At 38.8% G+C, this 144179-nt stretch overlaps 1 protein-coding gene across 3 annotated transcripts; it reads right to left on the bottom strand.

Moving 5' to 3' along the window:
- Positions 1 to 32863: 32863 nt before the first annotated feature.
- UBE2E3 (ubiquitin conjugating enzyme E2 E3) lies at positions 32864 to 123667 on the bottom strand. Of its 3 annotated transcripts, none has more exons than XM_065931871.1 (6): positions 123532 to 123667; positions 121836 to 122054; positions 120016 to 120066; positions 39326 to 39458; positions 35091 to 35238; positions 32864 to 33498 (listed from the first exon to the last, which is right to left on the bottom strand). In XM_065931871.1, exons 2-6 carry the CDS (start codon positions 122027 to 122029, stop codon positions 33401 to 33403), a joined length of 624 nt encoding a protein of 207 aa, XP_065787943.1. In that variant the 5' UTR covers positions 122030 to 122054; positions 123532 to 123667; the 3' UTR covers positions 32864 to 33400. The 3 variants fall into 3 exon arrangements, with proteins under 3 accessions (XP_065787943.1, XP_065787941.1, XP_065787942.1); XM_065931869.1 differs by lacking the exon at positions 123532 to 123667 and adding an exon at positions 123101 to 123481; XM_065931870.1 differs by lacking the exon at positions 123532 to 123667 and adding an exon at positions 122497 to 122906.
- Positions 123668 to 144179: the final 20512 nt, after the last annotated feature.

Genomic DNA, 144179 nt, shown 5'->3' with positions numbered 1-144179 from the left:
ACTTCTTTCTCTAGTCCTCCTTTGTCCTATGTGCAGTGAAGTTGACTTTTTCTTAGGACTTCCGCAGCTAGCCCCGGAATTGCTCTGCAGAGGGAACCGCCTCTGAGCTGTGTTCTCCCTTCCCCCGCAGCGCAGTGCCGTGGGCAGCAAGATGCCAGCGGACCGTGAAGCCGCTAAGCACGGGAGGAAGAGGGGGATTTCTCATTTGTTTTTCCCAGCTCTAAATGAAAGGGGGCAAAAGTGGGTAAAGGTCAGAGAGAAGGAGGGAGGAGAGCCAGCAAGATATTAAGAAAACTGGGAAGAGGTGAGAGGAGTCAATGAAACCCTTGGTGGTCGTGGGACTGCGGAAGGACTGTCCTACTGGACTTTGCTGTGTTAAGGTATTTGCTTTGCTGTGATGCAAATTCATATTGCCACTGTTTCGCCGTTGGACTTCAGTGTGTGGTGGATGCTAAGAGGGGCTTTCAACTGTACGCTGGTACTTTTACTCTCAGGAGCATCTATTTTGAAATCCCCAGGGCAGAAGATGTTGCATGTACCCCCATAATCCTCAAGGAACGTCTCGTTTTCAGTGAATTCACTTTTTCAGCCTTATTTTCATTCCTTTTTTAAAACAAGTATTTTCCGACAATTATTTCTCAGCATACCATCTACCAAACGTGCTTTTCCATCATAATGAGAGGTATTACTGTACTTTTGTCTCACCTTCTGCTCCCTACTTAATTCCTATCAAGGTTCCTTCAGCTCAATAGCCACTTCTTCCAGGAAACCTTCCTGAGTAGTCCAGTCCAGATCCAGCCTCTTCTCTACCCACCCCACTCTCCACCATTAATGGCTTTTGTATATATGTGTGTCATTAATTGATGATTAGTCCCTATGTTTTTAGATGCATTTACCTTAGTCTCTAGACCACTGCAGGGAAGGGGCCAGTAAACTTAATGAAGTGAAGTGAAGTGAAAGTCACTCAGTTGTGTCCGACTCTTTGCGACCCCATGGACTATACAGTCCATTGAATTCTCCAGGTTAGAATATTGGAGTGGGAAGCCTTTCCCTTCTCCAGTGGATCTTCCCAACCCAGGAATTGACCTGGGGTCTCCTGCATTGCAGGTGGATTCTTTACCAACTCAGCTACCAAGAAAGCAAAGACACTCAGAGAGTGTCTTTGTTTCATGTTGTAGAGACAAATGACAAGGAAGCTGAGTCTCTCAACTTTTCAGCTATGTTTTAAGAATAACAAAATCTGGTTAATTCTCATTTCTTTGAGATTTTATACTAATTTTGTGTCACAATCCTTTGGCTAATACTCTCAGATTAATCTTCATCATAATGACAAGCTACAAAACATGTCGTTTTGGAAGGTACACTTGGGCTTCAGTGAGTAGAACAGATCTATTGTGCTTATTTATCAAATGTTTATTGAGGTATCTCTCAAAAAGGACTCCAATTTAATACTAAGTATAGTTTTCTGGGCATAACGTTTTTGGCTGAGGGTCTTCAATCAATACCTCTCACTGGTAACAGCAAGGATAGGTGCATCCATCAAGTTATTTTATTGATTGTTCTATAAATATAGAAACAATATTTGAAGCCAAAAATTTGTCCACAGAAGCACTTGGCTTTGCTCTTTCTTGATCACTCTTGGTTTCATACGATACTGTAAAAAAAAATCAGTGATGATGACAAGCTGTGCTCCCTCTGGGGCACATTTTGCTTCTAGTTTCACAGGTTGAGCATTGTTTGGGGATAGCCCAGCACAACATTTTACAAGTGAATTACTTGGAAGAAAAATATTCTTGGCCAACTTCAGCAAAAATCACCACAGGTTACAACTACATAAATTAGAAAAGGACAATGTCATGAAAATGAAACACCAGTGTTTTATAGAATATTAAACATCCCTCTCACCAGAGCATATACACTTTTAACCAGAAAAAGGCAGCTTTTTAGAAAGTTGTTGCTGTCACCTGGGTATCTTGACTGTATCAAAGAGCTGGCGATCAGGAAAGGGAAGGGATGCAGAGACAAAGAAGGATTAGTCAAGAAACAATAATGCAGCTTTGGGTCAGGGTCCTGGTTCCAAATTCAAGGGATACACATAATATCTTTGAGCTCTTTATAGTAATAAAACCTCCAACAAATGGGAGATGGTAGCACTCTACTTCCAAAGAAGATTAGTTTAGTAACCTTGAGAAGCTCATCAGCAGACCATCTGAAGTCAGATTAAAAGACTGTAGTCCCTGCACGCGCCCTGATCCCTATCAGCAACCATTGCTATAAAACTCCTCACCAAATCCTCCTGGGTGAGGACACAGTTTTTTAGGGCACAAGCTGGCTATGTCCTCCTTTGCCTGGCAAAGCAATTCTTTTCTACTTCACCCACAACTCTGAGATTTGATTCAGCACCAGTGCACAGAGGACTGGAGAAGGAAATGGCAACCCACTCCAGTATTCTTGCCTGGATAATGTCACAGACAGAGGAGCCTGACAGGCTACCGTCCATGGGGTTGCAAAGAGTCAGACAATGACTGAATGACTGAACATGAGCATCCATACAGGCCAAGTTTATGGCATCACTTATAGAAAACAAGGGGCTTCCCTGGTAGCTCAGATGGTAAAGAATCCACCTGCAATGCGGGAGACCCAGGTTTGATCCCTGGGTTGGGAAGATCTTCTGGAGAAGAGAATGGCTACGCACTACAGTATTCTTGCCTGGACAAAAGAGCCTGGCAGGGCTACAGTTCATGTGGTCAGAAAGAGTCAGATATGACAGAGCAACCAAGACTTTTACTTTCACAGAAAACAAATGAACAATACATATGGTTGTAGAAAGAAGTATTTCTAAGAACCTGTTCTTCCCTGTTCCCTTGGGAAGAAAGCCTCTGCTATCTAGGACACAGTGGTAACAGTGACCCGTCTACACGCATCTCTACCAGCTGTTTCAAACATTAGAGTATATGAAAATTATATTAGATGTTCATTAAAATACAGATTCTTGGATCACTCTGCAATAATTTGTGTGAATACATTTGGAGTTTTTCAAGTAGCCATGTATGGATGTGACAGCTGGACCATAAAGAAGGCTGAGCACTGAAGAATTGATGTCTTTGAACTGTCGTGTTGAAGACTCTTGCGAGACCCTTGGACAGCAAGGAGATCAAACCAGTCCATCCTAAAGGAAATCAACTCTGAATATTCATTGGAAGGACTGATGCTGAAGCTTAAGCTCCAATACTTTGGCCACCTGATGTGAAGAACCAACTCATTGGAAAAGACCCTGATGCTGGGAAAGATTGAAGGCAGGAGGAGAAGAGGACAACAGAGGATGAGATGGTTGGATGGCATCACCGACTCAATGGACATGAGAGTGGACTCTGGGAGATGGTGAAGGACAGGGAAGACTGGCGTGCTGTGGTCCACATGGTCACAGAGTTGGACACGACTGACCGTCTGAACAACATTATATTAACTTCAGCCCAGATGAAGGGTTGTGGAACCATGCTTTAAGATACACTGCTTGGATCTTGGACAACATAGGGCTTATGCTCTCCATAGTGAGAAATGAAAATAACCTTGATGGGTCTCCTGCCAATATGGTTCAGGACCTGAGCCAATCTGGGTTCTAAGGCTGTTAATCATGCCTGCAACAGCACCCTGCACTAGGGAAGGACAGGCTCTAATCTGAAAATTTCCAGTAAGGGAGGTTCGCTGGGTCAAAACAGGAAAACGCTTCAGTGCTGTGTGTCTGCTGGTTCAATTGTGTGGATAAGTTTAAATTAAATAAACTGCATTTGATGTAAATCGAGAAAGTTGGACTGGACAGGTTGTTGCAGACATTGAGTCCTTACATGATTAATATTGGGGGGGGCATTTCAATACATAGGATCATTTTTATTATTGGGGTGCAGTGCTAGCAGCATAAGAAGCATCCTAAGACAGTGCGCTTTATGTTCTGTTTTCTTTGGTATAACAAATGGTCACTGATTCTATAGTTTCTGGGTTCTGAATTTGAATCTTGGCTCTGCCACTTTAGCTTTGCAACCCTGGGCAAGATACTAAGTTCCAATAAAATGTCTTATATTGAGGTTTATTAAGGAATCAAAGAAACCCTACTTGGAGGTGGCAAGGCACAGCTGTGATGAGTTCTCATCCTGTCTTCCTTCCTTCCTTCCTAATATTTCCTTTCTTGATTGACAGCATGACTATGTAACAAGTCATCCACATTAGGAAGTTCAGGGTCATTGAAAAAAATTCACTCCCTTCAAGTTTCTTATCCAATTAGTCAGTAAGTCAATTAACTCTGCTCCTAGAAGTCTCACCAATGCCATCTGCTCTATCAGGCCCCTTAATACTTGATGCCTCCTCTATCTAGATTGTTCTTCCTCTTCTCTTCCTCTATAGGAGGGTGATATATCCTGCTTTTACAGTGTCACACACCTGTGATCATTTGGTGCTGCACAGGCTTCTGAACACCTCGATTAAACCCTAGAGTTCAGCTCTTTCTTCATTTGGATCCTGACTCTAGAAGTTAGAGTGACCTTTTAACACAAGCTCTGGGTGGAGTCTTGAAGATGGCCATGATCCTTCATGTATCTATTATCGATCCCTGCTCTCTCCTGAGACTCCTAAAGCCTGTACAAAACCATGCCCACTGCCAGCCTGCACCCTGCTGCTTACCGCTGAGGAAGGAAAAAGGAATCATCCCTTTCACAGGTATCTTAGGTCGGATAAAGTGAAGGCACTATTTTCATTTGACTTAAAGGAGTTTCCTGTGAGTGTGTATAACAAAGGGAGTCATGATAAAAAGAGCACCCATGCTAATGAGGAATACGGAAGCTTAGAAAAAAATCAAAAGACATTTACAGAGAAAAAAAAATCTCTGAAAGTAGGAAAACCTGAATTATGGATTCAAGAAAGAAAAACATTTCAAATGATTTCTCTTGAAGCATATCTGCTCCACCTCCCTACCTTGTGAGTGAGTGCAAGTCGTTCAGTTGTGTTCAACGCTTTGCGACTCCATGGACTATACAGTCCATGGAATTCTCCAGGGGAGAATCCCCTTCTCCAGGGGATCATCCCAACCCAGGGATCAAACCCAGGTCTTCTGCATTGCAGGTGGATTCTTTACCAGCTGGGCCACCAGGGAAGCCACAAGGGAAGCCTCCCACCTCGGTTCCTCCAAACAGTTTCTGAAAGCTAAACAGCAAAGACTACGTGTTAGAAAGCCCATAAACATTTGGAATATAAGAGATTTTTCAGAAATCAATGTATCTACTATAAATGATGGGCCTAGATACTAAAGAGTACAATTATACAAAATAGGAAGTGATGAACAAAAAGAACAAGAATGTTGTTGCCTTATTCTTATTGCTGCCAATTCCTAGAATCAAGTTCTGAAAGATTGGATCCCATTTATTGAGAGCACAATTAAATACTCAGTGGTGGCAAGCTTAGAACTGCCAGGAAAAGAAAAGCAGTGCACACAGGCCCTAGGGACCTCTCCACTGTACATGGTCAGGAAATCTGTCCTCGATCGGGTTAAACACATTTAAGACCAGACAGTAGTGAAGAGATTTATTCAGACATTTCCGAAATACAAAATAGCCTCATGAAGCTACTATAAGAAAGTGTTCTGGGATTCTGGCAGAGGCATGAATCCTTTTGTAACATCATGACAAGGAAGCTTTCTGTGACACTAGTTACCTACTGCTTTATTATTCCATCTTGTTTTTTTTTTAAGTTCATCTGTGGCCAGAAGTGCTGATGCAAAATAAAGAAATAAGTCCCCTATAAGAAGGTGCAGTTAATCACAAAATTAGATAGAAAAAGTACTAGTTAGGTTGTCTAGAAAATAGAGTTACTTTTCTGAAAATAAAAATTATGAGGAACTTATCATACATTCCCCAAACTCAGTAACTGACACTGATGGAGCACCTAATTCATGCTAGGCTCAAGTCAAGTTACGCTACGCTCCTGATGAAACCAAGCAGGACCCTGTGGGCTTCCTGGGCATGGAAGCCTTTCAGTCTCCCATTCCTAGTTTGCGGGTAACAGATTCCAGATTTCATGACCTTCCTGACTCTCAAAGGGCAGAGTCAAACAGTTGTTAATCAGGGAAGGAAGGGGACCCACAGACATGGGAGAAACAGCCAAGAAATAATAGAGCCGCCTTGGGGCGGGATCCAGCTTCAACACTAAGGAATACACATAATAATATCTTTGACTTCTACAAGATCTATAATCTCAGAACCTCCAGAATAAAAACAACAATCACAGAAAACTAACCAAAAATGATCACATGCATCACAGCCTTATGTAACTCAATGAAATAATAACCCATGCTGTGCTGGGCCATCCAAGACAAACAAGTCATGGTGGAGAGTTCTGACAAAACGTGGAGAAGGGAATGGCAAACCACTTCAGTATTCTTGCCTTGAGGACACCATGAACAGTATGAGAAGGAAATAAGATATGACACTGGAAGATCAGTCCCCCAGGTCAGTACATGTCCAATATACTACTGGGGAAGAGTGGTGAAATAGCTCCAGAGGTAATGAAAAGGCTGGGCCAAAGCAGAAATGATGCCCAGCTGTGGATATGTCTGGTGGGAAAGTAAAGTTCAATGCTGTAAAGAATAATATTGCATAGGAACCTGTAATATTAGGCCCATGAGTCAAGGCAAATTGGACATGGTCAAGCAGGAGATGACAAGGGTGAATGTTGACATTTTAGAAATCAGTGAGGTAAAATGGACAGGAATGGGTGAATTAGTTTCAGATGATCACTGTATCACTGTGGGCAAGAATCACATAGAAGATATGGAGTAGCCCTCAGCTTAACAAAAATGTCTGAAATGCAGCACTTGGGTGCAATCTCAGAAATGACAGAATGATCTCTGTTTGTTTCCAAGGCAAACCATTCAACATCACAGTAATCCAAGACTGTGCACCAACCATTAATGCCGAAGAAGCTGAAGTCAAAAGGTTCTATGAGGACCTCCAAGACCTTCTATAACTAACACCAAAAAAGATGTCCTTTGCATCATAGGGAACTGGAATGGAAAGCAGGAAGTCAAGAGATACTGGGAATAACATGAAAATTTGCACTTGGAGTATAAAATGCAGAAGGGCAAGGGCTAACAGAGTTTTGTCAAGAGAACGTACTGGTCACAGCAAACACCCTCTTCCAACAACACAGGAGATGACTCTCCACATGGACATCACCAGATGGTCAACACCAAAATCAGACTGATTCTATTCTTTGCAGCCAAAGATGGAGAAGCTCTATACAGTCAGCCAAAACAAGACTGGGAGCTGACTATGGCACAGATTGTGAACTGCTTATTGCCAAATTCAGGCTTAAATTGAAGAAAGTAGGGAAAACCACTAGGCCATTCAGGTATGACCTAAATCAAATCCCTTACAGTGGAGGTGACAAATAGATTCAAGGGATCATATCTGATAGAGTGTCTAAAGAGATATAGACGGAGGTTCCTAACATGGTACACCTTAGGAAACATCACTATGAATGAAGCTAGTGGAAGCGATGAAATTTCAACTGAGCTATTTCAAATCTTTAAAGATGATGCTGTTAAAGTGCTGTGCACAATATGTCAGCAATTTGGAAAACTCAGTAGTGGCCACAGGACTGGAAATGGTTCATTTTCATTCCAATCCCAAAGAAGGACAATGCCAAAGAATGTTCAAACTACCACACAATTGCACTCATTTCACATGCTAGCAAAGTAATGCTCAAAATTTTCCAAGCGAGGCTTCAACAATACATGAACTGAGAACTTTCAGATGTTCAAGCTGGATTTAGAAAAGGCAGAGGAACCAGAGATCAAATCACCAACATCAAATTGATCATAGAAAAAGCAAGAATTCCAGAAGGACATCTACTTCTGCTTCATTGACTACACTAAAGCCTTTGACTCTGTGGATCACAATAAACTGCGGAAAAATTCTTAAAGATACGGGCCTACCAGGCCACCTTACCTGCCTCCTGAGAAATCTGTTTGCAGGTCAAGAAGTGTTGGTCCTTTAATGCACTGGAACCTGGTGGTCCAGAGTCGACGATAAGAAAGTAAGAGAGAGAAAGAGGCTGATATCCCCTGGTTTACGCGGAGAGCCAATAAAGCCCTGTTCTTAGAGCTCACGCTGCTGCACGTAGGCACCAGGCACCCTCTCGAGGGGGTGAAGGCACAGGCGCTTTCTCGAGAGGGTCTTAGAAGCCCAGGCAAGAAAGTGAGCTCAGCAGGCTTCTGAACTCCAAGGAATTAGCCTGAAAGAGAGAGAGAAGGAAAGAAAGACCCCGGGACCAAAGCTCTGATGGAGCAAAGGTGTTTTAATCAACATGGTGTGGGCATATATACTGTCTTACAAGGTAGTTATTCTCAGCAAAGATAACGATTAAAATTCCAGACTTACAAAACACAAGGTGATCCCTATTAAAGAGAGAAGAGGGTACTTATCACCATAATGAGAAACTAACAAAGGAAATGCCTGGATTCCTCAACCCTGGGAAAGGCATGCCTCTCCTCTTAATTCCTGAATATTTAGGAATTAATAAGGGCCAAAGGTTTCCTGACAGATCCAAAACAGCACACAGGAAGCCTCCTGTTAAATGCTTCCTGACAAAGAAGCAACAATTAGAACCAGATATGGAACAACAGACAAGTTTCCAAACTGGGAAAGTAGTACTTCAAGGTTATATATGGTCAGCCTGCTTATTTAACTTCTATACAGAGTACATCATGAGAAATGAGGCTGTATACTATCACCCTCCTTATTTCACTTATGTGCAGAGTATATAATGCAAAATGCCAGGCTGGATGAAGCAAAAACTGGCATCAAGTTTGCAGGGAGAAATATCAATGACTTCAGATAGGCAGATGACACCACCCATATGGCAGAAAAAGAGGAACTAAAGAGCTTTTTGGTGAAGGTGAAAGAGGAGAGTGAAAAGGCTGGCTTAAAACTCAACATTCAAAAAACAAAGATCATGGCATCCAGTCCCATCACTTCACAGCAAGATGGGGAAACAATGGAAACAGTGAGAGACTTTATTTTTGGGGGCTCTAAAATCACTGCAGGTGGTGACTACAGACATGAAATTTAAAGACACTTGCTCCTTGGAAGAAAAGCTATAATAAACCTAGACAGCATATTAAAAAGCAGAGACATTATTACTTTGCCAACAAAGGTCTGCCTAGTCAAAGCTATTGTTTTTCCAGTAGTCTTGTATGGATGTGTAAGTTGGACCATAAAGAAGGCTAAGCACCGAAGAATTGATGCTTTTACACTGTGGTGTTGGAGAAGACTCTTGAGAGTCCTTTGGACTGCAAGGAGATCCAACCAGTCAATCTTAAAGGAAATCAGTCCTGAATATTCATTGGAAGGACTGATGCTGAAGCTGAAGTTCCAGTACTGTGGCCACCTGATGCAATGAGTTGACTCATTAGAAAAGACCCTGATGCTGGCAAAGACTGAAGGTAAGAGGAGAAGGGGATGACAGAGGATGAGATGGTTGGATGACATCAATGACTCAATGGACATGAGTTTGAGCAAGCTCTAGGAGATGGTGATGGATAAGGAAGGTATGCTGCAGTCCATGGGGGTCACAGAGTTGGACATGACTGAGTGACTGAAGAACCACATTGTAAAAGAGGTGGTGACCAAAACCGTCCCAAGAGAAAGAAATACGAGAATGCAGAACGGTTGTCTGAGGAGGCCTTACCAACAGCTGAGAAAAGAGCGAAGCAAAAGGCACAGAAAGGGAAAAATATACCCAACTGAATGTGAGTTCCAGAGAATAGCAAGGAGAGATAAGAAAGCCTTCCTAAGTGATCAGTGCAAAGAAACAGAGGGAAAGACAATAATGGGAAAGACTAGACATCTCTTCGAGAAAACTGGAGATAGCAAGGGAACATTTCATGCAAACACAGGCACAATAGAGAACTGAAATGGCAAATAACTAACAGAAGCAGAAAAGATTAAGAAGAGGTTAAGAAGATTAAGAAGAGGCAAGAGTACACAGAACTGTATAAAAAAAGGTCTTAATGACCAAAAAACCCACAATGGTGTGGTCACTCACCTAGAGCCAAACACCCTGCAATGTGAAGTTAAGTGGGTCTTAGGAAGTATTAGTATGAACAAAGCTAATGGAGGTGATGAATTCCTGCTGAGCTGAAATATCAACTCCTAAAAGATGATGCTCTTGAAGTGCTGCACTCAATATGCCAGCAAATTTAGAAAGCTCAGCAGTGGCCACAGAAGTGAAAAGGTCAGTTTTCATTCTAATCCCAGAGAAAGGCAATGTCAAAGAACATTCAAAATACTGCATAATTGTACTCATTTCACATGCTAGCAAGACAATGCTCAAAATTCTTCAAGCTAGGCTTCAACAGTGTGTGAACTGAGAATTTTCAGATGGCACAAGCTGAATTTAGAAGAGGCAGAGGATCCAGAAATCAAATTGCCAATATCTGTTGGATCAGAGAAAAAGCAAGAGAATTCCAGAAAAACATCTACTTCTGCTTCACTGACTATGCTAAAGCCTTTCACTGTGTGGATCACAACAAACTATAAAAAATTCTTAAAGGCATGGGAATACCAGACCACCTTACCTGCCTCCTGAGAAACCTGTATGCAGGTTGAGAAAAAAACAGTTAGAACAGGACATGCAAAAATGGACTGGTTCAAAATTGGGAAAGGAGTATGTCAAAGCTGTATATTGACACCCTGCTTAATTAACTTCTATGCAGAGCACATCATGAAAAATGCTGGGCTGGATGAAGCACGAGCTGGAATCAAGACTAATGAGAGAAATATCAACAGCCTCAGATATGCAGATAATACCACTAATGGCAGAAAGAAAAGAGGAACTAAAGGGCCGCCTGATGCAGGTGAAAGAGGAAAGTAAAAAAAGCTGGTTTAAAACTCAACATTCAGAAACTAAGATTATGACATATGGTCCCAACACATCATGTGAAATAGATGGGGAAACAATGGAAACAGTGGCAGACTTTATTTTCTTGGGCTCCCTAATCCCTGCAGATGGTGACTGCAACCATGAAATTTAAAAGATGCTTGTTCCCTGGAAGAAAAGCTATGACAAACCTAGATAGAGTATTAAAAAGCAGAGACATCACTTTGCTGACAAAGGTCCGTTTAGGCAAAGGTATGGTTTTTCCAGTAGTCTTGTATGGATGTGAGAGTTGGACTATAAAGAAAGCTGAGCACGAAAGAATTGATGCTTTTGAACTGTGTTGTTGGAGAAGACTCTTGAGAGTCCCTTGGATTACAAGGAGATCCAACCAGTCCATCCTAAAGGAGATCAGTCCTGGGTGTTCATTGGAAGGACTGATGCTGAAGCTCCGATACTTTAGCCACATGATTGGTAGAGCTGACTCATTAGAAGATACTCTGATGCTGGGAGATATAGAATGCAGGAGGAGAAAGGGTCAATAGAGGAGAGATGGTTGGATATCATCACCGACTTAATGGACCTGAGTTTGAGTAAACTGAGAGAAACAGTGAAGGATGGAAGCGTGGCATGTTGCAACTCTTGTGGTCCCAAAGAGCTGGTGAGGGCTTAGCTACTCAACAACAAGAACAAATGAACACAAGAACAAGTGAAGTTAGCATTCTTCATTCCAGAGAAGACCACCTGAGGTCAGATTAAAAAAACTAGAAAAATTCATCAAGAGATTACCGGAGACTAGATTAAAGGAGTGCAGGCCCTACACACACCCTCTAATCTTAACCTTAATCGTTAACTCTGCCCTCCAACCACTGCTATAAAACTCTTCATCAAAGTCTCCCAGGTTGGGATACACAGTTTGAGAGCAGGAGCTTGCTGTGTCCCTTTTTGCCTGGCAAAGTAATAAAGCTATTCTTTCCTGCTTAACCCAAAACTCTGTATCCAAGATTCAATTCAGCATTGGTACACAGAGGCTGAGTTTTCAGTATCTCGGACAACCTGTACCTCATTACAGCAACCTTAAAAAATAAGTATTACTGTAATGTATATCTTATAGATGAAAAATTTAAACCAGGGAAGTTAAGTAATTTACTCAAGATAAACAGCCCATATAATTAACTGCCACACTGCATGACTGACTTACTGTATGATATTGATAAACTTAACTAATCAAGTTTTGTCTGCTCCCCATAAACTAGAAACACAAAACCTTGTTAAAAGCTTTAGAGTAACAATCAAATCATAATTCTCCACTGAGCATAAAACTGTAACCAAGTAGGACCCTATGGAGCCTCCCAGGGACAGACCTCTACCCCATATCCTCTGCTGTAGCTCCGTGCAGTATCTATATAAGAGCATCTGGTACCCATTCCCTGAGTTGTTTTACAGATGCTGAAACCCCCACCATGTATCCCCGACCCCCCCCCCCCAGCCTACTGAAGACTAGGGATTGATAATGTTAACCCCTGTGACGCACTGCCCTGTTACCTCACTATCAATCAGAGAATTTCTCATGAGCTGATCACATACCCTGGGATGCCCCTCCCTCACCTTGCCTATAAAAATGTTTTGCTGGGACTTTCCTGGCGGTGCAGTGGTTAAGGATCCACCTTCCAATGCAGGGGACATGAGTTTGACCTTTGGACTGGGAAGATCCCACATGCTAAAACAAGTGCTAAAGCCCACGTGCCCCAGAGCCGATACTCCGCAATGAGAAGCCACTGCAATGAGTAGCCCCACTCACCGCAACTAGAGAGCCCGCATGCAGCAACACAGACCCAGCACAGCCGAAAATAAGTGTTATGAGTAAGTAAATAAATGCTTTGCTGCAACCTTTTGGGGACTTCGGTGTTTCTGAGCACTAGCTGTCCTGGACTCCTTGCGTGGAGCCCTGCAGTAAATGCTGTAATTCCTTTCACCACAATCCAATCGGTAGATTGGTTTACTGCACACAGGCAAGTTGACCACAGCTGGTTCTGTCACAAAACTAAAGATTTAATTAATCCAGATTAAAAGAGGATACTGTACAAAATATACCAGGAAGACAGAGGAAAGAAAGGTACTATCTTGATGAAAATTGAGGTGGGGAGAAGCCAAGCATGCTCTTAAGGTCTAAAACAAAGTTTTCCTATTAAAGACAGAAAGAAATGGAAATGGTACAGACAGCCCAAGGATTTTTATTTCAAGTTCATAAAACTCATGAAACATTTTATATCTACAACCCCCTCCCCCAAATAGCAATAAGGTTAAATGTAGAAACAAATTTGACGCAAAACATTTATTTCCTTCATGTTGCATTTTAAGGAATGCACATTTCTCTAGTCAAAAGCCGCTTGCCCTCTCACAGGAAATAATGCCCAGAAGTGGGAGACAGGTGGGTGGTCAGGCCACATAGCGAGGACACAGCCGAGCTGATGACCACACATCTCCCTGCAAGAGCTAGGAGAGAACGCTCAGGTTGGCTTGCGTTGAGAATGCTGAGAGATAACTCATAAAACAATTTCAGAAGCCTGGCTAGCAACCTCCTCTGATGATGGGATTCAGCAAAGGGGTGGGGAGGAGGTTCAACTTTACCAGGAGGAGCAAAATGGAAGCTTCAAGTCCCTAGGACAGAAGTAGAAAAATAACCTCTCCAATATGCTTTGTTCAGAAGATTTACTAAGGGCACAAAAGTGTCCATCATTGTTAGATTCTGATTGCAGAAGAATGACCACTGTGTTTCCAAGGAGCCTACTCATAGTCTAGGATGAGACAAACAAGATTTCCAATAGTCTCCAGCTATAGAGAGCTGCCAAGCTCATCAGCAATGGAAACAGAAAAGTACAGTTTCGTGATATGGAGGAGCTGTTGCTTCTCAAGACTTAATAGCTTCCATCATGGAAGATGCAGGCTTTGTGTGAAGTGATGGATCCAAGCACAAGGGTTGGGGGCAGAAGCAGCAGCAGCCAGCACCATGGGTTGCCAGGCTTATCGCAGGAATTCAGAGAGAGAAAGGCAAAGCAGCCACATTTTAACAGAAGGCAGACGGCAGCTAGAAGACTTCCAAGCAATCACCTTTCCTTTACTTGAACTAGAGACATTTGAGGGACCAAAGGACAAAATTAACCATTAACACACATTCTGAATGGTCCCTGAGACTGACAGCCTGGAGAAATAGTATCTGCTACCTGTGAGTTTAGAAAACTCGTTCATAGTAAATTACAACTAATAAAAAGCAGTTCTTGAGCTGCGAGTAAGGCATGCTCCTTGTGCACCTGTGTTCAGAAGCACATGTGAGGACGACGTATAGCCAAACAGACACACAAATAATACCCTAGTTACGGACTATAGTGATTTCTGCTAAGAAAAAAGCCTGCTTGTGGACACCATATAACAAAGGAAATTGGACTGTGTTGTTGGGTAAAGTCATCCCATTTGAAAATCTTACAGAGAAAGAACAGTAGTTAACGTAACTGAATTATTAAAACTGAACAGTACCTAAGAAATCCATCCACTACAGTAAATGTCCTAGAGGTTTCTATAAATATGGAAGGAAAAGAAATGTGCTCTCGATAGATTTATTGGGATTAGCAGTGCTAGGCAGACCAGACTCTAACAAGCAACATTTGACAAATCTTATTACCGTCATTTCATATAATACATGTTGTTTTGTAACTAAAGTTTCTTAGCTATTTCCAATTGTAATACCCAGCTGTGGCATGGGATGCTTTATTATTTATCAGTTCTCACAAATCTCCAATGAGCTAATAAGCTAATGCTCTTAAATGCATGCCCGCTGAGAAAAACTTTACAAGTCATAGCACACGATGGCTCAAAGAGGATAGCTACATATTAAAAATTATAAAAGTAAAATTGATTTAAAGGTGAAAAAACCTCTATATTTAACATGCTTTAAAAATATTTTTAATATTTAGTATAGTTAATTTTTGAGATAAATTTTGATAATCCTTAAATTGAAGTAATTATTATTAAATACTGCTATATGAAGGTTGAAGAACTGTAACCACATTTTCTCATAAGGATAACGACACAAAGATACTGGAGAAAAAAGACCTGATAAAAATGGAAAGGGAGCTGCTGGTTGCAAGCAATAATGTAAGTTTTGTATTTTAAGCTGTTTCAATAATAAAGACTGAAATCTCTTTCAAGTTAAAATATTTTATACATGTTGTTGTTTAGTCACGTCTCACTCTTTTGCGAACCTGTGAACTGTAGCCCGCCAGGCTCCTCTGTCCATGGGATTCTTTAGGCAAGAATACCGGAGTGGGTTGCTATTCCATTCTCCAGGGGATCCTCCAGATTCATGGATCAAACCCACATCTCTTGCTTGGCAAGCAGATTCTTTACTACTGACCCACCTGGGAAGCTATTTTCTAATTAGCCTCATCTTTATCCTTTAGCTCAGCCATAATATAATAAGCATTGTTCTAAGGAGACAAGAAATTTAAAAAGTTTTTTCCAGTAGTCTATGAATGCTTTTTCGATGTATTTTCAGTGTTTAATTCTTAAATTCCAGAAACAAAAAACAAATTAAAAAAAAAAAACCTCCTAAGAATCTCCAAGTTCTTAAAATATCTCTATCAAAGTTCTTAAGAGATTCTGCCAAGAAAAGCCTGCTACATTTAAAACAGTATCATTCCTAACTTCTGCTGAGCATCTGTCAGTAGGTTGTGGATTTCAACCAATTCAACCTACCATGGCCAGGAAACTGACAAAAATGATTTTGAGGTTCTATGCCTACTGAATTTCTGTTCTTTATCCTCCTGATACCTTGGCACACAAGCCATCAATAAAAAATCTTGATCTTCCTGTGTGACTAAGCTTAAAAAGACAAGAAGGACACCACCACGAGAGACTGAACAGCAGATATTCCTCGATGATACGCTTTGGAAACCAGAGTTGGGCTCATCTTTGCAGCATGTCAGAAAACGCCCACATCTTAGAACTTTAGCTTATGCTGGGACATCATATTGGCTGCTTTGCCAGGGCTGCAGACGCTGCCTGGAGATACGTTGTGTAAAGCTCACCACTCAAAGTCAGTACCAGGCAGCCAGCAGTTGGAAAGGCAAATTCGTGGCCTTCCACCAATCAGAAGCTCTGACGTAGGGCCCAGGAATTTGCTTCAAGGAGCTCTCCAGGTGATCCCCGTACTCACCGAAGAGCAACAGCGACTTCTGGACCCCTGTGTGCTGGATGTGGAACTTTAGCTAGAGGCCAGAGGAGGAAAATGAAGTCCCTCCACAGCAGCAGCAGGGGCCCCAGCTTGGAGCTTGCGAGGAAGACGCCCCTGCCCAGCCGTCCAATGACTCAGCATTGTAGTTAATAGATCTCCTCTGTGCTCAGAAGGGCACTGCCTTGGGCCATCAGCCCCCGCCCCTCCTCCCTGCCCAGCCTCTCAAATAGTAGTTAGAATGTTCTGGGCTTCTTTTTGATCTTTCTCTTCTCCAAATCCTCATTTACCCAACAACTTGCTTCAGCCAGGTGTCCGGGCTGTGTGAAAATCACTATTTTCCTGAGCTAAGAAGCTATAGACTTCCTGATAAAAATTCAAAACAAAATGAAACAAAACTAATAAAACTACATGTGTTATTAATTCCTGTAGTATCAGAAATGAAAAGGAAAGATTTCTGGAGATGCCTGTATTTTAAGTCCAAGAAAGAATCTTATAGCAGGATTCCAGGCACAGGGGGAAACTGATAGAGATATAGGTTTTCTGGGACGCTCCTGAGAAATCTGTGTGCAGGTCAAGAAGCAACGGTTAGAACCGGACACAGAACAATGGACTGGTTTCAAATTGGGAAAGGAGTACGTCAAGACTATATTGTCACCCTGCTTCTTTAACTTATATGCAGAGTACATCATGAGAAATCCTGGGCTGGATGAAGCACAAGCTGGAATCAAGATTGCTGAGTGAGATATCAATAACCTCAGACATGCAGATGACACCACCCTTATGGTAGAAAGTGAAGAACTAAAGTCTCTTGATGAAAGTGAAAGACAAGAGTAGAAAAGTTGACTTAAAACTCAACATTCAAAAAACGAAGATCATCACATTCGGTCCCATCACTTCATGGCAAATAGATGGGGAAACAATGGGAACAGTGGCTGATTTTATTTTGGGGGGATCCAAAATCACTGCAGATGGTGAATGCAGCCATGAAATTAAAAGATGCTTACTCTTTGGCAGGAAAATTATGATCAGCCTAGATAGCATATTAAAAAGCAGTGACATTACTTTGTCAACAAAGGTTCGTGTAGTCAAGGCTATGGTTTTTCCAGTGGTCATTTATGGATGTGAGAGTTGGACCATAAAGAAAGCTGAGTGCTGAAGAACTGATACTTTTGAATTGTGGTATTGGAGAAGACTCTTGAAAATCCCTTGGACTGCAAGGAGGTGCAACCAGTCCATCCTAAAGGATATCAGTCCTGAATGTTCTTTGGAAGGACTAATGTTGAAGCTGAAACTCCAATACTTTGGCCACCTGATTAGAAGAGCTGACTCATTTGAAAAGACCCTGATGCTGGGAAAGATTGAAGCGGGGAGAAAAAGGGGACGACAGAGGATGAGATGGTTGGATAGCATCACCGACTCAATGGACATGTTTGGGTAAACTCCAGGAATTGGTGATGGACAGGGAGGCCTGGCGTGCTGTAGTCCATGGGGTCACAGAGTCAGGATATGACTGAGCAACTGAACTGAACTGAACTGAGACAGCATATTAAAAAGCAGAGACATTACTTTGCTGACAAAGGTCTGTCTAGTCAAAAGTATGGCCTTTCCAGTAGTAATGTATGGATGTGAGAGTTGAATGACAAAGAAAGCTGAGCACTGAAGAATTAATGCTTTTGGAAAAGACTCTTGAGAGAGTCCCTTGTCTGCAAGATCAAACCAGTCAATCCTAAAGGAAATCAGTCCTGAAGATGCACTGGAAGGACTGACGCTGAAGATGAAGCTCCAATACTTTGGCCACCTGATGCAAAGATCTGATTCCTTGGAAAAGACCCTGATGCTGGGAAAGATGCTGGCAGGAGAAGGGGACAACAGAGGATGAGATGGTTGGATGGCATCACCGACTCAATGGACAAGAGTTTGAGCAAGCTTTGGGAGTTGGTGTTGGACAGGGAAGCCTGGCGTGCTGCAGTCCATGGGGTCACCAAGAAGTGGACATGACTGAGCAACTGAACTGAACTGAACAGAACAGGTATGAGGGAGGCCGAGCTGGTCAGGTCTCCCTGCTGAATTCCTTACCTTTCTATTTAACGAGAACTGATTGAACAAAGAGTTCACCTCCAAATGGCAGTTTAATCATCTCCATTCACCTAGGTTTGTTACAACTATTTAATAACTGTAGCCAACCATGAGTCAAGTATTCAAGGTGTTTTAGGCTACATTGTGGCGGCTCCAGGAGCCCAAAGAATTAACTCAAACAGAGGGCACACCTGGGTTGGGAGTGACTTTGAGGGCCTTACAGGCACTAGCCCTTTGCAGCACCCTGAAAAGTCCTGGTACTGGGCATGCTTGCCTCCTCTACCCACCCATCCCACCACCAAATCTGGAAATCTGTGACTACAGGATGGGGGTGGTAGCTGGGAAATGCGGTTTTTACAAAGTTTTCTAGGCAATTCTAATACACGTGCCTGACTTTGCCAATGGATAATCAGAGATCAGTTGTGTAAGTTTTATTGTTGCACGTTGTTGTTGTTTTTTTTTTGCACGTTAAGTTTTTATACATAATTCAATGGTGGCTACACTGTGATTACTGAAATGAGCCATGATAAAAGTACGTGTTTTCTTTCACACATGCAAAGTGTCATTTAATACTCCAATTTGATCTATGCATGGTTTGATAAATACAGGTTCTCAACCAAAACATAGGTCTAAGCATGCAAAATCAATAGCTACTATAATTTTTAATTTTGAAAAATCTCTTGAACTTTACTGGCAACTCTTTTAACCTTGTACCATTCAAATGAAAACACAAACTGAAGAGGGCTACATTTATTAAACATTTTTCATCAGTATGAATACTGACAATGCACTGAACACTGCAGCAAACAGCTTGCTGGGATGGGGCAATCATTTATTTTCACCTGAAATACACAGTAAAGTCTGAAAATATGTACTTCCGCCAGTTTAACCTTGGTTTCTATGGCTAAAACATTTGAAATAAATAAATCAACTATACCTTTTGAATTTCAGCTGTATACAATGTACCTCCACTGATAGGAAATGAGCCTTTCTAAAGTGGACTGGTGAATTTTTACAATAAAAACCATTTTCCCTTTTTACTTATTGTAGAAATAATATTACCACATAAAGAAAAAATTGAATTTACCCATAATCACACCACCCTAACTTGCCATTTTATGTGTTTTTAATCTTTATCCACAAACATAACCTTTACAGCTTTAACTTGTGTATTTATACAGTTTTAAGAAAATCACTTAAGTCTTAATATACAGGAGTTTGTGTTTATTCCTCTTAAAGAAAATTATACAGTGAAAACCTACAATATGCAGTTATGTCCATGAATCCCATCATACCCAAGAGCTGCAACCTTCCAGACCAAATTATAACCGCTTTTCCTCCTGCACCTGAGCACAGCGGCTGAGACAAGGCTCACAGTGGGCTGAGTTCACCATCTGTAAAACAGCACATGTGAAACCTTGCCATGAATTCTTTCATCTAGGTTGTTCAGCACATTCTTTGTGCAGTCTTTATGAAACCTTAAAATTACATGTGAAACATCCCCATACTAATCGTATCAATAATCTTTCATCATTCTTAACTATTCTTCCACCTTTCCTGAGCTTGTTTTTAAGACAAAGCAGTTAAATAAAATGATAAAGGGCATCTGTATCTAAGGACACATGTAGAGTAGATTTTGTGATGGCAGAAATACCAGCCTGGGTTTATTCAGATATCGTCTATGTGATCTTGAGCCAATCATCTTTTCCTCTTGCTTTACTTTACTGTAAAATGTAAAGTGAATATTTGCATTCTATCTCTTTGGGGCTCTTATGGCAAAAACCCCAAATATAAGTAAAACATTCTGAAATCCTCAGATGAAAGGTACTAAATTTTTTGAAGATTTCATTTTTATTACTATCCATTGACAAATATAACTTATTAATCTGTATACTAAAACTTGTCTGTACCATTCTGGTTAACAAGCTGTTTCAGGAACAGGTCAGGAGAGCATGCTGGTTCCATTTGGTGACACAGTGACATCTAGTGGAGATTTATGGTGTGCTATGGAGTATCACACCCTCCACAGTAACCACAGTTCTAGTGAGGGCAGAGGGAAGCAAAAGTACCTTTGGGTCTTTATGCAACACATCAAGAAAAAATACAAACAAATTAAATAAATGGCATCTTCCTGTGTATTTTTCACTTGATCAGTTAAAAATGTTGGCAGATTCTCAAGACATGTAATCAGAAGTAGTGGGAGGATGCAGACGGGGGTGGCAAAAAGTTGTCTGTTCAGCACTGCAGTTGAGGGAGGTCTTGCAGGATCTCCCACTAATCCAGAACTTAAGGCGACGACCTAATTATGTGGTCACCTGCTCTTTTTTTTTTTTTTTCCTCCTGCAATGAAGGCAAGCAAGACTGGAGGGTGGGATGGAGAAGAGGAGGAAAGGGGCAGGAGGGGAGGGGAGGAAAGGAAAACATGCGGGAAGTAAGTTTTCTAGGTTTTTTCATTAAATCTATGAATTACATTTTGTACCTCTGTGTACCAGAATTTTATTAAATCCAGAGGGAAAATGTCTTTAAGCAATGTATGTGTAAGATTTCTGGCTTATCACTGAACATTTATCTAAATATAATGTAATACACTGCATTTACTTTGGAATAAAAATATACAATAAAATGTTTCTACTATTACACCTAGCTTTCGTAAACATCTAGCACCATCATTAAAGCATGGTTGCTTCCTTGCCATCCCTTCCAAAAAGACTACAAAGAAGTGTACGTAGAGTGGCCTTGAGAAGAAGTAAATTTGACCCTCACATTTTTAACAGGTGGCTAAATTAAGATAAACAAATACTGACTGGAAGACTGTCACAATCACATCAGATCAGCTTCAGTACAAATGTAAATTCTGTCTCCTCACCCCCCACCCTTCTTAGTCAAAGTGCAAAGATCTGAGTCAAGTTGTTCCTACTGGATCTAAACCCGCCTGCTTCCTTGTTTTCTACTGAGCTTCAGCCAGTGGATGACAGTTCTTGACACCACTGCGTAACAGCTTTAGTCCAATGAACAGGAAGGCCGAAGAGGATGCATTCTGGAAGCTGGAATAAAGAGTTTGTTTGACCCTGCTGTGTGCTTAGCCTCTGGTTCTGGCAGACCCTTCCACCACACCTCTTCTGGAAAAAAAAACAAAAGTAAAAACATCTTACTGTTGGTCTGGAGGAAAAATAGAATTAAAAGAAACCTCAAGAATGAGGACATGTGTGATTTTTCTCTAGAGAAGAATGTGCATGAGTTTGTTCCCACCACACCCAGAATGATCCTAAATTCTTTTAACTCCTCTCTTTCATTTGTGTCTGAGACTCAGAAGAATCACCTAGAAATGATTAGACCAGATCACCTCTCAAGTGTAAAATCTAGAAGAATATTATGGCAGCTACATTACTTAAATTATAATTGAATACTCTTATATAAATATGTATCATCAGTCTGTTAAGTTAATAAAAAAAGAAATATACTCACTTATGTCTTTCTTGCCAATTAATAGTAAACTTCAATCTTCAGAGCCCAGAGACAAAAACAAACAAAAAACAACAAAAAAAGATGCGACACAACCTATTAGCACAAGCAAAAACAGTGTTCTAACAGTGAAGCTTCATGCTGTACTCAAACATATAATTATCCATACAATTTGCAACTGTATTGTTTTACTGCTTAAAAAGTCTTTCCAGATACTTTACATTGCCCAGTGTTTTGCTACTAAACACATTTTCCCCATCACTACGTTTCTGCAGTGTTGTTCACTGCTTTTTCTTCTATATAATTGAGAAAATTCAGACCCAGCGACGTCAAAAAAAAAAAAAAAAAAAAAAAATTCTACTTCTAGGATAAGAGAGTCCACAGAAAACGAGAGCTTAGTTACTCCATCACAGGCTAGTAGTTATTTTGGCTCCAGAGTTCAGAAACTGAAGATCCAGGAGAACTGAAGTAATTACTATTGGAATGTTCTACTCACAAAGAAACGATCGTAATACATCAATGACCTTTAATTACTCTAAATGATAATACAATGAAAATTTAAAAGTCGTGATCTATTAATTTCTTTCAAAACAAAGTGTCAAAATGTGTCAGGTGGCAACTCTTGGTAATTAGCTTATATTTTATTCAATGATAAAGTGTTTTATTCGATGACAACATTTCATTAGAAACGATGATTTTAAAGATTCCTAGTCTAGAGAGGACCTGACCTCAGAGCTGAGGTTACTGTCCCTGTGTTAAGGAAGCAGACGGCAGTGATGCTGAGAGATGCAGCGCGCCACTCGGGTGTGCACGTGTCCTCCTGAGGCACTCTTCCAGCCCCGCTGTCCGATGCATGCCACTACCCAGGAGACGGAACTAAGTCTTCAGGTGTGATCAGGTTGTAGATGCTAAAGAAGTGACTCTTACAGAGATCAGTCCGTGGATGTGTTATGTGAAATGAATCTAGAAAAGTGGTCAGAGTACCCTTCACAATACATTTATTGTCAGAAAAGAATTTACATTATAGAATCAGTAAAAATACAGAATGCCCTTTATCTGTGATCTTGGCTTCCCTAGAAATGTAGATAAAATAGAGACAAGTCTGACTTACAGGATCTGAGGCAAGTTTTTATTGATCTCTTTATCTTTTCAGCATTAAAAGAGCAGGCAAAACAGTATTTTTAACTCCAGCTCAAAGGAGTAAACCTTTTCCCAAAGCTTAAATGAGGTGGATATTTTCTCCACATCATAGCACCCTCTGCTAAATTAACCATCAACATCCTCCAGCCATCAAAACCCCAAACCCAGAGCCGACTGCGGGACGATGGCGCTGCTGCTGAGGCTCTGGAGACGTCCTGGGGAGTTCCCGAGCTGTGGGCTATTGGCTTCCCAACACCCAGTCGTCCCCTAATGACCACAGAATTACGTAAGTCCTACTTTGCAAATACATGGAGAAAAGACATTCCGAGCTAATTACCAAGAAAGCTCTAACAAGCTGCAAATCAAAAAGAATACAAAATGATGTCTAATTTAAGTAACAAAATACTGGGCTTTAAAGACGCTGTTCTTTGCCATCCTCTAGCCAGGCCTTAAACAAGGAAACGCTGCCCTAGCAAGGTACCCGAGGAGAGGTGTTACTGGGGAATCGTGTGAAACTGGGGAGACATGACCCACATGAGACCTAGAAACCTGTTTCTTCCGACTCACTTCAGTCATCCCAAAATCCCCCCCTTGGATGTTAACTACCGTGAGCCTAACTAACAGTTAACTTTAAACCTGGAAACTTTTGTGCCCATGTTTAAATGTGGCCGAATACTTGTTAATCTTACTAGGAACATCCCTATAATGAAAATACAAACAAGTGGCACCATATGCCAAACTTCATGCTTATCCACTGATTATGTACTTGCCTGTGCTTGGAATGTCATTTTATGAAGGCGCTTACATATAGTTAATATGTAAGCTAAAACGCTTCCAAATATTCAAACCCAGCAAAAAAAAAAAAAAAAAAAAGTACAAAGTTGCCCACTCATCACTGAATTATTCTGGATTGAACAGAAGGCTCAATTTCAGTACTGCCAAATGCTCTTAGCCTCACAAGCAATGAACCATCTGTCTTGAAGCACCAAGAATATCAATTTGGATTTAAAATACTGGTGTGCCTAGCAAAGTATCTTAAGCTATCCATTTTCTGATGCTTGAGACTTACCACAGCCAGCCACAAGGTTATATGCATCAATACTTTGAACTGCTCGTAGTAAAAGAAATTATAAAAATGTCAGAGCATCAGAAAGTTATAGCCCCATGAGCAGAAAGTCTTGAAGAAGAGTCAGAAGATTAAGGAAGTTTTCTCAGTGAGTCATTATTGCTATTTCTCTGACAAAATATTTTTAAGTTATAGAACGGCTGCCATTGGCAAGAATGATTCTGGTATTTCACTAAAAACAAGTGCATCTGAACCTACTACTGAAATAGATGCTGCTTCATCATGGGAGCATACTGATGTCATGAGAGAAAGCTGGGCTTCAAAGGAGTTTGGACTTGATTCTGAAAACAATGGGCAACCACTGAAGTCTAAGAGCAAGGAATGTGCTTACTCTAGAAGATTAATGTCACAGCAGCATGAAGAATGAGTAGGAGTCCAGTGGATGGCCAAGAGGGTAACTTAAAAGGCTCCTGAAGATAAGGGCCCAAATTAGACCTGGGACTGGAAAGGAGAAAATAGAACCAAAACATGACATCTGTCAGAAATAAGGAAAAAAGGCAGCAAAGATCCGCCTGTAAAAGTGTAAGATAGTCTAAAGAATATTATGATGATTAATTTAGGTTAAAAAGAGTCACACCCTACTTCAGCTCAGGTAATTAGTGGAGTTGGATTTAAATATGCAATCATCACACAGCAAAAGTACTGTTCAGCAAGACTCAATAAGGAGGAAAGTTGACAAAGTATCTCTTACTTCCTCTCTAGGCAAAATTGAGTGGTGAGCCAATTAGGTCTGTCACTGATTAGGTTTCCACAGAAAATAAGCTAAGATATGCTCCACTTCTTATGTATGAGGAAGTCAGGACAGGAGCAGGAAAAGGGAAACGAGAGGGCATGAGCCCTGGTCCATAGCTCACCACCCCATGGGCTCTCTGGAAATGAAATTTGCCCTTCAAATGCCCTGCTACCAAGAGTAAGGCAGAGAGACAGAAGGCCTTTCCATGGAACCAGGGCGAGAGGTGAGAGGGGTAGGAGCTGGCCTCTCTCTGTCCTTCGCTCACCACCATGTCTACGAAGTAGACTTGCTCCATTTCCTAGAATCACCTGAATGGGCAAGAAAGGATTTTTGACAAGCCATCTTCCTGAAAGCTCTCCCTGCTTACCCAGGACATCTCTTTTCCTGACTAGGCTTTGATGAGCTCTTTAGGAAATGTATTTTCTTCCACGTCCAGCAGCATTAGTTATAAACACTTAAATCTGTTGACCTGAATTTTTAAATGTAGTTAAATTTGGTGTCAAGGTAAGATTCTTCAATGACAAGGAAAATCACCTGAAAGAAAGAAAATATTAAGGTGCTTAAGATTCAACTCAGCTATCAGTTGCTAGCCACACTTGAGGAAAAAGAAAAGCCATTCCACACACTTTTTGAGTACTTGTTCACTATATTACTTATTCACTATTTCCATGTAACTATAAAATCAAAGGCTCATCTAGACAGACAACTCACTTAACCATTCATTTATTCTCTCAAAAATAAATGACCATTCTCCTGGGCATGGAGGACTCACACAGACACATGAGCTTTGGTCACCCCATCCTTCTTTTCAGCCAACAATCACTTCCTACTTAATAGAGGAGTGTAAGTCACAGGGAGCTTCCCACTATCACATCTACCTCCAGCCTGGACCCATCCCCTTGCCATCTGCTTAACTATGGGTGGTATGAGGCATTATGTTCCCAGCAAAGAACAGCCACTTCACTTCTATGCTAGATTCCATCTCCTTCTGCCTATGTAGGAGAGCTCGAGTTTGGTGAAGGCCAATACTTCTTTAACGGGGATACCCCACCTCAAGGGCTCCTAGTCTTATCAGGAAGAGAGATCGATCCAAGGGGAGTGCAGAGCTTTGGAAACACCCCGAGTAAACAGTGCAGACAATCTTCTCTAGGACACTGCTTCTCTGCCCTACTCACCCATTTGTCCGTTCATCTTTCTCATCAACATACAGTATAACTCCCCCCATCTTAAAAAAAGAAAACTACCCTCCATTTCTCTATTGCAAAACTGTCAGAAGTCTACAGTTTGTTACCGTCGGCACCTACTCCAACAGAGCTTTTGATCTTGCCACTTTTATTAGTCACTGATGACCACTGCTCATCAGGTGAGCAATAAAATGGCCACATCTGCATCTTAGTTGGATCCTCAGTCCCATCTGAAGCTGCAGATCATTCCCATCTCCAGGAAACTCTTCACTTTCTTTTCGGGTCCCCATGCTCTCCTGGGGGTTTCCTTCTACTTCCTGGGTTCTTCTGCTGATTCCGTGTGCTCTTGGCTTCTGAAATTGGAGTGCCCAGACTTCTTTCTTCTTTAGCAGCACTCATTTCCTTGATGATCTCATCCAGTCCCACGGCTGTAAACATCACCTATCCACTCATGAATCCCAAATGTATGTGAACGACCCAGAACCAACTCCCGAATCCCAGATCTGGATATCTGCTGCTCTGACATCTCCCTGTGGACATTTCATAGGCACGTCACACTTAACCTGTTAACATGAAGCTCTTCATCTTTCTCCATTCCTGCTCCACCTCCAGACTCCTCTTAATTAACTACAATTCCAGCCTTCTGGTTTTTTCAGGTGCCAAACTTAGACTTTTCACACTACACAGTTAAGTCTGTCAGCAAAATTTAGTAGCTACCTTCAACCAGAATCTGATAATTTCTTACTAGCTACACTAATGCTACCCAGGTTGATGTCATCAGCATCTCTAAGCCAGCTCTAACCCACCAAGTCTTTTCCCTGACAGTAATCAGAAATTCTAAAACATGTCGTAATCCCATCACTGTTTGACTGCAACACTCCAGTGGCTTCCATCTTATTTAGAGTGCCCAGACTCCTTACAAGGCACTATTAACACACTAAGTGGCCCCATGTGACTGTCAGCAGTCAGTCTTGACTTTGCCTCTTACTCTTCCAGTTGCTCACTCTACCCCAGCTTCTCCGGGGTCTTGCTGTTTTCTGCAAGCGTTGAGCATGCTCCTGGCTCCTGGGTCTTTTCACTTGCTATTTCTTTTGCCTGGAATTTCCACACTCCTCCTCCCCCCTCATCCTTTACCATCTTCAGCTCTTGGCTGATATTTTTGGTTAAGCCTTCTCTGATAACCCTTTTACAACCGGACTACACCCTCCCCTCTCTCCTTCATATTCCCTACTTTAGTTTTTGACATAGCACTTGTCATCATATTTATTATTTTATAATACAAGGGCTTCACAGGTGGCACTAGTGGTAAAGAACCTGCTTGCTAATGCAGGAGACATGAGAGATGTGGATTCGATCCCTGGGTTGGGAAGATCCCCTGGAGAAGGAAATGGCAACCCACTACAGTATTCTTGCTTAGAGAATCCCATAGATAATCCCTGTCAGGTTACAGTCCACAGGGCCACTAAGAGTTGGACACGAGTGAAGTGACTTAGCACATATTATATACATACAACTCTCCCCCACAAAAAAACCTGTCCGTCATCTTGAACTGGAAAGTAAACGACCTATGATAGGGATTTTCATGTGCCTTGCTCAATGCTAATCCTAAGCACTTAAACCAATGTTGGCCAGAATACACAACTACTAACTTACTGAGTGAAATGAATTTGATCCCTGATTTTTAGGGGCTCATGATCAAGTAAAACGTAACATACAAATAGAATGTGTGTCATTAAAATTACAAAAGAAAAAAGCTGTCCCACATGACTCAAAATGACCTTTACCATTTGGGGGTTGTGTAGCCAGGGAAAGAGTTTAACAGTGGGCTAACATGCTCTGAAAAAATAATGTAAGAATCAAGCAAGGGTGCCACAAATACCCCTGCAACCCCTTGTATCCCCCATAATCACTCTTCTTCATCACTACACAGCATGAAATGCTCGTACACCGACCTGGTAGAGGCATGCCTGTCTCAGTCTTAGAGAATCTCTAACATTCCTCACACACTTGGCCCTTGAGTATCAGGACTTCCCTTGGTGGTCAACAGTGCTCAGTAACCTGTTTCTCCCTGGGTTCACTCTCCACTCTTGGTGTGAGATGGTCCTGGAGCAGTAAGCAGACAATATACCTGAATTTGCTCAGCCGATTTACGAAATACTCACATGTTACAACGAGAAACTGGAATTACACTTCTGGAATTAAGGGACCTTTTACCCAATCCACACACAGGGCAATAAAGAAAAAAATAGAGCAATAAAGAAAAAAAAATTACTCATTTGATTCTTTATCCTATTCTATTCCTCTTTTCTCACAGAAGATAGAAATGGGAAAGAAAAACAAAATTAAAAGATTTGGATAATATTTCAATAACTAACTTTCAACACTCTAGGACTGCCCCTCTCTGTAATACTATATGGGTATACTTGTTCCTAAAAGATTTGGATAATATTTCAATGACTAACTTTCAACACTCTAGGACTGCCCCTCTCTGTAATACTATATGGGTATACTTGTTCCTTTTCCCTAAATTATTTCTCTTAAAAGAAATTTTTTCAAAAGTTACCACTTTTCATTTTTCTTACTAGATTTCCATAACAGAATACTGCAAGCAGATACATATATTCCACTGTGTCCTTTTCCTTCTTATCAGTAAAAAGGAGCAGGAGAAGTATACCAAATAAAATAGTAATGATAATGGGAAATGAACATTTTGTAGGGCAGAGAGCATTTTGGTATAATTAAGGACTTTTAAAATTATAAGATTAATTCATTCTCCATTTTAAACAAGTAGATACTAAGTAAGTTATGAAAATAACCCATTGCTACTTCTCACACTTCACGTTAACAGGACTATCCAGTACCTACCAAGTATAAAGCACTGAATCAGCATGACAGGGAATTAAAGACGACAGGACTGACACGCTTCACATGGTCCCTGAACAACCTTACAGAGATTACACCCATGATATCACACGCATTCATTCAGTAAGCATCTATCATGGCACAACAGATACTGGGCTGAGACAGAGAGACGAGGACTACAGATACTCTCCTCCAAAAGCTACTATCCAGAAATACACGAGGTGTTAAACTGAGTATAATACCAAAACGCATGCTAGAGCTACTAGGTATTCAGGGTAGCTGGAAAGACAGACAGTGATTATTTTCAAAGCATCAAATAGTATTGGGAATGTTTAATATCATATAGATGAGATAAAACTTCCCAAATTATTATACTAATATTTTCATAGCTAAATCAGCCGAGACATCTGTTTTAATTTCTTGTTCAGCAGAAAATGAATACACGTTAACAAAGATATGTTCTCCTCTGCTAAGAAGAGGGAAAAAATCTATTTGGACGGAAAAAGGATAAACTATTTAAGGATGTATTCATCTCTGCATGTATTACAGTGCCTGAAAGGTCCTTCAATAAGCAAACTTCAGAGGTCAGTTGAGGTGGTATATAGCATAACCCCCACCCCCACCCACACCATCCAAAGGAAAAGAAAGAAAATGAGAAACAGACTGACAGACTAAAGTTACACAATAGTAAAACGGAAAGGTTTCATCAAAAGAGCTGAACTTGAGAAAAACTTTAGGGAACTAGATTTGGGGAAAATTTGCTATTTATGTTCTGTGTTAAAAAGACCCGAATAATTAACTGGTTTTAGCCTCATTGGACTTCAGCAAGATAACCTATAGATGTAAACTGAATTTATATTTCTCTAAATGTACTCATCAGTAATACCTAGGTTCATCCTGTCTGACGAGGTTTTAACACCACTTAATCACTGTTGGCAACACAGTTTATAAACCACTCCCCCAAATTCATTTCATAACCACTTTGAAAGGACTATCATTCCATTGTGTAGAAATATTCCATTACACATTGAAGCAGTACATTTAAATCACAGAATAACTTTACCCCCCAAAAAGTTAACAAACTAGTTACCAAAAACTGATGTTTCAAATAAAACCTGCCTATTAAAATTATGAATTATTTTCTATTATTTGGGCATTACTTGAAAAACTTGGTAATTTAGACAGGAGGCAACGGGTTTATTCATATATTCTATTTATCTAAAGAAATACTGAAACACAAAAGGATAATTATTGTAGAATCATTATCTCAGCCTCTTCAAATAACCTGCAATAGTTTTATGAAAATAATGCTTCAAATCACACCATAATTCTATCCAAAGACCATACCATAAATGTCAACTGAAAATGTGTATGGCGTTACCTTGACTACAATGCCGGTGAATAGGTGAAGCCACACACAGGACTGAAACTGGCTTGAATTTTACTATTTTGTATTGTTACAAAAATACACTTGGGCAAGTAGTAGACTGACTCCAAGTACACAACACCTCATGGTTCTTGTTAGAAAGACTAATGTATACACAGGCCAAGTCAAACCTCTATATTTTATCCCCATGACACCTGAGAATATCCTGATGAAAATTTTTTTTAAAAAAAGACAATGTCTAGATAACTAATACATCTTATTATAAATGATAAATTTATCAACACAAATTTTTTCATGTGGCTATGTGATGGCATAGTTAAATAAATTTAAAATATCATCATTTATCTCATTTTCCGAATTAAATAACGGAAACCAGTGATATTAAAAGTATTCTTATGATAAATATCTAAGAAGATAAATAAACGTACCTCATATTCACTGGAATCAATTAATAAAGCGCTACTTTGTAAGGTTCCATCTGAGACTAAAATAGAAGATTAAAACAAGGATTGACCAAAATGCAAAGCTGTACTAATAGATTACCTTTCAGAAGTTTTCAATTAATCTATGTATACCTGCTTTTACATATAAACATATATATTCAATATTAACTGTAACGCTATGAACAAACACACTTAAGCCTCCTGGTGAAGCATAGGGATTGTACCTCCACTCACATCATGCTGGCTGTTTAATCTGCGGCAAGTATTTAACCTGTTCGTCTATCAGTTTTATTCTGCCAACTGAGATCATCAAAGCACCTCTCTCTTATTAAGGCTTTTTGGAGTGATACTGAACGAGATTAGGCACCTCAGTAACTAAACGGAGCCTGGCGTGTACTGCATACGGAGGCCCTCTGAGGGCACACAGTGAAGACTAGAACACTCCAGGTCAACAGGGTATATGGTGCCGTCGCTATTCTTGAATACTATTACATTTGGGCCTGTAATTTGTAAAACTTGCTCTTAATGAGAAAAAAACCTAGGTTTTAAAATATCACATTCACCTCCAGAGCAAAGTTTCATGAGGAAAAAAAAATTTCATATTTGTAGTATACACGGATGGACATCTATGTAACTGGGAAGTGGATCAGAAATAGAAAAGATTTTTACAAATTCAGAATTTTAAGGAACCCAAGTAATGACTTATTTTTCAGTCCATTTCAAACTGTGGCCTGTTCCCTGCAAAAGAAAACAGAACATGCGTAACAAAATTTTATAAGATTAGACTGACTGAGTTTGAAGACTAAGAGAGAACAGGGAAATAATCAAACTAACTTGCATTTTACAAAAGAGCTGAAAGTGTCTTATTTAAGGCCACAACGGTAGTTTGTGGAAGAGCCACAAATATGCTATGTCACCAATTCTCTCCACTCTGTCCCAGGTGAGTATCTGACAAAGCCTGCAAGTAAGCAGGTTGATGGTAAATAGGCTCATAGCAAATGAAAGAAGTACAAGGACTGCATCCCCCAAATATCCTGATATTCAGTATGATGAACACTTTTCTAGCATCAAGAGAGTTTATTAACCTAGGGTGCAGGACGTATAATGGTGGAAGTGGGTAAAAACTACTTTCTACCCTCACCTACATAGAAATCCTCAGAGTTTACATAAAGATCCGCATTTTCAACACACTGACTTGACTCAGGTTCATTATTAGTTACTGCTTTTAATATTCAAGGCTCAGAGGTTTTCACAGGCCTAAGCCTGTTTGGTGTACTTTTGTAAAAAGGAGAGATTTGGAGAGTAGGGGTGCTAAGTGAAAGACATAAAAGTGTGATTTTATTTTACCCTGGATTAAGACCTCTACTGACAAGTATTCTAACAGGAGTCCATCATTCTTTGTGAGGGTATGTACAACTCGAAATGCTCTGCTTTATTATCTTGGAGCAATATACTTCTATGCTAAGAGTTTCACTCTACACATTTTAAGATGGTACTCTATTTCCAACTTTTGGACTGGACAAGACATATTCCCATATTCCACAAACCTGCAGCATGACCAGGGAATTACCTTAATAACTATCCCAGCCAGAGGAAAACATTTATACTCTGCTGACCAATCTAAATATTGAAAAGTAAATTAACTCCTGTAAGAAGTGTAGTATTTAATAATTATAACTAGAAAGAAGATATCCACATCATCTGTAAACCCTTAAAATTCTCTATTTTTTCAACTGAGAATTAATGCTATATCTGCACACTAATCTGGAGTTCTAGTCCACCTTCAGGATAGACAAAAGTTTGTGTTCAACCAGCTATCTCTGCTGGAAAAGTGCCATAATAAGTATGATAATACACACCAAAAAACACCATGAAAACTCAGGAACAAGATAAGTTAAAAAAAAAATGCATGAAAGACACAGAGGAATACCAGATTAAAGTTATTTGACAATACTGCCCAATGGTGGACAGAAGTCACCATTTTGGATATAAAATCTTGTAAGCCAGGATTTTGCTATTTTGATGTCACATCATCAAAGTAGAGTTTTATGTGTTTTTCAGACCAATGGTTAAAAATGCAGTTCTGTATATTTAAGTTCATGTATTCTCTCATTAGGACTTAGAGGAAAAAAACTCTACACATTTATAAGATTTCAAATGTTTTCCATTTAATAAATGATTTATTTGTACTAGTCCTTTGTAGTCAATCTTCATATTCACATTTTTATTTCAACAACAATCATCTCAGACACACCTTCTAACAAAACTGACTTAAAATATTACGACAGGAAACTATGCCTTCAGGAGCATGTTTATTGTGTTTGAGATGATACATCAGGTGCTCTCTGAGCTACAAAGGGTAAAAGGAAATCCTCTCGTTACAAACTGACAAAGGTAAAAGGTAAAACATTTTTCACAACAGCATGAACCACATACTCAGAAATAGATCTGGGTTTAATACAAATGACATAATTCCTAATCATCTACGGCTACTTTTATAACTTCATACAGATAATGAATTAGGCTAAAATGCACTATAATATTTGGTAGACTTCAGGACCAGTATCCTTAGTACATCACAAAATACATTTTGATATCCCAAAGAAGCAAGACTTGCAAGTAGGCGTTTTAAACAGAACTAATCTACAGCTACAAAGTTCTACTCTTGATAGCATTTACCTTTTTGGGGAGTCTCCCAGTCTCCAAAGGATAAAAGCAGAGAGTAGAATCAGTATAACATATACACAGAAGTCCGTATTGTAAAGGCTATAAAGATTTGCAGCACAGTGGGAAGATGCCTTCCGCTCCTTCACACTGCATACAAATTATGTGAATTATGTGGCGTATCGCTTGGTCCACTGTCTGGCTATCCTGTCATGTTCTGCTCTGTTCGTCAAATACTGAGTGGCTATGCTTCCAACCAGAGGGTCCGCTGGAAAAGTGGAAAGAACATTAGAAGGTGTTACACAGTGTCTCAACTGTTCAGTTCTAGCAGTCTGGAGCTGAAATGATTCTTCAGCAGCATCTTGATATATAATGACTAATTTCTCAAAAAGAAAAATGCTTAAAGTAACATAATCATCTTTACATTTTAACACTCAAATTAGAAAAGCCTCTTTAAAAATAGATATAATAAAGCTTTTAAAATGTGTATATCTTTAATATATAAAACTATTTTTCACCCTTAGCATTTTACTGAAAAGTGTGCCAGTATTTGTCTTACTTAAAAATTAATTTTTCCAAATGCAGATCCTATGATGCAAGGCTTTTCAGAATGAAATATTTCTTTCATTCTGTACAATAATATGATTTAAATCATCATCCTTACCTCCATTTGAAAACTTACTTGCCATTTTGTTTTAAATAATATTCTGAGCGGGAAACTGAATCTGAGACGTAAATTTTATTTTGCGCTTCTTTTTCAAGGTCCAATATGTACATGTGGTACAAAATTTGAAGCACATCAAACAACAGCCAGTAAAATGTAAAAAAGCTCTCTTCCTTTCTGCCTCCAACTATTCAGAACTTTCTCTTCCTGGCAAACGATTTACACTGTTTATAGCATCTTTACCCAGAGACATTATATATATTTATAAGCATTTAGAATATTATTTTTTTGACTATTTTTCAGTGCCATGCTTTTTTAGCTTAATGTATCTTCGAGAGTTTTCTCCATTAATTCACATAGAGCCAACCCTTTAAGCTACATCCTCTATTAATGGACATGTGGATTGTTTACAATCTTTTGCTTTAATAAATAACGCCACAATGAATATCCTTCTACACATCCCTATACTATCTATCTATCTATGGTACATGTACAACTGCTGGGTCTAAGATAACAGTAATAGCCTTTGGTGGTTGATTAAATATTTAGGAAAAAATAAGTCAATTTCTTTACAAAATGACTACTTAGTAAGATATCACATGCGAAATCCCACGCCTAAACATTACTTTTTCAAGTCAGCTACCCACATGAAAGATTGTATGTGGCAGTTAAGCATTTCTTAAAAGTTAAACACTAATGACTTTATCCCCGAGTTTTAATAATCCTAATCTAACTCTCTCATCAGTTATCATTTTAATACCTACTATTACCACATCTAATCAAACTAACCCTAGTCCAAACAGAAGGGAGAACAAGAAGCCCTTCCCTGCTGAGCGGCTGACGGCACTCACGCACATGACAGCGCAGAGGCGCAGAGGCGGCGGGCGCGCTGTCAGAGGCATTCCTCTCCTCAGGAGGGTCCGTACAACTCCGTGATTCAGAGAACAGGGGGTCACCAAGGACCGGGAGAAAATGATCACAGGGCAGCATGCCATTAACAAGCCAGAGGAAGTTACTGTGAGACTTCTGGTCTATTCTAACCGAAATGGCACTGATAAGCTTCTCAAAAACTGTTTCTTGCTGATCTTTCTACCAATAGCATTTACTTCTCAAATTCACCTTAAGCCTTAAGCTAACTGAGAAAAATGCACCGATTTTTGGAGCCTCACTGAATGTGTTAATAAAAATCTACTTACCAGGGTTGCAGTCTGTCAAAAGAGAACAGATTGACAGCAAAACCTTTGAAATAGTCAAAGCAGGACTCCAGTTGTCTTTAAGGATGTCCAGGCAGATGACTCCCTGACTATTGATGTTGCAGTGATAGATTCTGGTGCGGAAAGTAACCTAAGGGCAGCGATTAAAATCAGATAAGCTTTATTACCAACCAAAACTCTCACTAGCAAAAATGAAGTGCAACATATTACAGATCATAGCAAACAGCATATAACTGAAGAGCTAATCAAACACTAGCTTTAGTAACAACAAAATTAAATGATTTTACTTAATTCAGTTGCGGGAAATTTTGTTTTTATCCAGTATAAGCAGGAACTACATTGCTTTTAAAACAAAGTGAGGTGCAGAATTGTTTAAATAAATGATACAGGAATTCAATATATGTATGTGTGGGCATGTACACATATATCCCTGCTTAAAAATAGGAAATGAGGGAGAATAGAAACGTTTTGGTGCCAAAGGTGAGAGAAAGTAGTGAAGAATTTTTTAAACATAAAACTAAAGTTACATTAGTTAGTAAACAAAGGCCATCAACTCAACTAATCTCTCACCATGTGTCAAAAAATACTGCAGAAAGTTGGTGAAATCACCAGTGTTTCTATTTCTCAGACTTTAGTTTCCCCCAAATGGCTCACTGTCTTGTTAGAATAAGACAGTCAAACAAAACAAGTAAGGTCTTAAACTACTGAATAAAGGAAACCATTATATCCTTGAAATATGTGGGAAAAAAGAGAATAAATCATAGAAACAAATACTGGCAAATTTCAAAACACTCACAAACACAAATTCAGTGGTTAATTTTTAATTTGGAACTGCAAAATAGAAAAGATAGTTCCCAAACCCTTGGAACTGGTAAGGTACTGTGATCTCCGAAGTGGAGTCTGGGAAGAAAATGGTTAAAGCCCTCAAATGTGTATTTCTGATGAGGACGCATAGTTAAAAACAAGAACGCAACCGTTGGTGTAGTGGGGAAAGAGGAGGAAAAGACTACAGTAGTACCCATTTTATCCACACTTTTACCCTTCACGGTTCCAGTTTTAGACCCCTCAGGTCAACTGGGATCCAAAGATATTAAATGCAAAAGTTCAGAAACAAACAATTTATAAGTTTTAAACTGCACTGTTTTGAGTAGCATGATGAAATCTTGCACCGTCCTGCCCTGCCTGGGTGTCCAGCATAATCCTGCCCAGTCACAGGCTACTAAGTAGCATCCTGGTTATCAGCTCAACTGCTGCAGTACTGCACTGCTTGCGTTCAAGTCACCCTTACTTTATTTCTCAACTGCCCCAAAGCCCAAGAGCAGTGATGCTGGCAATTCAGATCTGGAAAGAGAAGCCATCAAGTTCTTGTGTTGAGTAGCAAGATGAAAGTTTTCAATGTAATAAGGGCAGGAAAACAAATTCTACTCTGAGGTTGCTAAGATCTATGGTAAGAATGATACTTCTATCCATGAAGTTGCAAAAAAAAAAAAAGCAGGGGAGGAGCAGGGGGAACTTGTGCTGGTTTTGCTGTTGGCCCTCAAGTCGCAAAAGCTACAGCCACAAGTGCTTAGTTACAACTTTCTATTTGTACCAGATATTTTGAGAGGGACCACAATCTCGTAACATTTATTATCATATATTGCTATAATTTTATAATTAGTTATTGTTATTTTCTTACTGTGCCTAATTTATAAATTAAATTTTATCATAGGTATTATCTGGGATTTCAGGCACCCACTGAGGGCTTTGGAATTCTGCTTCTGAGGATAAGAAGAAACTACTTATATAATTCTAGAAGTGTTCCAACACAGTACATGCTAGTTACACAGAACTCCTAAAATGTGGCTGGTAAGAAATAGATGGGCTAAAAGTATAAAATACACACTAGATTTCAAAGGGAGAAGGCAATGGCACCCCACTCCAGTACACTTTGCCTGGAAAATCCCATGGACGGAGGAGCCTGGTGGGCTGCTGTCCCTGGGGTCACTAAGAGTCAGACACGACTGAGCGACTTCCCTTTCACTTTTCACTTTCATGCATTGGAGGACACGGCAACCCACTCCAGTGTTCTTGCCTGGAGAATCCCAGGAACAGGGGAGCCTGGTGGGCTGCCGTCTATGGGGTCGTGCAGAGTCAGACTCGACTGAAGCAACTTAGCAGCAGCAGCAGATCTCAAAGACTCAATACCAAACAGAGAATGTAAAATAGGGCATTCATGATAATTCTACTGATTTCATATTGAAATGACAGTATTTTTAGACATGCTGGATTAAGTAAAATATTATTAAAATTACTTCACTGTTTCTACCAAATATTACACATGTAACTTGCATTATATTTCTATTGGCTCTGCTCTAGAATATGGGAATAATGTATGTTCGTATCACTGATAGCTGACTACTCAATAGAGAGCTTATACAACATGATTAATATTTTGAATACTTCCAGCTTTTAAACCAATGAACAGAAAAAAATTAAATTTCTATTATTCTTCCAGAAGTTCAACACTTTATCTGAACTTCAAAAATAAGCAGAACTGTAGAGAAGCAATTATACCTAAACCAAGACAACAGCAGAAGTTTTATTCTTTTTCTCCTGTCCAACTATAGATCTGAAGAATGCTTCAAAATACTATACAAGACATCTTAGGGAAGAGGAAGGAATCAACATTAAAGGGTTAGAAAATAAAAATATTGAGACTTTAGCAAAAAAATTAACATGCTAAGTTAATAAACACTGTATTAACCAAAACAATGATGACAAATCATATATACGTAACTATGATAGTGAATTTCTATTTTCATTAAAAGATGCTAAGAAAAATGTGTTTTCCTTTAACAAATTTTCCCTCATGTATAAAAACAATTTCATAAAAACTAAATCTTTTTCTGCTAATTTTTCTACCATGTTAAAACCAATTTCCAATATGAAAAATGAGGCAAGTAGAAATAAGCATTACTATAGATACAGTCATGAGTTATTTTGCTAAGGTTTTGCTTTCCTGTATCATACGGGAAACTTAAGAACTTAAGGCAAACTAAATAGTTAATGATATGCTGGAATTTAACATGTGTCATTCTGAGTATGAAAACAATCTTCAGTTTTATTAACATGAGGGTTTTGTCCTTTCTTTGACTGATCTAGCAAGAGATACTCGACATACTGGAGCACGTTATGTAAAACAATCAGTTAAAAATCTGAGATGTTGATGGGACCACTTAGTAAGCACTCAGAAAGTGACAGCTACAGTTGTGAGCAAATACCTGTAGGTGATAAGGAACCCTGGTATCTGCAATTTGAGGTAACTACCACTAGGTGGAACTGTTGTAACCTTATTCAATGAGAGAATTTTTTAAAAAATTTATTTTTACACACACACGTAACACGCAGGCATGTGAGCATAGGCTCTAAATCACTATACATATTTTAAATAATGGAGGGAATGAACGTAAGGAACTACACTGAAAAGAAAAACATTTCATGAAATCTGGCTTAACATTTCTCTACAACATCCTGTAAGTCTAACTAGAGCATAATTAAACTCAATATTGATGGTAAAAACTGCTGGCTTGACCATTTTATAGGGAGAAGTCAGAGGAAGAAGCCAGTCAAGTAACTGCTGTGTTTAAGACTTTAAAAATAACTGTCAGTCATTACAAGACACAACTCAACCCTTTTCGCCGTTACCCAGAGAATTCATGCTTAGCCTCTCATTCTCTCATAATTCTCACTCGGCCTCCCTCTTTCTCATTAACGCATCATACTTACAGTGGGCACAGAAAAAATATATTAAAGTGTTAGTTCCCTCTTCTTTGCTATAGGTTTTTAGTTTTTGCTCGTCTATGAAGGTAGGGTATTCAGCAAAAAATTCAAGATACCTAACTCTTATTTCTGGAAGCTGTCAAATTTACCTTTTATCCCAATAGATTTCTTAAGTAAGGTTCATATGATATTTTCTCTCATACCATAATTTATTTGCTTATTGATATGCAAAGTGGCATACCTTTATTTACATTCAACACACTCTCCACTGATTGTATGTATACAAAGTTATTTGTAAAACACAGAAGTCAATTACTACCACATTTTAAAAATCATTGGTTACAAGAGTTTCCACATAATCCATGAAAAACAGTAACTTCATCCACATATTAACTCTTATGATAACTGATTCTGGAAAAGAGTAAGTATTAAAGAATGTAATTCTAGGTTCTTACCTTTGGTGGCTTAAATGGATAATCGGATGAAAATGTGATATCCAGAAAAAACACACCACCTTCATATACAGAACCTGGTGGACCAAGTATAGTCGATCTCCATTCATAAATGTTATCTCCTTTAGGCCCAGCACTATTTAAAAAAAATTAAAAATCAATGTGTGTATCTGTGATCTATGAATGTCAGCATCTTAAACCAATTAAGTATCAAAGGTAAATTAGCAACTTAGAACAGTACGAGATAAATAGAAATAAGCCTCAACCAACTTGTGCAGGGAGGTGTGAATAAACATATTTGGAAATAGTTCTAACATACAGAAAAATCACAAGAACGAAGAAACTTTATCCAGAATCCCATTTTGCTCATTTGCTTTAGTCAACTCCTTTTCTCTTTCTCCATCTCCCCCTTCTAAAATACACACACACAATGCTTTTTTTCTAAGCCATTTGAGAGTTGAATGTATCATAGTCCTTTCCTCATAAATATTTCAGTATCATTTCCTAAAACAACCTAATACAACTACAACATAGCTACAACTTCAATAAAAGTAAAATCTGTACAATACCTACAATCTGCAAAATAATGTCAACTGACCCAATTATGCCTCTAAAAAACCTCAATCTTCCCCCAGACACAGGATCCCAGTCATGAGATCGGCCATCTGTGCCCAGCGTCTTTAGTCTCCTTTAACATAGGACCTTGCAGCCTTCCTTTGCCTACTACAACACTCAGCATTTTTGAAGAATACAGTTCTTGTTTTAATAGAATGCTCATCACCTTGAACTTGTCTGGTGTCTCCTTAGGGTTATATGCAGGTAGTACCTTCCTGGCTAGAAGAGAACACAGGTGATGCTGTGTTCTTCTCAGGGCGTCATATCCGGAGGCACACTGGGGATGTTAGTTTTCATTACCCGGATCAAGTACTGTGCGACTGCAACCAAGCAGCTGTCTTTGGAAACTCAGTGTGTGTGTGTGCTCAGTTGCTTCAGGCATGTCCGACTCTTTGTGACCCCGCGGACCACAGGCTGCAAGGCTCCTCTGTTCATGGGAGTTTTCCCAGCAAGGATACTGGAGTGGATTGCCATGCTCTCCTCTAGGCAATCTTTCTGACCCAGGGATCGAACTCGTGTCTCCTGCATTGCAGGCGGATTTTTTACTGCTTGAACCAACCGGAGGGAACCCTAACACCGTGCAAATACCCAACTCTTTATCAGCACTTCTACCCTAGATTTAACATCGACTTGTGATTCCTGACTAAGGTGAACTTTACTATGATAGTGATAAAATCACAATTTTCCAGTGTCAGCATTTCCTTTGCATTTACCAGGTGGTGCTTGAACCCTCTCTTCTCCTATCTGTATGAACATGTGTATTATGGGTGAGGTCTCAAGGATTCCTATCTTTTTTCCTAATGATTTAGAATTCTTACTGCATTTAATTATTTTGATGCTCAAATCATCCCAGATTTGGCCAATGAGAACATGTTCAAAATGACCCCTGTATCCTATAGCCACCATCATTGTGGGGGAAGCATTTTCTTACTTTAGCATTACAGTATGTTCCAGGCTCCCATCCTTGGAATCTGCTACTTCTTTAAGGAGCCCTGATTCCCTTTAGTGCGAATGTATCTCAAGGTCTGAGTGCTAGGTGGTGCGAAATCCCAAGTACATTACATTGTGCTCAACACCATCATTTCATTTATAAACTATAATGACAGATAATTCAAATAAAATCTAAACTCACAGTACTTTCCAAATTTACCTTACAGACTTCTATTTTTCCTCTAACCTTATAGACTAACTTAACTTTCTGCACTAAAGTATATATAATGCTTTTCTTCTTTTAGTGACCATCAGTTTAGAAATTAATCTGCATGTTTGATTTAAAATAAGTGCAAACCAACATTGATAAAGCAATGACATTAGGACATTCAAACATACATTAAAAGATCTGACCAAATCTTAATTCTGTAAAACATACACTGTAGACTGTAAACATTAAGTAAGCAATGCTATCAATAATCACTCTGAAAACAGTTCATACAGAAAGGGTGTAGAAAACTTGATGATACAATCAGAATGTTTATAGTATGTTTCAAAAGCCTATTTTAAAGGTAGATATACATGAACTATAAAACCTTACTATTATGGCCTATTTACAGAAAATATATTTTTGAAAAATATTATTTTCTAAGTTTGAAGTATGCACGACAACTGAAACTAATTACAGTAATGGCTCATTGTTCAGTAATCATTTGAGAATCAGGTACACCCCCCAAGGGAATTTTCACTTTAACTAAAAAGATACAAAATGAAGTACCAGTTTTGTTTATAAAAAGAAGACAGTTTAACCTGATTCAATGACATTTCCTTTTCTAAGTTAATTTTTCCCTTGATGACTCAAAGGAATCATTATAAAACCATAGTGTGAGCCTTTTACAGGATAGCTGCTTTACTAAGCTGCTTCTAAACCATACAAGTTCTCCACACACTGACGACAATAATGACAATGATAAAAGCAGCAGCTAAGGTTTACTTCATAAGAAGCCAAGCATGTGTCAAAGCACCACAGTACACATCTCTCTGAATTCTCCTTACAAATCTATAAAACATCCTATTATTATAGCAGTATATTTTAGATGAGGAAACTGAAGTTCAGAGAGTTAAGTAACTTTCCATATATCCCACAGCTACAAAATATTCTAAAAGAATTTGGACGAAATCTGAATAAATCTCTATTGACTTCAATGGTTTTGCTACATGTATATTTCTTCTTATAATTTCTGTGCAACTATGTGTAATTTAATCTTCAGTCAAATTTCACAAATATTTGGGGAGCAATGTAAAGAGAACTATTCTCCAAAGAAACTGAATATCCTCAGTGATACTCTTTGGTTTTTGGCAGAATTATGTTATGCTTTAGATGGCTGGGGATTACTATACTTTAGTGATTCACAGAATTTCAGTATGAAAAGGATCTGGGAGACACTCAACCCCTCCTTTTACACTTGAAGAAACCGATTCACAGAAAGTAAGTCATCCATCTCAAATCCTCTCTTCCAGGCGGTGGAAAAGCTGGGACTCCCACAGCAAATTCTTGGTTCTTAAGTTTGCTTTCTTCTCAGTTATGCTATTTCTGCTACAAGACACTAAGGACCTGGTTATGATAGCAGGATATGAAATGTGGTTTTCCCCACTGTCTTGGTGGAGAAGGAAATGGCAGCCCACTCCAGTGTTCTTGCCTGGAGAATCCCAGGACAGAGGAGCCTGGTGGGTTGCTGTCCACAGGGTCGCACAGAATCGGACATGACGGAAGCAACTTAGCATTCACGCATGCATTGACAAGGGAATGGCAACCCACTCCAGTGTTCTTGCCTGGAGAATCCCAGGGATGGAGGGGCCTGGTTGGCTGCCATCTATGGGGTCGCACAGAGTCGGACACGACTGAAGCGACTTAGCAGCAGCAGCCACTGTCTTGGAGTAGACCTAGTAGGCTGCAGCTCATGGTTGTGTTGTAAGAACACCTAGCCTGAGGTGCAGGACTTAAAACAGAATGTGGGTTCGATCCCTGGGTTGGGAAGATACCCTGGAGAATGAAATGGCAACTTACTCCAGCACTGCCCTGAGAACCCCATGGACAAAGGAGCCTGTTGGGCTATAGTCCATTAGGTCACAAAGGGTCGGATACTACTGAAGCGACTTAGCACTGCACAAGGTAAGTTAGGGCTGAAATACAGCCCTTGCTGGCTGCCCTATCTGGAATAAGGGCCTCCTCTCCCTCCTCCTTTCTCATAGAGGTGCCCCCTGCTAACCAAGGTGTGGGTTAGCAGGGAGGTAGATGGGGGTGGGGGGGAAGGTGGCGGGGGTGTGCTGGATATACGACTGACTTCAGTCTAATTCAACCACAACATTTTACAGGCTAGTAGTTGACCTGCCACAGAGGCGTCATAACTGTGTAGAAAGGGGTGCTAAATGCTGGTAATCTCAAGGCAGGTCCTAACGACACCTTTCTACTAGTTCTTAGTCTCTCTTTTACAAAAGAACAACACTCCAATAATTCTATACTCCATCCTGGATCATCAGTTTTTCCCTCTCTGGTGAATCACGCCCACAAGAACACTAAGATTCCTCTTAGTATTTCCTAAGTGCCTTTTCCTCAGTCTTTAAAAGCTAACCTTGATTCATCTACCACTTCCAGCTCTCTTTTCAACTACAGGCTCTTATCCCACTACCACCCCATTGAAACACTCTCATCCCAGGTCACCAATGACCTCATCACTAGATCTAATGCTCATTTCTCAATCTTCATCTTATCTGACAGAGTCAGTCACTTTTTCCTCCTTGGTATTCTTTCTCTGCTTCATTGTACTTACTGGTTTTCCTCCTAACTTTCTTTCCCCTCCTTCTCAATCACTAAATGCCATTATCACTATTGCCATTCCTTATCTCCCTAACTTCTAAATATTGCCAGTCCCTCAGAGCTCAGTCCTTAAACTTCTCCCTTCTACCTACATATACTCTTTTGTTGATCTCCTGCTATTTTATGGCTTCCAAAAGCAACAGTAAGCTCTGAACCCACCAATCTGTATCCCCAGCCTACATTTCTATACTGATTTTCAGGGCTATAAATATAAATGCCTACTAAACTTAGTCTTTACTTTAATATCTAATATTTTGAATCCAATAATTTTGAAAAGTTTAACATGCCCCAAATTAAATCCCTGATCCTGACTCCTCTCACAAGTTTCCCTACTTTGGTCGAAGCTCAGGGCAAACGCCTAGACCTCACCCTTGACAGCACTCATCTCTGTCCCACATCTGTAAATTCCATTGGTTTTATCTTCAAAACATACCTCAAATTCTACTCCTTCTCCCTATCACCTAACCTTGCCTGAAAACAGCAGCATCCTCGGGCAGGTTAACCCAGCAGCCTCCTTGTTTCCCTCTGGGACCCTATCCCCCACCACCGCAGTCCAGACAGGGATAGTAAATCAGATCACATAACTGCGGTCAAAACCCTCCATGATAATACGGCGGCTCACCTTCTTATTCTGTGTTAAAGTTCTACGACCTAAAGGCACTGTATCACTGGCTGCTCTCCTTTTTATCTGCTCCTCTTCTCCTTGTTCAGCTGGCTACACAACCGTCTCTTCAACATACAATGTACATATCCCCCTGGGGGCCCCTGCACCAGTGTCTCTCTGCCTGGAACGCTCTTCCTCAAATACGCACGTGGTTTGCTCTACCACCTTCTTCAGGTCTTTGCTGACTCAAAAACCACCTTCTCAGCGAGGCTTTTCTTGGCCACTCTCATCTAAAAGGTCACACACAGTCTCCACACATTTCATGCTTCTATTTTTCTCCACAGCATCAACCAGTCTCTAACAAGTATTTTATCTATTCCTCTCACTTACTATTTATTGGTCTGTCTCCCACTAGAATATAAACTCCATGAGGCTGCAAGATGTGAACCAGGCTCTTTAACTTACAGTGGGCTGGGCTTTTTATGCCATTAAAAAGCAGATGTATTATAATCATTCAAAGTGACTACAGTGTTAAGAGAGCTGCCCAACGGGAGAGGAAAGGGAGATCTTAGAGCATGTTTAATGGCAGGGGAAAGGGAAAGAAAAAAGGAAAGGAGAAAGTGAAAAAGGAACTTTTTCTTTATACAGCTATCCCCAACTTTTACAAAATTCACTTTATGCCATTCTTATGCCACTTTATGCCTGCTCTTACGAAAGACCTGTCTGCTTTCATCAACCAAAAGAGACCTGAAGAGGATCTCTGTTTTTACAAAAAATAAGGTGAGAGGTGAAAATAGCGACCAGTCTTCACTTGCATTTAACATGGAGGTGGCGCGTCCCGAGCAGTGAGGGCAGCACCAACAGCCTCCTTCCCCAGGACTACTCTCTGCATCTCAGCATCAAGCCTCCTGCATCTCAGCATCAAGCCTCCATGGCTCTGATCTGTGTGTCTGTGGGAATCTGTGCTTTATTCTGATTTTGTGCACTGTGAGCAAGACATGTCCTAAGGTAACTGCTTCTTCACTTGACGTCATTTAGGCTTACCAAAGGTTTCCTAGGAGCACTCTACTTTCAGATAGTGGGGTAAACCTGAATTAACTTCAGAAGAAAAGGTTCATTTACTTAGTAATTTACTGATACAGCAAAAGTAAAATCCATTTCAGTTCTGAGTTGAATTATGCAAAAGCAGAGACAAAATTAACAGGAACTTTGTTTACTGAAATCTCACTATTTGCTAACACCAAAAAGAAAGATGAATTGCTAAATTCCATAACTGAGGACTTAAATTTGTTTAAATACTATTAAGAAAATGAGAATTACTTTTATTTTACTGTTTTTCCCCTTTCCTCTCTTTAAATACCATGTTTCCCATAAGTTATTACATCTTCTACACAAAACAAACAAAAGTAAAAAGCAGGTAGAAAGTTAGGAGAGACAAACTTGCACCTGGGAATTTTCTGTTACCAGCTGTTTTTATTGTTAACGACTGACTTTATTTTAAACATTAGCAGCAGGAAGACTGATCTTTTAAATTCATTTTCTCATCGCTTGAGTATTAATTCAGCAATTACTGTTACTACAAGGGTCATAAACACTAGCCTTTCACAGAACTGGAGTGCCGCATAAGAAGTTTCAAATGCTTAATAATTCAATTTTATACATATCCTTGTTTTAAAAACACAATTCTTTTATCCACACAGCTTTTTAATTCCATACTAAGCCAAATGCAAAGATCTGTACTAAAATCTATATGGTTTCCATCCCTATGGCAATCTTAAAATAAGCTGAATTAAATTCAAGGAGACAAGAACATCAAGAATGACATAAGACGGACATAGCTATGAAAACTAGTATAATGGTGAGCGTTCCATTCTAAACCATTAAACTGCTAAAATAAATATACCTGAGTGTATTAACATTTAAAATTTAAAAATTACTAATACATAGTTCTTACTTAAGCATGGGTTTAATTTTATGTCATCAAGAATGAAAGAGCTTGAACTAAGATAAAGTGAAAGTGAAGTCACTCAGTTGTGTCCGACTCTTTGTGACCCCAGGGACTGTAGCCTACCAGGCTCCTCCGTCCATGGGATTTTCTAGGCAAGAGTACTGGAGTGGGGTGCCATTTCCTTCTCCAGGGGATTTTCCAATCCAGGGATTGAACCCAGGTCTCCCGCATTGCAGGCAGCCGCTTTACCATCTGAGCCACCATGGAAGAGTGAACTAAGATAACATGTTCATATAACCTGAATAGACCTATTTGAGTAGATCTTATCCACCATGACTAAATTTTAAAACACTGAATTAATATCTATTACAAATAAAACCAAAGAAGAACTAAATAAATGGAGAATACTCTATGTTCATGGGTAAGAAAGCTCAATATTGTCAAGATGTCAGTTCTTTCCATCTGCAGATTCAATGCAAATCATCAAAATCCCAGCACATTACTTTATAGATATCAACAAACTGATCATAAAGTTTACATGAGAGACAAAGACCCAGGAACGTCAACACAGTATCAAAGAATGAATATGAATGAGAATGAATGAATGAGAATGAATGAATGAGAATGAAGTCAGAGGACTGACACTATCCAACTTCAAGACTTACTACACAGCAACAGTAATCCAGACACTGGGGGACTGCCGAAAGAACGGACAGATGGGTCAACTGGACAAAAACAGAAGCCAGAAACAGACCCACATAAAGTCGAGTGACCTCTGACAAAGGAATGAAGGTAATACAATGCAGAAGAGATAGTTTTTTCAAAAAATGGGGCTACCAACAACTGGACATCCATATGTTAAAAAAAATAAAATTTGGACACAAACCTTACACCCTTCACAAACATAAACTCAAAATGGATCACAGATCTAATATAAAATGTAGAGACATCATCAGGGAATTCTAAATTAAAACAAGATACCACTACACACCTATGTGAGGGGCCAAAATCCCAAACACTGACAACAACAAATACTGGCGAAGATGTGGTGCGACAGGAACTCCTATTAACTGCTGGTGGGGGTGCAAGATGGTACAGCTCCTTCAGAAGGCAGTCGGACCAATATCTTACAAAACTAAGCATATACCCTTACCACACAATCCAGCAACTGTGCACCTCGGTACGTAATGAGCTGAAAACTTATGTCTGTGCAAAAACCTGCACACGGATGTTTAGAGCAGCTTCATCCATAATGGCCAAAACTCTAAAGCAACCAACATTGCCTTTAGTCAGTGAATGGATAAATAAATTGGGATTAATACATTCAGACGGTAGAACATTATTCAGTGTTCAAAAGAAGTAAGCTATCAAGCCATGAAAAGACATAGAGGAAACTTAAATGCATATTCTCAGTGGAAGAAGCCAATCTGACTCATACATGTTGTATGATTCCAAATATACGACATTCTGGAAAAATCAAAACTGTGGAGTTTGTAACAAGATCAGTGGTGAATAGGGTTTAATGGGAAGGATGGGATGAACAGGCAGAACGGAGGGGACCTTTAAGACAGTGTAACTATTCTGTACTGACTGGGTGTGTGCTCAGTCATGTGTGCTCCATGGACCCCAAGGACCCCCGCCAGGCTTCTCTGTCCATGGAATTTCCCAGGCAAGAACTCTGGAGCAGCCTGTAGCCATCTTCCCAACCCAGGAATCGGACCCGAGGCTCTTGTGTTTCCTGCATGGGCAGGTGAGTGCTATAAAACTAGTGCCTCCAATACATGGTGAACACATGTCATTATACACTTATCCAAACCCACAGTGAACCCAAGAGTGAACCCTAATGTAAACTAGAGATCCTGAGTGATGACAAGGTGTCAAATGTCATCATTAACAAATGAACCGGTGTGTTACGAGACGGTAGTGAGGACGCTGTGTATGTGGGGACAGCAGGTATTGTGGGAACTCTGTACTTTCTACTCAATTTTTGTGCACCTAGAACTGCTCTAAAAATCAAGTTTATTGATTAAAAAAAAACAAATAAAGTTAAGAACAAGTAAACGTTTCCATATTAAAGCAAGTTAGTAACCATTTCTTTAACTGCTGGTTTATGAAAACTTAAGGGATGCATGCCCTCCAAATTTGTTTTAAAATCAGTTAATTTAGAACTTGGATCACATTTTAACCATATTACTACAACTGATATTTTCAATGCTGGCTCATAAGTCAGTTTAAACAATTTCCCCATAACTTTAAATGAAGTACTACATATGTGAAGATCCCAGACTTTTACTAATGAAGACACCAAGAATATCTATTATCCCCTCCAAGTTGTTAAGGCAAACACTTACCACCCTTTCTCCTCCTAGTCCCTTCCACTCCATTGGCTGAAGACTATAGAGTTCTACCTTCCCTGGGACACTGGAAAGTAGTGTGGGGGAGAAGGTAATCTCAGGGATCAATGAGTAACTCACTTTAACAAGGTTATCTATGGCGGTCAGGGCTTTGGGATATTCCCGGCATGTAGAAAAAATTTAATTACACTCAGTACATCAAATGCTAAATAGATACGTATGAAGTAGACCAAGCAACCTTTGCATTGGGGAAAAATGTCCCCAAAGGAAGAGCTGCTGCGGCAACAACAGTAACCATGTACACCGACTAAGCATTTGGATATCACCAACATAGCCGAGGTTCACTACATTAAATGTTGTGTATCTCATTTAAGCCTCACAACAATCCTGTGAGGTAAGAATCCCAGCTCCCCAAATGAGAAAACCAAGGCTCACAGCAGGTAAGCAGCTCTGCCCAAATTCTCCATGGCTAGTATGGAGGCAGACACAATGAGTCCATCTAGACAGAACACAATCTTAACCATACCGTTATATTTCTTTTCAAACTTCAAACATTTGTTTTATAAGTGAACAGGTGCTACTCCTGACTGCTCTGGAAAAAAATCACATTTCTCTTGATGGAAAGTAAGTATGAGTTTACTATTAGGGAGAAATGATGTAAGACAATGGGAGAGGGGAAATGGCTTAGAAAACTAAAATATAGACCTAGCAGTCTGTCAGCAGTTCACAACTATCTTCCCATTCCCCATCCCCAGAAAGTTTGCCTCTTTCTGGTAAATTTAAAGCCTTGGGAAGTCTGCAGCATTGCTTATTAAGCCATACTGTGTCTTGCTGAGTATATGAATTCACTTTGAACCTGAAATATGTGCTTGAGCTTTTGCAAAAGTTTGCACACTTCACCACAGTTGACTCAATGGAGAAAATGGAAACAAAGTCATTCATTTATTCATTAAAGATCTGAGGGTCTTCTATTCTGTGTTGAGCAGTATGCAGAAAACTAAAGATATAAAGGCCACTGCCTTCAGGGAAATTACTGCCTATCTGGGAATATACTGAGTAACCAAATAAACACACACACACACACACACACACACACACACACACACACACACACAAAGGAGCAGAGAATGTGCGGCAAAGGACAAGTATATTTGTTGAGTGACAGAAGGAACACACACACACACACACACACACACACACACACACACACACACAAAGGAGCAGAGAATGTGCGGCAAAGGACAAGTATATTTGTTGAGTGACAGAAGGATGTGACCCAGTTAGGAAGCACAGGGAAGATTCGCAGCGTAACCAGTGTTTGAGATGACGTTTGGAACACTCAGCGGGGGTTAACTAGGAAAAGGTTACAGGGAAGAGCTGGGGAACACGAAACAGCCTATGTAAGTGCCCAGAGGTGTAAGGAGCGCGGTGAGGGGCAGGGCCTGGAAACAAGTCTAGCGCGGTGGATGCAGAGAGAACAGGGGGGAGCGCAGTGAGAGGTGAAGTGAAGCGGGAGCAGGACCCTGCTGAGCTGTATTATATACAGATCCTGACATAAAATTATTTTAAGCAGGGGCAGGGGTGTCATACTACTATTTACATTTTGAAAACATTCCTCATATTGCTGTATGGAAAATGGTCTAGAAGAGAACCAGAAAGGCTATGTCAGTGGACTACTGTGATAATTCAGGTGAAGATGAAGGCAGACTGGACTAAGGTGGTATCAGAGATAAAGAGAAGACAATGGATTTGAGAGAGATTTAGGAAGTAAAAATCAACCAAACGTGTGTTTTTTGGAATACAGGAGGTAAGGGAGAACGAGATATCACGAACAGTTCAGTTTTCTGGATGTACAACGGAGATGCATACAGATACTAGGATAGAGGCGATGGAGAAGAAGATGGCTTTGGACATGCTAGGATTAAGATGCCTTTGAGATACACAAGAAATACACAAGAAATAGATGTATCACAATGTCAAAGCTTTGTCTGTGTTAAACATCTACAACTCAGAGTAGATACAAATTTCTGAGACCTGAGTACACAGGTGGTAACTAAAGTCCTGTAGATGAGAGGATAAACCAGATTATGGGAAAATACAGGGATGAGGAGATGACATTTAGAATGACAAAACCACATATAAATCACATATAGCAGATCATGACAGGTATGTAATAGAGTGACAAAAAAAGTAAATGGGAGCAAAGCAAAAGAGATTAATTACATGAAGAGCTATGGGGGGAAATGTGGCTTTGAAAAGGATGTTAGACTAAAGAAGGCTTCATCTGGTACAGTCATAGAGCAGTAGTAAGTCATAGAATGACTTATTCTTTCTTAAGTAGCATCCTTGCCCCATTCCTTGCACATTATGAAGTCTGGAGCACAGCAAGAGAGAGAGTAACGTCCAAAATTAATTTACATTAATTTGTCCCAAAGTTTAAGCTTTGCCAATATACTGTAAATCTGTATCATTTGTCAATCATATTTAACAGGATCATCTCATTTTAATTTACCATCCTCTACTGTGACTGGGTAAAATACAACTAACAAGTTGATAAATGTGCCAAGTTCTAATCTAGTTTATCATGAAGGTTAAATTAAGCATAGATCTGTCTTTTAGCTTTTCTGTATGTTTTGTTTTAAAGTTTGAGGGCCAAGTATGAACTGTTTGTGCTGTATGCTCCATTTTCATTCAAAATTTTATGAAGCCCACACTGAATTCCTGACCTGCAAAAATCTTTCAAAATTAAATAAATCTATTTCTTGCTTATGTTCTGTTTTATGAAAGATCTTTTTCCTTAGTGGATAACTAATTATAAAGCTTTGTAACATAGGTAGCACATATAGATATAAAACAGTAAGCAAGGTACTTTCAAAATTCAGTGCTAATGGCCCATTCTTGTAACATTTACTGAGCAGCCACTATATGCTGGGCACTGTTAGGTACCGAAAACAGAGTGATGAACAGAAAAGACATGGTCTTTGCCCTCACAGAGGCTGTACAAATACTGCACAAATATCACAAAATTATGAACATGAAACAAAAAGTGAAAGTGAAGTCGCTCAGTCGTGTCCGACTCTTTGCGACACCATGGACTGTAGCTGACCAGGCTCCTCTGTCCATGGGATTTTCCAGGCAAGAGTACTGGAGTGAGTTGCCATTTCCTTCTCCAGGATATCTTCCCGACCCAGGGATTGAACCCAGGTCTCCAGCATCGTAGGCACACGCTTTACCGTCTGAGCTACTGGGGAAGTCTTGAAATATGAAACATGAAATAATGCTGGTTAAATGCAAAGTCACCTACGTAAGCAGGATTTCTCCCAAAAAGAGTACTTAACAAACTAATCCTTTGTTTTATGTTTTGTTTCGTCCTAACACATCTAGAGAATGGACTATATTCCTTTCAGTTAACACTGGTTGACTCAAGTAATAAAGAGAGAGGGAGGGGAGGAACATTGTGGACTAAATCTCCCAGGTGATTTTAATAAGCAACACTTTTTTTTTCATTTATTTTTATTAGTTGGAGGCTAATTACTTTACAATATTGTAGTGGTTTTTGCCATACATTGACATGAATCAGCCCATGGATTTACATGTCTCCCCAAACTGATCCCCCCCACCCATCCCATCCCTCTGGGTCTTACCAGTGCACCAAGCCCGAGCACTTGACTCATGCATCCCACCTGGGCTGGTGATCTGTTTCACCATAGATAATATACATGTTTCGATGATGTTCTCTCGAAACATCCCACCCTCGCCTTCTCCCACAGAGTCCAAAAGTCTGTTCTGTACATCTGTGTCCCTTTTTCTGTCTTGTATACAGGGTTATCGTTACCATCTTTCTAAATTCCATATATATGTGTTAGTATACTGTATTGGTCTTTATCTTTCTGGCTTACTTCACTCTGTGTAATGGGCTCCAGTTGCATCCATCTCATTAGAACTGATTCCAATGAATCCTTTTAACGGCTGAGTAATATTCCATGGTGTATATGTACCACAGCTTCCTTATCCATTCATCTGCTGATGGGCATCTAGGTTGCTTCCATGTCCTGGCTATTATAAACAGTGCTGCGATGAACATTGGGGTGCACGTGTCTCTTTCAGATCTGGTTTCCTCAGTGTGTATGCCCAGAAGTGGGATTGCTGGGTCATATGGCTGTTCTATTTCCAGTTTTTTAAGAAATCTCCACACTGTTTTCCATAGTGGCTGTACTAGTTTCCATTCCCACCAACAGTATAAGAGGGTTCCCTTTTCTCCACACCCTCTCCAGCATTTATTGCTTGTAGACTTTTGGACGGCAGCCATCCTGACTGGTGTTTAATGGTACCTCATTGTGGTTTTGATTTTCATTTCTCTGATATGAGTGATGTTGAGCATCTTTTCATGTGTTTTTTAGCCATCTGTATGTCTTCTTTGGAGAAATGTCTGTTTAGTTCTTTGGCCCATTTTTCGATTGGGTCATTTATTTTTCCGGAATTGAGCTTCAGGAGTTGCTTGTATATTTTTGAGATTAATCCTTTGTTGCTTCGTTTGCTATTATTTTCTCCCATTCTAAGGGCTGTCTTTTCACCTTGCTTATAGTTTCCTTTGTTGTGCAAAAGCTTTTAAGTTTCACTAGGTCCCATTTGTTTATTTTTGCTTTTATTTCCAATATTCTGGGAGGTGGGTCATAGAGGATCCTGCTGTGATTTATGTCAGAGAGGGTTTTGCCTATGTTCTCCTCTAGGAGTTTTATAGTTTCTGGTCTTACATTTAGATCTTTAATCCATTTTGAGTTTATTTTTGTGTATGCTGTTAGAAAGTATTCTGGTTTCATTCTTTTACAAGTGGTTGACCAGCACCACTTGTTAAAGAGGTTGTCCTTTTTCCATTGTATATCCTTGCTTCCTTTATCGAAGATAAGGTGTCCATAGGTATGTGGATTTATCTCTGGGTTTTCTATTCTGCTCCATTGATCCATACTTCTCTCTTTGTGCCAGTACCATACTGTCTTGACGACTGTGGCTTAAGCAACACTCTTAAGAACTACTGAACTCACCGATGGTGTTACTATATCTGAGCCCATGGGCTGCAACCTTGGCTGCCAAGTCGAATCAACCGTGGAGCTTTAAAAATTACTGATCCCCAGGCTGTAGCCCCAAGAGACTTTGACTTATCAGTGTGAAGTGTGGGGTGTGGCCTGAGCTTAAGAGAGATGTAAAAGGTCATCAGGTGATATAAAGTGTAGCCGAAAACATTGAAAAGGACTTGGGGGAGGGGGGGAGCGCTGATATGCAGGAAGAATGGGAAAATACTCAGCTATGACATAATTACCTAGGCTCTGTACGCCTACAGTGCAGACAAATGTTAATAGGCTACAGTATCTTCTTGCCAAAACTCATTATCATCTTGGATTATAGTGAATTTATGAAGGTGATGCTGCTCTGTTGGGCTCAGCCAGGGGCATGATAGCCTCCCTGGACAACTCCTCCATCACCATCTCCAAAAGCTACAATGATAACCAGCAAAATGTGTGCTAGTATAGCTCAGTCGTGTCCAACTCTGCGACCCCATGGACTGTAGCCACCAGGTTCCTCTGTCCATGGGATCTTCCAGGCAAGCAATGTTAGTTGCTCTGTCATGTCTGAACTGCAGCCTGCCAAACTCCTCTCTCCATGGAATTCTCCAGGCAAGAATACTGGAGTGGGTTGCCATTCCCTTCTCCAGGGGATCTTCCCGACCCAGGGATCAAATCTAGGTCTCCTGCATTCCTGGAAGAATTCTTTACCATCTGATTTACCAGGGAAGCCCAACCAGCAGAATGCAACAATTTTTAAAAGTGTGGTCAAATGAGAAACTGTCTCAAAAACATTCTTGCTCATACAACGCACAAGTAATTTTGCCCATACATTTGTCTCTAAAAAGTAAAACGTTTTATGACAGTTTAAGATCCCTCCTCTTCCTGTTCTCTGCTTTCTTACCATTCCCTTCTCCCTGTCTGATTACAAAGCAGAGGTAGATTTATAAGCATCAGGTAGAGCAATCATAGATGGTAAAATAGTATTCTAAATCCTATTTATACTTAGTAATTTCTCAGTTTACCTTGTAACATCTAAAAAATTCCACATAATTTGGGAACACACATTATTAATTATAATGATTATTAAATCTAGAACATTAACCAGTAAGTAACATCACTAGATATTATTAGGACCATCAAGCTATAAAACACTTTTAAAACAGACCTAAATAGTTTAACACCTGTGACTATCATTCAGGGACTTTAGTAATATCATCTAAAAGAATATAAAACAGTAAAAGATTCACTAAAACAACCAAGAATACATTAATCTATGTGACACAGAACAGTTCTACTGGCACAACACTGCATACTGAAGCCAGGTCAGAAATGTGAAATCACAAAAGCAGTTGCTGCACAGTCAGCGAAAACCAAACACTCCTTAGGATAAGACCTGATAGAAACCACGACCTCCTACTGATGGACGCCTGCGTTCTGTCACCTTGAAAGATTCTTTTTTCCCCAACTTCCATCTCTTACTATCTGGATCTACCCTAAAGTCCAGTCTCACATATCCTGCTTTTTGATACACACACACACACACACACACACACACACATATCAAAGATATCATTACACATACACACTCTCTCTCTATATATATATATACACATATATATATATATATATATAGCTTTGAGATAACATTTCACAGAAACTACAAATAGATTGTTTCTAAATCTAGAACTGTAGCACTGTATATTTTGCATTTACTAAACATCATAATTATCTGTCCGACTGTCACCTCAAACTCAACAAGGTCAAAATAATCTTCAAAACAAAACCTGGCCCTTCTAAAGACCAAAAATTATAGTACTTGATAGCAAGTGTGGGAGGAACAGTCATGCTCACACATTACTGACAGGCGGAGAGAGGAGTGAACTTTTAAAAGTTCTTTAGCCACAAGTGTCAAGAGCCATTTGGTCAAGTAATTCCACTTCTAAGAAGCTGTCCTAAGAGAATAAACAGAGATGTGGACAAAGATTTTTGTATAAGGAGGCTCAAAGCAAATTAACAATGAAACTCAAATGTCCAACATAATGGTAACAGTTAAATGATGAGGTTTTCAATGAATTGTAAAATAGTCACTAAAAATCATGATTCTGATGATTATTTACTGACATGGAGAAATGCTCTTAACAGATTAATGTGGAGAAGTGTCACAAAACTGTATGAGTGGTAATCAAAATGTATAAAAAGTTAAGTGTATATATCATATTTTAAATAAGTTAGATGAAAACATTACAAGTCTACAGTGGAATCATAGTTGATTTTTATTATGTGTATTTTTGCTTCTGTGTCTTATCAAATATTCTGTAATAATTATACTTTGATAATCAGAAAATAATGTTATTTTAAGACACAGCACTTTCACTTATCATTTCAGTTACACAGACTTGAGTTTTAAGCTTCCTTCTTCTCCAGGCCACGTATCCAATCATTCAACAAACCCTTTTAAGCAATCGTTCTGATAACACAAGAATGGAAGTAGTAAACTAATTGTACTGGGAAGGTTCAGAAATCCTCTGGAATCCTTGCAAAAATTCCTAACGACTTTGATCATGCCATTTCTCCTACCTCCATGATCATCCCTGCCTCTTTCAATATACTTTATTAGAACTAATTAATAGAAAGGCCTCCCTAATGTTATACTGACTTCTCCCTTTTGAAGTTATTGAATACTCACTGCTGCTTGGTTTTTTGGTTAGGTTACACAGATGGGGGACTGGCTGGAGGAAGAGCAGAGAAGCTTGAAGCCAAGGCAGATAAAAACATTAAACAACTCCTGAAGGCACCAAATGGTAACATGTTACACAATAACAGCCTTGGGTTGACAAGACTGAGTGATGTTCAGTACATATTCTCTGCTTCCTAAAACAGGCGAAAGAACATTAATTTTCAAACATTTGAAAAAACTAAATTATTCTTGAAAACTGGTATGTTAGAACAAAGACATATGACAACTAAATGCACTGTGGTATCCTAGAATGGATCCTGGCATCAAAAAAAAAAAGAGTAATATTGGAAAAAAATTTGAATAAAACCTACAGTTCAGTTATTATCAATCTTTTTAGCTTTGACAGATATTATAGAAGCCTTCACAAATATCTTCTCATTTCCGATTGCTTTTTCTTGCCTAAGAGACAGGCACCTAATAACAGTACTGTCAACAGCTCTAGGGTCTGTCCAGACGAGATGAGGTCCTCTGCCTCACATTCTGATGCTCTCCTGAACTACACTGCCTCACGTTCACGTCTTGGTTGTCATTCCATCGACTGAGTGAAAGCACCAGCCATGGAAAGAATATATAATAAATCTACTATATAGACAGACAAAACCCTATCACAATTTGCACTGTTAATAATCTTTGTGTTTCACGGCACTCACAGAAAACCCTACATCTATTTTAACAACTGGTACTGAGCTATACCAATCACTGATATAAAAGATATTTCATACTAAGCTTCCATTACTGTTCAGTGCCCCTATGAGGAGAGGTAAAGGCCTTTGTCTCAAGTGCTATTAAGCACTCTACAATCTACTTTAAAAAGGAAAAAAAAAATGCCAGTGAATCTTTGAAGCATTACTTTTCACTGTACTTCTTTATAAAGAAAAGGAGATGTGCTGAAGCATCAGAAGGAATCTCTAAGAGTCAACTTATGAAAATCCAAGTCTCCGTGTTCTTCCAAGGTAAAGACTATTTCATTGACTGCACAGTCCAACTCTGTTGATCAATCTAACAATGTGATAGTAAGGAGAATAGTTTTATAAAAATCTCAGAACTGTTTTGTTAAACATTTAATCTATGATTACTCTGAATATTACAGCTGCTGAAAAGTGATTTCCATCAAACTACATATTTTTCCAGTATTTTAACCTATGAACTCAGCGACTGAGCACACATACACACAGAACGCACCGGTGATCACCCACCCTCACCCTTTACACCACACTTGACACTAAATAGAGGCTACAATGTCTTCGAACCATAAAAGTTTAGATGCTACAGCATTTTTATAAGTCCCAAAGCAGCTAGTACAATGCTTTCCACATAACACTTAATAAATGCTTGCTGAGTAAATGTCAAGCATGATAAAAGGCATCATGGCACAAAACTGAGTCTTTACAAAAATATTTTTGTTCTATCCACCAATATTTTATTTTATGAACATCAAAAGTCAAGCACTGTAGACCGTGGTAGAGACAAAAATAAAGAGAGAAATAAAATACCATACATCTAAATTTACAGAATGGTTATATGCCAAACAGCATAATGTGCAAAACTACATCCCATGGAAGGTTCAATGTCCCATGGAAGGATGAAGAAGGATGTATCAACTCTGCTTAACTATGTAGAACAGAAGGCCCTATGCATGCCTGAATATAAGGCAATCCACCATTTTCCTGGTACAAAGAGATAAAAAGATTTTTTCCTTCCAATCTAAAAACATTAATTTTTAGGAAAGTCAAGGAAACTGTTAAATGACCATTTAAAATAATTACTAGCTCACAGATATTTAAATCACCCAATAGGAAATTAATCTGCAAATAATGCTTTTCTTCACTCTCATATTTAGTTAAAATTTCATTCAATTCCTTGACGTCAAGGTCTTCATCATCACCAGAAGCCTTCTCTAGAGCACATGAACTCACTTTTAAGTTTTTGAGATACAGCTCTTCTTGACTGTAAAATTGACATTGCTATCAGAAATTTTATGCTGCCCAAAAGTACCATCTGTACGATCTTAAATGTTTTTCTCATTCAACCTAAAAAAGCATATTCACTATATACTCAATGGAACCATTTATTATATTCTTTCTTAGATGTATTAATCAGCTTTCTTGTGTCGCTAAGTCATGTCCCACTCTTTGAGACCTCATGAACTGCAGCACGCCAGGCTTCCCTGTCTTTCACTATCTCCCGGAGTTTGCACAAACTCATATCCATTGAGTCAGTGATGCCATCCAACCATCTCGTCCTCTGTCACCCCCTTCTCCTCTTGCCCTCAATCTTTCCCAGCATCAGGGTCTTTTCCAATGAGTTGGCTTGTCACATCAGGTGGCCAAAGTATTGGAACTTCAGCTTCAGCACTAGACCTTCCAATGAATATTCAGGGTTGATTTCCTTTAGGATTGGCTGGTTTGACCTTCTTGCTGTCTGTTGAGTTATAATTTATAACACAATTTAGCATTTTGAAGTGGACAACTGGTTAGGTTGCAACATATATATATATATATATATGTGTCCTTGTAATATCACCACAATCACCATAGGAAACATTTCCACCACCCCCAAAAAGTTTCCTCATACTCCTTGCCGTTAATCTCTCCTCACCCTTATCCCCTAAGAACAACTGTTTTACTTTCTGTTGTCAGTTTTTCCTTTTCTAGAATGTTGTATCAGTAGAATAAAGAGTACACAGAGCTTTGTGACTGGGTTCATACATTCAGCACAATCTCTTCAGACTCATTAATGTTTTGGTGTGAATCAATAGTTCATTCTATTATACAGATAAATCACAATTTTTATTCACTCACCCAGTTTGTAGACAATGGGTTGTTTTCAGCTTTTGGCTATTAGGACTAAAACCACTATAAAATTTCAAAGTACATCTCTGTAAAACCGTTTTCATTTTCCTTAGGTAAATGCCAGTAAGTGATACCAGTGGGTATACTCATTTCCTAGAATTGCCCTAACAAAATACCACAAACCGAGTAGCTTAAAACAACTGGAATTTCTTCTCTTCCAGCTCCGGAGGCTGGAGTGTAAAACCAAGGTGTCTGTCGGGCCATGCCCTCTTGCAGCTGCTAGGGAAGAACCTGCCCCCTGTTTCTCACTGAGCTGAAGTGTCTGTAATCATCACCAGCACCCCCTCTTCCATCTGCACGCTCCCTGTCTCTGTCCTCTTCTTGGAAGAACTGCTAGATTCACACTGGATTAAGTCATATTGGATTAAGAACTCCCTACTCAAGTAATGTTCAAAATTCTCCAAGCCAGGCTTCAACAGTATGTGATGTGGGCTACGAACTTCCACATGTTCAAGCTGTATTTTAAAAAGGCAGAGGAAGCAGAGGTCAAACTGCCAACATCTGCTGGATCTTCGAAGAGCAAGAGAGTTCCAGAAAAACATCTACTTCTGCTTTATTGACTATGCCAAAGCCTTTGTGTGGATCACAACAAACTGTGGAAAATTCTTCAAGAGATGGGAATACCACACTACCTTACCTGCCTCCTGAGAAATCTGTGTGCAGGGCAAGAAGCAACAGTTAGAACTGTACATGGAACAACAAACTGGTTCCAATCGGGAAAGGAGTATGTTAAGGCTGTATGTTGTCACCCTGCTTATTTAACTTCTATGCAGAGTACATCATGAGAAATCCTGGGCTGGATGAAGCACAAGCTGGAATCAAGATTGCCGGGAGAAATATCAATAACCTCAGATATGCAGATGATATCACCAGATGGCAGAAAGTGAAGAACTAAAGAGCCTCTTGATGGAAATGAAAGAGGAGAGTGAAAAAGTTGCCTTAAAACTCAGGATTCAGAAACTAAGATCATGGCATCTGGTCCCATCACTTCATGGCAAATATTTGGGGATACAGTGGAAACAGTGACAGACTTTATTTTTGGGGGCTCCAAAATCACCGTAGATGGTGACTGCAGCCATGAAATTAAAAGACGCTTACTACCAACCTAGACAGCATCTTAAAAAACAGAGACATTACTTTGCCAACAAAGGTCCATCTGGCTTTGGTTTTTCCAGTGGTCATGTATGAATGTGAGTATTGGACGAGAAGAAAGCTGAGAGCCGAAAATTGATGCTTTTGAACTGTGGTAATGGAGAAGACTCTTGGGAGTCCCTTGGACTGGAAGGAGATCCAACCAGTCCATCCTAAAGGAGATCAGTCCTGGGTGTTCATTGGAAGGACTGATGCTGAAGCTGAAACTCCAATACTTTGGCCACCTGATGCGAAGAACTGACTCATTGAAAAAGACCCTGATGCTGGGAAAGATTGAGGGCAGGAGGAGAAGGGGACAACAGAGGATGAGATGGTTGGATGGCATCACCGACTCAATGGACATGAGTTTGAGCAAACTCTGGGAGTTGGTGATGGACAGGGAGGCCTGGTGTGCTGCAGTCCATGGGGTTGAAAAGAGTCGGGCATGAATGAATGACTGAACTGAACTGAACTGACTCAAGTGAGGCCTTGTATTGAGCTGCAATGACTATTTCTAAGTAAGGTCACATTCTGAGGTACAAGACTGAGCCATCTGCAGTGATTTTGGAACCCCAAAAAATAAAGTCTAACACTGTTTCCACTTTTTCCCTATCTATTTCCCATGAAGTGATGGGATCAGATGCCATGATCTTAGTTTTCTGAATGTTGAGCTTTAAGCCAACTTTTTCACTCTCCTCTTTCACTTTCATCAAGAGGCTCTTTAGTTCTTCTTCACTTTCTGCCATAAGGGTGGTGTCATCTGCATATCTGAGATTATTGATATTTCTCCTGGCAATCCTGATTCCAGCTTGTGCTTCCTCCAGCCCAGCATCTCTCATGATGTACTCTGTATATCAGTTAAATAAGCAGGGCGACAATATACAGCCTTGACGTACTTTTACTATGTGGATCCAGTCTGTTGTTCCAAGTCCAGTTCTAACTGTTGCTTCCTGACCTGCATACAGGTTTAGGTGTATGTTTATAACAACCAATTGCCAAACTATTACTCAAGTGGATACACGAATCTGCCTTTCAAACAGCAATGTGTGACAGCTCCCATGACTCCACATCCTCCCTGATACTTAGTATACATACTTTCAAATTTTAACCATTCCAGTCTGTGTGCAGCTGGATCTCACTGTGATTTTTAAAACACATCTCCTTCATGATTAATAATGTAAAGCATAAATGGAATTTATACAGCTTTATAGGTGATATGTCCATTCAATCTTTTGCCCATTTTGCATTGGTTTCTTTTTTTATATAATTAAGAGTCTTTACAGGTTCTGGACACAAATCTTTTATCAAACATAGGTTTAACAAATATTTTCTCCCTATTTGGGGCTTGACTTTTCATTTTCTCAATTGTTTTATTTTGATGAAGTCCAATTTACCCATTTTTGTTCTTTTACCTCATGCTTTTTTGCAGCCTAAGAAATCTCTGCTTAACCTAAGGTCATAAAAACTATTTCTTATGTTTTGTTCTTGAAATTTTGTTACATTAGCCTTTACATTCAGACATGACCCACTTTGAGTTAATTTTTATATATGATGTGAGGCAGAGGTCAAGGCTCATTATTTTGCACATGGACATGCAATTATTCTAGCACCATCTGTTGAAATCCTTCCCATACTGAACTGACTTCGCACATTTGTCAAAAATCAATTGACTGTTTTTGTGCTGATCGCCTCTGGGGCTCTCTGTTCTGTCCCACTGATACGTATGTCTGTCCTTCCGCCAGCCCTACGCTGTCTTGATCACTGTCGCTTTCTACAGTGCCTTAGAAATAGGGAGTGGGAGGCCTCAAACGTCATTCTTATTTGCGAAAATTAAAATGTCTAAAATGGTACCAGTCATATCCAATACTTCCATCCTGTCCATTTTAATTAAAAATTTGGTACTTCAAAGATACTACTAAAGAAAATGAAGAGTATGTCTCTGCAGTTTAAGGAATGTATTGTATTGATATTAACTACTACACTGGAGACTTACATATGTAGACGACTATAAATACATACTTAAAAGAGTGTATGCTGCTGCTGCTGCTAAGTCGCTTCAGTCGTGTCCAACTCTGTGCGACCCCATAGACGGCAGCCCACCAGGCTCCCCCGTCCCCGGAATTCTCCAGGCAACAGTACTAGAGTGGGGTGCCATTGCCTTCTCCAAAAAGAGTGTATATCTGCACATAAGTGTAAATAAGTACATATACTTACTTTAATAAATACCTACACAGCTCAACATCACATTAAATAAATCCTGAATCTAAAGACTACTAAAGGATTAAAAAAAAACTCATTATAAGCATATATTTCCCATTATGTGTCCCTTGTCCCACACTGTCACTGCAAGAATCCTAGAAACATATGAAAGTAAAATGTCTATTAACAATAATAACTATTTTTAAATGAACTCATACTCTTTAGAAACATATTTAAAATATCAATAGGATGATGACAATTCTTGCACATAAAAAAGAAAAATGAGTTGTTCTAAGAACTATTGCAACAGCAAAAATGATACCCCAGGAAAAGGAGTATTTTATGAGACAGTGTGTGTATAACAGATACACAAAAACGCATTTTTATAAGGATATACTTGTAAGGATATTTTATATACATCATTATATATTTTTATATATATATATATACACACACATGCATATATATATATACACACACATATATGTATATGTATATATATATATATGTATCTCCTTATGTGACCTAAATCAAATACCTTACAATTACACAGTGGAAGTGACAAATGGATTCAAGAGATGAGATCTGATAGACGAGTGCCTGAAGAGCTATGGACAGAGGTTCCTAAAGTTGTAAAGAAATGCAAAAAGGCAAAATGGTTGTCTGAGCAGGCCTTACAAATAGCTGAGAAAAGAAGAGAGGCAAAAAGCAAAGGAGAAAAGGAAAGATATACCCATCTGAATGTAGAGTTTCAAAGAATAGCAAGAAGAGGTAAGAAAGCCTTCCTCAGTGATAAATGCAAAGAAATAGAGGAAAACAACAGAATGGGAAAGACTAGAGATCTCTTTAAGAAAATTAGAGATATCAAGATTTCATGCAAAAAGGGGCACAATAAAGGACAGAAATACTATGGACCTAAAAGCAGAAGATATTAAGAAAAGGTGGCAAGAATACACATAAGAACTATACAAAAAGAAGACATAATGACTTAGAAAGAGTTAAGGACTCAGATAAACATGATGGTGTGATCACTCACCTAGAGCCAGACATCTTGGATTATGAAGTCAGATGGGCCTTAGGAAGCATCACTACGAATAAAGCTAAAGGTAAAGGAGGTGATGGAATTCTAGCTGAGCTATTTCAAATCGAAAAGATGATGCTGTTAAAGTGCTGTTAAAGTCAATATGCCAGCAAATTTGGAAAACTCAGAAGTGGTCACAAGGACTGGAAATGGTTAGTTTTCATCCCAATGACAAAAATGCTCAAACTACTGCACAATTGTACTCATTTCACATGGAACAAAGTAATGCTCAAAATTCTCCAAGCTAGGCTTCAACAACAGTATGTGACCAAGAACTTTCAGATGTTCAAGCTGGATTTAGAAAAGGTAGAGGAACCAGAGATCAAATTGTAAACATCAAATTGATCATATAAAAAGCAAGACATTCTAGAATAACATCTGCTTCTGCTTCATTGGCTACGCTAAATCCTTTGACTGTGTGGATCACAACAAACTGTGGAAAAATTCTTCAAGAGATAGGAATACCAGAACACCTGATCTGCCTCTTGTGAAACCTGCGTCAAGAAGCAACAGTTAGAACCGGACATGGAACAACAGACTGGTTCCAAAAAGGAAAAGGAGTACATCAAGGCTGTATATTGTCACCCTGCTTATTTAACTTCTATGCAGAGCACATCACGAAAAATACTGTGCTGGATGAACCACAAGCTGGAATCAAGACTGCCGGGAGAAATATCAATAACCTCAGATATGCAGATGACACCACCCTTATGGCAGAAAGTGAAGAAAAACTATAAGAGCTTGTTGAAGAAGATGCATGAGGAGAGTTTCACTCTGGCTTAAAACTCAACATTCAAAAAACTAAGACCATGGCATCTGGTTCCATCACTTCATGGCAAATAGATGGGGAAACAACGGAAACAGTGACAGATTTTATTTTTTTGGACTCCAAAATCAACGCAGATGGTGACTGCAGCCATGAAATTGAAAGACGCTTCTCCTTGGAAGAAAAGCAATGACAAACCTAGACAGCATATTAAAAAGCAGAGACATTACTTTGCCAACAAAGGTTCTCCTAGTCAAAGCTATGGTTTTTCCAGTAGTCATGTATTTATGTGAGAGTTGGACAAATAGGAAAGCTTAGCACCGAATAATTTATGCTTTTCAATGGTGCAGACTAAACCAGTCAATCCTAAAGGAAATCAATCCTGAATATTCATTGAAAGGACTGATGATGAAGCTGAAGTTTCAGCATTCTGGCCACCTGATATGAAGAACCAACCCATTAGAAAAGACCCTGATGCTGGGAAAGACTGAAGGCAGGAGGAGAAGGGGATGACAAGAGTATGAAATAGTTGGACGGCATCACTGACTCAACGGACATGAATTTGAGCAACCTCTAGAGATGGTGAAGAACAAGGAAGTCTGGCTTGCTGCAAACCACATGGTCAGAGAGAGTTGTACATGACTGAGATACTGAACAACAATCTATGTCTGTCTATCTATCTATCTATCTATCTATCTATCTATCTATCTATCTATCTATCTATATCTATATCTATATATATCTCCTTAAATCATACAAATCACAGAATAGCAGGTATCTTAGAAATTTTTCACTTGCCGGCTTCACTTTTCACTCCTGAAAACAATTTTGTCCCTGAAATAATATACACACAAATACTGAAATGAAATAGCTCTTCTGCTCTAATAAACACAAATTAAAAGTTCGGAATACTAAGTCACGATTTTGTCATTTATCTAAATAGAAATTATTTATCTGAATTATATAAAATACTAGTGTCTTCCTTCCAACCCCTTTCTCTACCTTTCATAAATGACAAATCTCAAACCAGGTGTTACTATACATCCTTTAAGTTTAGTAAAATTTCCATGACAATGATAAAGTTGTATTTCTATTACTAAAATCATTTCATCAGTTAAAAGCCACATTTTGTCCCTCTCACTATCTGCTTTGAAACTTCAACATGAATAAAAATGAAATACAGTTCTAATACAAACTAAAATTTGAGAAGGGCATAAAATAATATTGAGACATGCTACCTCCAAGAGATTTCCAGTAGTGTTAGATAATCCTAAAATTACGTGAAACACTGACTATAAATTATAGTGTTTCTGAATCATAGTTGAGAATAAGTTCAGTTCAGTTCAGTTCAGTCGCTCAGTCGTGTCCGACTCTTTGCGACCCCAGGGACTGCAGCACGCCAGGTCTCCCTGTCCATCACCAACTCCTGGAGACTACCCAAACCCATGTCCATCGAGTCAGTGATGCCATCCAGCCATCTCATCCTCTGTCATCCCCTTCTCCTCCTGCCAACATCAGGGTCGTTTCCAATGAGTCAACTCTTCACATCAGGTGGCCAAAGTACTGGAGTTTCAGCGTCAGCATCAGTCCTTCCAATGAACACCCAGGACTGATTTCCTTTAGGATAAACTGGTTGGATCTCCTTGCAGTCCAAGGGACTCTCAAGAGTCTTCTCCAGCACCACAGTTCAAAAGCATCAATTCTTTGGCGCTCAGCTTTCTTCACAGTCCAACTCTCACATCCATACATGACCACTGGAGAAACCATAGCCTTGAATAGATGGATCTTTGTTGGCAAAGTAATGTCTCTGCTTTTTAATATGCTATCTAGGTTGGTCATAACTTTCCTTCCAAGGAGTAAACGTCTTATAATTTCATGGCTGCAATCACCATCTGCAGTGATTCTGGAACCCAAAAAAATTAAGTCTGACACTATTTCCACTGTTTCTCCATCTATTTCCCATGAGAATAAGGAAGCACACTTAAAAATTATATGGTTTCAATATCGTTTCCTTTGCATGTTCAGATTATGGTGATATACTTGAAATTTTTTCTTTTACATTTTCAGAGACTGAAAAAGAAATACCAGGTAAAGAAGATTGACAGTGTTAATAAAGAAATGCACAGAAATGAGAAAATTCTAAGATGCAGAGAACATATTCAAAAACAGAAAAATGATTCCCCCTCTAATATTTTTTGGAATGTCATTATCCTATTTATATTATCTATGTTACAGTGGTTTCCTTTGTTAGGGGTCATTTGAATAAGTTAGTTAAATGGTTTTTTCTGTAGTCTCTAGATATGAAAGAATAATATAATCTTTATCAGATAGCAGAAGCTGACTCTGCAGAGAAATAAATGTCACCAATTAAAAATTCATGTTTAATATGTTATTTCATACAATTGCTACTAGATGAATAAGTAGGGTCATGTTCTATTTTTCTTTTCCTTTGAAATGAGGTTTGCTTTAGCTTTTGTAAGATATACTTCAATAGGAGAGTTCATTTTGTCAGAGATGTCTCCCAAGGAAAACTGGACAAGGTATACGCTCGAAGCAGCACTGGAAGCTTCTGCTTCTTCAGAGAAGAAATGCCTCAGGAGGCTGATCATCAGCAACTTTGGGTTTCCAGATTTTGCTGATGGACTCCCTTCCCTGGAGCAGGTTTCCCACTGCAGAAAGTAAACTCTTGGATGACAAGCACAGGTGACAGGGCATTTGCTAAGTGGCATTTGTGAGCCTGGCAAATGAGTTAGAAACAATGGAATTTTAAAAATCTTTAAGTCTGGAACCATTTCAAATCTGATAGGAGCTGATAGGGGTTAAAATGTTCCACAATCCTTGTACTATATGAGAGGGGGTCTACTTCTTTAAGGAACCATAAGAAAATAGTGTGTGTATCTTCCAAAAACAGATAAAGAGGAAAAATATGAGGAAAACTGATTCATTGGAAAAGACCCTGATGCTGGGAAAGATTGACGGCTCCCTGAGGGGGAGCTGCAGTCCATGGGGTTGCAGAGTAGGACACGACTGAGCAACTGATGAAGAAAAAGAGAAACTAATAAGCCTGTAAAAAAAAAAAAAAAACTTCAATAAATTTAAAAAGGGAGAAAGAAGTACAAGAGGTTAATAGTGAAACAGGGACAGGAAAGGATAGAAAAATGGGAAGTCCTGAGTAAACAGTAGAAACAAAACCCAATTCAATCAATATAAATGAATTACTTTTCAGAGATCGTCAAACTGAATTTTCTCTCTCTCTCACACACACACAGAGCAATAGGGTATTTTTAAAAGACAAAACCCAAAAGCTATAAGGATAAATGCTTCAGGGAATTCCCTGGCATGCCACCACTAATACCCGATGCAGACAATAAACAAATAATTTGGGAAAAATAAAAAGTTTTGGACAAGACTAGCAAAATATAACAACTCTGACGAGACTGAAAAAAAGGGCAAACAATAAACAAGAGAAAAAAAAACTTAGACAAATGGTCTTATTCCTAGAAAAACATAACTTATCAAAAGAAGCAGACTATGAGAATATAGGAAGTAAATTGGTAGCTAATCTCCACCTTTCTGTTATGCCAAGCCACTCCAAATATAAAACTACCAGGTCCAAATATTGTTTTACAGAAGAGTTTTATTAAATTTTGAGTAGAGTATCACTCCAACTTTAAAACTTTTTAAAGAACCAACAATTTTCTTCTGAGGCCAATATAAACTTGATATTAAAAACAGGCTAATAAAGTAGAATTAAAAAAAAGAGTTAAAAGATAATCTCACCAATGAACATAGATGCAAAACTCCTAATAACAAACCATCTCCAAAAATTTATACCATGACCAAGTTGGGAATGCAAAGCTAGTGTGACATACAAATGCAATTTCTCATATTAACAGATTAGAGAAAAAACACAACTTCTTTTGAAGCATAAAGCAGATAAACATTTGATGGAAATTTTAATACCAAATGAAGAGTTTACATAAGAACACCACAAACAACAAAAATATCATCTTAGAAAATTAGAAAACATGATTTCATTAACTGAAATGATCAACAGTAATCTTTCAAACCTACACATCAAACATCATTTTTTAATTTTTTAATTGGAGGAAAACTGCCACACAATGTTGTGTTGGTACTGTGACACAATGTGAATCAGTCATAATTACATATTTATACACATAGCTAAATGCCATTTTTAAAGAGGAAAATGTGCAACACTTCAAAGTCTCGATAAAGACAGGAAACCCACTTATGACCTAGTGGATATTACAGTGAGATAAAGAACTAAAAGGAAAGGGAATTTTTTTTTAAAAGAAAGAAAATCATCCTCTAGAGATAATAAAAATGAATTCATACAAAGCTTAAAAAATATAGAAACAAATTATTAGATTTGATAAAAAGACTTTAGGTAAGGTTACTAAATACAAGAACAGAAAAAAAATCAACTTAATTTCTAAATTGAAGAACAAGAACAAATTGAAATGTTTAGATGATATAATTTATAATATTAAAAATACTAAACACTTAGAAACAAACCTATCAAAAGATGTACAATACTTACATGGACCAAATTCTGAAACATAACAGAAATCAAATAAGTTCTAAATTAATGGAGCAGTGTATATATTAATGGACAAAGAGAGTCAACATTTGTAAGAATTCACTTCTAATTTGACAGATTCAACAAAATTCCAATCAAGACCACAAGGAGATTTTTTTCAAGAATTTGATAAGCAGATTCTCAAATTACATGGATCAGTCAACAGCTCCTGATGAAAAAGGTATAGATTCTTGCCACACCAGATAAAGATTCATTAGAATTTTAGTAGTTAAAACCGTGGGGCTTCCCAGGTAACATACTGGTAAAGAACCCGCCTGCCCATGCAGGAGACACAGGAGATGTGGCTGGAACCCTGGTCGGGAAGATCCCGGGGAGAGGCACGGCAACCCACTCCAGCACCCTTGCCTGGCAGGCTGCCGTCCACAGGTTTGCCAAGAGTCCGACAGGACTGAAGTGACTTAGCGCCGCGCAGTTCAAATAGCACCATGAAGTGTCTGCGCAGAGACAGAAAACCTCAGCGTGGAACCACGCAGAGTCATGAAATGACAGAGGTGGCGCTCCAATCCATGGAGAGGTTACTCAATAAACGGAACTAGAACAGTCACCCACATGGGGGGAAATGCAACTGGACTAAGGACTTACACTAGCCAAAAAACCAACTCCAAATAGATTTAAAATAAATACCAAAGATAAGCCTTTAAAAATAAAATACTGATAGTATATTTACGATATTATATGAGGCAGACAGTTCTTAACCATGATATGAAAAGTTCTAATGATACAAGAGAATGATACAAATGAACTAGGAAAAAAAAATCAAAAACTCTGCAAAGTGTCAGTACTGATAAGCATATATAGCAAACAGAATTACAGCACTGCGCTGATGGAACCAGTATATAATGGTGCATGACCAATTTAGCATTACCTTGCTACAGACGAACACACACATACATTGTCATCCTAATTCCACTCCTATACACATACATAAAGAATTTACTCACACATACCAGAACACAGGTTAAATAATCACCGAATTAAAAGTGTTCATGACAAAACAAACACTGAACACCCAACGCTCCTTATTACTAGCAGAGTATCAAGGTGCATGTGTGCGTCCTAGGTCGCTTCAGTAGTGTCTGACTCTTTGAGACCCTATAGACTGCAGTCCGCCAGGCTTCTCCAGGCAAGAATACTGGAGTGGGGTCACCATGCTCTCCTCTGGGGATCTTCCCACCCAGGGATCAAATCAACGTCTCTTGTGTCTCCTGAACTGGCAGGCAGGTTCTTAACCATTAGCACCACCTGGGAAGCCCATCAAGGTATTTTCACATAATGAAATAGTACGTAAGACTGACATTTAATGAACTATAACTACATGCCATGACTCAAATAAATCTTGGCATGTGATTTAAGAGAAAAACTAGTTTCACTCTCAGACAGTAACATTTAAGGCCTGTACCTAAGAGACAGGTGTACCTAGGTGCTGATTCAACCTGCTTATTTAACTTATATGCAGAGCACATTATGAGAAATGCCAGGCTGGATAAAGCACAAGCTGGAATCAAGACTGCTGGGAGAAATATCAATAACCTCAGCTATGCAGATGACATCACCCTATGGCAGAAAGAGAAGAGGAACTAAAGAGCCTCTTGAAGGTAAAAGAGGAGAGTGAAAATGCTGGCTTAAAACTCAACACTCAAAAAACTAAGATCATGGCATCCAGTCCCATCACTTCATGGCAAACAGATGCGGAAACAATGGAAGTAGTGAGAGGCTGTTTTCCGGGGCTCCAAAATCTCTGCAGATGGTTGACTGCAGCCATGAAATTAAAAGACACTTGCTCCTTGGAAGAAAAGCTATGCAAACCTAGACAGCATATTAAAAAGCAGAGACATCACTTTGCCAACAAAAGTTTGTTTAGTCAAAGCTATGGTTCTTCCAGTAGTCATGTATGAATGTGAGAATTGGACCATAAAGAAAGCTGAGTGTCGAAGAACTAATGTTCTTGAACTGTAGTGTTGGAGAAGACTCTTGAGAGTCCCTTGGACTGCAAGAAGATCAAACCAGTCAATCCTAATGGAAATCAGTCCTGAATATTCACTGCAAGGACTGATGCTGAAGCTGAAACTCCAATACTTTGGCCACCTGATGCGAAGAACTGACTCACTGGAAAAGACCCTGAGGCTGGGCAAGACTGAAGGCAGGGGAAGGTGATGACAGAGGATGAGATGGTTGGATGGCATCACCGACTCGATGGACATGAGTCTGAGCAAGCTCTGGGAGTTGGGGATGGACAGGGAAGTCTGATGTGCTGCGGTCCATGGGGTCACAAACAGTCAGACACGACTGAGCAACTGAACTGACTGAGGTGCTGATTAAGAGCCTTCCTTCTGAGACACTGACATACCCTGAATTACTTGGAGCAACTAAGAACGAAGGAGGCTGGCCAGTACTGTCTCAAGGCTTAAAAGACAACTAAGAGGTATGGGAGAGTTTAACAATAAACAATAAAGTTTATCTACTACACTAGGTCACTGCTCCTTTAACAGACGGCTGAATAATCTAAAGCATAGAAAACCAACACAAAGTCAAGGAAAATGAAGAAACAAAGGAATATATTCCAAACAGAAGAATAAGATAAAATGTCAGAAAAAGACCTTAATGAAACAGAAGTAACTGATTTACCTGATAAAGAGTTCAAAATAGCTGGCATAAAGATGCTCATGGAGGTCAGAACAATTTATAAACAAAGTAGGAATTTCAACAGAGATAGAAAATATAAGAAAATACCATGCAGAAATCAATTTGTAGTTCAGCCACTCAGCTGTATCTGACTCTGTGACTCCATGGACTGCAGCACGCCAGGCTTCCCTGTCTATCACCAGCTCCCGGAGCTTGCTCAAACTCCTGTCCAAGGAGTCAGTGATGTTATCCAATCATCTCATCATCTGTCACCCCATTCTCCTCCTGCCCTCAATCTTTTCTAGCATCAGGGTCTCTTCCAATGAATCAGCTCTTCCAAGCAGGTGGCCAAAGTACTGAAGCTTCAGTATCAGTACTTCCAATGAAAATTCAGAGTCGAGTTCCTTTAGGATTGACTGGTTTGATTTCCTTGATCTCCTTGCTGGACAGGGACTCTCAAGCGTCTTCTCCAGAACCACAGTTCAAAGGTATCTATTCTTTGGTATTCAGCCTTTTTTACGGTCCAACTCTCACATCCATACAGGACTACTGGAAAAGCCATAGTTTTGACTATACGAACCTTTGGAGGCAAAGTAATGTTTCTGCTTTTTAATACACCAAGTTTGTCATTAGTTTTCCTTCCAAGGAGTAAGCATCTTTTAATTTCATGGCTGCAGTCACTATCTGCAGTGATTTTGGAGTCCAAGAAAATAAAGTCTGTCACTGTTTCCATTGTTCCCCCAGATGGGAACCATGAAGTGATAAGACTGATGATCCCATGAAGTGAAGTGCTATGATCTTCGTTGTTTGAATGCTGAATTTCAAGCCAGCTTTTTCATTCTCCTCTTTCACCTTCATCAAGAGGCTCCTCAGTTCCTCTTCTCTGTCTGCCATCTGCATATCTGAAGTTATTGATATTTCTCACAGCAATCTTGATTCCAGCTTGTGCTTCAACCAGCCTGCCATTCTGCATGTGCTCTGCATATAAGTTAAATAAGCAGGGTGACAATATACAGCCCTGACATACTCCTTTCCCAATTTGAAATCAGTCTGTTGTTCCATGTCCAGTTCTAACTGTTGCTTCTTGCCCTGCACACAGGTTTCACAGGAGGCAGATCAGGTGGTCTGGTATTCCCATCTCTTTAAGAATTTTCCACAGTTTAATGTGATCCACACAGTAAAATGCTTTAGCGTAGTCAATGAAGCAGAAGCAGATGTTTTTATGGAATTCTCTTGCTTTTTCAATGATCCAACAGATGTTCACAATTTGATCTCTGGTTCCTCTGCCTTTTCTAAATCCAGTCTGTACATCTGAAAGTTCTTGGTTCATGTACTGTTGAAGCCTGGCTTGGAAGATTCTGAGGTTTGTGACCAGAAATCACAGAGCTGAAGAATACAACTGAACTGAAAAATACAATAGATGGGTTTCAACAACAGACTAAATGAAGGAGGAGGATGAGTAACCTCAAAAGGAAGCAGTGAAACCCATCCAATCAGAGCAGCAGAAAGAAAAAAAAAGAATACAAAAGAGTGAGAATATAAAAGAGTGAGAGTAGCTTATGGGACTTACAGGAGATAATCAAAGATAAACAAGAGGAGATATAAATATCACAGGGGTCCAGAAGGGAGAGAGAGACAAAGGGACAGAAAACTTTTCTGAAGAAATAATGGCTAATAGAAAAGTTTCATTTCTATATATTATCAGGAAAAGGACATTTTTAAAAATTCAATTTAAAATTGCACCAAAAAGCATAAAATACCTAACAATTAACTAAGGAGGTGAAGACTTGTACAATGAAATCTGTAACACTAATGAAGTCAATTGAAAAAATAAACAGAAAGGTATTCTGTGCTCACAGATTGGAAAATTAATAGGTTAAAAATTCATATAGTCCAATGCAATGTAAAGATTCCACACAATTCCTTTCAAAATTCCAGTGACATTTTTCACAGAAACAGAACAATCCTAAGATTTGTTATGTAACCACAAAAGACCCTGAATAGCCAAAACACTCTTGAGAAAGAAAAAGAAAGCTGGAGTCCTCACACTTCCTGATTTCAAACTTTATTACTAAACTACAGTAGTTAAGCCAGGATGGTAATGTCATAAAAAGACAGACACATAAAATAAATGGATCAGAACAGGGAGCCAGAAATAAGCCCATATGTATATGGTCATTTAACATGCAACACAGAAGCCATGGGGAAACGACAGTCTGTTCAAAATGGTGATGGGAAACTGGACAGTTCCATGCGAAAGAATGCAACTGGACCACTATCTTACACTAAATACAAAAATCAACTCAAAATGGATTAAAGACTTAACAGAAGACCTTGAACCATAAAAAGCCCAAAAGAAAATATAGGCAGGAAGCCTCCTAGACGTGCGTGGATCACCAAAGGCAAAAACAAACAAGTGGATTTACATCAAAAGCAAAAGGAAACAAGTAGGACTACATCAAACCGACAGGGAGTTCTGCACAAAGAACCATCAGCAGAACAAAAGCGCAACCTACAGAGCGGGACAAATATTCGCCAATCACATATCTGACAGAGGTTCACATCCAAAATATATTTTAGAACACATATGATTCAATAGCCAAAATAAACATGATTTAAATATGGGCAAAGCATCTAAGTAAACATTTTCCCAAAGAAGTCATAAACGTGGCAAACAGATACATGAAAAAGTGCACATCGTCACCAAACATCAGAGAAGTGCAACTCAAAACCACAATAAGCTATCACCACACACCTGTCAGAACGTCTACCGTCAATAAGACAAGGGGTAACAATTGTGGGCATGGACATAACAAAGAGGAAGACTAGGCACCACTGATGGCAAAGCAAACTGTTGCAGCAACTACAGAAAACAGTATGGCAGTCCCTCAGAAATTTAAAAACAGAGCTACCATGTGATCCAGCATTTCCACTCAAGGATATCTATACGAAGGAAGTGAAAATACTAACTCAGCAAGATATATGCACCACCATGTACACTGCAGCATTATTTACAGTAACCAAGATGTGGAAGCACCCTAAATGACCACTGACGGGTAAGTACACAAAGAAACATGGCATATAAATATAATGGACTATTACTCAGCCATAGACAGGAATGAAATCTTGCAATGGAGGGAACTTGAAGGTGGCAAGCGAAGTAAGTCAGACACAGAATGACAAACACTGAATGATCTCACAGGTAAAATTAAAAAAAAAAAAGGTACAGAGAACAGATTGGTTGTTGCTGGAGGCAGAAGGGATGGAGACTGGGCTAGATGGTTGAAAGTGGTCAATAAATTCAAACTTTCAGTTATATTTAACGCATAGCATGTTGTCTATAGCCATACTGTATTTTATATTTAAAAGTTGCTGAGACAGTAAATCGTAAAAGTTATCATCAGGAGAAAAAAAATTTTAAGTATGTGTAGTTACAGATGTTAACTAGACTTATTGTAGTGATCATTTCATAATATATATATAAAAACATAAATCAAATCACTGTTATACACCCAAACTAGTATGTTAACCTTCAATTATATCACAGTAAAATTTTTTTTAAAATATCAACGAAACAGAAACAGAACATTGTAGAAGTCTAATCAGACTTAAATTGAAGAAAGCAGGGAAAACCACTAGACCATTCAGGTATGACCTAAATCAAATCCCTTAGGATATAAAGTGGAAGTGAGAAATAGATTTAAGGGACTAGATCTGATAGACAGAGTGCCTGATGAACTATGGACGAAGGTTCATGACATTGTACAGGAGACAGGGATCAAGACCATCCAAGAAAAAGAAATGTAAAAAAGCAAAATGGCTGTCTGAGAAGGCCTTACAAAAAGCCATAAAAAGAAGAGAAGCGAAATGCAAAACAGAAAAGAAAAGATATTCCCATTTGAATGGAGAGTTCCAAAGAATAGCAAGGAGAGTTAAGAAAGCCTTCCTCAGTGACACAGTGTTCAGTGCAAAGAAATCGAGGAAAACAATAGAATGGGAAAGACTAGAGATCTCTTCAAGACAATCAGAGACCAAGGGAACATTTCATGCAAAGATGGGCTCAATATAGGACAGAAATGGTATGGACCTAAAAGAAGCAGAAGGTATTAAGAATAGGTGGCAAGAATACATAGAGAACTGTACAAAAAGATCTTCACGACCCAGATAATCATGATGGTGTGATCACTCACCTAGAGCCAGACATCCTGGAATGTGAAGTCAAGTGGGCCTTAGGAAGCATCACTACGAAAAAAGCTAGTGGAGGTGATGGAATTCCAGTTGAGATATTTCAAATCCTAAAAGATGATGCTGTGAAAGTGCTGCCCTCAATATGTCAGCAACCTGGAAAACTCAGCAGTGGCCACAGGACTGGAAAAGGTCAGTTTTCATTCCAATCCCAAAGAAAGGCAATCCCAAAGAATGCTCAAACTACCACAGAATTGCACTCATCTCACACGCTAGTAAAGTAATGCTCAAAATTCTCCAAGCCAGGCTTCAACAATACGTGAACTGTGAACTACCAGATATTCAAGTTGGTTTTAGAAAAGGCAGAGGAACCAGAGATCAAATTTCCAACATCCACTGGATCATCAAAAAAGCAAGAGAGTTCCAGTAAAACATCTATTTCTGCTTTATTGACTATGCCAAAGCCTCTGATTGTGTGGATCACAAGAAACTGTGGAATATTCTGAAAGAGATGGGAATACCAGACCACCTGACCTGCTTCATGATCAGGCAGCAACAGTTAGAACTGGACTTGGAACAACAGGTTCCAAATAGGAAAAGGAGTACGTCAAGGCTGTATACTGTCATCCTGCTTATTTAACTTATATGCAGAGTACATCATGAGAAATGCTGGGCTGGATGAAGCACAAAGCTGGAATCAAGATTGCTGGGAGAAATATCAATAACCTCAGATATGTAGATGATACCACCTTTATGGCAGAAAGTGAAGAAGAACTAGAGTCTCTTGATGAAAGTGAAAGAGAGTGAAAAAGTTGGCTTAAAGCTCAACATTAAGAAAACAAAGATCATGGCATCCGGTCCCACCACTTGATGGCAAACAGATGGGGAAACAGTGGCTGACTTTATTTTTTGGGGCTCCAAAATCACTGCAAATGGTGACTGCAGCCATGAAATGAAAAGACCCTTTCTCCTTGGAAGGAATGTTATGACCAACCTAGACAGCATATTAAAAGGCAGAGACATTACTTTGCCAACAAAGGTCCATCTAGTCAAGGCTATTGTTTTTGCAATAGTCATGTATGGATATGAGAGTTGGGACTATAAAACAAGCTGAGCACCGAAGAATTGATGCTTTTGCACTGTGGTGTTGGAGAAGACTCTTGAGTGTCCCTTGGACTGTAAGGCAATCCAACCAGTCCAGCCTTAAAGAGATCAGTCCTGAGTGTTTATTGGAAGGACTGATGTTGAAGCTGAAACTCCAATACTTTGGCCACCTGATGCGAAGAGCTGACTTGTTTGAAAAGACTCTGATGCTGGGAAAGACTGAAGGTGGGAGGAGGAGGGGACGACAGAGGATGAGATGGCTGGATGGCATCACCGACTCAATGGACATGAGTTTGGGTAAACTCCGGGAGTTGGTGATGGACAGGGAGGCCTGGTGTGCTGCAGTCCATGGGGTCGCAAAGAGTCAGAACAACTGAGCGACTGAACTGAACTGAATTACATTATGGTACCAAGTATATAACCAAAATGAGGCAACAGAGGTTAAGATGGTTGGATCTCATCACAGACTCAATGGATATGAATTTGAGCAAACTCTGGGAGACAGTGAAGGACAAGGGAGCTTGGTGTGCTGCAATCCATGGGTCACAAAGAGTTAGATACGACTTAAGTGACTGAACAGAAACAAAATACAATGCTTAAAAATAAGCAAAAGATATGGCTAAGCGGTAGAGAATCTGCCTGTAATGCAGGAGACTTGGGTTTGATCCCTGGGTGGGGAAGACTCCCTGGAGAAGGGAATGGCTGTATTCTTGCCTGGAGAATCCCATAGACAGAGGAGCCTGATAGGCTACAGTACAAAGGGTCGCAAAGAGCCGGACATGACTAAAGCGACTGAGCACTCATACTGTTTTTAGGAATATACAGAGAACCTGTATTTTTAAGGTAGTAAGGGAGTAATTTTTTAAAATCTCAGAGTAAGGGGAAACATTTTTCCATGTATTACGTGTATGAATACTCAATTACTTAAACAAGCAAAATAGAAGAGTATACTTTTTCTGCAGAAACAGATGACCAGGAAGGCAGAGCTACAGCAATGGTAGAGAAGGAAACTACAAACAAAACCTAGCTGAAGTACATTCAGCTGTAATAATTTATTTAAAAAGTGATACTAGGAGAGAATTGGGGCTTTTAAGTCACTCTAAAAGCCTTTAAAACATACAATATGCTAAAACTTGTCTTTCATCTCATAATTATCTAACACTTCCCCCTCCCAGACCTTAAAAAAAGTGTGCCCTACATAATGTTTCAATGACAAAACTTTGTAAGTCCACCCATAAAAGAACTGCATTTTTAAGTCAAATCTCAGAATTAAATGGTTTTACATCTAGGAATTCCTGGTAAGATCTTTTCATTTAATGGGTCGAATAGTTCTATCTTCAAATTTATTTGGTGTTTTAAATCATGGTTAACCATGACTATCATTTCAAATAAGAGGTTTGGCTAGCCATGAAGCATATACTAACATCTTAACCAGAGAAGCAAAAAGCAAGATACTGTTACTATAAAACTTGCCTACACTTTCTGTTGCAGTCCATCTTATATACTAAGATTTAATTTGTATATACATGCACATATGTAAATATACACACATTATATTTGCTATAAATTTGAAATTAATGTGACTTATAAAAATATATGACCTTTAATTTCAAAGGCTGCAGTTAACATTTAAAGGAATACAGATTACCTAAGAAATTCTGAATAAAGTTTTCATAAAAACAATGAAAGATTTCATCAATGAGAGATTTCTGACTGGTTGTGTGCATGTGTGCTAAGTTGCTCCAGTCATATCTGACTTTTTGTGACTCTACAGACTCTAGCCCACTAGGCTCCTCTGCCCATGGGCTTGTCTGGGCAAGAATACTGAAGTAGGTTGCCATGCCCTCTTCCAGGGGATCTTACCAGCCCAGGGATGGAATCCGAGACTCCTGTGTCTCCTGCACTGGCAGGCGGGTTCTTTACCACTAGTTCCACCTGGGAAGTCCCTCTGACTGGTTAGTAAAACCCAAATGAAAACATTTAAAACACAATTTCCTAGGTAACTAGTTATCAATTTTATGTTTATAATAACCACAGAAATTTTAAAAAATGTTACATGGTCAACAGACTCAAGTTGGACATGAATTTCAATCAATATCAAACACAAGTTCAGTGACAGTTTATTGATAGATACAACAGGTCCAATCCTAATACTGCCAAAGATTTAATTAAACATAACCAGACTGATCAACACAAAAGAAGATATAGGCAGTCCAGTCAAGGTAATGTTATCTACCTGAAGTGATGATGAAACAAATTTCATACACAAACATTTACATTAATGGCTTATTAAACACAAATCTATCCCACTTTACCCCTTGATATGCAGCTTTACCCCCATTTTTTTCTCTTTTCTCAACTTTTGGAGGGCATTTCCCCAGGATTATCAAACACTGGTTGAAAGATCCAATATCCACCTCACAGAAAATACCACATAGGTGCCTCTTTCTTATCTTCAGACAAACAAGACAAAGTACCAGAAACAAAAATCCCCTATGAGAGCCCACAGGTGTCTTTTCACAGAACTTAACTGAAGAAGTTACTTAGGTTTACTCTATGTCGTCTTAAATAAAATCAGTTTACAAGAGATTGCCAAAACAATCTATAGAGTATACTATCTACATTTGCTATCCTTAAAAACTTGTCTTTCTGCTTCTATGAAAACGTCTAAAGTATGAGCCTCAAATTATTACTCACAATTTTTGACTAAATCTCACAAAGAATTTGAGTTTGCTATTTCAGTTTTTCTGCTGTTTTAATTAAAAGTATTCATTATACCAACACACTTGATCCAACAGCAAAAGTTTCTTTGGTTCTATAATTTTATTAACTACTGTGTTGATCCTCTACATAAAATAAAACTACTTCCTGGTATTATTCAAATTTTAACAGTTTTGAATATTAAAAATAATCTTTATACATTTACATAAAATTTGACTACAAGTTTAATTACAACTTTCGTTAATCCATTTCCCGCTCTATTGAAATATCTTAGAGTTTTAAAAATAAAGAAGAGCTGTACACTGACTTTAGAGTTATTTATAGAAGACAAATTGTAAACTTGATATTTTCTTTTTTTCTCTTTATTACTAAGTCTACCAGATTGCCACTAAAGTAATCCTTTACTGATAACTTAGTAGGTGACTCTGTATGTAGATGTGACTCTGGAAGATTATAACAGACAATAATACGATTCAAATCCAGAATTAGTTTAATATAATGACCCTATATTTCTATCATTTCTGAGACAAGTTCAGTAACATAGCATGTCAGTAACTTAAAACTGGAAAAAAGTGATTAGTGGCATTTAACAACTACAATTAAAGGTACCTCTTAGATAACTGTTTAATAATCTTTAAATGCATAATCTTTAAATGCATACATTACAGGCAATTATATCTGTTTTCACAATAAATACTGAAGGAAACTATTGAAGTTATCTTGCCCGGCAAGGCTAAACACAATTTAACATCAACTATCGGGGGCAAAAATTGGGAACATCCTCGGTAACGCAGATCAACACAATGATACCGTACAAATTGTAGTTATTTATAAATAAAATACTAACAAAAATGAAAACATTTTCAAAAAGTAAACTTACGACACTATTTTATATACTATTAAGAGTAAGGTTTCTGGTCTACTTAGGAGTTGCTATGTAGTCACTCAACCACATTCGACTCTTTGAGACCCCATGGACTGCAGCACGCCAGGCCTTCCTGTCCTTCACCATCTCCCACAGCTCGCCCAAACTCATGTCCATTGAGTCAGAGATGCCATCCAACCATCTCATCCTTTGTCATCTCTTTCTCTTTCTGCCTTCAGTCTTTCCTAGCATCAGGGTCTTTTCCAATGAGTCAGCTCTTTGCATTAGGTAGCCAAAGTACTGGAGCTTCAGCTTCATCATCAGTCCTTCCAATGAATATTCAGGACTGATTTCCTTTAGGATTGACTGATTTGATCTCCTTGCAGTCCAAGGGACTCTCAACAGTCTTCTCCAACACCACAATTCAAAAGCATCAATTGTTCGGTCCTCAGCCTTCTTGATGGTCTAACTCTCACATTTACTTCGGGGAGTGTTTAGCATGTTGAGCAAAGTGGTCTGATCACTATAGACTAATGTCTAGATCCACCCTAAAAGCCAAAACTGCACCTCAAAATACTGCTGATTCTAAAAATTAGTTGATGTTTTTAACTCTCTGAATACTTCCAACTTTGGTCCCAGAACCCATCCACGTGTGACTAAAGCCACAAAAAATGATTATGCTGGACTCTAATAAAAATTTTTATTAGCAATTTTTGAAAATTGGCTATGCTGTGAATGGAATTTTGAGAATTATTTTGCTATTTTTCTGCTTTTTCTAGTGGAGCTGATATAAAATAATATGATAACACATCAGAAAGACCTACTTTTGAAATTACTCCATCTGGTAGTACAATTTAAGCAAATTACCCTAAGTAAAAATAAATAGACACCTTTAGGAGGTGTGCATACAAGAAGTTACTACAGAATTTTTAGCTTTGTTGTACATTTAAACATTTTCATAACAAAATGCTGAGAAAAATTGGACATAACACTGACTCATATCTCCACAATAGCATATCACAATTACAACTTTATAATATTTTATACACAATAATATTGTGTGTGTATATATGATGTGAAGCCTGAAAATAAACTGAGGGAAAAAAATCAAAGTATAATTTATAGTTCTATAATTCTATTTTATTGGAGCTTTACCTAATCTTATTATTCCCTGTTCATTTCATGACTGAAACTCAAGTTTTTAAAATACTTCATTAAATGTTCCTTCCTTATTGAAAACTTCTCTGCATTATTTTTCATACAAGCTGAATGACTGCAGGATGCTAGGATAGAAGGGTGCAGTCTCTCACTCCTCCCTCATCAACTCTTAACATCAGCCATTATTTATTCACTTTAAGAGTCAATCTTTCATACACTGTCAACCATTTTCTAAGAACAAGTCAGTCAAAAGACCTTGGGAAAAGAACATATTAATAAATATATATTTTTAAAATAATCCTTTGGTGACTCATTGCTAAAGTCCGCACATCAACTTCTGGCTCATAATGGAGAACTGAACATACATCTCTCTCTCTTCCCCTTCCGAACCTCCAACAAGAGGGTAGAAGGGGAGGGAGTGACTGATCGGATGGATGATAAGCAGGAGTGCTGGGAGAGGTTACATGTGTGACATATTACCCAGAAAGGGCAGGGTTTTCAATTGCTCTGTATCACTCATGGCAGTGAGGGGCAGCGAGGAATGAAAAGGGTGTCCTTAAATTAAGGGTGATAATAGTATCATAATGTGATGACAGTGAACGTTTACTGAGCAGTAACTTAAGTGACGGGCACTATTGTTAAGTATGTTCTACGTGTTAGTTCGGGGCTTCCCTGGTGGCAGTAAAGAATCCGCCTGCCAGTGCAGGAGATGCAGGTTTGCTCCTTGGGTCAGAAAGATCCCCTGGAGAGGCAAATGGCAAGCCACTCCACTATTCTTGCCTGGGAAATCCCATGGACGAAGGAGCCTGGCGGGCCACAGTCCATGGGGTCGCAGAAGGGCTGAACACAACGTAGAGACTAAACAACAACAATATGTACTGGTTTAATTCTCACACCTAAATCATGATTGTATTATTATTTTCAGTTTAAAAAAGAAACTGAGACACGAAAACTTAACTAAAGTCACACATCTAGTAACAGATCTTACCACGAGAGAGTCCATGCTCTTAATCCCTTTGCTACAATGGATGTCTCTGACTTCTATGCCCACAATTACCCAGAGGATGTCGGACTGGAGTTGGTTTAGCTACTGCTGAGTCGAGTAGTGTAAGGGATGCCCACACCAGTCACGGGGCCAAAGTCCTCTGTCATTTTCTGATGCCACACAGCATCTTGTGACTCCCTGAGTAGCAGATTTAGCAACAGATTAAAAGGCAAAACACTGTATTATCTGTTACGAATACCATTGGTAATGGATATTCTGTGGCTATATTGTTTGAGAAATCAGGAGACAAAGATAGAGGATGTACTATTTATCACAAACATAAATTTTAGAAATTAAGACAAATGATTTTAATTTCTTAATTTTAGCAATTAAGACATGATTCTCATTTATTCATGGATTCTATATTTGAATTCACCCACTACCCAAAATCAATACTAGCTGTGCGTCTGCAGTCAATCAAGGCATGTGCAGTAGCGAAAAAACTGATTCATCTAAGACAAAACAAGACAATACCCTGCCTTCCTGTCTCAGCTCTCACACTATAAACAAGTGCTCTCTTCATGGTCTATTTAGCACCCATTTTTCCCATTTTTTTGCGCTTTTCTGGGGGTCACTTGCTGTTTGAAACGGCCCCCAAACACAGTACCAAAATCTGTCTAGTGTCTATCCCTAAATACAAGTAGGCTCTGAAATGACCTAAGAAAATATATATGTTACACACGCTCGCTTCAGGCATGAGTTGCACGACTACTGGACACAGGTTCAAAGCTAATGAATTAACACTACAGATAAGGTTATCTTTAAATAAAAATACAAAGTCACGCATTCATCTGTTGATGAAAATGTAACCAGAGGTTCACAGGAACCTAACATTGCATTTCCTTTAGGAACCGTGGTTCACTATTCACTAATTCAGTGTCTGTGGCAAAGCTAAAGAATAGAAGCACTGCAAATGCTGGAAACGGACTGAATTTCTTTTTCAAACCATCTGATAAATCTTCCTGAAACGAATGGAACCAGTAAACTTAGGTCTTATTTTAAAGACAGTCTTAATGAAAAGGTTAAAATTTCACAACCATCATGCAACTATTAAATATTCACTTTTTAAAAAGCAGTCCGTACTTCCTAGATTTACAGTATATTTACACCACAATAAACGTTAACGACAGGACATCACACAGGACATTCTCACTCAAGTTTTAATATCATTAACAACATCTTACTGTGTTATACAATTTCCAAAATGATACACACACTATTATTTTGCTTTTTACAAAAGTGGTGAGTGAGACAGGGTAGCTTTAACTCTTAACAAAAGAACCGATCAAAAGAGAAAAACTAGTGATTTCACGCATAAGGCAGACCAAGGTCATGGATTCTCAGGACTATAACTCCGAACCTGCAGATATACTTAGAAATCATTCAGGTTAAAAAAGCAAAATCCAAAAACATTTCCCAACCTACATATGAACCTTGAAAAAAATAAATTATAAACTAATAGAAGCAGATAATTAGTCTACAAGAAGAAACCCACAGCCTCAAACACTACTAAATTTAAAACAAAACATTACTGAATTACTTTATTTGGTTCCATGACCACAGATACAGTAGAAACAGTACATCTAAAAAGAAAAAGTGTAACTAGGGGGTGATTCGGGTTTGCAATTATGTGAATAATTAACCTTAAGAACTTGCATAAGGACAGAAAAATGTACTTTAAATGAATAAATAATTTCAAGAGGGAGAACAACACTCCACTGGGATTAATATTCTGTTTGCCAGTAAACACCACAATCTTAACTAATCTCATGTTTTCTAATTCTGACTATGTTATTATATGTGTAAGTCCACAGAGTGGTATACTGCTGTAGCAATTATCTACTACATATTGTTGTACCCATTAAACCACCTTTCCTGAAATAATTACTGCTTTTTATGCACAGAAGTCTATAAAGTTATTGACACAGAGTATACAATAACCCTTTCATTAGTTTCAAATGCTTATACATTAAAATACTGAAACATTCCCAAATAAAACATTATGAAATAGGAAGGATAAAATTCCCTTTTTCTTTTGCACATTTTATCGTTCTCTGACTCTAAAATTTTAATTAGGATTGTAATCTACCCTGTCAGCTACAACCATATCACTAGATTTTATACTCACATCAAAGGATTCCTGATATGTTAAGGATACCTGGATATGTTAAGATGAACATGTTAAGAATTCCAGGATATGTTAAGATGAATTTAAAGCTTTCCACTTCCTATGACTACCTAATATTGCTTTCTTGTGCATTATTTACTTTCAACTATTCACCTTCCGTTAACTTTAAGTGAAAACTAGTTTTAGCATTTCTCTGAATCTACAGTTAAGTCGTTTATTTGTTCTTAGATACCAGAACCAAACGGAATTCAGTAACATTTGTTCAGCAGATGGAAAAGTGGTAGTGGCAATGTTGAAAGATTTATGAAATAAGGAGCAAGACAACAATAATCTGGTTTTAGTACATTAGTACTTACGATCATAATCTTATCAACTATTATGGGTTGAACTGTGCCCCCAACCCTGTGTGCTGAAGTCCTAACCCACAGTACCACAGAATGTGACCGTAACTAGAAACAGACAGCCCTCAGAGCAGGAGAAAATAACAGCAAATCAAACAACTGACAAAGGATTAATCTCCAAAATGTACGCGCAGCTCATATAATGAAATACCAGAAAAACAAACAATCCAGTCAAAGAGTGGGGAAAAGACCTAAACAGACATTTCTCCAAAGAAAACATACAAATGAAAAGATGCGCAACATTGCTCATTATTAGGGAAATGCAAATCAAAACTACAATAAGATATCACCTCACACCAGTCAGAATGGGCATCATCAAAAAGTCTACAAACAATAAATGCTGGAGAGGGTGTGGAGAAAACGGAATGCTCTTGCACTGTTGGTGAGAATGTAAATTGATACAGCCACGAATGTAAATTGATAGTCACTATGGAAGATGGTATGGAGATTTTTTAAAGAATAAAACCACCATATGCCCAGGAATCCCGCTCCTAGGCATATACCCTGTGGAAACCAAATCTGAAAAAGACTCATATATCCCATTGTTCACTGCAGCGCTATTTACAATAGCTAGAACACTGAAGCAACCTAGATGTCCATCAACAGATGAATGGACAGGGACGTTGTGGTATGTATACAAATGGAATATTACTCGGCCATAAAAAGGAACACTCTGAGTCAGTTTTAATGAGGTGCATGAATGTAGAATCTATTATGCAGAGTGAAGTCAGAAAGAGAAAGATAAATATCATATTCTAATGCATATACATGGAATCTAGAAAAATGGTACTAAAAAAAAGAAACAGTCACTGCAGAAGTAATTAGTTAAGACAAAGTCATACTAGAGAATAATGGACCCTTGACTCCATATGGCTTTCTAGTGTTTTGAGAAGAGAAGAGATACAGAGACACTCAAGGAAAAGCTGGCCATGTGATAATGGAGGCAGAAATGGAAATGATGCATCTACAAAAACAAGGAGGACAAGGAATGCCAAGGATTGCCTGCAAACAGCAGAGACTAGGTAGGCAAGGAAAGCAGCTCTCCTGCAGGTTTCAGAGGGAGCACGGTCTTGCCTACGTCTTGTTTTCAAGAACTTCTAGTCTCTATTGTCTCCGTTAGACAATAAATCTGGGTGTAAAGTCACCGAGTTTGTGATATTTTTGTTACAGCAGCCCAAAGAAACTAATATATCAACCTTCAAATAAAAAACACCAACAGTAAATAGACTTAAAAAAAAAAAAAACTGGTACACTGCACCCTCAGATGAAAATAAAATCTGATATAATTAAATGAAGCTCCCTACTCCTAGAAGTTCTGTAATTACTATGATTCCTTCAAAATGCAAAATGAAAATAAAACCCATGCTGTGCTTCCTAAAGCAACAACTTGAAACAAGAAGTTAAAAAGGCGTAATGCATTTTCAAAGTTTGAAAGTATATACTGTAGACAGGAAAAAGAGATTAATGAAAAGTTAATATGTTTCTGAGTGACATTTATGGGGAGTAAATTTTGAGCAACAGCTGAACATGTTCCAATGATTTAATGTCTGTCAACTAAGAATTTCACACAAACCCATATATTCATACATTTCAGAGCTACAAAGAAACTTCAGAGTTTTAATATTTCCAACCTCCTCATTTTACAACGAAAAAACCTGAGACCAGAGAACCCAGATCTCTCCTGCTCCTAGCCCAGATAATGGTCTATCTGGAAAATGATTCTCCCCTATACAAGAAGCATGAGCTTTTCTAGATCCTCCAGATACTGGGGGGAAGAATTATATATGCTGCATTACTACACTATGTCCATTAATTGATTACCATTGTATCAAATCAAAGATGAAGAATCCTAACAAAAGGGAATATCCAAATGAAAAAGCCCTAACTCCTGCAATTAAAATGACTTCCTTCAAGCTGTTCAGAACCTTCTTATTAAAAGGTCTAATAAAAGAACAAGCATTAAAAAGACTGAAACAAAACACAGAGCTGTCAGCATGTAAGACAGGCACACAGTTTTAACTATCTACACTCCCCTGGGTCCTTCAGCACAAAAGTTAATAATGAATGGATCATCCACACTGAAAGATGTGCGTGTGTATATAGGTGTACACACATACCCACATCCAACCCCAAAAGATACATAGTATAAACACTATGTCTTCCTATAGGTCAAATATATATAAGTGTATAGGTGAAAATAGTAACCACATGTGTAAACATGGGTGCTTGTGTGTGTGTTTATATATGCATGTACATCACATGTAATGTACATCACATGTAATGTACATCATGTATGTACATCATAGTCCTTTGAGGGACAGAATCTTTAAATACAAACAGTGTTCTTTAGGTTTTACTGACATAAAGTACTAGTGTAATATAACCTTTTCTGTTAGTTATTTCAGAATATTCATTTTAGAGGAGATAACCAACCAGTACCAAGAGCAAAGCAAATGAGAGTCCAACAGGCATGAATGAAGCCAAAGCAAATCCACTGTGGCAGCCTCATTATGAACAACACAATCAACCAGGAAAAGACTCTGATGCTGGGTAAGACTGAAGGCAGGAGGAGAAAGGGGAGACAGAGGATAGGATGTCTGGATGGCAACACCAACTCAATGGGCATGAGTCAGAGCAAACTCTGGGAGATAGTGAAGAACAGGGAAGCCTAGAGCGCTGCAGTCCATGAGGTCTTAGAGTCAGACATGACTTAGCAACTGAACAACAACATGCCAACTATCTCCCCTTGGAGAAAAGTGCCCAAACTGCAGAATCGATGGTCCAGTCCTAGTGGAAAATCTGCCAGCCTCATACAAGAGAGACTCATACTTGGTCCCCTATCCTAAGCCCCGACGTGTCCCAACCTGAGATGTACCCACCTCTAAACTCTCACTTCTGAGCTGCCCTCACTGGTCCTACCCTTACTCATCCCGTGGGTCCCCGCTGGGCCTCAGACTTCACCTGAACACGTCCTCCATCTCCTGAGAGTCCTGGCCACTGCCCTGCTCTAGTCTGAGCTCCCAGTGCTACGCTTCTTCCAGACGTCCCCCTCCCTCTGGCCTCCTTTAGGCCCTATGCTCTTCTTCCCCGTCCCAGGGGATGTACCACCTGCAGTTCCAGGCCTTCCTGTTCTCAGGGTCCCAGCCCTGGTTTAATTTGGCCTTCTATCCTAAGCTCTCTTTTAAATCAGACCCTGGTGTTCCTCACTCTCTCCCCCATCTTCTTGTTTATGATCAAGTCCTAAGATGGGATCCAAGTTGCTAGTCCCAAACCCACCTCTTCTCTAAACTGTTCTGGTATTTCCAGGCTCAGGCCTCTAACACAAAGATTTCTTTCTCTCTGTGCCCTTGGTTCATCCTACTTTTATACATCTCTTTAGATTACTAAATAAACATTTAAAGTGTCAAGCCCTTTCCATTTAAAATGGAAAAATTTTAATTAAAAAAAAAAAACAACACAAAAACTCTTTCCTTCATTTTCCTCTACAGCTACTGGCCTCAGTCCCTCTCCTCTCTCCTCTCCTCCTTAACCATACTTCTTAAAAGAGCTGCCTCATCAGACACCTCCATTCTGCCCTTCCCATTCACTTCTTACACCACTTAAAATGTCTTCATTTCCACTCCTCTCCAAAAGCAATTTTGCTAATGTCACCTCCGAGAGGCCAAATCCACAAAACATATTAAACCTTCAAGTTAGTTGACCTTTATGCATTTTTGAAATACTATCTTCTTTAGACTTCCTTAACATACGCATATGTTTCTTGTTTTCTTCCTATCTCTCCGGCAAGTCCTTCTCAGTCTTATTTGCTGATGCGGTCTCTAATCAGTCATTTAAAGATGACATTCCTTAGAACCTTCCCCCCTTTTTATCTTCTCAGTTTACATTTACCCAAGTGAACTTACCCATACCTTTTGCAATCTATATACCTGAAATTCTCAAATATTTATTTCCAGCCCAGACTGCTTCTTGGGCTAGACAAGCAGCATTCCACTCCTGAGGAATGTCCCTCATCTTATCACTCAAACTCAGAGAATGTTCAGAAATGAACTGAGAATCTTCCCAACTCAGTCCGTCACAATCACAACCACTGAAAACAAAACTTCCAAACCCCAGCTCTGGTCTTCATACAAGATTTCCCATCCCAGAATACAGCACCACATCCACTTGACTGCTTCCGTATGAACACAGGAGTCTCTTTAAAACCCCATCTTTACCATCCATATCTTTTCAATCACTAGGTTCTGTCCATCCTTCCTGCATACCTCTTACATGTATTCACTTCTTGCCGCCCACACTGCCACTACTATGATCTCCCTCCTGGAAGTGACATGTCACTGATCTCTCAGGGTCCTCTCCTCCTCTCCCTTCTGCAGCAGACTGTGTTTTTAAAAAATGACCCCATCAGTGCTGTGGTCCAAATACATATTCCAGAACCCTCCCATTCCCCATTAAGAGGTATGGTCTGTTTCTCTCTTCTCAAATTTGGGTAGGATTTTGAAACTACCTTGATGAGCAGAATGCAGCAGAAATAACACTGTATGACTTCCAAGACTAGGTCAGAAAAGGCAATGTAGCTTCCATTGAGAGTTCTCTCTCTCTGCCTCTCTCTCAGAATGCTTGCTCTTGAAACTCAGCCGCTATGTTTTAAGGAAACCCAGCCACTATGTTTTAAGGAAACCCAGGCCACATGGAGAAGCCACACTCCAACTCCCTCCCCCCATCGCTTGTCCTGCAGGCAGTGAGCTGCTGCGTTATAAGGAATTTAAGCAGCCTATAGAGAGGCCTATGTGGTGAAGAACTAAGGCCTTCTGCAAACAGCTATATGAGTGAGCCATCTCGAAAATGGATCCTCCAATCTAATCAAGCCTGTAAACAACTACAGCCTGCTGATACTGCAACTTCATGGAAGATTTTTAAGCAGCCAGAATCACTCAGCTAATCCTCTCCAAATTCTTGACTAGAAAGTATGAGATAATCATGTTTGCTATTTTAACCACTGAGTTGTGGGGTGATTTATTAAGCAGCAATACATAGCTAACAAAACGCCTATGGCATCTATCATATTTTTCCTTTATTGCGCTTGATACATTTGCAATGAAAAATTAATATATATGTCTTCTGACTAAACAGGAAGAAGCATATGGACAGAGACAAAGCCTGACTTGTTCACTACTATATTCTCAACACCAAGTGATGTCTAATACCATAGTAGGGACTCCAGAAATATTCAACATGAGAAATGTCAATGTTAATCAGTATCTCTAAATTCATGCCTACAAATTTGTTATTAGATAATGATAAAACTTTATTCTAAAGTGTGACATCATCAAATGGCTTAAGATCTTATTCAAAATGGAGATATTAATTACATACATATGTATATAAAACATACATACCGATATGGGGTATGTATGTGTATCAAACTATTAGTATACATAGTATATACTGCATTTTTTTTTAAACTGGTCAGATCTTCCAAACTGTCTTCAGGCATAACAAAGAGATATTTTTGTGCTGTTAAACGTTAAAACCTCTGTGCATTATCTGACAATGAGTAGTTGTAAGACAAATGACTTAAAACCAATTATACACACATAAACATGAATCCCTGAGAGTGCACACACATGCATGTTTGTGTATACAAACACACACACCCCTCCCCCCACCCTAACCATGATTGTTTGTTTAAAGGCTACTGAAGTACCTAAATATACAGAAAACTACTTAGGAAATAATGTTAATCAGCAGACAATACTGATTCAAATGACAACTCTAAGGGACAAACATCTTGGCTCTCTATCTACTCAACAAGACAAAATATGTGCCAGACTTATATCTGAAAATTCCCAGCATACACTATTATATGCAACATATATGTTAAAAATCCAATCTAATTGATGTTGTTAATCTAATCAGGATTGCCTCACAAAAAAGGAATATATATACTATTAAAAACTGTCACTCTTGGCAAAGGACAAAACAAATCTGTAGCTGGTAATCACACTGCTTTCTCTCAAAAGAAGACAATAATTAATTTTTCCCCTCCAACCTATTAACTGAGTCCTTTACCTCACAGTGGAACAAAATAGAGCTGCCCTTACACATAAAATCAAAGTTTAATTCTGAAAATACTAAAGGGACAGGAAAACATGATGTATTCTATGGAGTCCACTTTTCCTAATAAAACTCTCAGGGAATTTAAGAATAAATAAATAGAAACTGCTGTTCATATTGTGAAATTAAATAGTTGGAAAAAATGTTATAGCCAATCTTTATTATCTGTTCTTTCTAAAAGCAGTTAAAAGTAAGATACATGGCTCATTCACTTCAAACAAATAAAACAATAAATAATGATATGATCCAATTTTTATAACACTACTTGCCAGAGGATCTCAGTGATTAAACTGTTATAGCTCATACAAAGCTGGCATTAAGATGAAAGCTAAAGAATTGAAGAACATTACCTGGCAACTAATCCAGGGAGAAATGATGTTTCTGTATCATGCTTTCTTTGCAGCTACTGGGTTATCTTTCTAAAAGAAAATTTTGCTTGAGGAGCACTAGAAAGAACACTGATCTGGAGCTTTTGTTCTGGCTCTGATCAAGAAATGAGACTTCATGCCAAGTAACTACATCACTCCTTGATTTTACTTACTAACAACGTTGGGGCTAATAGTAGGTAAGTCTACCAAGGCCCCGTCTGTTTTATGATGTACAGTTGAAGTAGTAAGTCTTCAGTAGCAAGTCCTAACTCAGGGCACTCACTAATAAAGAAATCAGGAGGCTCACTTCTGCAGAGGCACCCAAGACACACAGCAGTCTGACACAGATATGAATATTGCCAATAAGTGCATCCATGTAAAATGCAAAAAGAAGAGAATACAACAAAAACTACAAACAGGAGGTACATATACTCAATCCTCTGTAACATCACACTTTTTATCAGAAAGGGTCGTTTTCCCTTTAGAAAAGGGAAATTCCCTTTTCTTAATTCCCACTAGAATATACTATTTATCCAAACAGAGAAAAAGGAAAAATATAACACGATATTGAGAAAAATTCTACTAGCTACTGTTTTCCTTTTATGTCTAACTGTGAAAATCAAGTTCACATGTAACTTCTGAAACCACTGGTGGGAGCCACAAAACAATGACCAAAATCTAACTAACACAATGCCAATCCTAATAGAATTTTTACACCATAGTGAGGAAGATTTTCAATCTGATAAAAATATTAAAAACCTGCATAGCTCCTGCAGAGGACCCCCCTTTTAGCAGTAACAGCAGTGCTATTACTAAGGAGCACACGGAAAGATTCAGAGGAGGCAGGCGGGCACACCTGGAAATACATGAACATCCCTCTGACTTCTTCGACAGCCAAGGATATCAACCACTACTCTCATCTATTTTAAAAAGCAAGCATCTAAAAGCAATCACCTCAAAAATAGTCCTTCAATGTTACAAAGAACAGGACAAACAAAAAACAGTATTATAATATGTTAGCAAACAGCTCTAGAGGCTCCCCTGGTGACTCGGTGGTGAAGAATCCACCTGTGATGCAGGAGACGCGGGTTTGACCCCTGGGTCATGAAGATCCCCTGAAGAAGGACATGGCAACCCGCTCCAGTATTCTTGCCTGGGAAATCTCATGGACAGAGGAGCCTGGTGGGCTACAGTCCACGGTGTTGTAAGAGTTGCACATAACTTAGCAACTAAGCCATAAACAGCACTAGGGCACTGACCCATCTACCGATCTCTCTGAAAGAAAATATTTTCACAGGAAGATTGTGGATAATATATATCTCCTAAATCGTTACCTTCTAAAAGACACTTATCTACTTATAATTTTAAAAAAATCTTTTGGCTGTGCCTCACAGCACCCAGGATCTTAGTTCCCCCAACCAGGATCGAACCCATGCCCCCTGCAGTGGAAGTGTAGAGTCTTAACCACTAAACTTCTAGGGAAGTCTTGACATTTATTTTTCATCAAACGTCTGATGACAAACATGAACTATATATACAACTAGAGAACAGTATCAAAATTGTATTTTCGGGGATTTCCATGGTGGTCCAGTAGGCTCCATGCTGCCAATGCAGTGGGCCCAGGTTCATTCCCTGTTCAGGGAACTAGATCCCACATGCCACAGAAAAAAAAAAAGAAAAGAAAAGAAAATAAGAACCATATAGAGAAACATAACTAATAATACACAAGAATACTGTCTACCACAAATACATATCCTCTAATTATTGTACCAGCACTATGCCAGAATTAACACTTCAGTAGACTTTCACCTTACTGTTCCTAGTTGGTGAAATATTATCAAGATTCAAAAAGCATAAAACTAAAAAAAAAAAATGAATGTGACTGGAACCCCATTACAACCACGTATCTGTCTAGAATAGAACAAAAATAGTATTTATAACATGAAAATGCAAATGCATTGAGAGGTCAACTGATAAACAAAAATATATTACAGAAACTGGAAAGTTTTTTATTAAAAAAATCACAAATTGTACTTTTATGATAAAAAAGCATTTATAAAATAGCTAAGTGTCAATTTCCTTTATTAATACCACCTTGCAAATTCTTAAAATGGTGTTTCTTACATTTCCTAAATAAATGAGTATTAGTACATTCTTTACAGTACCGGAGTCAGAAGAAATGTTCACAATCAACACTTAAGTAGAAGAGAAACACTGAAAGGAAGTAATCTATATTTGTTCATGAATTCAGGCAGGTATATACTACAACAGACTAAAGCAATATGATAGTAATTTAGAGTGGCTTTGAAGATAAATGGAGGAAAAGATAATTCATTTTTCATTCATTTATTTTATAATGTGCTCAATCACTCAACATTAAAAATATTACATGCCTAGGAAAAATGTAACATTAGTATTAACTACTGAGGAACAGTAGGAATTAGATAAAGCATTCTTTCAAAAGGAGCAGACAGGTGACAAAAAGTCAAGAGTTGGCTAAAAAAGGGAATTCCCTGGTGGTCCAAAGATTAGGACTCTGCATTTTCACTGCTGAGGGTGTGATTTTCATCCCTGCTAGAAGAACTAAGATCTCACAAGCTGTGCAGAACCCACGAGATATGGCCAAAAAAAAAAAAAAAAGTTAGCTAAAAGAAATAACTTCTTCCTTCATTTTATACAAATAGTATAAAATACACTGTTGTAGAACAACCACCTTTAACACTGCTATGGTATTTTTTTGCATTGCCATAGTATTTAATGCATTGAGACCCAATATTGTTCTATTCAACTAATTTTACATTTCCATTGGAAAATAAATCAAATTATAGCCTAGTATGAGGAGGAACAAGTAACGTAAGACTGAATGACTTGTCAAAGATTTATGGTCATAATCCATCAAATTGTTATTTCAAATTTAGCTTTCAAGAGATTAAACTGTCACTTCTCAGTAACTATTTAATGTTTCCTTGTAAGAAGCTGACTTGCCTTAAAAATGCTCAGTGCTCTTTGACCCACTTTAAGCACACTTTTCCCAACTTAAAGCCACTGAGCAATTCCCTTCCCACTACACTGCCCTCCTCACCACATGAGCCAGGCCCAAGCTCCCACCTGGTCAGACCCAGAGCTGCCCTAGCATGCATTCCCCTCAAAGGCTGAGCGCTGCATACCTCTCCGTACACAAGCAGGTTTGCAGTGTACACACCTGAACCTCAGCTGGAGCTGAGAACACGTCTTTCAACAGTACTCAGTTTCCAAGCACACAAACAAAACGACTACAGCCACTTTAACAAACGACAAGACCAGTGCCGCGCAGCAGTTACAGAGCATGAACTCTGGAGCGAGCATGCCTGAGTTCAAATCTTGGTTCACCTTTTATCAACTGTGTGATCCTAGGCAATTATTTTCTCTCTGTGCCTCAGTTTTCTTAAAGTGATAATAACATCCATAAGACTTTTGTGAGACTTGGAATAATGCACAGCAATAGGAATTGTTCAAGAAATATCAGAATTATTTATCTGCAAAGCATCCAGCCAAATCTCATGTTGAAAAACAAAACCCTCCTACAAAATAACTGCTTGACTGGTACCACAATCATATCTATCTATACTGTAGAGACCCATGATGTCACAACTGGTGATTTTATCACTAAGGCCAAAGTTTAAATTGATTGTATCTTGACCTGTTTACCCCTACTTTAAAAAGCCAGACTAGAGACTAAACAAACACTGTATTTTACTTTCAGGATACGCCTGGGGAACAAACACAAAACTGACATGTCTATTCCTGAAGAAACTTAAAAGATTTAAGACTCCATTCACTATGGTAGCCACTAGCTACATGTGGTTAATAAAATTAAAAATAAGAAAAACTAAGGAGGGATAAATTAAGAATTTGGGTCTAACAGATACACATTACTTTATATAAAAAAGATAAACAAGGTCGTACTATATAGCACAGGAAACTATATTTAATATCTTTTGGTAATCTATAAGGGAAAAGAATCTGAAAGAGAAAGTGTGTGTGTGTAAATATAAAGAATCACTTTGCTGTACACTGGAAACACTGTAAATCAACAACACTTTACTTAAATAAAGTCAAATTAAATTACAAATTCAGTTACTCTCTCTCACAAGTCACCTCTGAAACGCAGTTTCCGTATGTGGCAGATGAAGTATCTCACCCGCTGCAGGAAGTTCTGGACAAGGCTGGTCAGCTGGGGCCCTGCAGCGGCACCCACTCACCACTCTATGGCACCCATCATAGGGCGCAAGCATCTAACCCAGCGCACCTCCAGGGGAGGTAGAGCTGGAGACCAGAGCTGACCCAGGGGAAGGTCCAGGGAACTAATTAATTCCAGTTCCAATTTCCACCTCCTCATTAGAGAATAATGTTCTACAGCTATTAGCCCAAGTAGTTTCAAGCATAAGGCAAAGTGGAGATGATCAATTTTTACTAAGTCAACAGCTTTACTTAGTACAGTTCTACTTCACATTCCACTTCCTCTCCTTTCCCTCAGTTCAGTGTATTCTAAAATAAAGGTACTAGGGAGTTTGTTTACCAATGGCGAGTAGCAGCTGGGATTTACCAAGTAGCTATGTGGCATACAAGCTGGCCGTGGTTCTCCCCATTATACTGTCAAGACAAGGAAAAAGGACAAGGAATCTAGCTGCTCCAATCTGACCCAAGAACTCTGAAATCCGCAAGGGTCCCTTCTTTTCTGCTTCTCATTTTATTCAAAGGTGTGGCAGGCAAATTATAATTCCACAGTTATGAAATCACCATAAACTACTAGAAAAGATAGAACTATAAACTCTTTTGCCAAATCTGGGTCAAGGGAGTCATAACAACTTTAAAGGACTGAGCTATGAAAGAGACCTGAGAATACCTGGCTCAAAATATTACCTGTTCAGAGATGCCTCAAACTAAATGAGTTTCACTGTTTCCTAACATTTCCAAAGCAGTATCCTGCATAACTTTTAAAGTAATTTTATTCTGCAGTTTTGAAAATGTTTAAGTACTTTTAGTAGTATCATACATCAAACACTATTCCTTCAAAAATCAATCTTCTCTGAAGTACTAGAGAGCCCCCAAAAGGTTTCTAACTAGTATTTAATATTAGAAAAACACAACTATTTTGAGGTCAGGTTGCTTTATGATGAAAAGAGACCCAGAGAGAGCTGTCAAATTTAGCAAATAAAAATGCAGAATGGTCTCTCAGAATTATTTTTCACAACTGCAAATGAATCTACAATTATCTCAAAATAAAAAGCTTATCTGAAGAAAAACCCAGGATACCCAGTTAAAATTGAATTTCACATAAACAAGAAATATTTAGTATAGCCCATGTATATGTGGGACATATTTACACTAACAAGTTATTTGTTGTTTATCTTAAATTCAGATTTAATTAGGTCCCCTGCATTTTATCTGGTCATCCTAGACACCAAAGGATTAGCCTTAATGACATCTGGAAAGGCAAAGAGCGGAAGTCCTCAAAATCTGAAACCACAATCAATATGGAGAGAGTAAATATAGACAATGGGTGGAGAGGTGTGCCTATAAAACATGTAAAGGCATGCCTGAGAGCAAACCTTAAGGCTCTGAGAGTGCAAGAGAATCCTGTCAGAGAATTTTCTTCTACATTAATTGTACTCAATTCTAGATCCCAACCTGTTAATTTTAACCTGTTGACACAAATCCCAAGCAGTGCCACAGACGAGCCTCTCCACCCTGGTGGGTTCTGGCTTGCTCTGAGTGAGGGACTTTAGAAATGCCTCTGACTCTGTTCCTACAGAAGGACTAAACTTTGAACCTCTTCCTTCCAACTGCGTCAGCCCATCCACTGTTTAGATGAGTAGTGCCTGGTTTAGCTCTAACTATTACATAAGCCAAGACCTTGGCTATCCGGTCTTCTAAAGCGACTGCTATTAGCAGTCCAAGATTATCCAGTTGAGGTTTAAAAACTGGTTCTGGTAAAGTCATTTAAAAAATTTAACCCAATCCTTTTGTAAACATCTTTACCATTCCATAACTGAAACTCAAATGTAATTTCCTATTCAAACAGTTTTCATCACAGATATCTCAAAGATTAAAACTATAAAAATAGACTTGTTAAACTGAATTTCAGTTAAAACTGGATTTTAAGGAATAGGGAAAAATACACATTTACATAAATATAACACATTCTTCAATAATTTCTGATAATGGGAAGCCATAAACCAGAGGAATTAAAACCAAATACTCTCAAGTACCAAGCAGGTAATGTAAATTACTTAATGAGCCAGCAAAGTTGGAAACAGTGTTATGGTGAAATAAATATCTATCACCCCAAAACTGATACACACTGGTTTTGCAACTCAACCCCACGCACTTGACTTGTGGTAAGCCGCTTCACATTTGAAACTTTTCTTATAACCTATATACCAACCCCGATATATCAGGGATAGGCATGAACCATAAGTGCATAACATTTCACACTTACTCCACTCACTCCACTGTGATTGATTCAATGATGATTTCAACTGATTAAGGAGATGCAGCTTGGACCTTTGACAGAACTACTGAAGCCAGGAATCTCACTCTACTTCCTACTGTATCTGAACCTAAAGGACGCAACAGGAAGGTACTAGCAGTTATCCTATAACCACAACGAGAAAGTGCGTCCAATACCGGAGTTGACTAACAGGAAGCAGAGCTGGCAGGTGGAGAGGTAAGTCAGACGCTGAGGTCCTGCCAAGGCCGACTGTACCTGGAACTTTCCAGTTTTGTGAGACTACTTATTTAGTTGTGCCATTATTCAGTTAATGCCAACAAATTAATGCTTTTCTCAAGCATTAACTTTTAAAATTTTCTACCAAATTTAAATTGCAACCAAGTGAGTCCTAGTACAGGCATTCAAAGTCAGTTTTCTAAAACAGTTCACACAAACACACAGTGATAAGTTTGGCTTACAGGCTGCCAGTGTACAAGCATACGCAAATGCCAACCCTTTGGTTTTATTTATATTCTTTACAAAATATTTTCATTATAAGATACAGTATATATCTTAACATTTAGTATACCAGTATTAGCCTTCAAAACTACATTTAGCAAAAGGCCAAGAAGCAACAGTAGCCTTGGTTGTCACTGTATAAGATACATAGATAAGGAAAAACAGAACAAACTTTTTGTCCAACCCAATACATATACTCACCCTTGCTTTAAAGGTGTTAATGTAAAAAATTAAACTCATAACAAATGACATTTCAGCTTAGAAGACCAATAAAAATACATTTTAAGTACCCTGTAACCTCCTTACTAAATAAACTCCTCCACCTAGGAATCCTAATTAAACCAAATGTACTTCCTGTTACAAAAGTGATATTCAAGATAAACTCCCCATTCTCAAAGAGATCCCTTCTCAAGCAAAAAGCATGCACATACTACCATAAGACAGCAATAGTGAAGAATCTCGGACAGAGAGATATTTCAAGACAGAATCCCTTGGAAAACAGCCTGCATTTCTACACTGGGTGCTGAGCTTTCTTTAGGACCTTTCACACCTAATTACCTCCAGCCAAGAAGGGTTTTTAATCTTCCTTTTACGAAGTGGGGTGTGCCCCAGTTCTTGAAATCTATGCACAATAAAAAGTGGTGAGAGGGAGTAAAAGACAAGTTAACCCATGACAGATAGAAAAACATGGCAAATATTCTAAACCCATGCTGCCCAATACAGAGTTATCTGTGGCTATTAAGTACTGACAGAGTGGCTAGTCTGAACTATGCTGGAAGTGTAAAATACAGACCAAATTTCAAAGATACAGTATATATTGTTTACATGTTGAAATAATAATTTTATACCTCTGCATTAATATAAACTTTAAAATTAATTTCACATTTTTTTCACATTGCTTTTTAATTATTAATATTGCTACTAGAAAACTGAAAATTACATTTGTAGCCTGCATTACATTTTTATTGGACAGCACTGTTCTAAGAGATAAACATCTGCCAATTTACATAACCTACATTTCCTGTCACACCTCCATACTTCTCATACAATCTCTTAGGATGTGTTAGTACTAGCAAACAATACAAATCAGAATAAACATATTAATATATAATATAGATTATGCTTGAACATTATGCTGTTACTAATCATCAGTGCTTTGTAATGCACATCATTAAAACAGAAATCCATTAATACAAACCCATTTCAAGAAGTGGTTAATAAGCCAATCATAAAGTCAACCTAATTCCTAGAATTTTATTCACCAGCTAGGTGTGGAAGGCCACATGTGGTTCCAGCTAATGTCAACTGGGCTTCTATGATACTGTAATTAATGCCTGTTGCTTGTGATATTCAAGCCTTTGAATCCCCAAAGTGCAACAGCCAGAAAATTACAGCTTCCTTGTAAACTTCCACTATTAAAACACAAAGACACAGACAAACATCACTTTTTCTACTCACTGAATATACAAAAGTGAGACGCGCACTGTCCTACAAGAGGGTTAAAAAGGTAAAATTATAAAATCTCCTCATTCATATTTGAAAGTAACATATAATAGATTTGAAGGATGAACTGCATCCATTTCCCCCTAGAACTATCCATTTGTCAATTAGTTCTAAGTCTCTTTAACCACTACAATTCACATTACAGGCTCATCTGCTACACCTCTAAACACCAACCCCTCCTTTCAACAATCTGCAGAGATTTCCTACTGCCATCGCAGGTCAGGATCCTTACCTTCAATTTTGAGTCTCATCAGGCTCATCTCTATTTTCTTCTCTACTTTTCTGCCTACTTTGTTCCGTTGTACTTGAACAAATCTACTTTTATCTTGTGCTCCATTAACCCATCCCTTCTCCAAATCTTCTCTTTAATTGTATTTCTACTTCCTGTCCCCCCACACATTCATAATGGGGAAAGAGATTTACATGACTCAAGACAAAACATAATTTTATTTTTCTTTTCCCCAGCTATTTAAGAAGCTCTTTAAATTCAACTTTCAACATGCAAGCTCTCAACTTTCAAAAGGGTATAAAGTTATTTCTCTTCCAACTATCTTTCCTAAATAAGTAACATATGTTTCTTCATACTAATTTACATTAAATGTAATAATTCATTTCTAAAACTCTAAAGTTTGGAAAGAACTTTGTGGTCCCCAAACTTCCTGAAATGTTCCTCCTGAAATGTCGCATTAAGTATTTTTCTGCAGGCTTTCAGGACGTCTTTGAAGCAGCCCAAAAGGGCTTCCCAGGTGACTCAGTGGTAAAGAATCTGCCTGCCAACATGGGAGACACAGGAGACATGGGTTTGATCCCTGGGTCAGGAAGATCCCCTGGAGGAGTAAATGGCAACCCACTCCAGTATTCTTGCTTGGGAAACCCCAAGGACCGAGGGGAGCCTGGAAGGCCAGTTCACGGGGTCATGAAGAGCTGGACACGACTGCCGACTGAGCATGCATGCATGCACAAGGAGTGCAAGCCCCCAACAACGCTTCTAGTTTTTGCTTCTTAAAGAGCTTAAGCTCCTATCTTTCACCTAACCATTATAAACCTTGATTTATATCAGTATGATTTTTATTTTTGATATTTTTATTACTGACACGACCTCATTATGAATAAATACATAGCCTGTAATGCTGAGGTAAACATTTTCCCTGTGTGTTTAGTTTCATTCCTTTTCATAGCACAAGAGTTTTTACTTAGCATACTGTAATTTCAATCATCTCCTTTACACTTTTGCTAATGGATTCAAAGTTAATCCTTATAAATCAACTATGCTTCAATAAATTAAAAAAAAAAAAAAGGGAGTTAATGTTCAGGTCTAATCACAGCCACTGCACTATACAACCCCAGAGCTTTCCACTTATCCCGAATACAAAGTAGTACAGTGTGAATGTTACTTCTGAAGTTGTACAATGTGGATGTTCTGGTTCAACCAACAATACAGGTGCCCATTTTCCAAAGTAAAAACAGTTTGACTTTTCATGATATATTTAAGATTTTCACCCATCTGGAGCTTATAAAGTTGTGATTGACAATTTTAAAAATCACTATTCATTTATCCAAACTTCACCTAGTAAGTTATCTTAATTCCATGTTTTGGAAAGTTTAACATATTTTTTTAAGGTATCTGTTAAATAAACTCACTGTCAATCTGAGCTTCTATTCAACAAAACTTTAAAAAATACATATGTATCTTCTGTGTGCTAGAAACTGGGCTAAATGCTGATAATGCAGATTGCGAAAGATGATTGCTGAACACAAAAATCTTAGTCTTACCAGAGAAATAAATCAATTACCATGCTGTATATTTTCTTATTCTGTCCCACTCATCACTGCTCTTTGTGGACTAGCACTACTTTTTTGTACACTAATTGGTTCTAATACTTCATTTTATCAGAATGTCCTTCCGTAAACATGCCTGTTTATTTTTCCATGTTACTACTACTTACTCACATGTAACATATACAAGTTATATAATATCTAGCTCACTAAAAAAAAAAAAAAGACGAAATTGCATTATGCACATTCTGAGAGACGAGTTAAATAACTTGCTCAAAACCTCACAGTTAATTTGTGGAGCTGGGGCTTGAACTCATATTTGTCTAACTGCAAAGTCCTTTGTCTGGGTCAGCTGAACTTCCTGGCTATACAAGGTCAGTTTGAGCTTGCCTCCTCTGTGTTGGGGGCAAGGGGTTGGGGCGGTGGTGATCCAGCTCTGCTTTTCCAGTATTAATTTTGTATTACAGTCACAGTTAGTACTTAATTATACAATGCAGGTACCTTGGTTCCCACTACCCCTAAACTTAAAAGAACTGTTCACATGTATTTTCAACAAGCAGAATATCATCTTTTTGTTAATGGGGAGTATATTTTATTTTTTTAAGGAAGAACTCTCTTCTGCCTCACTGTTTGAGAATCAGTTGAAATGCACCAGATGGTGCGCAACATCACAAATGAAGGCAAATACAAACTACCATGAGATGCCACTTCACACCCACTGGAATGGCTATCATAAACAAACAAACAGAAAATAAGCATGGCAATGATGTGGAGAAATTTGAGCCCTCATACATTATTGGTAAGACAGTAAAGTGGCAACGACTCTGTGAAAGCAGTTTGGCAAGCATAAGACAATGCAGTTTCACTCCTAGAAATACCCTAAAGAACTCGAAACAGATATTGAAACAAATGCCTGGACACACAAGGTCAGCAACACTACTCACAGCAGGCGAAATGTTCAAACAACCAAAATGTCCATAACTGATGAGTGGGGAAAATGTACCAAAAGCTTTTATTTCATATTGCGTTTCTTTTTCAAAAAACTGAAGTACAGTTGATATACAATATTGTATAAATTAAAGGTATACGATACAGTAACTGACAGTTCTTAAAGGTTATATACTCCATGCATAGTTTTAAAATGCTGGCTATATTCCCTGTATGCACAATATATCCTTACAGCTCATTTTACACCTAACAGCCCACACCTCTTCATCCCCTGCCCTTGCTGCCCCGCTCCGTAACCACTGGTTTGCTCTCTATGACCAGTCAGTCTGTTTCTTCTCCTTGCTTTGGTTATATCATACTATGCATTTCTTGAAATGCTCAATAACTTTCTTCTTTAGTCTACTGTTGTGATGTCAGAGGGCTGGGAACATTCTTCACAGTCTTACAACAAACTTCCTTTGTTTGAGGGGTACTGAAAGTGAAAGTGAAAGTCGCTCAGCTGTGTCTGACTCTTTGCGACCCCATGGACTGACTGCACATCATGGCATTCTCCAGGGCAGAATACTGGAGTGGGTAGCCTTTTCCTTTTCCAGGGTATTCTTTTCTAATAAGTGAATTCTATTTGTTTTTATAATTTTAATACTCTGTTCATCAATGAAATTAAAGAACTGTCATTTTGGCAGTATTGGTATCATTTAGATCATATTTGCCTCCAAACATGCGTAAGGTAGTTAATCATCTTTTCCTAAGCTCTAGCCATGGGAAACAGCTACCATCTCGAAGTTTAAAACATCTTACCTATAAACCTACAGAGAAATTTATTAAAAGTATATTTTTTAAATTTTTTTTAAAAAAATAATCTAATCTATGTTTTCAAATGAATCATCCTCTGTCAATTAGTTTAAGAGGTTGCTGTTGAAGTTTTTTCCTTTCTTAAAGTAAAAACACCTAATAAGATTTAGGGATGTCTCCTCTGAGCCACCAGGGAAGCCCCTGGTACTTTTAGCTCATGCCATCTTCCTCTGAAGTTGCCACTTACTAAATTCTGGTTTACTTCTATTTTCAGCTATTTGCATTAAAATGTCATGCCCTCATTAAGTCACTAGTTACACACATATACATACACACATGACCCTGATTTTGCACATGCCTCCCACAGGTTTTACTAATCTTTTGCATTATGACACAGCAATCAAAAAGTATAAAGGGTGTTTACATTAAGAAATAGCCAGTCACTAAAAATCAAGTTAAGAACACGATCTTAACTGTTCTTCTCTAGCCTCATAGAGATTAAATGGCATTTCATTATCTCCTCTGCCTCTTCCCAGTTCTCCTCATTCCAACAATGACCCTAAGCCTCAGAGCACCACTACTCAAAAAAACTGATTATAGAGTGCAGCTAGTACCTAATCCTATAACGTGCTTCTCAAAATGCACATTCTCAGAACACCCTTGGACGAAGAAATTAGAATCTCTGCCTTGAATAATGGCTGATTGCAAAGAATCTCCTGATTCACCAAGCCTAACCAGAACACTACCCACATATATACTATCAGGGTTAAGGTAACCCCACAATTTATCTTACTAACTAGGGTATTTCTGAAAGTGAAAGGAAATGCCATTAACAGTGACACTAAGACAAAAGATGAAAACCAGGATGTATGGTCAAAAGAGGTTCCTGTGCTATGCCGCACCTTTGAAAACTTGGCTAGTTTCAGTACTGCTTTCAACTTAGGAGTTCACTAACAATATCCTAAAATGTAGTATAAGAGTATTACACTGAGAGTTGAAAATATAAAGAAACCTAAGATCCACACCCTGTCCTGGTGCCCGGTTCAGCTTGGAAGAAAGGGGACGTGACAAGAGGCGCGAAGTACCAGAGAATAAATACAAGTCTCTCAAAAGACAGATTGTGCACCAAAAGCTTTACAAGATGTAGGATTTAAAAGTGGTCTTAAATGAGCACTATTGATTGGTGGATGAAAATCATTCGAGACCTTGAGAGAAGGTAAAGAAAGATGCAGAGCCTAGATGCCCATGCTATGGCCAGGGGCTGGGAAGCAGATCACTTCTGCTAGACACAGCTTGTATACATAACAGAAGATAAACATAAGTTAGGAACCAAATGAAGAACATTTTGATGGACAACCACTAAAATTCCTAAGGGAATTCCTTGATCAAAAAGCAGCTGTAGGACTTCCCTGATGGTCCAGTGGTTAAAAGCCTGCCTGCCAATGCAGGGGACAGGGGTTTGATCCCTGGTCTGGGAAGATTTCACATGCAGCAGGGCAACTAAGTCTGTGGGCTACAAGTACTGAGCTGGAGCTCTAGAGCCAGCCAGTTGCAACTACTGAAGCATGCACGCCCTAGAGCCCGGGCACTGCAACTAGAGAAGTCACCACGATGAGAAGCCTGCACACCACTAGAGAGTAGTCCCCCTTCACCACAAGCAGAGAAAGCAAAGAGTGCCCAGGGGAGGTGAGAAGGGAAAAAACGATACGAGGGTGAAAAAAGGATACACACTACACCAACACATTCACACCATGCATTTCTAAAAGGACATACTAAACAGGAAAGAAGAGTAATTAGGAGAAAGAAGAAACAGCTCAGGAATGTCAATAAAAAGTTGAAAGTAAAGAAATATAAGAAGGAAGGCACTTAAAAAATAAATTAAAAATAAGTCACATAAAGAAAACATTGGCAGCTAGATTATCAAATAGCTTTAGAAAATAAAATAGAAGAGGAAAAGACAGATTACAAGAAGATAAAACAAATACAAGACAGAAAAGTGGGAGATGTGGCTTAGTAAACTAAATATAAATAGGCAGAAAGAGAGTGGATAAGAAGAGATGACAGAATTAAATGGGCTTCAAAAAAAAAAAAAAACCACCTCTCAGAAACAGCATGAGGTTAATAATTAGAGACACGAGATAAATGAAAAGGCCCAGTTTGAGGCAATGGGCTAGCAGAAAAATCCCATCTTTATTTTCAGATTTTCCTGTAAACAAAACTAAACTCACTAATAATAAAAAGATCAAGAGAATATGTAAAGAAACGTTATTTGCCAGAGAGTGTGTATATGTACATGTTAAGATCATACAAAGAGTTTAAATTTAGTATAAGACTTCAGAGTTTGGGGGAAGTATAAAAAAGTAAAATGCTACAGGAAGAAAATAATTTTTACATAAAAGACAATTTCATACGTAGTAAAATCATACATATTTGGTCATGATAGATTTTACCTAAGAAGTTTATTACAAATTACACATTACTTGAAGCAATGCTACACAAAAATGTTTTTATTAAAATACTATGATTGGCTATCACTACAATGTGGAATCACACTGTAATTTGAAACTGGGAGTGTTAATCCTTTCCCGCTGCTGTTGTTCAGTCTCTAAGTTGTCTCCGACTTTTTGCCACCCCATGGACTGCAGCATGACAGGCTTGTCTGTCCTTCACTATCTCCCAGAGTTTGCTCACTCATGTCCGTTGAGTTGGTGATGCCAACCAACCATCTCAACCTCTCTTGCCCGCTTCTCCTCCTGCCCTCAATCCTTCCCAGCATCAAGGTCTTTTCCAATGCACTGACTTCTTCTCATCAGGTGGCCAAAGTATCGGAGCCTCAGCATCAGTCCTTCCAATGAATATTCAGGGGTGATTTCCTTTGGGATTAACTGGTTTGACCTCTTTGCAGTCCAAGGGACTTTCAAGAGTCTTCTCCAGCACCACAGTCCAAAAGCATGAATTATTTGGCGCTCAGCCTCCTTTATGGTCCAACTCTCTCACACCTTTACACGACTACTGGAAAAATCACAGCTTTGACTACACAGACCTTTGTCAGCAAAGTGAAGTCTCTGCTTTTTAATACGCTGCCTAGGTATGTCATAGCTTTCCTTCCAAAGAGCAAACGTCTGTTAACTTCGTGGCTGCAGTCACCCACTGGACATCTGGACAAGGGAGCAGGAGCTGCTTTCCGGTGGCCACGTTAACTGGGAGAGACCCTACTAACATTAAGTCCAAAGGTGCTCAGGGTCTTCTACAGCAAAGCACATGCTTTGTACCAGGTCGTTTCAGTCGTGTCTAACTCTCAACAACCCCACGAACTGCAGCCCACCAAGATCCTGTCTACAGGATTTTCCAGGCAAGAATACTAGAGTGGGTTGCCATTTTCTTCTCCAGGGGATCTTCTCAACCCAGGGATCAAACCCGCATCTCTTACATCTCCTGCATTAGCAGGCGTATTCTTTACCACTTGTGCCGCCTGGGAAGTCCAAGGAAAAGCACAATGCAGCCCAAAATGCCAAAGGGGACACTGATAAGAAAAACTGCAAATGGACAAAGAACATTGCTTTCCTTGTATATTTAGATAAAGTTCATTTTTAAATTTAATTCTTGTGACTGATTCTGATAAAGGTCTTTGCAGTCCACCTTAATCTGCTTTAATTCAGAACCTAAAAACAGACATATAGTTCTAATATAGGAATTTTAGTTACTAAGACATTGATTATTCCTTCACAAATTAAGATATGGCCAGGAGAATATCTTATGTTTAAAGCAACAGCTTCAAGAAGTATTCAGTTTTCAAAATAATACCTAGGGCAATGGTTGAGTTGAATAACATGCATTTGCATTATGTTACTACCAAATATGTCCATGCAACTTTTATGGACAGTGGCCATATACTGAAGGACTGCAATGGAATGGAAGAAAACAAATATAAGTTCACAAATCAAAAAAGGGTAAGTAACCAACTCACAATTTTGAAAAGGAGGAAAAAAAATAAATTTGATAAACAAGAGGAAGAATTAAACACTTATTCTGCCTTCACTATGGAACTTACCAGACTGGTAACGAAATACAAAATGTGGGCAAATTTCTGTTTAGACAAGTATTTCAGCGGCTAACAGCATCACAAAAAGACAACCAGATTTTCAGGTGTTCCCTGATGAAATAGCTCACTACCATCCATGAAGCAGTTTTGTCAAAAGAAAAAAGGCGGGGAGGGATGGTGATCAATCTTGAATATTAACAAGCCTTCTGACCTAACTCCCAAATTTACAGGAAACACTGAACAAAAAGATACTAAACTATGCCGTCAGAGTGCAACAAGCAAAATCCAGACATAAAAACTCAGCCCTGTTTCATTTAAATAATCTGCAAAAATGAAAAAGGGAAAAACAAAAACAGAAAGAAATTACAAACTGGATGATACATAAAACACTCAACCAATTAGTGTGTCTATTCAGATACTGACTCAAATTACCTTTGAAGAAGAAAGGTAGACAATCCTTAAGACATTTGTAAATTTGAACATGACTGATTTAAGAATTTTGACGATATTTTTAGATGTGTTAGCGACACTGGGTTAAGTTAAAAATCTTAATCTTTTGGAAATGCACCTGAAATATCTGTTCTTTAAGAATACAGATTAAATGATGTCTGAGATTTGCTTCAACATGATATAGGAGGGTGAAATGATTGGGGTTATGGATGACATAAGATTGGCCAAGATTTGTTAACAGTTGAAACTAGGTGAAGGCTACATGGCTATTTATCACACTAGCCTGTTTACTTCTGTACATGTTCCAAGTTCTCCATAATAAAAGTTAATTTAAAAAAAATTAAGAAACCTCAGCAGGAGGGAAAAGTGATCATTTGCAACATGTTTATTTAGGGCTTATAAAAGAAAATGAATACTTAGCATAGTCCTCTAATGGATATGGGGATATAAAGCATCTGGGAGGATATAACAGAAATGTCTTTAAAAATTTTAAACAGACACTGGTGTAAATAAAATAAAGAGAATCTAAAGGTGCACTAGTTAAAATTGTCATTGAATTCCACGTGGTCACATACATCTACGGTTGTGTTCAAACCATTCAAATGCCGCATTTTTCCCTCCTTGTAATCGAAGGTAAATTCACAACAAGTATATATATAACAAATCCAACAAATATCACAAATCTCCTTAGAAACAAGTGTGAAACAAAAAGAAAACTGTAAAGCCACGGCCTTAGGATGCCCTCTAAATTTTGTTGTTACTACTGTTTAAATTGGGAAGACCACAGAAAGCAGCAGGAAGCCATAAAAAACATGTAGCCACAATCTTCTGAGATGGATTCTCTTGGGGACCCTAAATAAATGGATTCTTGACCTACTAAAATTTAATGTAAAAAAATGATCCATTTGTAAAGGACCCATAAGATTGTAAATGGCAAACAAACTACAAATAACCACCCTTAGAAAGGGAATGAATGGTGTTTATAAAAAGCAAGTCCCATGGATGTAAAGGGAGAATCATCATGATGATTTATAAGTAAAGGAAAATAAAATAAAAAGGTAACAAAATTCATGTTTCCCTAGGCCTTTCACTCAGACCAAAACATGTGGAGCTATACTCCCAAAAGCAATTTCAGACTAGAGATGTCTTTATTTTTCCCCAGACAAGCTAGAAGTTAAACAGAATGACAAAGTATATTTACTCTGGGACAGTGAAGCAGGAAAGAAACTTCAGACTGGCAGAACTGGTCCAAATCCCTCCAAAGTAGGCAAACTAAACCTTGGACAATGAATGAACATAGCAATATTGCAACTCGTTCCAAAGCTTTATCTGTTGCAAATAACCATAAGATTAAAAAATTATTATATACACCAAGGACCAAAGAGAGGAGGCTGAGATTTTTAAAATTTAACAACTCTAGAGATTTGACCTTCTTGCTATTACTTAAGGTTCACTTCTTACTGACCATCACATCCAAAATAGGTGCTAAAAAACAAGCTTAGGCCGTTTTCCTTTATATCCTTATAAAACTGATGACATGTCAACTGAAAGAAAAATTTGAAAGCTTTAGAATTCAATTTTAATACAGTATTTAGACAAGATGCAAGACACAGATCTGATACATAAAACTTGTTAGTTTCACACAGATCTGACACATAAAACTTGTTAGTTTCATCAATCTAAAATGAACTACATAAACTTGGCAGGTCACACTGAAAACATGACGTCTATTTTGCTAAGGGGCTTCCCTGATAGCTCAGTTGGTAGAGAATCTGCATGCAATGCAAGAGACCCCAGTTCGATTCCTGGGTCGGGAAGATTCACTGAAGAAGCAATAGGCTACCCACTCCAATATTCTTGGGCCTCCCTTGTGGCTCAGCTGATAAAGAATCTGCCTGCATTTGATCCCTGGGTTGGCAAGATCCCCTGGAGAAAGGAAAGGCTACCCTCTCCGGTATTCTGCCCTGGAGAATTATTCCATGGACTGTATAGTCCACGGGTCACAAAGAGTCGGACATGACTGAGGGACTTTCACTTTCATTTTGCTAGGTGGACCAGCTCCTCTCCTAAAGAGACTCTTAGGAATAAAGCAAATCCCCATACTATTATCTAGGAATATTTTTGTACAAATTCACAAGTTTATAGGAAAAAATGTTGTTCAGTCACTAAGTCATCTCCAACTCTCTGTGACCCCACAGACCGCTGCTCCTCTCTTCTCTACTATCTTCCGGAGTCTGCTCAAATTCATGTCTATTGAGTCCATGATGCTAACCATCTCATCCTCTGCTGCTTCCTTCTCCTTGTGCCTTCAAACTTTCCCAGCATAAAGGTCTTTTCCAAAGAGTATGCTCTTCGTGTCAGGCAGCCAAAGTATTGGAGCTTCAGCTTCACCATCAGTCCTTCCAATGAATATTCAGGGTTGATATCCTTTAGGATTGATTGGTTTGATCTTCTTGCTGTCCAAGAGACTCATAAAGGTCTTCTTCAGCACCACAGTTTGAAAGCATCAAGTCTTCGGCGCTTAGCTTTCTATATATATATGGTCTCTCACATCTGTACATGACTACTGGGAAAACCATAGCTTTGACTATATGTGCCTTTGTCGAACCAAGTGATATGTCTGCTTTTTAATACACTGCTTAGGTTTGTCATAGTTTTCCTTCCAAGGAGAAAATGTCTTTTAATTTCATAGCTGCAATCACTGTCCACAGTGGTTTTATAACCTAAAGAAAATAAAATCTGTCATTGCTTCTACTTTTTTCCCTTCCAAGTGCCATGAAGTATTAGGAAAAATAGTGCTTAAATAAATTATAAAACTTATATACTTTATAAACATATAGTTATAAGCAAGACAAAATTAACAGGGATCTAACATAAAGCCAACTTCTACACAAGTCGTATCTAGTACCAGTATTAAAAAATAACAAGTACACATGATGCTGAGAAGTCAGCATTAAAATATTCCTAAAATCCTATATGATTGAGATTTTTCTCCATGAAATTCTTTTCTGTAGAGATTTTTTCCCCCAGTTTCAAAGCAATTCATAAACAGACTGCTTCATCATACCCCAGAGAAAAAAAGGAGAGGTAGATTTAGTCATTCCTTTGCTCAAAGAAAAGCCTTACACAAGGAACTACATACAAGTCAGAGAACAAAGATTTGTCTTCTCTGTTATGATCATATTCATTCCCTGACCTTCTTCCTTACAAGGAAAGAGAACAGAGAACAGAGCTGGCAACTTGGGGAATGCTCCCTAAAAAAGAAAATGATTCTGTCTGAATGATTAAAAAAAAAAAAAAAATCACTAATGCAAGCCTAGCACCCCCAAGGCAAAGAAGAAAACTCTTTCTCCAATTCACCAAGTGCACCTCACTCGCCAGGTTCCAAATCCATAGAGTATGCTGGATCTTTCAGGAGACTCTAAGCAAACAAATGGGACACACTCACACTAAGAACGCGCCTACAGACCATTAAACAACTCTGAATGCTTTCACCAGATTTCTCAAGCAGCAGTGTACAGAAGCAAGAAGTGCTTACATTTATGTCAAAACTAAGCCTAGATGTTTGCCTTGAAGCTGTTATGTATATAAATGCACTACATGTGTGACAACTCTCAGATTACCTTTTGAAACCTGAACAAGAATGATACTTCACAGGATTGTTTTGGGAATTAAATAAAATAGCATATTAATAGGCACTATAGTATGGAAATCCAGTAGAGTGTCAGACTGCGTGCTCAATTATTTCCTCTTTCCTTTTCTGAAGTGAGAATGAAAGCTGCCTATTCATGAAGTACATAGACTTTGTACAATATATAGGCAGAGAAGTTTCCCTCTAAATACCCATATGCTCCCCAACATTTTCCAACCACCTTGCAGCTAGTTGAGGTCATGCAATTAAATCCCTACCTTACTTTCAGACCAAAGCACTTACAGCCAGCACATGACCCTCTAGTTATCCTGCTTGGACATGTTCAAAATGGCAGAGCTACAAGTTGTAAGCTGCAGATCCCAGCCAACACATGGAAGAGCCACCCAGGAGCGTCCCTGGGCCTACAGAGGACTTCTTACAAGTGAAAGAAATAAATATTTATATGTTGAAGCTAATGCAACACAAAACAGCTTAGCAAAATTTAATGTCTCCTTTTATAGCTTAACTGCACTCAAATGCCTACAGAAAGATAGCAAGTCCTATGCTTAAGTATCATGGGCCTCCCCAGTGGTTTGTGGTAAAGAATCTGCCTGCAATGTAGGAGCCCCAGGAGGCACAGGTTTGATCCCTGGGTGGGGAAAACACCCTGGAGAAGGAAATGGTAGCCCACTCCAGTATTCCTGCCTGGGAAATCTTATGGACAGAGGAGCCTGGCAGGCTATAGTCCATGGAGTCTCAAAAGAGTTGGACACGACTGAAGCAACTTAGCATGCGTGCATGCTTAGGTATTAAAGGATATCTTCCTTTCTGTGCAATTCTGTATGTCCAGAATAAACAGAATAATTAAGAGAGAATATTGATAGCAAAGTAGAAAAGTAATCCAACATACACAGAATAACTTAGAAATGGATACTTATAGTCTCACCTCAAGAGAAAAGGAGAAAAAAACTCTAAAATCAAGAATCTAAATTCTTTTCTAGTTGATCATACAGGTTAGACAATTAAAAAAAAAAAAAAAGCAACGATCCAAAAATAAAAGCTGAGAAACTAAAGACAGCTACGAAGAAACAGGTAAAAGAAAGAAAAGCAGAACGAGACTTCACACACCGCGCACCACGCAGTAAACAGCTGGCGTCACTCGTCACTGTCACAGTGGGAGAACGGGGCCACAGCTGCTCACCCACATTCTGGAGTATCCCAGAAGCTCTAAAAATCAAAGACTGGGAAATAATCTGGCAGCAACACCAAACATGAACTAACCTGAAACTATCTGTAGTGCCGATTTACCCCACTTAGTGAGAACATTCGTACAGTCTGGGTGTAGAAATATGAATGTGTTTGGTTATGGAGTGCTGCCCCAGGTCCCACTGACAGTGTTACATAAGCTACATCACATTCCCTTTCTAAAATCTGAAAACTTCCACATTCTGAAACATTACTGGCTCCAAAGGTTAGAAATAAAGGACTGTGGACTTGTAACAATAATAAGATAATCTCTGTATTGTCTTAATGATAAAAATCAAAATCAGATGAAGAGCATGACTTTCTAAACTGTTTGCAGTTCAATGTACTGAATCAAACTGAATTTTGATGATTTCCCAATGGTTATTTACACTCAATGATACTTCAGTATTTCTAGCAGCACACAGATATAACCAGCCTAAAGCTAAATCATGAAGAGGATATAATGAACTAATAGTAAACTAGCTAATTAATTATAAATATTGCTATTAAGAATTTCTGGCCTCCATAGACCATAATTTAAAAGGTACTCAACACACCCATTCCTAAAGGGTCACATAAAAAAAAAAAAAGACATGTATCAGATAATATAAGATAAACTACAGCACAAGAGTAGCGGGAAATGGGGATACCAGCTCTGAGGAAAGTAAAGGAGAATGTATATTCACTAGGCATCACTACTAAGATAGGAAAATAATAATAAATGAACTATGTAAAAATTAAAGAGGCAAGGTATTGTAATTAACATCTATAGCAGGATTTCTCAACCTCAATGTAAAATGGCTGACATTTTAGACCAGATAAAATCTTTGTTGGAGGGGGGCGACCTAGGCATTACAGGGCATTTAAGAGCATCCCTGACCTCTACTCACTAAATTATTAATAGCAGCTCCTCTTCCCCCAGTTGTGAAAAGTCTCTAGACATTGCCAATTGTTCCATAGGACCACTGGTGTGGGGTGTGCAAATAAGAAGGCAAAAATTGCCTCCAAGTTGAGAACTGGGGAAAGAGAAATAGTAAAGGTTTAAAGATGTTTCTTCTTCTAGATTCTAAAATGCCAAATAAGCTACCCTGTTAAAGCAGTATTGGGGTGGGGGGAGATCTTTCTAGTTCTCGAGATCTACAGGTGGTTTTATCCTGTTTTTAACCTTAATTTTGTAGGAAAGACAAGAATGGCAGATCAAGATCCACTGGAGCACCCTTGTACTCTAAGGAACAATGACTTGTTGATTTTCTTATAACTAAACATATCCATCTGTTGTTACAGCTACTCATTCAAGGAGAGAATACGGTACCAGCTGGTTATCTATAGAAAGGAGCAAATTGAGTCTTGCATGTAGCTGCAAAGTAACCACATAACTTTTTAAATGCACAGTTTTCACCCACTTTCTGATTTCATTGTCTGCACTGAACTTAACAGCTCCCTAATAAAAATGTGACCTGTTGAGAGGGAAGAATATTATTTTCAATTATACCAGTCTTTTGGAAAAAATGTTCAGTCACAAAGTACTGAATCCTTCTGCTACACCAGCATGTATGAGGGAAAAAACTAGCTTTACTGCAAACCAATCTCTTTTTATAACACAAATGGTAGCCAAATACCTCTGAACAATCATATTGAAAATGACAATCATGGGTACTTCCCCTGTGGTCCCAGGGTTAAGACTCTGCCTTCCAATGCAGAGTGTGCAAGTTCAATCTTTGGTTGAGAAACTAAGGTCTCCCATGCTTCAGTGTGAAGCCAAAAGCTAAAACACACACAATTATGAAAAAGTAAAGAATATACGGGATATTTCATGGATCTCCAATACAAAGTCATTATTTTGCTTAGAATTTCTATTCCTGTCAATTTGACAGACCAGCTGGAAAACACCTTCAGTCAGAGTAGTTCTGTACTTATCTATTTTACAAACTGAGCATCCAGCTAAGAATTAATTTTTATAAAAAGGCCATTACAGGATTTTTTTCAAGAGTTGGAAACAAAAGGACTAGATAATTAATGAAACAATTTTGTTATACGAAATAGCGTACCTTCACACAGCACATTTTGGCTAACATAAACAATAACAATCAAATGTGTACATAAAAAAGAAAAAGCAATCTATCCATATGTGTGGGAGGATTTAAAACCAAGTATTATACAAGCAACCAACAAAGCTATGTAGATTCACACGTCACTTTCATCATGACCTGCCTTCGTATGTCAACTACAGAAAGCTTCCAAAATTTCTCCTTAGATCACAGAGAAGGAAAGAATGCTATGTTCAGGTAACTAGCAAATTATATCAATTCAGAATCTAAATTTTACAAAATTATTGATATAATCTCATTCTCAGTAAAACTATGAATTCCTATAATGGCATACTTAAAAGGGAAAACATATCACGACTATCTAAAAGTAGTTTATTATAATCCACTGGACAGACCATTCTCTACTGAATTAGGTTTCATTAACCATTAGCATATTTCTTTAAAGAGGATATACTATTTGCTCAACCTTGCCCAGTGTTCTTAGGTTTATTTTCTTTTTTACTCCAGTTCCAAGGAACTGCTTTTAACTAAGCTGCCTGACATTCCCAATAGGTGCAGAGCTGATTAAGATAAAATTATTCCGATAGCTGGATGCTGATGCACTAGAGAAAATGCCAGCAAAGGTGAAGACATACTGCTAAGCTAGCTCTTTAACCACACCTCGGCCACTTTACTGACCCGAAAATTCACATTAAGGAATTTCTAAACATACAAATTCATCTAATCTTCCCAACAAATGTATAAAAGGAGTATAATTTTAATCTCTTATTATACAGATAAGCAGCAGAAAGACAGAAATATTCCGTAACTTATCTAAGCTAACACAGCTATTAAGTGCCAGAGCAGGGACTTGTACTAAGTCCAGCTCAAGTACCACTGTTCTGCAAACCTTAAAATACATGCAACCCATCTGGAAATCTAGTTGAAATTCAGATCCTGATTCAGTACTTCTGCAGGGGGGGTAGGCAAGAGTCTACATTTCTAAAAGATTCTACAGTTCTAAAATCTCACCTGTGATGCAGATGATGCTACTGGTCTGAAGACCACCCCGGAGCAGCAAAGTTCTATCTTCCCTAGAAATGGCGCAAGGCGATGGTAATCCACAAAAGGAGGCAGAGCCCATCCACAGACGGTTGGCTTATGAGTAAATCAGGGCTTCCCAACTACTGGTTTAGAACTTAATTGCTTTTGTTCATTTTTTAGAAAGACGGAAATGAGCAAAATTTGCAAGCATCATAGCACCCACTTTCAGGTTTTGCATGTTAATACAGTAACTTGATACTGTAACGCCTCCATCTCAATAAGACCTTTCTGACATCCAAAAACTATTACAAATGTCTCTGAATGTCTACTCTAACATAGGTTCAATCTGAACATATTAAAGGATATTTTTAGAGCATATTTTTGTACTGTCTCAGATATGAAAAGAATTAGAGACTGAGTTAAAAATCCAGCATCTTTCTAAACTTCCACTACCTGTCAAGTCCTGAGAGGACACCCTCTGGGGAACAGATGTAACATAAAAGTCTTGTAGCACATCACTCAATTCTACTTAATAACTTTCTCTAAAAACAGATAAGGAAATGCACATAATACAATCTCCCTTCATTCTCACTGGCGCATCAACTCTTCACACTCTAATCTAGAATAAAGAATATAAATTGAAGCCACTAAGTGTTATATCTGTAAATGCTTTGGCCTAAAGCATTCCAATACCTAAAAACTGAAATGCCATCAAATCACTGGAAATAACATTTTATCACACATTTACACTATCAGGAAAAGAAATATCAATACTATCCAAATATATTCAGACATGTTTAAAGCCACACACTTAACTCAATAATTAAGCCTATCCTATGATCACCCTGTGTGTATACATATTTGACACAGCTATATAAATAACTAAAAAATATTTTATTAATTAAACATAGGAAAAGATTTAAGAAAATATCTGAAGTCTGAGTAACTTTGATTTTGTTGAGTTTTCTTGTATTTCATTCAAGTTCTTTTCTCAATGTACACAGACATACTTGACATTCTTCTCTGAAAAATTAAATGTATCACATACTTTGACAAGCTTGTAAAAATCATATTCAAAACCATAATGGAATTCTGATTAATTAACTACACGTGAAAGTCAAAATTAGGTTTCATAGATTTCAGACAATATGAATTCACATATTTTCTAGAATTTATTAATAGAGTCCCACTATTAATTATAACAAATTAAAAAATTTAAACTGTACAATCACCATAAAGCTAAAATTCTCACCTGTGAATTACAAGAACACCACAAAAACGTATTTGACACAAAGGTAAAAATACAAATTTTAAATTAGCTGTCAAAAATCCTAAAAATGTCTCCACTAAACCTGACTATTCCAAACTCCTGCTCAAGAACAAGACCCAGAAGTTCTTCCACCCAAAAGAATCTGAAGACTTAACAGAAAAACACATAAAAATATGCGAATACTTCACTTGTCCAGCATATGAAAGAAGACTGTCCCCAAGCTAATAAAAACAAAAACAACTTCTCCGGTCTCCTACTAAGACTGATATTTTCTCGTGTTTTTTCCTCCTCCGTTAATCACTCACACAGTCACAAAAGAACTCGCACATTAAAAGAAGCAGAGAGCTGAAAGGTGCCGTTTGCAGCAGTTGACAGCGATCACAAGCTGTGAGGAGGGGAAGCACAGATGATGTATGAGGGCCAAGTTATTGCTCCCAAGTAAGCCCAGAGTTCACCATTTCACTGGTCTGGTCACTAAATGTGAAGCGTTATTTCATGGACAGAAAGGAAATCTGGTATATAGAGAAAAATAAAAGCAAACTAAACTAAATTTTCCATCTCTAAGACAGACTATACTTCCTCTACAATAATCGTCAGTGACCTTGTGGAAACATTCCTGGGTTAAATAGGCAGAGCACATTTCTTCAGCAACTGCAACAATATTGCTCTCAGGGCATCCAGCTCGTGTCTACTGGGCTTACTAGATTCACACACAAACCCTATTTAATAGTTTGTGCCATTTGTACAAAATCAACAAAAACCTTTAAAAAAATGTTTGCCCTTATATGCAATTTTAAAACAATAAAGACTTTTGAACTGATAGATCTTTACATCTTCTATATTGAGAAATACCAGAATATACTCTCCACCTTAAGTAATTCTTCCAGAGAGCAAATTTAACCTGACCTCCCTAAATGGCTACAGATTTGACACACCATTTAGAAGCCTGAAAGGAAATACTGACTTATTTATTCTCTAAAGCAGTGCTGTTCAACAGAAATACAACATGAGCCACATATGTAATTTTAAATTGTCTAATAACCATATTAAAACAGGAAAAAAGAAATTAATTTTAAAACATTTTACATACCAAAATAACCAAAACCCAACATATCAAAATATTAGTATTTCAACATGCAATAAATATTTTTTGAAAATCTGTAAAATATTTTGCATTCTTTTCTTCATATTGTTTTCAAAATCTGATGTGTATTTTACACTTACAGAACATCTCATTTTGGACTACAACCAAAGTGGTCAATAGCCACAAGTGGTTAGTGGCTACATTACTGGATAGCGCAGCTAGCTCCTAAGCACTACTTTGATATCTGACATACTACTACCTGTTTAAAATTAGCTTACATTCATGTTTCCATTTTGAATTGAAATGTCTGATTACAAATATTAAAAAAAGCAAATAAACATCAGATCACCTTATCAGAGGACTCAGTTAACATACACGATAAGAAGCGGTTGGATTATATCCTATCTCAAGTAGATTTCAGAAATAGGTCTGATCACCACTAGTGAACACAACTTGTAGAAAAATATAGGTAAGACAAGAAACACTTTCATATCAAACCATAACATTGCCTTATTTCTAGTAGCCTCTCTGGTGTCTGAGTACATATCTCCATACAAATTATCTACATGACAGTTTTTTTAAGTTTGATGAATTTTAGAAGTCATACAATCATACAGATGAAAAACTGAGCGCTAAGAGTAATTTAAATAATTGAAATATTACTTAATTACAAACCAGTTACTTTTAACGCACCTTATACCAACCAACAATCTTAAATCATCCTACATGAGTTTCACTGAAATGACTTCTTCCCACAAATTCCAACTCATTCACTGTCTTTTATACACATATTTCTAGTACCAAAAATACTAAGACGTTTTACCAAGTAATTAAACCATTTGATTAAAATGTAAATAATTCCAACAATGCCTTCTCTAGAAAACAACAGCTAAAACCATTAGCTTATTAGCACATAAACTCTGTCCTAAAGGCAAGTTACTGAATAAATCAAACAGAAACAACTATACTCCTGTTTACTGCATTTACATTTTTGTAACACCACATTCAGCAATTTCTAAATTTGGAAGGTCAGTTCAGATTGCACACAAGTAGTAAATTTAAAGCTGAGCAAAATCTTAGAAGTTTCTGCAATATACTTCTGAATAAACACACTACAGAACTATTACAACAGTGTAAAAATCAGCACCATTCATACTAATCCCAGCAAGAAGCAAAAATCAATATATTCAGAAGTTCAAAATGTATGATACAGTCTAAAAAGGTTTTTTCCTCCCAATTTAATTAATTCACCCAAGACAATTTTTGTTCAATCCACTTGCAAAGCTGAAAAGAAGCAAATGTAGCCTCTTCTGCAGCACAAACATCCAACAACGATACATGACTCTCTGGATATTTTTCCACAATTTGAAATTAAAACAACAAAATTTGTTTCTTACCTGCAGTTAGGAGGAGGATCAAGGGTTATTTCAGCTAGCTCCTTCTGAATTCTGTTAGTGAAATGAGAACAGACAAAAAGGATTTGAGAGTCTACAGAATAACCGGGGAATTACACTGCCCTCTACCACCATGCAGTTAAATGCAAGGCTGGCTTCGCCTTCAGTAATGCTAACATGGCTGCTTCCTCTTTGTTCTCAGAGGCATAACCCAAATCCCTTAACAGAAACTTTGCAGCTTTTTTTCTCACTTGCTACTGTAAATAAGTAAGACATTCACACCTGATTTGAGAACTAGCCCTCCTCTTGTACTCAGAAAAGGATGTAAAATATATTTTAAAGCACTTTTTACCAAAGAAATTCTCTTTTCAAGCTTATATGCAAATGAGACAAGAAGGGAGGAGGGAAAGCACTGGAATATTTGACAATGACTCCAAGACACTTTAGCAAGGTAAAAATTAACAAGCTACTGCGAGTGCACATTAATAATTCTGACAATATTTTATGTCAGAAAAAAAGTTTAAAATTTACAAATATTTTTACCAGTGAAAAACTTTCAAAGAATTCTGGCATTCTTATTTAAGTGAATCTGTTTTCCCTGACCTTAAGTACAGCACTTAAATGTAATAAATTTGGGAGAAAAGATAGACAGCCTTGAGGTAAGAGGAAAAAGAGCAGTTCTTATTTTATTAAAATTTACAATGCTGTCAAAACTTAAAGATATGTTTAATATGTTCATCAACAAGATTGTAAGAAACTGAGAAGGATTTTAAATTATCTCATGGACTGCTGTTATTTCATAAAATACTCTAGTTATTAACACTTGATTATTGATACAATAGAGGTGAAAATCCACAGACTATCACTACTGAACGCCAACATCTGATCAGCTTTTATATTGTTTCTTTTGGTTGAGATCAACAAAAATCAATAAAACGTTGATATTGGCTAATGCTATAGAAACACTTGATGTGTAATTACTAAAATTCACAGGTATGCCACTTACTACTACCATTGATTGGAGTCCCACTGACAGCATTTTTTTCACTATCAGAAATATAAATCAACAGAAAACAAATGATCTTTCACTTATATCCAACAAAATATGCTTCTCCTGCTGTTGAGTATTAACATGTCAAGCATATCCACAAATTTTAGAGTGAAGAGGCATAATGGCAAACTTCTCAATCACCAAGTGCCACCTCACATGTAAACGGGTACTTTTCAGTTTTACCTACTCTCACAAAGACACAGAGGTATGACCATAGCTTAATTAGAAAAAGTAAAACCTGAGATGAATGACTTAAAGTCATGATTTTAAAAACTGAAAGCAGACTTGAAGTACAATTTTAAAATCTGCCTTCAAATACAGCCAAGGCCCTGAGTTTACAAATTTTTTAGCAAACACAACCATCTCTGATCATTAAGTTTCATGGAGAGAGACACTGATCTCTAGAAGTGTCACCTTCAATAATAATGAATATAACTCATAAAAAGACAACATCCTCAAATCTACCAGCTCATCTGGGATCACCAAATTTTCCTTGCCAACTCCTTAATCGGTCAGATGTTACTCCAATCTCTACTCAAGGACACTCTCTCTGTTACCAAAGTTACCAAAGCCCAGAACAAGTTTGCTTAAAAGTCTAATTCTAGGGAGGTGGCTTCTATACCACCTAAAAAGAATGACAACTCATTCAAGTCCAAACAAAACTGAGAGCAAAGGAAATATTTTTGAACTATGGCTACTGATGTTAAACCAACAGAAGCGTCCATTTGGAAGACAACCTGACAACGTGCTTAATCCTTTTTTTACACATTACCTTTTAGCACTAGTGGATAATTTAGCAGTGGTTTTGCTGGAGAGTTTGGTGTTTTTCTTCTGCTGGGTGGCAGAAGGTTTTCTTTCTTCTTGCTCTTCAGGCTCTGGAGCGGCTGGGTCTCGCTGGTCTGCATCTGAACTACCACTGCTGGTGCTGGGGCTCTCATCATCGGACCTCTGCCGATCACTGGACATCTTGGTGAAGTTATTTCTTGGAAAACTTTTAAAAGAAAAAACGGGGAAAGAAAGGAAATGTAAGTCTAAGAAATAAACCAATAGCATTTTCTTCTCTCCATCGTCACCTAAAATCGTGTTTTACTGAAAACGCTTCAGAAGTGTTCACACTTATCTCATGGTACACCAAGGTTATAGGGGAGGTGATGTGTCTCACAACGGCAGCCTTCAGGGATTTACCGAACTCAAGTTAGAAAACCCACTCACATTTTTTTCCATCCCTTGGACAATCTATCAATTGTCTACTTTCTCAGAAGGCATTAAACAGATTTGCCAGGGAACTTAGGGAACGAGCATTAACAACATATGACACGCTGTAAATAACAGATCTCGCAGAAAAATGTTAAAAAGTCACTAATAACGTCTAAATATTTACACACTGACATTGGTCAAAGCTACCAAATTCCTTTTCCGAGAGGAAAACATACCCTGCTAATCGCCCATATGCTTATTTAAGGTGGTGATTCCTCCTCTGTGCACGTAAGCCTTTAAATACAACACTTAGGAATTTAAAAAAATCAACTAACAAGCTGTTCTGGCCACGGCCAGCAGCGAAGATTCATCCGGCCAAGACCAAGCTGCCAGCCTGGGAAAAGCAGAATTCAAACTGCACCTTCTGCAAAGCTCCCCATGCCATCAAGGCTCCTCGTTCAATTTTTACATCACGGACCGACATTTTGTCCAAAATAACAAAAAAAAAAAAAAAAAATTTTTTTTTTTTACCCCGGAGGAAAAACAAACAAACAAAGCCTCAAGAAGTGCAACAAATTTCCGCGCCCGCCGAGGCGAGCCGCGGCCGGCGGCGGCCACGCAGCTCGGCGGCCCTTTGTGGGGAGGGCCGCGCGGGGGCCGCGGGCAGCGCTCGCCGCGCCGGGCGCCAAGTGATGCGAGCAGCCCGGCCGGCCCCGCGGCGGCTCGCGGACACCGGCGGCGCGGGCGCCCGGCGCGAACAAAGCTGCCCGCCCCCGCCCCCTCCCCCACCGCCGCCGCCCCGGCCGCCCCCCACGCGGCCCCCCGGCCGCGCCGCCTTACCTCGGCCGCCCGCCCGGCCCGCTCGCGCGCCGCTACGGTGTGGGGGAGGGAGAGAGAAAAAAACCCTTCCTTAAGGAAATGGAGGCAGCTGGGGGGGGGGAAAGGGGGGGGAGGGAAAAAAAGAAGCCGAGGAGGCTCTGGCCGGGGAGTGTGGAACATTGAAAGTCGGAGGGGGTTGTGCAGTGCCGGGCTCCGGCCGGAGGGTGGCGCCGCCCAGCGCCTTCGGAAAAAAGCGGGGGGTGGGAGCCCGGCTGGGCGAGGGCGCGAGCTCCCGGCGAGGCTGAGGGGACGCGGGAGACCCCCGCGCGCTGTGGCCTCCCGCCGCCGCCGCCCGGCTCGGCTCCTCCCGGCCGCGCAGTCAGCAAGTTCCGAGGCGAGCGCGGGGGGAGGGGCGGGCGCGGCGACGGCGCGCGCTCTCGCTCGCTGCTTGCCTGGCGGAGGGGCGCGCGCCGCCGGCGGCCGGCGGGCGCGAGCTCTTCCCGCGCGCTCCCGCGCGGTCTCTCCGCGCCTCCCTTCACCCGGGGGGCGCACGCGTCCGCCCGCGCGCGGCCCGGACAAAGAGCGCGGCGGGGACCCGGCGGACTGGCCCCTGCCGCCCTTGGCCGCGGAGCCCTCGCCGGAGAAGGCGGGGGCGCGGGCGCCGTCTCGCGGGGCCGCTGTGCCGCGGGGTGGCTTCCGGCCTGAGCCCGCCTCCGGAGCGAGGCTGCCCATTGGACTACCCGCCCCACAGGCCGGAGCCGGGGTCATGCCCGGGCTGGCCCACTCCCCTCTGCCCACGCACGGGCCAGCGTAGTCCACGGGGTCCCCATGCCTGGGCAAGGGCCTGGGTCGCGCGGCAGGTAGTCCCCCACTGCCCTGGAAGACTGGAGACTAATGGGTGTCGTTGATGAGGCCAGGTACGGAGCCCGAGGATAGCTGCCGCCTGCCCCGCCTGAGAGCTCGGGGGGCAAGATGAGGTCTTGGACACTGAGGGAAGAAAAAAGGATTTCGAGACCAGGTGGCCAGCCTCTGTTTCTCTTTGGCCCTCGGCCTTCCAAAGAGAGGTCCTATGATGCTTTCAAAACTTAAAAATTCAAAACGATTACAGTGAAGAGGGACGTAAGAGAGGTTCATAATTGACGCTTTGCTGGATGCTCTTCTGATGTGCATACTAGATAGCAGTTCTGGAGAGCGATATCCCTAAGTGGTACTGGGTCAGAATGTCCACACAGAAAAGCTGCAGATGGGGGATAGCGAAGGTTAGTTTTGTTCTGTTATTCTCAGTCTCCAGGTGGACTCCAGTTTTTGCCCCAGGGAGCAAAGTGGCCAGAAGTCCAGAAACTTCCTGTTTGCAGCCCAGACCTTCTCCAGCTCCTGAGAACTTGCTCCAGTGATGGAGCCCCAAAGGAATTTGTGGATTCCTCTCCCATAAGTGTCAGGGGCAGGGGTGCTGGGAGAATGTGGAGTTCACAGAGAATGGCAGAGTCATAACAGATGAAATAGAATTAAAGGAAAAAAAGAAAAAAAGGCTGAGTGAGCCAATATACTTATTTGTCCTCCAAATAGAAAAGTTTTGGTAAAGGATTGCTTACAATTCTAATGAGTAAGTTACATTTCTGTGATTTTTCCTAAGACACAATCATTCAGTGAACATTTTGGAGGTCTGTGCCCCAGGTGCTGGACGCAAAATTCACTCCTTCAACTACCTCGTGACTAAAGCCACATCTCTCTACTCTGTGTTAGAAGCCACCGATCCAGAAGGTGAACAGGTATTAAAGTGCACCAGGTTGGTTAGAAGGAAGGACACTAGTCAGAACGAATATGAAGTCTCAAATGTTGAAGACAGAGCATAGTGTGTGTGTTGACAAGCAGTTTGATTGGACTGGATCAAAGTGTACTTGTGGAAAGAGCTTGTTAGTGAAAATACCGGCAGAATCTGGTTCTCCCAACTTTTACACTGTGCTAGCAAAAGCCAACCAGTTTGGAGTTTGGAGTTTTCTCTGTTAGGAATGTGAAGTTGTGAAAGGAAAGCTATATATTAAAAAAAAAAAAAAAAAAACTGATTGTTTTAGGAAATCTAAAGCACAGAAGTAGACTGAAGGCCCAAAGGCCATAGACTGATGAGGTTTGGGTGCAGCTGGGAGATTGGGAGATAAAGATATTTAGTGATGTTTTGGTAGCATTTTCCATGATAGAAGAAACAATAATGAACTGAAAAGGAAGGCAACTAGATTCTAATTGAATTTTACCAGATTCATGTGACCTCAGGCAAGTTACACTTTCCGGTTTAATCTTTCTACTATGTAGAAGAGAGCCAAATCCTCTCTTGGCTCAAAAATCTCATGATTCTTCAATGTGTTTGAAGTCATGGAGTTCCACGCGATAATCACACAACAGAATACTTAGGAACTACTGAATGCTAAGAAATTCGAGTGAAATATAGGTGCTGCCCTTACTGAGCTCAATGTATAGTGGGACAGCCAGAGATGTAGACTACAGAATGAGAAGTGCTGCATTAAAGGAGTGAACAGAATGAGTGATGTGTTAATAATTATCAATTAAAAATTAGTCATGGAATAAATTATTACTTAAACTTGAGGTTATGTATGTGTCAAAAAAAGTAACAACGAACTGGGCCTGAAAGGATCATTAAGTAATAATATAACCAGTGCTCTGGGCAAATTATCTAGGACATAATAAGTGTTCAATAAATAATACTCAGGAAATGGCAACCCACTCCAGTATTCTTGCTTGGAGAATCCCATGGACAGAGGAGCCTGGTGGGCTACAGTCCATGGGGTCGCAAAGAGTCAGGCAACAACTGAGCATGTGAAGCAACTGAGCATGCATGCACGCACAAAAATTGTTGAAATTACCAGAAAGAAAATGAATGGTTCTGTCTAGGTTAGGGACATTAGGGGCATGCCCCCACAGTAGTAGGTAACCAGCTGCTTTTACCCTTGAAAATAGGAACCATGTCTTATATGCATTCGTGTTGGCATACAGAGTTTGCCTAATGCAAATTATTCTGTAAATTATGCAATAAAAATTTCCCCGTATGACCCCTCAAAATAGTACGACAGAGTAGACTTCAGCTACTTCAAGAAGATTGTTCCCTCTTGGTTTCCTCTTTTTCTCTTCTTGGTACGGGGTCCTGCCAGCTTCTAGCTCACAGCTCTGAGAAAGTCAGAAGTAAGAGGAAAGATACAAAATTCAGTATTGCCATGGAGACCTCTTCTTCCCTTCCTCTCACAAATGCCATGACCTAAAGTAACTGGTCATTACAAGGAGAGACAAGGCAGGTTCCAGAATCCTTTAGACTTCCCTGATTTGGGAATTGCTTTTTCCCATGCTTTTCAATAGGTCTCAGTGTTATACGTGTACATAAGTGTGCGTATAACCAAGAATTCTATAGGAATACACATTTGATTTGCTTAAGTTTCTGAAGTGAATTATTATATAAACTATAGAGGAGCCACAGATCTTTTTAAATCACCCACCACGGCCAACAACATACCTTATACACAATGGATGTAGAATACTTGTTACTTTGCTTTGCTGCTTTCACTTCTTTCCTTCCACACAACAACCTTTCTCAACATCCATTCCTTTTACCCTTCTTTTTTTTAGGCTATTTCAGATGTTATCCAGTTATGTGCATCCATTTGTCCTCTGGCTATAAAGTTATCTTTCTCTATCCATTGAAACAAAAGCAGATTTTGGTTTATTAGGAAGTCATTTGTTGGCCCAGGCTTAGTTTAAGAAGCCAAGATTGCCATTGTTTTCTCAGTGTCTCTGGACCTCCAGAGTCCAGTGCCCCGACTGACGTCTAGTGTGCCTCCATTGTGCCGTGTGTACAAAGCCTGCCACGTGCCAGGCCCTGGGCTGGAACTGGAAATGGGAAGATGACTTAAACCTCTATTAGACTTCAGGGCACAAAGCTCAGTGATCACTTTCTGCTTTTCTCCTTTGACGTAAGTCTGAGGGAGAGTATATACCAAAAAGGACTATGTCTTTATTCCATAAAGAGCTTGTACACATGAAATGAAAGCATAAGAACCTTAATAAGACAAAAGGCATGAACAGATAATTTCTTCTTTTTCCTTTAGCCACACCATGGGGCTTGTGGGATTCTAATTTCCAGATCAGCGATCAAACCTGGGCCCCCTGCAATGGAAGTGCAGAGGCCTGACCACTGGACCACTAGGGAATTTTCTGAACAGATAAATTTTAAAAAGAAATACATTTATTTAACCTTATTTAGCACACACACACACACACACACACACACAGACCACCACAACATTGTAAAGTAATTATCCTCCAATAAAACACACATATACAACTCAATCTTGCTCAGTTCAGTTCAGTTGCTCAGTCATGTCCGACTCTGCGATTCCATGGACTCAACCTTGCTAGGCAGCAAAAAACGGGAAAATTAAAATGAAGTACCTACCAAAATAACAAAAACAATTTTCAGTGTTTACAATCATTGCTGGCAAATTCATAAAAAAAAAGATTTCCCTTTGTCCATTTTCAGTGGCATGAGAGTTGGTACTAGCTGTTTGAAAAGCAACTTCAAAGTTTGGGTCAAGTCTTAAATATGTCCATGTCCTTTAACCAAATTACTCCATTTCAGGAAATGTATCTTAAAAGGTACTCTTAACTACAGAAAAAATAACATTGAAAAATTGGGAGTAACCTTGTGATTCAGTTGGTAAAGAATCTGCCTGCAGTGCAGGAGACCTGGGTTCAATTCCTGAATCAGGAAGATCCCCTGGAGAAGGGAATGCAACCCACTCCAGTATTCTTACCTGGAGAATTCCATGGGCAGAGGAGTCTGGGAGGTTATAGTCCGTGGGATCGCAAAGAGTCGGACACAACTGAGCAACTAACACACAACTATAGAAAAATGACTATAGAAACTGATTCACCCAATGAAATTTGCAGTTATTAAAGTAATAAATATGAAGATTATGCAAAACTACAAAAACAGATTATGATAACATCATGTATTATGATAATAAGTGAAGGCAGGATTTGTTTATTTTGTGAAACCAGAGCTTGACTCAATGCCTAGGAAGAAAACTGGCAAAATATCTGTGCAAAATAGGCTTATAATTTAGAGCAACTATGAAAAAATCTTTTTAAATCTTTTTTTATTCAGCAATGTTCTTCTTTTAAATAAGCAGGTACTCTTTTAAGAGCAACCTGTATGCAGATCAGGAGCAACAGTTAGAACTGGACATGGAACAACAGACTGGTTTCAAATAGGAAAAGGAGTACGTCAAGGCTGTATATTGTCACCCTGCTTATTTAACTTATGTGCAGAGTACATCATGAGAAACGCTGGGCTGGGTGAAGCACAAGCTGGAATCAAGATTCCCGGGAGAAATATCAATAACCTTCAGCATCAGTCCTTCCAATGAACACCCAGGACTGATTTCCTTTAGGATGGACTGGTTGGATCTCCTTGCAGTCCAAGGGACTCTCAGGAGTCTTCTCCAACACCACAGTTCAAGAGCATCAATTCTTCGGCACTCAGCTTTCTTTATAGTCCAACTTTGAGGACTGATATTGAAGCTGAAACTCCAGTACTTTGGCCACCTGATGCAAAGAGCTGACTCATTGGAAAAGACCCTGATGCTGGGAAAGATTGAGGGCAGGAGGAGAAGGGGACGACAGAGGATGAGATGGCTGGATGGCATCACCGACTCAATGGACGTGGGTTTGGGTAGACTCCGGGAGTTGGTGATGGACAGGGAGGCCTAGCGTGCTGCGGTTCATGGGGTTGCAAAGAGTCAGACACGACTGAGCGACTGAATTGAACTGTACTGAACTTTTATAATGAGAAAAAATGATGGGAATAAATACAGAGGGGAACATTAGGTGAAAATTGATACTGTTTTAATGGTTTTCTAATTTGTTATTTTTATAAACTAAAAAAATGAAAATTCAAGTGGACTTTCAGATTGTCAAAGTTTTAAGGTTAATAGAAAAAATAGGAAAGACCATTTTTAAAACCGTTAAAAGGCTGTGAGAAGGGTTATTGTTCAATCACTAAGTTGAGTCAGCTCTTTGCAAATAACCTGGACTGAAGCCCACCAGGCTCCTCTGCCCTCCACTATTTCCATTATTAGCTGAAATTCATGTTCATTGAGTTGGTGATACTATCTTACCATCCTATCCTCTGCCACCCCTTTTTTTTTCCTTTTGCCATCAAACTTTCCCAGCATCTAGGTCTTTTCCAGTGAGTCAATTCTTTGCATCAGGTGGCCAAAGTATTGGAGCTTTGGCTTCAGCAACAGTCCTTCCAATGAATATGCAGGATAGATTTCCTTGATTGACTGGTTTGATTTCCTTGCAGTCCAAGGGACTCTGAAGAATCTTCTCCAGCACCACAATTTGAAAGCAACAATTCTTTAGCACTTAGCCTTCTTTATGGTCAAACTCTCACATCCTTACATGACTACTGAAACCATAACTTTGACTAGACAGACCTTTGTTGGTAACTCAATGTCTCTGTTTTTTAATATGCTGTCTCGGTTTGTCTTAGCTTTCTGTCCAAAGAACAAGTGTCTTTTAATTTCATGGCTGCAGTCACCATCTGCAGTGATTTTGGAGCCCCCAAAATAGTCTCTCACTGTTTCATTGTTTCCCCATCTATTTGACATGAAGTGATGGGACCGGATGCCATGATCTTAGTTTTTTGAATATTGAGTTTTAAGCTAGCTTTTTCACTCTCCTCTTTCATTTTCATCACGAGGCTCTTTAGTTCCCCCTTAAATTTCTGCCATTAGAGTAGTAGCCTCTGCATATCTGAGGTTGTGATATTTCTTCTGACAATCTTGATTCCAGCTTATAATTCATCTGGCCTGGCATTTTGCATGATGTATTCTGCATATAAGTTAAATAAGCAGGGTGACAATATACAGACTTGATGTACTTCTTTCCCAATTTTGAACCAGTCAGTTGTTCCATGTCTAGTTCTAACTGTTGCTTCTTGACCACATACAGGTTTCTCAGGAGACAGGTAAGGTGGTCTGATATTGCCATCTCTTTAAAATTTTCTACAGTTTGTCGTGATTCACACAGTCAAAGGCTTTTAGCATAGTCAATGAAGCAGAAGTAGATATTTTTCTGGAAGCCCCCTGCTTTCCCCATGATGCAGCAAATGTTGGCAATTTGATCTTTAGTTCCTCTGCCTCCTGAAAACCAAGCTTGTACATCTGGAAATTCTTGGTTCACATACTGCTTGAAGACTAGCTTGAAGGATTTTGAGCATAACCTTACTAGCATGTGAAACAGGCACAAAGAGAACATTGGCTGGCATTCCCCTTCTTTGGAATTGGAATGAAAACTGAACTTCTCCAGTCCTGTGGCCACTGCTGAGTTTTCCAAATTTGCTGACACATTGAGTGCAGCATGTAACAGCATCATCTTTTAGGATTTTAAATAGTTCAGCTGGAATTCCATCACCTCCACTAGCTTTGTTCATAGTAATGCTTCCTAAGGCCCACTTGACTTTACATTCCAGGATGTCCAGCCCTAGGTGAGTGACCACACCATTGTGGTTATCCAGGTCATTGAGACATATCTTGTAATGTTCTGTATATTCTTGCCATCTCTTCTTAATCTCTTCTGCTTCTGTTAGGTCCTTGCCATTTCTGTCCTTTATCATGACCATCTTTGCATGAAATATTCCCTTGGCATTTCCAATTTTCTTGAATAGATCTCTAGTGTTTCCTGTTCTATTTTTTTCTTCTATTTCTTTGCATTGTTCACTTAAGAGGGCCTTCTTATCTCTTCTTGCTATTCTTTGGAACTCTGCATTCAATTGGGTATATCTTTCCCTTTCCCCCTTGCCCTTCAGTTTTCTTCTTTCCTCAGCTATTTATAAAGCCTCCTCAGACAACCACTTTGCTGTCTTGCATTTCTTTTTCTTTGGGATGGTTTTGGTCACTGCCTCCTGTACAATGTTATCAACTTCTGTCCATAGTTCTTCAGGCACTCTGTCTATCAGATCTTATCCCTTGAATCTATTTGTCACTTCCACTATATAATCATAAGGGATTTGATTTAGGTCATACATGAATGGCCTGATGGCTTTCCCTACATTCTTCAATTTAAGTCTGAATTTTTAAATAAGGAGCTCATGATCTGAACCACAGTCAGCCCCAAGTCTGATTTTGCTGACTGTATAGAACTTTTCCATCATTGGCTGCAAAAACATAATCAATTTGATTTCAGTATTGACCATCTAGTGGTGTTCATGTGTAGAATCATCCCTTGGGGTGTTGGAAAAGGGTGTTTCCTATGACCAGTTTGTTCTCTTGACAGAACCCTATTATAATCTTTGCCCTGCCTCATTTTGTATTCTTAAATCCAAACTTGCCTGTTACTCCAGGTATCTCTTGACTTCCTACTTTTGCATTCCAGTCCCATATGATGGAAAGGACATCTCTCTCTCTCTCTCTCTCTTTTTTTTCTTTTTTTGGTATTAGTTCTAGAAGGTGTTGTAAGTCTTCATAGAGCTGGTCAACTTCAGTTTCTTTGGCATTAGTGGTTGGTGCATAGACTTGGATTACTTGTGATGTTGAATGGTTTGCTTTGGAAACAAACCTAAATCATTCTGTTGTTTTTGAGGTTGCACCCAATTACTGCATTTCAGTAGTTTCCCTGTTGGTTCAGATGGTAAAGAATCTGCCTGCAACATGGGAGACCCAAGTTTGATCCCAGGGTCAAGAAGATCCCCTGGAGAAGGAAGTGGCAACCCACTCCAGTATTCTTCCCTGGAGAATTCCATGGATACAGGAACCTGGAGGGCTAGAGTCCAACGGGTCGCAAAGAGTTGGACATGACTAAGCAACTAACGTACACACGCACACTGCATTTTGGACTCACTTATAGACTATGAGGACTACTCCATTTCTTCTAAGTTATTCTTGCCCACACTAGTAGATATAATGGTTATCTGAGTTAAATTTGCCCATTCTCATCCATTTTAGCCCACTGAATCATAAGGTGTCAGTGTTCCATCTTGCCATCTCCTGCTTGACAACATCCAATTTACATTGATTGATGGACCTAACATTCCAGGTTCCCATGCAATACTCTTCTTACAGCTTTGGACTTTACTTGCACCACCAGACACATCCACAACTGAACGTTGTTTCTGCTTTGAACCATCCACTTCTTTCTTTCTTGAGCTATTAATATGCCTTCTGCAATTCCCAAGTGGTGTATTAGACACCTTCCAACCTGTGGGGCTCATTTTCCAGTGTCGTATCTTTTTGCCTTTTCATACTCTCCATGGGGCTCTCCAGACAAGAATACCAGAGTAGGTTGCTGTTTCCTCCTTCAGTGGACCATGTTTTGTTAAAACTCTTCTCTTTGACCCATCTGTCTTGGATGGATCCTGCATGGCATGGCTCATAGTTTCATTGGGTTAAGCAAACCCCTTTGCCACAAGACTGATCCATTAAGGAGTGTGTGAAGGGGCTCTTCATAAATAAAACAATAAACCCTTGCTCAAGGACAGATAGATCACTAAAACAGAAATAACTAAGAATTAGGTGATTTAATATATAATAAATGAGACTTCATCAAAAACATAGGAAAATGAAGGATTATTTAATTAATAATATTTAGTTAATGATATTGAGGTAACTAGTTCCCAATATGGAAAAGATCACTTAGAAGCATACCCTATATTTCAACATAAATTACAGGTTAACTAAAGAGTTAAGTTTTATAAAGTCACTCCTTGGAAAAATTAGAATAATTTGATTACTTAATATAGATAGCGATGAGTTATGATACACTATGCTAAAATCTAACAGAAAAAAAATCACAGAATAAAAAATATATTTAGCCAGGTACAAAAATTGAATACTCAATATGCTTACCAACACACATACACATGCAATCACCAGGCTGAAACAGGAAAATAGACAAAGCAGTTTGTACTATGAAAACAGATTAATATACATCAAATATAATTTTATATAGTTTAATAAAATATCAAATTATCATAGACAGTTAAAGGACATGTTAAAAAACAGATGATCAAACTATATGTTGATCTAAGAAATACCTATATATGCGTGTGTATCAGTTCAGTTCAGTTCAGTTCAGTTGCTCAGTCGTGTCCGATGTATATATATATATACACATACACACAAATACATACAATGCAAAGAAATAGAGGAAAACAATAGAATTGGAAAGACTAGAGATCTCTTCAAGAAAATTAGAGATAACAGGGGAACATTTCATGCAGAGTTGGGAACAAGAAACAATAGAAATGGTATGGACCTAACAGAAGCAGAAGATATTAAGAAGAGGTGGCAAGAAAACACAGAAGACTTATACAAAAAAAAAATCTTCATGATCCAGGTAACCATGATGGTGTGATCACTCACCTACAGCCAGACATCCTGGAATACGAAGTCAAGTGGGCCTTAGGAAGCATCACTACGAACAAAGCTAGCGGAGGTGATGGAATTCCAGTTCAGTTCAATACAGTTCCATCACTCAGTCATGTCCAACTCTTTGCAACCCCATGAATCGCAGCACGCCAGGTCTCCCTGTCCATCACCAACTCCCGGAGTTTACTCAAACTCATGTCCATTGAGTCAGTGTTGACATCCAACCATCTCATCCTCTGTCATCCCCTTCTCCTCCTGCCCCCGATACCTTCCAGCATCAGGGTCTTTTCCAATGAGTCAGCTCTTCGCATGAGGTGGCCAAAGTATTGGAGTTTCAGCTTCAGCATCAGTCCTTCCAATGAACACCCAGAACTGATCACCTTTAGGATGGTCTGGTTGGATCTCCTTGCGGTCCAAGGGACTCTCAAGAGTCTTCTCCAACACCACAGTTCAAAAGCATCAATTCTTTGGTGCTCAGCTTTCTTCACAGTACAACTCTCACATCCATACATGACCACTGGAAAAACCATAACCTTGACTAGACAGACCTTTGTTGGCAAAGTAATGTCTCTGCTTTTTAATATGCCATCTAGGTTTGTCTTAACTTTCCTTCCAAGGAGTAAGTGTCTTTTATGACTGCAATCACCATCTGCAATGATTTTGGAGCCCAAAAAAATAAAGTCAGCCACTGTTTCCACTGTTTCCCCATCTATTTCCCATGAGGTGATGGGACCAGATGCCATGATCTTAGTTTTCTGAATGTTGAGCTTTAAGCCAACTTTTTCACTCTCCTCTCCCACTTTCATCAAGAGGCTCTTTAGTTCTTCTTTGTTTTCTGCCATAAGAGTGGTGTCATCTGCATATCTGAAGTTATTGATATTTCTCCTGGCAATCTTGATTCCAGCTTGTGCTTCTTCCAGCCCAGTGTGTCTCATGATGCACATAAGTTAAATAAGCAGGGTGACAATATACCAGCGGATGTTTGCAATTTGACCTTTGGTTCCTCTGCCTTTTCTAAAACAAGCTTAAACATCTGGAAGTTCAGCTAATTCAAATCCTAAAAGATGATGCTATTAAACTGATGTACTCAATATGTCAGCAAATTTGGTAAACTGAGCAGTGGCCACAAGCCTGGAAAATGTCTGTTTTTCATTCCAATCTCAAAGAAAGGCAATACCAAAGAATGCTCAAACTATAGCACAATTGCACTCATCTCACACATTAGCAAAGTAATGTTCAAAATTCTCCAAGTCAGGCTTCAACAATACGTGAACTGTGAACTTCCACATGTTCAAGCTGGATTTAGAAAAGGCAGAGGAACCAGAGATCAAATTGCAACATCTGTTGGATCATAAAAAAAGCAAAAGAGTTCCAGAAAAACATCTATTTCTGCTTTATTGACTATGCCAAAGCTTATGACTGTGTGGATCACAACAAACTGTGGATAATTCTGCAACAAATGGGAATACCACACCACCTGACCTGCCTCCTAAGATATCTGTATCCAGAACAGGAAGCAACAGCTAGAACTGGACATGGAACAACAGACTGGTTCCAAATAGGAAAAGGAGTATGTCAAGGCTGTATATTGTCACCCTGCTTATTTAACTTATGTGCAGAGTACATCATGCGAAATGCTGGGCTGGATGAAACACAAGTTGGACACACAATCTTGATTGCCGGGAGAAATATCAATAACTTCAGATATGCAGAAAGCATCACCCTATGGCAGAAAACAAAGAAGAACTAAAGAGCCTCTTTATGAAAATGAAAGAGGAGAGTGAAAATGAGTTTTAAACTCATCATTCAGAAAACGAAGATCATGGCATCCGGTCCCATCACTTCATGGCAAATAGATGGGGAAACAATGGAAACAATGAGAGACTTTATATTGGGGGGCTCTAAAGTCACTGCAGATGGCGACTGCAGCCATGAAATTAAAAGACGCTTGTTCCTTGGAAGGAAAGTTATGACCAACCTAGACATCATATTAAAAAGCAGTGACATTACTTTGCAAACAAAGGTCTGTCTAGAAGGCTATGTTTTTTCTAGTAGTCATGTATGGATGTGAGAATAAAGAAAGCCGAGCACTGAAGAATTGATGCTTTTGAACTGTCATGTTGGAGAAGACTCTTGAGAGTCCCTTGGACAGCAAGGAGATCCAACCAGTCCATCCTAAAGGAAATCAGTCTTGAATATTCCTTAGAAGGACTGATGCTGAAGCTGAAACTCCAATACTTTGGCCACCTGATGCAAAGAACTGACTTATTTGAAAAGACTGATCTGGGAAAGATTGAAAGCGGAAGGAGAAGGGGATGACAGAGGATGAGATGGTTAGATGTCATCACCAACTCGATGGACATGAGTTTGAGTCAGCTCTGGGAGTTGGTGATGGACAAAGAATTCTGGTGTGCTGCAGTCCATGGGGTCGCAAAGAGTTGGACTCAACTGAGCAACTGAACTGATACACACACAGGGGTATATATATACACACACATATATACAAGGGTATATATATGTTTATAGGCTCGTATATAATATATATATACATAAATACAGGCTGTATATACATACACACACATATATACAGGGGTGCATGTATATATGGGCTTATGTGTATAGTATATATACACATATATACAAGATTATATATATATATATATATATATACACACACACATGATATATATGCATATATACATACACATACATGGCTTCCCTGGTGGCTCAGATGGTAAAAAAAATCTGCCTGCAATGCAGGAGACCTGGGTTCAGTCCCTGGGTCAGGAATATTCCCTGGAGAAGAATGTGCAGTCCAATAGAGAAAATACACTTTAGTATTCTTTCCTGGAGAATCCCATGGACATAGGATCCTAGCGGGCTATAGTCCATGCCACAGGGTTACAAAGAGTCAGTCATGACTGAACAAGCAAGCACGGACATATATGTGTGTGTGTATATATATATTCCACAAAATTTTCAATCTAAAAGCTGTATGATGCCAAATGCTTGTGGGAATATTATGAGAAGGGCACTTTCCTATATTGCTGGTGGCATTGTAAATTGATATAACCTTTTTTTGGAAAGCAATTTGGCAATGTGTTTCAAGAACCATAAATATGTTCATACCCTTTAACCTAGTAATTCTACTTCTGGGAATCTATCCTAAGGAAATAATCCAAAATATTAAAAAATGCCATATGCTTGACAATGTTTATCCCAATGTAATTTATACTATATAAAAATGGAAACCACTCAAACTGTCCCACATAAAGGCTATGCTTTAGTAAATTACACTCAATTCACTCAATGGAATGTACATGAATATAAAATAGTGGGTATTATAACTATCATTTTCACTATCAATTCTTTCTCATGGTAAATCCCTTTCTATGAGATCAGCTCATGTCCTTCTTAGTTAATAAAACTAACAAAGATGTCATGCATCATCTTTTTAACTGTTGTTTTCACTTAACATTATGTCACTTAAATTTTCTAAGATGTTTTACAGTATGTCATGTGTAAAATCAGGTTAAGTGCATACTTTATGCTTCAGAAAACAAACTTGTATGCACAATATGATTGTCTGGAAAGTGTATACAAGAGACTTGGAAGACATATGCCAACAATCATTTTGGGTTAAGGGCAAGTTTACTTGTGATTCTGGCCATCTTTTCCATATGCACAAATGGTTATCTAATTGGAAGAGATTCAATAAGAAACAACATGTTTTAATTTAGGACTGCAAAGAAAGTAGCTTAAAAATGATAAACAAACTTACATTTTACTTATGTCTTTATACCAAAGAAGCAAAATAATACTTTTAAATGGGGTATCAATTAAATATGTTAAGAGTTATACTTAAGTTTTTTTCAGGTTCAAATTCTAGAGGTTTGTCATCATTTATAAAACATCTCCAAGGTGTGCCTAATAAAATGTCAGAATGCATTTGATTTTAACTTCTCTGGATTACAATGTCCCAAAATAGCTCAGATAAACTAAACATCACAGAGTGATGTGAGTGGGTTAAAAAAAATGTGATAAATACTTCTCAGTAAGACTATGTACTCAGTGTATGGTGGCAGGTAAGGAGAAACTTGGACTCATACTAAGGAATGACTGCTTATTACCAATACTTAAATTCCAAGAAAAGGATATTGAAGTAGTGACTGAGTGTAGTAGTGAGTAGTGAGTAGTGACACTCAGGAAACTGAGTGTCAGAGACACTTAAATTACTTTCCTAAAGTTTGCATTCTGCCCCCATTTCACTATACTGCTATATATACCAGAGCATATAGCCCATATTTCTAAATCACTAGCTCCTGCTGTAATGTCAAAAGGACATCATCAAAAAATTCTTAGAAGTTTGAAAGTCTTTTCTCACCCTTATTCATAAGCATGAGAAAAACATCTGATATGCTGTTATAAATTTTGCAATCCTGTAATAATCACTCATAATATGCTATATGTATTATATAATACTTATACTGTTTGTAAGTGAATATTTATTTGTAAGCTTATTTCTTTAATACATTTATCTCCCTAAAAGAATAAGGGCAGTGACCATATTGGCATTTTATGCCTAACAAAGTGCCTGGTAAGTAATATTTGGTAAATAATTTCTGAATGAATGAGTGGATACCCAAATAACATCACACTCAAAGTCAACTGAAGAAACTGTTATAGAATAACAGGAAGAAACAACCTTTCTCTACTGTCTGATATATTTATGGACCTAAGAGGAGAGTGAAAAAGTTGGCTTAAAACTCAACATTTAGAAAACGAAGATCATGGCATCCAGTCCCATCGCTTCATGGTAAATAGATGGGGAAACAATGAAACAGTGAGAGACTTTGTTTTGGGGGGCTCCAAAATCACTGCAGATGGTGATTGCAGCCATGAAATTAAAAGATGCTTGCTCCTTAGAAGAAAAGTTATGAACAACTTGGACAGCATATTAAAAAAACAGAGACATTACTTTGCCAACAAAAGTCCTTCTAGTTAAAGCTATGGTTTTTCCAGTAGTCATGTACGGATGTGAGAGTTTGGCTATAAAGAAAGCTGAGCACTGAAGAACTGATGCTTTTGAACTATGGTGTTGGAGAAGACTCTTGAGAGTCCCTTGGACTGCAAGGAGATCCAACCAGTCCATCCTAAAGGAAATCAGTCCTGAATATTCTTTGGAGGGACTGATGCTGAAGTTGAAACTCCAATACTCCAGCCACTCGATGCGAAGAACTGACTCATTGGAAAAGACCCTGATGCTGGGAAAGGTTGAAGGTGGGAGGAGAAGGGGATGACAGAGGATGAGATGGTTAGATGGCATCATGGCCTCAATGGACTTGAGTTTGAGTAAACTCCGGGAATTGGTGATGGACAGGGAGGCCTGGTGTGCTGCAGTCCATGGGGTCACAAAGAGCTGGACACAACTGAGCGACTAAACTGAACTGAATTTTCATGAAAAGTAGCATAGGCCAAACATACAGATGTCTAAAATTCTTTAGAGAAATTAAAGGACAATAGGTTCATACATTCAAAAATAAAGGTGTTTGGCATGTGACCCTAATCTATGAAATACATGTCAGGAGAACAATGACCACATTTTCTTACTAAACTTCTTATAGAATTATGCTCCAAAAATGAATATTGGCTTATGTTCTATTCTAAAAATACAGCAGGGCAGCAAAACTTTTTCTAATCTGCTTTGTACAATCTCTATGTAGAAGAGATAAAGTTATGTGTTCTGTAAAGCTAAATGTTAGCAACTAAGATTAAAATCAATCAACTTCAATCCATCTCAGCCTCATTGGCAGGGTATTTAAAAGGAAGAGTGGAAAAATAACACTGTGATATATTAGGTACACCTTTCTTTAGCTCTTAATCAAAAGCGTTGTAGTCAATGACCCCAAAACATGGCATCTTGGGTTCTGGCTCCTGTTTCATTGTGTCAGCCTTCTAGATGCCAGTTTCTTCATCAGCAAAGTGAGTCTGAAGGTTCTTTCCAATTCTGGAATCTGTGATTTATGCTGGTGTATAAGGAAGCGCTGTTGAACATTCTAAATTAACTAGTATAGCTGGTAGTGATTTTTTCCAGCTCTAGCATTGCTTAATGGCAAGATTATGCCAGCAATGATTTAAGGCCATATATAACCATACAAGTTGCTTAACCATTAAAATTCAATTTGGCTTTAGAAAATTCAAATGTCCTTCTTACACAAAGGCTATCATAATCAGCTAGCCCACTTCATCCCCATCCCACCTCTACCCCAGTTATTTTGGATGTATGAATCTATGTGCATCCAAATCAGCTATCAACTTAAATGGAAAAAATATATATATACCAGTAGGTCTTGTTTGAAGTTTTATGAAGAAAATAGTGTAATTTCTATTAATAATAAGGTTGTTTACATCAGGTGAAATTTACTTTTCTTGGTCAGATTAATTCTATTTCTTTTAATTTAAGGTTTGACTGTCAAATCATGTTTTTTAAATGGTTCTATCAATATCTTTATTTTATTTGCTGTTTTTGACTGCACTCTGCCCCATGTGGGGTCTTAGTGTCTTGACCAGAGATTGAACCTGCTCCCCCTGCAGTGGAAGCATTAGAAGTACAGAATCTTAATCACTTGACTGCCTGGGACTTTCCCTGATTAATTCTAGACTTAATTTTTTTTTTCCTTGTCCAGGGAAAAATTTCTTTAAAAAAAGTCCATAACTTACCTATGACCATTTTTGCCATCCACACAAAAACACCACATGAACTTAGGGAATATAACTATTTGCACATCTAAGCCTTTATTTACTCATTTAACAAACAGAGCAAATGCCTTTTTCAAGGACAAAACTCAGTCCTGGAAGATGTGAGTCAAACAGGAGGTAATACCATTTCTACTCTGAAAGGTTGATAATCTAGCAGGATGGTTTAAGAGTGAGGACTTCAAGATCCAAGAACAGGAGTTCCTGTCTAACAACCAACAGCAGAATTTCATTCAGCTCCTCTTCTTGTAATAAGCACGCGTGCATGCTCAGTCACATCTAACTCTTTGCGACCCTATGAACTATAGCCCACCAGGCTCCTCTGTCCATGGGATTATACCAGCAAGGATACTGGAGTGGGTTGCCATTTCCTTCTCCAAGGGATCTTCCTGACTCAGGGATTAACCCTCGGCTCCTGCGTTAACAGGCAGATTCTTTTCCGCTGAGCCTTCTGGGAAGCCCTTGTAATAAGCAGAATTAAGCAAAAATGGCTTAGAATTGCACTTTTACAACCTTCAAATACATTCGAGGAGAAACCAGAGGGTGTAAAAGAGGGATTTATATTCTTCTTCAACTAACATTGAGTACCCACTGAACAACTGAGAAAACTGTTTTTGAAGACAGATGGCATGTTTTCCAAGCTCATGCACACCAGAGCAGGCTCTGAAGAAGTAGGCACTAGTGGGATAGATGGAAAACAAATTCTATCTTTGGATAATTATATGATTTAAAAAGCCGCAGTTGAATTATTTTTTGCATTGTTAATGAGTTTGTTTTTTTTTTTTAAAGGAAAACAGAGTTCAGAGTTTAATCCTCCAGCGAGGATATTTCAGATATTGGGCTCTTTTCCTGCCATCACAACTGTATCCCATCCATGCCTAGCATATTATTGGAGCTCAAGAAATATTTGTTGAGTAAGAGCAAACAATTCTATAACACTTACTGTTTTTTATGCTGTATTTTATATATAATGACTCATTTAATTCTCTCAATAGCCCCCATGAGGCAAGTACTGTTATTGTACATTAATGTCACAGATATGGAAACTGAGGCACAGAAAGATAAAGCCCAAGGTCACATGACAAGTAAATGGTAGTCTCTGGCAGAGAAGCATATGCTTTTGACTGCTATGCTATGCCACTTCCAAATATTAATAAATAGGGACATTTCGAGTGAGGGGATGGAAGGGAGGAGAAGGAACCAGCATCATTGACCCCATATTCAGTTGGGAAAGGATTGAGTTCTTTGGGACAGGCTGGTGAAAAATAGGCAAATTTTAGATATCCCAAAAAGGTTGCTTTTGGACAGTCTTTGGATACTGGGGTTGACAGAAACTGTCCAATGAGAAAGACATTTGCAAGAAAGCCCTTATAAAAACCAGAATGATTTGTGATATGTCTGGGCAATTTTTCTTCTGCTAATCTCTCTCTAGTTCATTCTTTTTGAATTTTTTCAAAATAAGTTGGATCTAGTTCATTCTTTTTTGTACCATTCTCTTTCTTTGTCCCTTTACTGTTCCTTTTAGTCTGTTGTAATATTGACCTAAATTTTAAATTATTGTATTTATTAAATCATATATGTATATATATAAAATTCCACTGCTGCTGCTGCTAAGTCACTTCAGTCGTGTCCGACTCTGTGCGACCCCATAGACGGCAGCCCACCAGGCTCCCCCGTCCCTGGGATTCTCCAGGCAAGAACACTGGAGTGGGTTGCCATTTCCTTCTCCAATGCATGAAAGTGAAAAAAAATGAAAGTGAAATCGCTCAGCTGTGTCCGACTCTTAGAGACGCCATGGACTGCAGCCTACCAGGCTCCTCCGTCCATGGGATTTTCCAGGCAAGAGTACTGGAGTGGGTTGCCATTGCCTTCTCCATATCATTCCACTAGTCAGTCACTCCTAAAGGATATCAGTCCTGAATATTCATTGGAAGAACTGATGCTGAAGTTCTAATACTTTGGCCACCGGATGCGAAGAGCTGACTCATTGAAAGAGACACTGATACTGGAAAAGATGGAAGGCGAAAGAAGTGGACAGCAGAGGACAAGATGGTTAGATAGCATCACTGACTCAAAGGACATGAATTTGACCAAACTCTGGGAGATGGTGAAGGACAGGGAAGCATGGTGTACTTGAGTCCATGGGGTCACAAAGAGTCAGACTAGCAACTGAACAATAACAATACATCATCCCACTTTCATCTGCACTTCTATTAAAAAACAACTAAAGTTACTTCAAAATTATTCCTTATTAGTGCTGTACATGCAGGTCAGTGATTCTTAATAGAAAAAAAAAGTCTTCCAAAGTGGATTAATTGCTAAACGGTGAGAGATTATGAAAATATACCTTGGTAATCCATCACTTCAATATTAGAAGAGAGGGCCACTCTTAAATACAAAGCACTTCATACTGAAATTTAACATTTTCTTTCAAATTTTAAAAGTATCTCCAAGTTTAGATTAAAGAACATTTTAACATTGATTAGACTCTTCCCTTTATGACAGGATCAAGAGTTCATTCATATCTAATGTCAGCTAAGGGATAGTTTATAGAATGCTGAAATTTCTGGGTTTCTGGAAAGAACACTAAAGACTAAAATTGTATTTGTTCATTTAGTTATGTGATATATAAAAATAATAGTGAGTCATTTACAAGAGTTGTCTAGAGAAAACTTTCAGCATAAGTAGAAAACACTTTCAGCCGTTTGTGCTGAGCCTGGTACAATATATGGATTAGTGACTTAATCTGAGTAAATGTAGTCTAATTAGTACAAGAGTGCAAATATGTGTACATATATGAGTCTATGTGTGCATGTGTCTGCACAGACAATTTGCTACAAGAACAAGCGCTTGTTTAAGGCCAAAAGTAAGAATCAACATTGCAGCAGCATTCACAACCATGTAACTGGATAAACCACAAGATTCAGGCGCTGAAAATAGGGAATAAGTAAAACTAGCGTCAGAGGCTGGCATCAGGAGCACAGACGTAGCTCTACATTGCCTAAGCTAAGTGGCTACAGTGTGGTTGCGTGTGGGATGTGGAATGTGAAATTCTAACGAAACATTTTAAAGAGATTGATTTGGGGTGAGCAAAGGTGATATGGTATTCATTTCTGTATAGCTTCTTAAAACTGATTTACTGCAGTAGCTTGTAGAACTAACAGATGTTTATTCGAATGCATATTCATTCACTGACATGAAGTCCCAGTAGATGACACTTTCCTCTTGAGGGGTCATAGTTTTTTCTTACTGGATGTTTGCTACTGCGGTTACCAATTGTCTGTTAAGAAGACATAACACTAAGGAGCTACATAACGTGACGTATTGAAGTGTAATGATGTAGAGTCTGAACCAGAGGTAAATATGCTAATTAGAAAAAGCAATAATGTTCGTATAGACATCATAGTGGCTTACCTTATCCTTCTCGACAGCATCATGATAACTTCTCATCAACCAGTCATAAATTTTCTTTTAAATTACCTTATTAGTACACTGCTTGAGCTGTAAAACTATTTGTTTAAGAAAGAACATTACCAAGAAGTGAGGTGACTTTAAATTGTCATAGAAATCAAATAAAGAACTTCATTGTGAAGAAGCTAAAAAAATTATAAAAGTCAACATAAACAGAAATTATTATTATTTTGGGCCTGGCTTCATCTCTACCACTTGCTATATAAAATCTTGCTTTATTCTATGTGTATTTTTACAGAAAACAGCAACATCAGAAGTACAGATAACTTGTTATTTGTTTTGTTTCATAAATTCATGCATTGGGGTCAGTTTATCTTACCTAAAAGGTACTTTGGCTCCGCAAAAGATTATTTTGGCAGAAGTTTTATTAGTGTGTCAAATTGTCTTTTAAGAAAGTTGGCCAGGATTACTACCCAAGATGGTAAGTTATAAATTTTAAACCT

This window comes from Muntiacus reevesi, chromosome 3 (genome assembly GCF_963930625.1).
Source record: "Muntiacus reevesi chromosome 3, mMunRee1.1, whole genome shotgun sequence".
Lineage (NCBI taxonomy): Eukaryota > Metazoa > Chordata > Mammalia > Artiodactyla > Cervidae > Muntiacus > Muntiacus reevesi.
This window is presented reverse-complemented; position numbering and strand designations above follow the sequence as displayed.

Coding starts and splice junctions, on each gene's coding strand:
- UBE2E3 (XM_065931871.1), bottom strand. CDS start 122,029: ATGTCCAGTGATCGGCAGAGGTCCGATGATGAGAGCCCCAGCACCAGC. Junction 120,067..121,835: donor TTATCCACTAGTGCTAAAAG/GTAATGTGTAAA, acceptor TTTCACTAACAG/AATTCAGAAGGAGCTAGCTG. Junction 39,459..120,015: donor GATCCTCCTCCTAACTGCAG/GTAAGAAACAAA, acceptor TTTTTTAAATAG/TGCTGGGCCTAAAGGAGATA.